The 141,588-nt window shown below is 54.4% G+C and overlaps 2 protein-coding genes and 1 long non-coding RNA gene across 3 annotated transcripts; 2 read left to right on the forward strand and 1 right to left on the reverse strand.

Annotated features, from left to right (window-relative positions):
- Positions 1 to 5,349: 5,349 nt before the first annotated feature.
- Positions 5,350 to 8,306, forward strand: LOC141735032 (uncharacterized). Its single transcript, XR_012584626.1, has 3 exons — positions 5,350 to 5,400; positions 7,614 to 7,776; positions 7,885 to 8,306. It is a non-coding gene; the product is annotated as an uncharacterized LOC141735032 (long non-coding RNA).
- A 25,491-nt stretch (positions 8,307 to 33,797) lies between these two features.
- LOC141735002 (scavenger receptor cysteine-rich type 1 protein M130-like) lies at positions 33,798 to 109,763 on the forward strand. The gene is made up of 8 exons (XM_074567418.1): positions 33,798 to 33,886; positions 104,876 to 105,210; positions 106,540 to 106,845; positions 107,079 to 107,329; positions 107,491 to 107,800; positions 108,158 to 108,521; positions 109,071 to 109,402; positions 109,657 to 109,763. Exons 1-8 carry the CDS (start codon positions 33,798 to 33,800, stop codon positions 109,761 to 109,763), a joined length of 2,094 nt encoding a protein of 697 aa, XP_074423519.1.
- A 28,369-nt stretch (positions 109,764 to 138,132) lies between these two features.
- Positions 138,133 to 139,071, reverse strand: LOC141735003 (olfactory receptor 14A16-like). The gene has a single exon (XM_074567419.1). It carries the CDS (start codon positions 139,069 to 139,071, stop codon positions 138,133 to 138,135), a length of 939 nt encoding a protein of 312 aa, XP_074423520.1.
- Positions 139,072 to 141,588: the final 2,517 nt, after the last annotated feature.

A 141,588-nucleotide genomic window follows, 5' to 3' on the forward strand; every position in this document is an offset into this window, starting at 1 on the left:
GGGAGTGGAGGGGAACAAGGAGCTGTGGTGACAGAGAAATGAGGGGGTCCCATTACTGAGATATCACAGAGTCATGGAGTTGCCCAGATTTGGAAAGACCTTTCAGATCATCAAGTCCAACCATCAACCTAAAGCTGGGAAGTCTGCCATGGAGCCATATCCCTCAGCATCACCGCTGCCTGTTTTTTAAATACCCGCAATGAGGTGGGTAATGGGAGTTAAGTACAACACCAAATTTCTCCACACTCCTCAGGAAAGAGGACAAAAAAAATCAAACATTCAGAATGAATGGGTAATGTGTCTGTAAGCAGCCTGCGCTTCACTCTCTGGATCACAAGAGTCATCTTACTTGGATAGACTTATCTACCTCTCCGCCTCCCACTTAGATGACACTCTGAAAGGCTTTTAAAGCCGGATCAAGTCTTGCACTGGCAGAACCTTTTTTCTGCCTGCTGAAGCCCTGGACGAGATCCACTCTGCATATGGCATATAGCAGGTGCTCCGGTGGGCTTCTTTTTATGACCTGGGGCTGTGTAAAATACTTGGTCATGTCTTCTATTCGTTTTGATTCAGAGAGCCCTGACACGGACAAGTAGTTAGCGGAACAGGCATTTCACCATGAAGAGCACAAATATGTGAATTCAAATTTGTGGTAAGAGCAGTTGATTGAAACCTTCATAGTGAGGACCTATGGGAACAAAAGGCAGAAGAAAGAAGAAGGGAAGATTCTTTTTAAGGCTAAGTTAGGCTATTAAGACAACACTGCTTCTTGCAAGTGGGTCAGCTCTGTTCTGCACGTAGCCACAGAATGAGGAGGAGGCAACAATATTCAGCCTAGCCCCCATGAAGGCGAGCTGGAATTTCACGTAATCTACTAAAATGAGGTAAAGTAAAAGGCCGTGCTATAAGTATCTGTCGGTTTGTTTTTTTCCTGGGGTGACAGTGCGTGTGCTTTCAAAAACGGAGTTCACAGCCCAAAAATGCCTGAAAATTCATGCGGGGAATGTGTGTTTAAAAAAAATAAGAAAACCTGCCTATATGGGCATGAGGCATTGAAATAAAGAACAATTTCTCATTTTTATACATATTGAAAAATACGAGTGTATGTATATAAAAGTTCAAAATAAAACCCTGTATCTATTATATAAACCATGTTATCATATTAAAAGATCTGTCCCATTGATAATTTTTGCCTTCGTGGTTCTTTCTCTGTCTGGCTCCCTGTTGCGTCCTCCTGTCTGGTCTGTAGCCCATTGCTGTTTTCTTTCCCCTGTGGCTCTCTTTCCCTGTTTCTCACCTCCACCTTCTCTGCCCTGTAGCCGATCGCTGTTGTATTGAGTTTAAGTAACAAGGTTTTGTTAGCTGAGTTGTGGGGGCAGGGTCTGCAGGGGTGGGCTGGGGAGAAGACACATGAAACTCTCACCACGGTAGGCATGGCCAGCGCAGAGAGGGACCTGCCGCTGGTCAAAGCCGAGCCCATCAGCAACGCTGGCCGAGAGTGGAGCAGAAAGTCCCTGCAACCCGTGGAGGCCCCCCCATTGGAGCAGAAAAAGAGTGCGAGGAGGAAGGAGCAGCAGAGACAATACGAGGTGAACTGACCACCACGCCGAGTCCCTGTCACCACGTGTCGTCCAGGGGTAGGAAGCAGAGAAGTTGTGATTGAAGATGATCCCGGAAAAAAAGAGAGGGGGGTGGGAAGGTGTTTTTTAAACTCGTTTATATTTCACATTGTTTGATTGACGATAAATTAAATGAATTTCCCCAAATTGAGTCTGTTGCTCTTGTGGCGACGAGAGATCTCTTTGTCCTTGTCTCAACCGACAAGCTTTTTGATTTTAATTTCTCCCCTTGCCTTGTTGAGGAAGGGCCACGATAGAGTGGCTGGGGGGGTACGAAGGGGCCAGCCAAGGTCAAACCACCACAGATGACTTCTGCTACGCTCCCTGTCCTTGTTGTTTTCGTGCTTGACTCTCTCTCTTGTACCCGATATCTTTTCAAACTTTATTTCTTACTTTCCATCTCATTATTTCTAATTCTTGCATATGTTTCTTGATCCCTGTTAGTTTTAAATAAAACTTGCAACCTTTCCCTCTATCTGTCTCCCCAAATAAATTTTAATTTCTTGCATATGTTTCTTGTACACTGTGGATTTCGGGAGTCCGTGTGCCGTACGTCTGGACTGCGCATGCGTTGTCGCCCCACCTGCAGTACAGCATTGTGGCCAGAAGGTGGCAGCGCTGCAGAGCACATTCGCTGCGCAGTGCACGCCACACCGCTGTATTGAGGCATTGCAACCGCTGCCGGGCGGATGGATGGGCAGGTGGGCCAATGAGAGCTCCCATAGGTCGGATCGCCTCGCCGCGCTTCCATTGGTCGTGTCGCTCGCAGGGGCTGCGGGGCGGTGGGAATTGACGGCAGCGACGGACCAATAGAGCGGCGCTGCTGCAAATAAGGTGAGTGAGCGGGGGCTGTGGGCGGGGCGCTCTGGTAGCAGAGGGGGCTGGGGAAAAATGGCGGCCGGCTCGAAATCGGAGACGCGTGGTGCGGGCGGGCGCTGGGCGCTCGGTCGGGTCGGGCCCGCGGTGCCGCCACGAGCACGTGGTGAGGAAGCTGGACCACGTGAAGGTGAGCAGGAGGCGGCGGGGAACGTGGCGGGGAACGGCGGGGGGATTGAGAGGGCCGCGAGGGGTGACTGGGGGCAGCTGGGGGAATCCCGAAGGGGACTGGGGGTACTGAGGGTGGGACTTGAGGGAGGCTGGGGGGAGCAGGGAGGCTGCGGTGGCCCCGAGGTGCGGTGGAGGCAGCTGATGCAGGGGAAGAGGAGCGTTCTGAGGGGGACGGGCGGGGCTGAGTTGTCCCTGGGGAGTGGCTGAGGGGGAGCACGGGGTTCCTGAGGGTAATGGGGAGGCCTTGAGAGGGGCTGGGGGTCCTGAGAGGTCTCCGAGGGGGACTGAGGGATGATGGGGGATGCTGAAGGGACTCTCGGGGTGGGGGGTTGGGGGGGGGCTTTGTGGGGGGAATGAGGGGGCTGAGGGGGATCTGGGGGGGGCCGAGGGGTGAGGGGGGGCCTTGAGGGGGGCTGGGGGAACGGAGGGCTGAGGGGGCCCAGACAGTGGGGAGGGGGGCCCTGAGAGTGTGATGGAGGCAAACAGGGGGTTCTGAGGGGGTGGCAGTGGAGGGGGTTGGGATGGGGACGTGGGGGCCTGAAGGGAGCCCTGGGGGGGCCGTGGTGGTGGTGGGGGCATGAGGGGAGCCCTGAGCTGGGGGATGGGGTGCTGGGGGAACCCTGAGTTTGGGGAGGGGCGGGGCTATGGCCTGAAGTGGGTCCTGCGCTGGAGAGGGGCTGTGAGGGGGAGATGGGGACGGGCTGAGGGGTGATGGGGGGGTGCAGGGGGCTGGGGGTGGGAGGGGAGGGTGGAGGCATCCCCCAGCATTTCAGGGTCCCCGTGACCCTCCTCCCACAGGATGAGGAGGCCTGCAGCGAGCTGTAGCCGAGGGTCTGCGAGGGGCTCAGCGACTCCTCCCAGCTCATTGTCTTTGTCTTCAAGGGAGCGTCCCCCATCACTGCCACGTTTTCCCCCCAGCACAGGGTGCCTTCTCCACACCAGTTGTTGCTTGGGGGCCTGTGCCGTCGCCATCCACGTCGCAGGTGTGGGGATACTGGGACCCCCTCCGGAGCTCTCTCAGACAGCCTGGGACCCCCCAGAGCCCTCTGATAACCCCTGGGCTCCCCCAAACCCGCTCAGGATCCCCCGGAGACCCCCTAGAATCTCCTAGACCCCCCTGTCCCCCCGAGAGCTCTGCAGGATGGCCGTGCGACCCTTCATGTTCTCCCAGGACCGCTGTGGGACTATCCAGGACCCTCTAGGACCTCTCGTGTTCCCCCCAGGGCACCGTGGAGCCTTCTGGGACCCCCCACATTCCCCCCACACACCCCCTCTAGGACCCCACAGGTCCCCCCCGGAGCCCCCCAGAGAACCCCAGAGCCCTCTGGGACCCCCTGGAGGCTCCTCCCCAGTACCCGCCACGTCCCCCTGGGACTGTCCTGGCACCAGGTTTGCAGCCAGTGGTGGAGTCCCGCTGAGGGGAAGGGGCCAGCCCTGGCTCTGGGCGTTTTGGGCCTTTTTTGGGGGGAATAGAATGGTGTCTCTGTCATTTGGGACACTGCGATGTCACCGGGGCAGCGATGATGCAGTGGAGGAGCAGGTGAGTGGGGGATGGGGGGTTTACGTGACAGTCTCCCAAAAGCGGTGGTTCACACCCCCAAAACGTCTGAAAATTCTTGGGATGCATTAAAAAATGTGAGAACCTGTAACTGTGGGTGTGAGGTATTGAAACAGCGAACAAGCTCTCTCATTTATATATGAGAATTATATATTGAGAAATAATATTAATTTATGTATGTAAAATAAGTTCAAAATAAAAACCTCTGTCTCTAAGGATTCTCTGATCCTGTGCTTCTGTGTTATATAAAAGATCCTACAATATAAAAATACTTAAAAAAAATGTATTTATAAGAAGATCTTCGTGTCAAAATAGATGTTTAAGCAGACAGTCTAAATATATATTCGGTATCATAAGTGTTAATGTAGAAGTCTAAGCAGATTTTCTGTCTAAGTGTAAACAGATAATATAAATTCCCTAAATATATATACCTGTGTGTGTAAATAATGGAGGGGGTGCTGCCGCCCAGCGGCTGCAGGCCGGTCCTGCAGGTGGGGAGCTGCGTGTGCACTTTGGCCCCGCCTCCCGCCCTCCCTGGCCCCGCCCCCGCCCTGCCTTGGCCCCCGGCAGCGCTGTGCGTTGGTTCCGCAGCTCGTGCGCATGCGTGGCTTCGCGGAGGCCAGTCCAGGAAGTGTCCCAAGAAAGCGGCGGCCGGAGGGCGAACCAGGACCGCCAGGACTCCGGCGAGCTCCACGCCACCTGGAGTGCGATCGGTGCTGCCCGCCCGGCCTCGAGAGCGGCCGTCGGCGCTCCAGTATCGGCTCTTGCGCGTTACCGTGCCCCAATCAGTGCCCAGCAGTTTTCTGGCTGTACATCTCCATGGCCCCGCCGTCCTCCAGGACCCGGGAAGTGCCCCCTCAGTCCTCCGATGCGCATCTCTATGGCACTTTAGTCCTCCAACAGCCCCTTCAGTCCTCCGACTTCTGCCTCTATGGCACTTTAGTCCTCCAGGGGCCCCCTCAGTCCTCCAACTCGCATCTCTATGGCACCTTAGTCCTCCAGGATCCCGGAATTGCTCTTCAGTCTTCTGGAAATCGTATGTTTCTAGCACTCTTACAAAACCATAAAACATGATTAAAAGTTAACCAAAAAATATCTGAACATTGCAAAAATAAAGTGACCCCTGCAGAACTCTCTTCTCCACAGCAACAACTGGACAGAAATCAAACAAAAACGGTAAGAGAATCACCAGAGACAAGTCCCAGATGGAAATAAAAAGGAGTGGTGCTTCGCCTGCTGGAAACTTAAAGCAAGAGAAAAGGGCCTGCTGCTCCTGCGGCCGCCTTTGTGTCTTCTGGTGGGGGCGGGGGGGCAGTTGGCCCGCACCTTTCCCAGGGGATTGTGGGAAGGGCAGTGGGCAGGGCCCGGGGTACATGAGCCACAGACTGCGCGTAGGAGCCAGTTCCGCTGCTGGGCCCTCGTGGGGTTTGTGCTCTGCTGGTCCTTCAGTTGGCTGCAGCTTTGGGGCAGGCTCAGCTGTTTGGGCAGGCGTGTTTTGGCATTTAGGGAGGCAGAGGTAAAAAGGCTGAGCTGAGACCTTCAGGACCAGTAAACTTCCAGCCATCTGTATAGCAGAAAGTTGACTGGTATGCTGCTTTTTTGTTTCCTTTTTTTCAGGTCAGTGACTTTGTGATGAGTGTTTAGGAATGCCCAGATGGTTTAATAGTATGCTTTTCTTTATTTTAGGAGTGCTGCATTTTCCTATAATTCCGGACTGTATTGAAGGGGCAGCTTGTGTTTTTTTTATCAGTTTTGCAGTATGCTGTGTGAGTTGCTGATATTGTTTCTCTTAATTGAGTTGATGATGAGAAACTATCTTGTAGGGGTTAGAGTGAGCATTTTATATGCATCTGCATATATGGCACTAGCATTTCTCGAGAAAGCAGCAGGGATGTAAGGCATAGCGTCGTTCAGGGTATGGCATGGCTCATCACCTTTCCCCATTGCCCATGGAGTGCCACGGTGTCCCTAGAGTTTTTGAAGCTTGCAGCAGGCCCCTCGTAGATTGTGTCAGGGCATTACTTATTTTGTGGTTCTGTAGCAGAGCCCAGATTCTGTGGGACGAGAGAAGATAGGAGGTGCCTGCGGAATGCAGGGCACGGCTCAGAAGAGCTGCTCCTGAGGAGTGGCTGACGCAGGGGGTTCAGCGTTGCAAATACAGGATGGCAGCTGCCAGGAAGAAGTGAGGGTCCTTCCCTGAAAGTTCCGGAGAAGAGAAGGGTTTTCTAAAGTTTTGGTGCTGGGGGTTGGCTAGGAGAGGGAGGCGGGTTCATCAGTCTTTGTCGTATAGGTTTTGCCTTTGGATTTGGGTGTTGATAGGGTCTGGTCTGTTCTGGTCTCTTGCATTTGAGGTGAGCTGGACAGTATGGAGCAGGAGCACAGGACTGGTGATTTTGCAGAAATGTGGAGCTGCCCTGCCTAGGGGTGTAGAGTCAGGGGTGGGGGAACAGCACGAAGAGTCTATGGGTAATATGTTATCTAACAAGACTGTTGAGGCAAAGGTGTTACGGTCATCTGGGATCAAGCGGCCATCGGCAGGGAGGGTCATTTCCATAGTGTTTTATGGAGATGATTGGAGCCTTCTGGGAGGGCCTGTTTGGTGTCTGTGAAGCAGCTTGAAGGTGTGGAGGATTGTATGTGTGGGGATGAAGATTGGGTCCCATTGTTTTGAAAGGCAGCCTGTAGTTGGAGCCTACATGGTATTCCTAAATGGAAACAAGAGCCCTGGAATTGTCCAGGTACTGATCAGCCTCTGGGTGACTTTTTGACTAATTTTTTCAGCTGCAGAGGGACAAGATGCGCACCAAAGAGTGACGGAGGTGGCAAGCGGGACCCCCTAAGAAAGTGGGTCAGTGCGTGGTGCTGGGAGGGAAGGTGTGACTGGTGGCTATGTGACTATATTATGGCTTGGTGGTGGGGTGGCTTTTATTTTTTAATTTTGAAGGTGCGAAGTGGTGAGTAAAGCAGGATATTGGCACCAGACACGACTCGGGCAAGGCGAGCAATGACTAGTGGGCTGATGCAGCGATTCTTTCTCAGTTGTTGTATGGTGGGTGAAGGTTCAAGTGTCCTTTGGATCTGTTTTCCAGGGTGTCTGTAAGCCTCAAAGCAGCAGCCCGAAACCATGGAGGGCAGGTGGGCGAGAGGCCGGGGTAAAGGCATAGGAGACAGGAATGGCTGTGGGCAAGCTGAGGTTTCGGGCAGTATCTCAGCCTATGCCTTTTGGTTGGCTTTTTTTTTTCCTTTGGGTGCAGGACGCGCTCTGAGAGGGGCTAAGCCGCATGCTGATGAGCGGGCTGGGAAGGTGAGGCAGTTGTGGGCCATATTGGTGTCTAATGCTGAAGTGTTAGATGGCAACTTGGTTAAGCATTTACATTCTGGTTTTGCAGGTGCCCTGTGAGCCATCTTTGGAAGCGGACGAGCATGAGAGGTGAGCCGAGGCAGCAGCGAGGAGGAGCTTGGGGCTGGTGACTTCTCACACGGGCAACAGTCATTTTGTTTCCTGGTATCTCAAGCAAGGAGGGCAACAGCGTCTGACTCTGGAAGGAGTGGGTGAGTGGCATCCCATTGTGCTTTTGAGGAAGGGGAAATTGTGGGAGAGGTTGGCGCTGACCTCTCTGAAACTTCGGGCTGGCACTGTTTGGTTTTCTTGAATTGCAGATGATGAAGAGGAAGCAGGAGCTAGAGGAATACGCCAGACGGTGGAAGTGCTGGGTTTTTTTGTCAACGTGGGATTTAAGACCTCCAGCCCTCTGAAAGCTAAGTTGAGCGGCCAGAGCTGGGGAGGGCTAGGGAGTAGGGCAGAAGTTTGGGAGTTGCAGGGAGGAATCTTATAGTTAGAGACGGGCAGAGGGCTGGAGCAGTCACCTTTGGGCAGGTAAAGGGAGCGGGATAGTCATCAGCACGACGCTAGCATGAACTGGGCAGGGTGGTTCCGGCCTGTGTCTGTTCTGTTATTTGCATGTGTGTTTTCTGTGTCTTAAACCTTCCCTGGGTCTCGATGTCCTCTCTACGTTTGAGGAGCACGGTCTGTGCTTGAGGCACCATCCCTAGAGCCTCGAATGCCTGTACTCATTGGCATTGCCCCAGTCGGGGGCTGCTTTTCTTGCATCGTAAGCTTAAAGCGTGGCTGGCTCTTGCATCTCAGAAGTTTCTGGACGGTCCTCGTTTGCAGCATTGTTCCTGGCTGCGGGAGCAGCTCTCTTCTCTACCCATCCTTTTTCAGTCGCTTGGGACTTCTTCCCCGTATCCTTAACTTCTTAGGGCTTGAAGCCAGGCTTCCTGCGCATACATCTTCTCAGTTTGAGAGTCACTCTTTGTCCCGGGCCATGATGTTGTACGCATTTCCTGGCGTTTCCCTAGAGCCTTCTTGTGTCACCGTCGTGGTCCCGCAGGTCTTCTTGCCTGACAGTCCCTTACGTCAGGATGTCATCCTTCTTGCTGAGAGTTTCTTCTCAACGGTGACGGGCATTGTTTGTAGTGTTCTGTGTAGTGTTGGTCTGTGCTTGTGTGTGTTTGGCTCAGAGCTGCTCTGCCCGGTCATGTAGAGTCAGGGGGAGGGGGAAGAGCAGGAAGAGTCTATGTCTATAGATATCTATAGTCTATCTATACGATGCTCTAACGAGGCCGTTGAGGCCAAGGTGGTACAGTCAACTCCCATCAAGTAGCCATCAGCAGGTGGTGTGGGCAGCTTTTTAATCTGATTGTTTTCAGATGAGCAGAGCTATGTGGGAGGGGCTGTTCAGCAGTAGTGAAGCAGACTGCATCTCGAAGATGTTAAGGCTGCTTTGTGTGGGGTGTAATGTTTGTGTATGTTTTTAATGTTAGGCTGTAATTGTACTCCAGATGGTATTTCTCAGTCAAAAGAAGACCTTTTTGGAGGGGGTGTGGGGGGTCACTCTGGGCCCCCCCAAAAGAGGCAGTTCACAGCCCAAAAATGCCTGAAAATTCATGCGGGGAATGTGTGTTTAAAAAAAATAAGAAAACCTGCCTATATGGGCATGAGGCATTGAAATAAAGAACAATTTCTCATTTTTATACATATTGAAAAATACGAGTGTATGTATATAAAAGTTCAAAATAAAACCCTGTATCTATTATATAAACCATGTTATCATATTAAAAGATCTGTCCCATTGATAATTTTTGCCTTCGTGGTTCTTTCTCTGTCTGGCTCCCTGTTGTGTCCTCCTGTCTGGTCTGTAGCCCATTGCTGTTTTCTTTCCCCTGTGGCTCTCTTTCCCTGTTTCTCACCTCCACCTTCTCTGCCCTGTAGCCGATCGCTGTTGTATTGAGTTTAAGTAACAAGGTTTTGTTAGCTGAGTTGTGGGGGCAGGGTCTGCAGGGGTGGGCTGGGGAGAAGACACATGAAACTCTCACCACGGTAGGCATGGCCAGCGCAGAGAGGGACCTGCCGCTGGTCAAAGCCGAGCCCATCAGCAACGCTGGCCGAGAGTGGAGCAGAAAGTCCCTGCAACCCGTGGAGGCCCCCCCATTGGAGCAGAAAAAGAGTGCGAGGAGGAAGGAGCAGCAGAGACAATACGAGGTGAACTGACCACCACGCCGAGTCCCTGTCACCACGTGTCGTCCAGGGGTAGGAAGCAGAGAAGTTGTGATTGAAGATGATCCCGGAAAAAAAGAGAGGGGGGGTGGGAAGGTGTTTTTTAAACTCGTTTATATTTCACATTGTTTGATTGACGATAAATTAAATGAATTTCCCCAAATTGAGTCTGTTGCTCTTGTGGCGACGAGAGATCTCTTTGTCCTTGTCTCAACCGACAAGCTTTTTGATTTTAATTTCTCCCCTTGCCTTGTTGAGGAAGGGCCACGATAGAGTGGCTGGGGGGGTACGAAGGGGCCAGCCAAGGTCAAACCACCACAGATGACTTCTGCTACGCTCCCTGTCCTTGTTGTTTTCGTGCTTGACTCTCTCTCTTGTACCCGATATCTTTTCAAACTTCATTTCTTACTTTCCATCTCATTATTTCTAATTCTTGCTTATGTTTCTTGATCCCTGTTAGTTTTAAATAAAACTTGCAACCTTTCCCTCTATCTGTCTCCCCAAATAAATTTTAATTTCTTGCATATATTTCTTGTACACTGTGGATTTTCATAATTGTCCTCCTCCATCTTTTTCCAAAGCTCTTTGGGAGCAGCTTGCATGCCCCACAGACCTCAGGGCTGCGGGCTTTCCTGGCGCGTGCTGCTCGAGAGATGCCCCAGACCAGGTTTGCAGCTGGTGGCGGGGCCCCCCTGAGGGGAAGGGGCCAGCCCTGGATCTGGGCGTTGTGTTCCTTTTTTGGGGGAATTGAAAAAAAGGGGATATGTGTGTGTGGCTGGAGGGATGATTGTGTCATTTTGGACACCACGGCGGAGGAGCAGGTGAGTGGGGGATGTGGGGGTTACGTGGAGTTCCCCCCAAAAGAGGTGGGCCACAGCCACAAACTGTCTGAAAGATTGGTGTTGGGGGGGGGCGGGGAGGTGGCGGTGGTGTGAAAACCTGTAACTGCGGGGGCGAGGCATTGAAATACAGAACAAGCTCTCCTTTTTATAGCTATTGCAAAATAATCATTGCTGTATCTAAAAGGAGCTCAAAGCAAAAGAAAACCCCACCTCTCTAAGCATGCTACGCCCGCCCCATCGTGCTGCACGGCCGTACAGCGCATGTGTGCGCCCGTGTGCCGTACGTCTGGACTGCGCATGCGTTTTCTCCCTGCCTGCAGTACGGCATTGTGGCCAAAAGGTGGCAGCAGTGGGTGCTGCAGTGCACATGCGCTGCGCGGTGCCCGCCGTACGGCGCATGCGCGCTCCGCTCTGCTGTACAGCTGTACTGAGCCATTGCAACCGCTGCCGGGCGGATGGACGGGCGGGTGGACCAATGAGAGCTCCCACAGGTCAGATCGCCTCGCCGCGCTTCCAATGGTCATGTCACTCGCAGAGGCTGCGGGGCGGTGGGGATTGACGGCAGCAACGGACCAATAGAGCGGCGCTGCTGCAAATAAGGTGAGTGAGCGGGGGCGGGCGGCGACTAATGGGCAGCTCCGGGGGCTGGCTGCACTCAGCATGCTCGGCATCTCGGCCTGACTCCTGATCTGACTCTGCTCGCCCCTCACAGCAGCCTTCCCTGGTCTTTTGTCATAAAGTCAGATGGGCTCCTGTGGAGCATGGATTCACGGACTCGTGCGGGGTACAGACCAAAGACCTTTCTTGCAGCAATTTTACAGGTTTTATAGCATTACACACTCTCCATGCACACGTTGTGTTCTGCTGATAGGTTGACAGTCAACTGCCACACGCTTCTCTACTTCTTCCGATTGGTTTCTCCTGTCTGTCCACGAGGAGCAACAACTTCATTCTTGCGTCCTGTTTCTTACTGATTCTTACTTGTTTTTCTGTTCTCTCAAGCCCTCTCTCAAGGACACAGTTTTATCTCATCAAGATCAAACACACCTATGCTGCTCTCTATTCCAACAGGATCCTGTGGCCAGCTCTGCCCAACTCCTTGGCCGGCTCATCAAGGCTCCTACATTGCATCCGCAGAGTTCCTAGGGCCAGCTCAGCTCCTGGCGCTATCACAGCCTTTTTCCTTCTGCCGGCTCACCTCGACTCCTTAGTCCACCTGTGCTCTACTCCGAGACCTGCATCAGCGTCACTCCTGTGACGGACTTGCCTGGCCGTTTGTGGCCAGCGCAGCTTGATGTTTGGGCTCTGTTTGGCTCCGTTCCCGCGACCGCCTCAACTCGGCTCCTTGGATGCCTCCAGAAGGCTCCTGGCCTGGCTCTGCATGGCTCCTAGGCCACACTCCACTCAGCTCCTTGGACCAACTCAACTTGACCCCATGTGCCGCCTCAGTTCAGCTTTGAAACCAGCTCAGATTGGCTCCTTGGACTAAAACACCATGACAACTGGTGGCAGCTCAGCTCGGATCCTGAGGACAGCAAAGCTTGACTTTTGGGGACGCCTCCACGCGGTTCCTGGGACCGACACAGCTCTGCTCCAGGGGCTTGCTGCGCTCAGCAGGCTCGGTATCTCGGCCCATCTGCTGAGCTGACTCCGCTCGGCCCTCGCCACAGCCTTGCCTGGTCTTATGGCACAAAGTCAGATGGGCTCCTGTGGCCAGCTCTGCCCAACTCCTTAGCCGCCTCATCTTGGCTCCTGGGACGGCTCATGGAGGCTCCTACTTTGGCTCCGCAGGGTTCCTAGGGCCAGCTCAGCTCCTTGCGCTATCTCAGCCTCGTTCCGTGTGCCGGCTTGACATGGCTCCTGGGTCCAGCTCTGCTTTGCTCCTGGGCCTGCATCAGCTTGGCTCCTGTGATGGACTCGCCTCGGCGTTTGTTGCCAGTGAGGCTCAACCTTGCCGCTGTATTTGGCTCACCTCCCGGGACAGCCTCAACTCAGCTCCTGGGACGCCTCTGGAAGGCTCCTGGCCTGGCTCCGCATGGCTCCTAGGCCACACTCAACTCAGCTCCTTGGACCAACTCAACTTGACCCCATGTGCCGCCTCGGCTTGCCTTTTGGAGCCCGCTCAGCTCGGCTCCTTGCACCAACCTACCTTGACCGCTGGTGGCAGCTCAGCTCGGATCCTGAGGACAGCAAAGCTCGATTTTTGGGGACGCCTCCACTCAGTTCTTGGGAACGACACAGCTCAGTTCCGGGGGCTGGCTGCGCTCAGCATGCTCAGCATCTCTGCCCGACTACTGAGCTGACTCGGCTCGGCCCTCGCCAGAGCCTTGCCTGGTCTTATGGCCCAAAGTCAGAGGGGCTCTTGCGGCCAGCTCTGCCCAACTCCTTCGCCGGCTCGTCAAGGCTCCTACCTTGGCTCCGCAGGCTTCCTAGGACTAGGACTGACACAGCTCAGCTCCAGGGGCTGGCTGCCCTCAGCATGCTCGGCATCTCGGCCCGACTCATGAACTGAATCCACTCGGCCCTCGCAGCAGCCTTGCCTGGTCTTTTGACACAAAGTCAGACGGACTCTTGTGGCCAGCTCTGCCCAACTCCTTGGCCAGCTCATCTTGGCTCCTGGGATGGCTCATGCAGGCTCCTACGTTGGCTCCGCAGGGTTCCTAGGGCCAGCTCAGCTCCTGGCGCTATCTCCGCATCCTTCCTTGTCCCCGCTGAGCTCGACTCTTTGGTCCAACTGTGCTCTGCTCTGCTCCTAGACCTGCATCAGCGTCACTCCTGTGACGGACTTGCCTGGGCGTTTCTGGCCAGCGCAGCTTGACGTTTGGGCTCTGTTTGGCTCCGTTCCCGCGACCGCCTCACCTCAGCTCCTGGGACGTTGCCATAAGGCTCCTGGCCTGGCTCTGCATGGCTCCTAGGCCACACTCCATTCAGCTCCTTGGACCAACTCAACTTGACCCCATGTGCCGCCTCAGTTCAGCTTTGAAACCAGCTCAGCTGGGCTCCTTGGACTAAAACACCTTGACTCCTGGTGGTAGCTCAGCTCGGATCCTGAGTCCAGCGAAGCTCGACTTTTGGGGACACCTCCACTCGGTTCTTTGGACTGACACAGCTCAGCTCCGGGGGCTTGCTGCACTCAGCATGCTCGGCATCTCGGCCCATCTCCTGAGCTGACTGCGCTCGGCCCTCGCCACAGCCTTGCCTGGTCTTATGGCACAAAGTCAGATGGGCTCCTGCGGCCAGCTCTGCCCAACTCCTTGGCTACCTTGTGGAGGCTCCTAGCTTGGCTCCGCATATTTCCTAGGGCCAGCTCGGCTCCTTGCGCTATCTCAGCCTCGTTCCATGTGCCGGCTTGACATGGCTCCTTGGTCCAGCTCTGCTTTGTTCCTGGGCCTGCATCACCTTCTCTCTTGCGACAGACTCGCCTGGCAGTTTGTGGCCAGCGCAGCTTGATCTCTGGTCTGTATTTGGCTCAGCTCCTGGGACTGTCGTCACTCGGCTTCTGGGAAACCTCTGTAAGGCTTCTGGTCTGGCTCTGCATGGCTCCTAGGCCACACTCAACTCAGCTCCTTGGACCAACTCAACTTGCCTTGATGTGCCACCTTGGCTTTCCTTTTGGAACCGGCTTGGCCTGCCTTTTGGAATCAGCTCGGCTTGGCTCCTTGGACCAACCTACCTTGAGTCCTGGTGCCAGGTCAGCTCTGATCCTGAGGCCAGCGAAGCTCCACTTTTGGGGACACCTCCACTCAGTTCCTGGGATTGACACAGCTCAGCTCCGGGGGCTGGCTGTGCTCAGCATGTGTGGCATCTCAGCCCATCTCCTGAGATGTCTCACCGGGGCGTTTTTGGCTCAGCTCCTTGGACTAATTCACTTTAGTTTCTAGTTCTAGCTCAGCTCGGCTTTTAGGCAGCTTTGTTCAGCTCTTTGGATCATCTCCCAACTTAAAGCAGTGAATACAAATCATAATACCTGAACATCAAATTGTTATATTCTAATAGCTAGTGAATGTGTAAATTAATTTGCATCCATAAACTGTCTTGGTACATTTAGTGCAACTAAAGAAACCCCCCGAAGTCACATTTCTACTTGGTCACAAATTCAGACTTACAGACACGGAACACAGTAGTGCAAGAGTAAATGATCAGATATTTTTTTTATGCTATGTATGTATCAATAATATGAAGTCTGTACTCCGTTTGTTTTCTTTACTAATCAACCACCAAAACTTGAAGGTAACTTTATCCAATCTGTTTATCCCTAGTATTACAGAGAGGTACCAGATAGAGCACTTGAGTTTATGAGAAAGAACAGTGATGGTCTAGACACTTCAAAGTGCAAGTTTACAGAAGTGCATTAAATCAGTCCTCTAATAAAGAAAACAAAAATGTCAGCAGCATAGTCTTTAGAACAGTGTTGCTTCATGGAAGCCCAAGCACCGTGTTCAGATATCTACCATACTTCGCCATGAAAGTGCCAAAATACTGTGTTACGTGTGCTACATTTACTAAACAACAGTAGAAATGTCACCTGAAAACAGTTCCTAGGATTTTGTGTGACTTAGGAGTCCAGGGACCTCCTAAAGAAGGTCTTACTTGCCAGAATTTTCTTTAAGATAATCTTGAAGATGCTACAATATTTTAGGAAATATTTATTACATTTGAAAACTTGCTGAGACTCCCTATACTCATTGATCTATATCTCCATGCTACTCTTCAGGAATCAGACACGCCATCATGGATATAGTTTACAAACAATTCATACATCATCCAAAGTGTCCCATGAGCAGAGGCAATTCAAAGGCTGCTGTGGAACTGATGTACAAACAGAAAAGTTCCTGCATCCTGCCACTGCTAGACAACCACCAGGCTCGCAATTACAGCCATGCACCTCCTGTAGATGAGCAAGTAGAAGGAAATGACCACACAATGGTTTCTTCATCCATCTACCTTGAAGAACATACTACAAGGTGAGTAACGGATTTTGAAGGCCTCTCCACCATTACAGCATACATTCATCATTCCCAAACTTTAACCGCTCTACCAGTTGTTTCTGCAATATTTCCGGCTAAAGGAATAGAAAGCTCGCCTGCCTGGTTAAATTTCAATGTTAGCACAGCAGTGCTGGTCTGTCCTTATCCCCAGGTACAGGTGTTTATTTGATCGCTGATGCTCATAACATCTATCCTCTCATTTTACAGCAGCATTACAATACGTGGGGAGGGTGTCATCCAACCAGAAATGGAGAATGCATTGACAAGGCAGCACAAAGCAGACATTTAAATTAACCCCCAAAGCACTGCCATGTTTATAAGCACAATGCTGTGGCATCTAGAATTACTAGGGAGTGCCTGAAAGCACTGCAACAACTACCTTCACAGGTACCAGGATGTTGCTGTGCTGGTGGTTCGAGACACACTTTAACTCCTCAGTCTACTTTATTTATTAAGAACCAACACTAGAAAGACATGGCAAACCCACAAGCTAATAATATCTACTAATTTTGCGGGAGAGGTGTATCTTTAAGAAGGCTGGCAAACATGACCAATCAAACAACACTGATGTAGCTGATATAGAACTGGACTGTATGAATACATAAGTGACAGCAATAGTCCTCTAGTCAGGATTGCATTTGAATAGCTGCGGTTTTAATCAGTACACCCGATTCTCTGTCCTCCATAAATCTGAGGAATACCAAATTAAAACCTGGAGCACAGATACCAGTTTAGGGTAAAAACAGACTTAGAAAGATAACTAGTAACATTCGGTAAAGTGCTAAACTGCCTAGTGAGTTTCAAGTTTGGAAAGGAATAACTATTCCTTCACCATACTCACACAAAAGGCAATACACTCCAGGATATTGTTCTTCTTCTCTTCTCTGAAACGGACATTACGTTTAGGAAACTAATAGGAATCACTTATGAAATAAACTTCTTGTTTGTATCATTTGCCGGCTGGCAGCCCTTGCTCTTTCCTCTATAGCTAGCATGCAAAATCCCCAGATTTGTGGTGCAAAAATATCTGCTATATCCATTTTGTCAGCCTGTTTTGGGACAGATACCTTAAAATCTAAACCATGACAACAAAAATTAACAGCAGCTTTAACAAGAGAGATACAATCTGAATACCTCTGTAAACTAATATCCATACAAAATGATCACACACTGAAACCCCTAACAAAGAATACAGTGCTGTGTGGATACTGACACCGCAGGTGTTCTGCTGGTAACATTAACTCCTCCAGCAGGGATTCTTATGACAGTTACTCATGAGTTCTTAGGAATCAGGGCATTGTCATCTGTGTATTCTGAAAACATCATAAATACGGAAAAAAAATCTGCCTATTTCTAAGAATGTATATTAATATCTAATTACATAGCACTTCAGAAAATCCTTTTACAGATATAAAAGCAAAATGTTACATGTAACAGTGCACTGTTATCGTCTCAACACACTATCAGTACATTTCAAGAAATCTTCTGGTTTGATAATCAACATAAGCAGCAATATCTTCTTCACTTTTGTAAAAAAGTTTGAATGCCAACAGCAAAATGGTCTCAAAAGTCACTAAAGGAGAGCCTGCTAACGCATGAGGTTCTCTCCTGATCTAGCTTAAGCTGCTTTTGCTTCCGTTAGGCTACAGAACCAAGAGATCTCTGGAGAAAAACAAACGACAGCGAAGTCTCACCTGCGCAAACCAGATCCTGAAGTCAGACCAGCTTGCCCTGCAACAAAACACTTGGCTAAAGCATGAACGCTCTGCGCCATGGCTTTCAGAGCTGTTACCTAAAAACGATTCACCCAATGCCGCCAGTGCTCGAGACCGGCAGAACACAGAAGAGACCCCACCATCTCTGTTCTATTTCTTGGAGCATCAACAGCCACACTTCTCAGCTGCTCGGGGCTTTACATTGAAACGGAAACGAAGCTGGCGGTGCTAGAATTTGGATCACAGAAATTTGGGGGTTTTTGAGCTTGCTTTCACAAGTAGGGCAGAACTGGCTCCATCTAAAGTGGTATCTCCGCTACGGGCCTATAGGATCCTGACTGCTCTGAGTCATCGACTCTGGGTCGGGAGTGGAAAAGTACCAGAATATCCCAGTGTCCGAGTTGGGCCAGAGTGGAAAAATACCTGACAAAAGTCAATTATCTCGGCCCCTGTAAGAAGCGATTCCAGCAAGACCCTTTCAGCTCTCCCAGATCACAGCAGGCTGTGGCCAGCACTCCCCCTGAGTCAGGAGCCGCTCAGGCAAACACCTCGAGGACTGGGTGGCCAGCGCAAGTCAACCCGCCTTGAGTCCCAGTTACCACCCACTGAGGAATGCCAGTGTATTGCGAGTATTTAAACTCAAAGAGGGAAATTTTAACTACAGGCGAGGCTCTCGTTCATCCACCTCTCTATATACACATCAGCTCCTATGAGAGTGGATGTTCTCATGCTTTACTGGATCCAAATATTTGTCTGTGCGCACGTAAAAGGGACACCCGTTGGCTCATTCGAGTCGCCCATTGTGAAGGGACCTTTAGTCCTAACAGTTAAAAACTGAGGTGTAGGGGGGTGTGTGACCCCTCAAGTGGGGTGTGCTTGTATGTTTGTGCTCGTATGTGTACGTATTGATTTAGGATACCTTACAGCAAGTTAGTGTGTATCTTGCATTTTCGAATCTGTAATTAAGTTGCTGTTCAATTATTTTGTTAAATCATCTTGTAAATCCTTAAATCAGCTAATGATTTAAGTGCTGTTAAAACCTAACCTCTTGATCTACCTCAAATCATTAATGAATGTTGAATTGCTACTAAATCATAACCCCATCAAATATTTCCATCTTCGACACACTCACAAGTCCTCTGTTCACAAACAGCAGGGCATCTTCCCTAGTCGGCTCCCTCTCCAGCTGTGTCAGGAATTTCTCTTCCACACGCTCCAGGATCCTCCTGGACTGTTTCCTCTCTGCTGTATTGTTCTTCCAGCAGACTTCTGGTAAATTGAAGAGAACAAGCGGTAATGATTGTGAGACCTCCCAGCTGCTCATAGCATGTTTTGTCTGCCTCTTGATCCTGGTTGGGCAGTCTATAACAGACTCCCACCGTGACATCTGCCTTGTTGGCCCTCACCCTGATTCTTACCCATAAACACTCAACCCTGTCATCACCATCATTAAGTTCTAGACATTCATAACACTCCCTAACATAGAGGGCCGCTCCACCACCTCTCCTTCCTGGTCTATCATAGAATTAATCATAGAATCACAGAACGGTTTGAGTTGGAAGGGACCTTAAGGCTCATCCAGTTCCACCCCCTGCCCTGGGCAGGGACACCTCCCACCAGCCCAGGTTGCTCCAAGCCCCGTCCAGCCTGGCCTTGAACCCCTCCAGGGATGGGGCAGCCACAGCTTCTCTGGGCAACCTGGGCCAGGGGCTCACCACCCTCATACCAAAGAATTTCTTCCTCAGATATCATCTCAATCTCCCCTCTTTCAGTTTAAAAACGTTACCCCTCGTCCTATCACTACACTCCTTGATCAAGACTCCCTCCCCATCTCTCCTGGAGCCCCCTTAGGTACTGGAAGGCTGCTATAAGGTCTCCCCGGAGCCCTCCTGAAGCGTTTATAGCCATCCAATGCAGCACTCCAGTCACGCTCCACCATGTTTCTGTGATGGCAGCTCTGTCAGTTATGCTGCTGCACAATGGCTTCCAGCTCCTGTTCGTTGCCCACGTTGCATACATTGGTGTAGATGCACTTCAGTTTTGCTATTGAACCCATCACCTTTCTGGGGGGAGAAGGCCTAATTCCTACCTGACCTTTCCCGGGCACTTTGGTGATTTCTAGCCCATCACTATCCCTTTTGTCTTTGCTATCGCATCACTCTCCATCCCCCACCTCCCCTGGGACGGCAGACCGAAGGACCTCGCTAGCATGCTGTCCTACAAACTTTCAAGCAGCGCCAGAGCCAGGAGCATCTCCCAGCCCCCCACCACATCCCCCCACGCCACGCCACGCCACTCCATCCCACCCCAGCCCGCGCCGCGGCGCACTGCGATGCAGCGTGGTGCAGTGCAGCAGCCACCTACCTGGAGCTGCCGTGTCCGTGGCATGGCAGAGTCCACACTGAGCCTCGTCACGAGCATCAGGAGTGGAGCCAGGTGAGCTGGGGAGGGATGTTGGAGCACCCCATGGCGCTCGGAAGTCACCAGCACAGTCCCGAGATGCGGATCCCCAGTGACCTCCTGCATCCCCAGTGACGCGACCCCCAACGCTGCTGGGGTGGCAGAGGCCGAGGCTGCAGTCTGCCCGGATGACGCCAGACTGTGGTGCCAGCGCCCGCTGACTGCTCCTGCAGCGCCCGCGACCCCTTTTACAGTACAGCAGGGAGAAACACCCCCCTTTGTGACATCACGCAGCAGTCAGAGCTCCCCTTTGTGACATCACGGGGCAGGCACCAGGCGCCTCATGATGTTACCAAAGTCTGTAACAAAACTATCACTCTCCAAACTAGGTTTGTAGTTTAGAAAGCCGACATTAGTCTATTTCCAGCACCGGGTGCACGGGGGATCTCTCCTCCTGTCACACTCACCCATCAGAATGCTCCAGAAACTCTGCAGACACCCTGGTCGTCTCCTCGAAGCCACGGAGGGTGAACACCTGGGCTGCTTCTCGCAGGTTGGGGCAGTACTAATAATAATCTGTGAGTCTCCGGATGCCGACGCAATTTTCCAAGCTCAGCTGGTATTCTAAGAACTCGTGGCACGGTCTGATGATGCCCATGACATTCAGCTGCTCTGCCGCAATCATTGGACTCTGAACATCGCCAGCCGTGCCCAGCACGGTGCCGGTGCGGGCGGACTCCATAACGAGCTGCAGCATTTCAGGTGGAGTGTCGGAGATTTTATTTGGGTAGTGGCGCACGAGGAGGGCCGCACGAGGGTTTGTGGGGCACGGGGGGGATTGGGGGGTTGAGGGGGGATTTGGGAGGTGGGGGAGGGGGCGGGGGCACACGAGGCGGCTCGTATGAAGATTTGCACGAGGATTCACACAAGGCCTCACTGGTGGGTTTCACAGGGCTGGGGGCGTGGGGGAGGGATTGATGCTGGATTTGGGGGTGGGGGAGGAGGGAGGGGGGTGGATTATGGCGCACGAGGGGTTTCACACGAGAAATTGCATGAGGATTCGCACAAGGCCTTGCACCAGGATTCACACAAGGGTTCGGGGGGTGGAAGAGGGATTGGGGAGGGGGGAGGGGGTTGGGTGGCAGCACATGATGGGGCTTGTACGAGGATTTGCACGATGATTCACACAAGGCCTTGCAAGATGCTTCACATGGAGGTTTGTGTGAGGGCTCGCTGGGCATGTGGGTGGTGGCGGAGGGGTCTGAGGGAAAATTTGGAGGTGGGGGGGGTCATACGAGGGGGTTTTGCACGAGGGTTTACACGAGGATCTCCACGATGACTTGTTGCAGGGGGATGGGGGGACGGGGGGATGGGGGTGGGCATGTGGGGGAGGGGGTTGAAGGGGGATTTGGGGAGTGGGGTGGGGGGGTGTGCGTGGTGACAGGGGGGTTTGGGGAGGAGTTGGGGGGGTTTCAGGGGGCATGACCTTAGAGGAGGATAGGGTGTGGTGCACTACGATTTACACATGAGGATTTGCACAAAGATTCACACGAGGATTCGCACGAGGCCTTGCAGGGGGCTGGGGGAGGGGTTTGCGGGCGATTTGGAGGGTGGGGGGAAGAGTGAGGACTGTGGATGATGGTGTGCGGGGGTTCACACAAGGCCTTCCACCATGGTTTGCACGAGGGTTGATGGGGGTTGGGCGAGGGGCTGTGGGGGGGAGGGGGCAGGGAGGCTGGTGGGGTGGGGGCTGGGCCGGGGGTTTGCAGGAGGGTTCATGGGGAGGTGGAGGGGGGGAGGGGCTGGCAGGGATTTGAGGGCTGGGGGGGGGGTGGATGATGGTACGTGAGGGTTTGCACGAGGGTTCGCACAAGGCTCCACAGGGGGCTTGAAGTGGTGGGGGAGGGGTTTCACGGGGGATTTGGGGGTGGGGAGGGGGAGAGGTCAGGTGTTGGCACATGAGGGGGCTCGCACAAGGATTTGCACGAGGGTTCACAGAAGGGTCTGTAGGGGGTTGGAGGTAGGGGAGGGGCTTTGGGGGGATTTGGGGAATGGGGGGGTGGGTGGTGGGTTCAAACAAGGGTTTGGGGGGGTTGAGAGGCTGGGGAGGGGGGAAGGGGGTGGTGAGACTTTAGGGCATTTTGCACAAGGATTCGCATGAGGCTTCAAACAAGGATTCGTAGAGGAATGAGGGGGTTTTGGGGGTGGGTAGGGGTTTGGGGGGGATTTTAGGGGTGGGGGAGGGGTGTGGAGAGCGTAAGAGCAGGTTTTGCATGGGGGTTCACATGAGGGTTTTTCAGGGGGTGTGGGGGAGAGGTTTGAGGGTGGGTTCGAGGGGAGGAAGAGAGGGGACAGGGTGAGTGATGGCACAGGAGGAGGCTCGCACAAGGATTTGCACGAGGATTCACGGGGGGTGGGAGGATGTGGTAGAGGGGTTAAGGGGGCTCTGGGGGTGGGAATGGGGGTGGACGGCAGGACATGAGGGGACTTTCCCAAGGATTCGCAGGAGAATTTGTGCAAGGCCTTGCACGACAACTCACACAAGAGTTTGCGGGGGGCTGGGGGGGCCGCAGGTTGAAGAGGTACAGGATTTTGGGGTGGGGGAGCTGGGGGTTGGGAACAAGGGGGCTCACACGAGGATTTGCACAAGGATTTGCAGGGGGCTGGGGAGGGATGGGAGGCGGGTGGGGGAGGGGTTAGGCGGGATTTAGGGGTTGGGGAGGGAGTGGAGGATGGTACGTGAGCATTTGCACGAGGGTTTGCACAGGGGCGAGGGTTTGCACAGGGGCTCGTACGGGTGGGGGAGGTTGGAGGTGTGGGAAAAGGGGGGATTTGGGGGTGGCACATGAAGGGCCTTCACGAGGACTTGCACAGGAGTTCGCACAAGGATTTACAGGAGGGTTTGTAGGAGGGGGTTGGGGTGGTGGGGGAGGGGGTTTAGTGGGGATTTGGGAGAAGGGGAGGGGGGAAGGTGTCCTGTGAGGGCTTTTTTCATAAGGGTTGGAATGAGGATTTCCAGGAGGGCTCGTGGCAGGGGGCTGGGGGGTGGTTGGGGAGGGGTTGAGGGGGGGCTGGGCGGGTGGGGAGTGCAGAGGGGGACGGGTGCTGGTGCACGGGGGTGTTGGCACAAGGGCTCGCACAAAGATTCACTCAAGGATTCGCACGAGACCTTGCACAAGGGCTTGCACAAGGGTTTGTGGGGGGCTGGGAGATTGAAGGGTGGGGGAGGGCTTTGAAGGGGGATTTGGGATTTTGGAGGTGGGGAGGGGGTGGCACATGAGGAGCTTTTGGAGGAGGATTTGCAGGAGGGTTCGCAGGTGGTTTGAAAGGGTGGGGGAGGGGTTTCAGGGGGGAATTGCAGAGGATTTAGGGGTGGGAGAGGGGGGTGGTGGGTGAGGAGACTCACATGAGGATTCACATCAGGGTTCGTGCAAACCCTCGTGCAAAGAGTCCGGGGCTGCGAGTGTTGGGGGGCTGGGGAGGGGGCTCACACGAGTGTTTGCACAAGGGTTCATGGGGGATGGGGGGTTGGGGGAGGGATTTGAGGGGAATTTGGGGGTTGCGGGATGGGATGGATGATGGTACATGTTTGCACGAGGGTTCGTAGTGGGGACAGGGGTGGCTCTGTTATCTTGATTTTACTGTCTCTGCTGAGGAAAAGCAGGGCTGTCCTGGCTCCCCAAGACTACCCCGTCATTTATGTATCCTGTGAGAGCCAGACAAGCCTTCACTCCCCTGGGCTGCACAAGAGATAGCAAAGCCAGTCTGAATTGCTCTTTAAGCACAGAGACTTCACCTCATTATCCAAATTCCACAGTTGACTCACTCCATGCACCACCGCACATCCATGACACCTCTTTCCTTCTATCACTCTTGAAGAACCATCTACGAACAAATGAAGACCCCCAGATAGGGGTTCTTCCCTTAAGTCAGATCGTATGGTACTCAATTACATCTGGTACTCAATTACATCTAAGCATTTGTGTGTAAGTGCTTCATCCTTTGCCTCTATTTTTTCACAAAAAGCTCGCTGGTTAAGGCAAGGGCTGGTAGTTAAAATCAAATCATCCTTTTCAATTAAAATTCCTTCATACTTCAGTATTCTTGAATCAGTTAGCCATTTTCCCACAGTTTGGGCTAAAATGGTTTTGACTTGGTGGGAGGTGCTAACTTCTATCATTCCCCCAAAGGTAAGCTTCCTGCTTTCTTCTACTAATAAAGCAGTAGCGGCTACTGCCTGCACACATTCGGGCCATCCTCGAGAAACTGGGTCTAGAAGCTTTGACAAATATGCTACTGGCTGTCGTTTATCCCCCCATTCTTGAGATAATATTCCCAGTGCAGCCCCTTTTTCTACAGTCACAAACAACTGAAATGGTTTCTCCAAGGATGGTAAAGCTAAAACTGGAGCAGTTATTAGGCTTTGCTTTAATTCGCATATCAAATTTTTCTCTTCCTCTGTCCATCTTAATATATTTGGTTCATCTACTAATAATTTAGAATACGGTCCTTTAGTCCTTTGTGCATACCCTTCTATCCACAGCCTGCAGTACCCGGTTACTCCTAAAAACTTTCTCAATTCCTTTTTGGTCTCAGGCAAGGGTAATTCCACTATTCCTTTAATCCTTTCAGGATTTATCTTGCGGCTTCCTTCACTAATCAAATGTCCTAAATATTTCACTTCTGATTCTACATACTGTAATTTTGGTTTTGAGACTCTTAACCCCTGCTGACCTAAAAAATTTAATAACTCATTGGCAGCTTCTTTTACTTTGTTTTCTTCTTCTCCCGAGATTAACAAATCATCCACATACTGAAGCAGGGCTATTCCCGATGGATGTTTGAATTGTTCGAGCACTTGTTCTAACACTTGCCCAAACAAATTAGGAGATTCTGTAAATCCCTGTGGTAGCACTGTCCATCTATATTGTTGCTTTCTCCCTGTATCTGGATCTTCCCATTCAAATGCAAATAGATCTCTGCTCCCTTCATCTAGAGGACAAGCCCAAAAAGCATCTTTTAAATCCACTACACTAAACCATTTATGACGATGAGGAATTTTACTCATTAGGGTATAGGGATTCAGGACCACCAGATGTCGTGCCTGCACTATTTCATTAATCTTTCTCAAGTCTTGCACTAAGCGATATGAACCATCCGTTTTTCGTACTGGCAGGATCGGAGTGTTAAAAGGGGACATACAGGGTTCTATTAACCCATCTTTGGCTAGTGCTTGTATTACTGGCTGCAGCCCTCGCCTTCCCTCAAGGGGAACTGGGTACTGCTTTTGTCGAATCACATTTGAATGCAGAATGAGTTTTACCCTGAGGGGTTCTATTTTTAACCCTCCTCGGTTCCCTTCACTCACCCATACCTCGGGACTTATCTTTTGCTCATCCTGTTCTGTTAGCAACTTCATAGATACCATTACCTGTTCTCTTAAAGTTTCTATCTTTAATTCTAAACCAGTGATAAGATCCCTACCTAGGAGGTTACTCCCAGCTTCCAGTATGTATAGCAGAGTTCCCATCACTTTTTCAGTTTCGCTTCCCACAATCATGGGTTCAAAAACAGGGACTGAGAGACCTTCACCCTTTATTCCTGACACAACTATGCATTGATTAGACAATTTTGCCCCTTGGGGTATAAAATTCAAAGAAGTTCTAGAAGCTCCAGTATCGACTAAGACGACTGCTTCCTCTTCCCGAGGTCCCACCTTTAAATTTATCAAGGGTTCCCGGTGGGACCTCGAGCTGGGGAACCCCTGACTTCCCTATGCTACATAATCAAAATCCATCAACGACAACACTCGTTCCTCCCTTCTCAAGTCAGGGCACTCCCGCCTCAAATGGCCTATTTTCCCACAATGGTAACACCCTGCCGGTGAACCCCGAGCTGCTGGTAGGAGTGGTCGGGGCAGTCCTTGTCCCCTGTTATTCACCCCTCTTCCTCGCCCCCAAGTAGCAGTCTAGGGGGTCCCACTTCGGGGATTCAGTTTCTTTGTCGATTGAAACATCATCGACAGTCTGGGCTGGGAACATATAAAATGGATTTGGGCATCCCCGAATCCTGAATCTATTCATCTTGACCCAGCAAAAAGCATATTCACCACCTTCTACTTCCTTATTATTCCTTGTTATTCACATACATGTTTAAAGTCTGACAGACCCAGTCTTCATCAGATCCAAATTTGGGCCAAAATATACTAGGAGGTGTTATGGGTTCTTTGGTCCAAACAAATTCAAATGCAAATGCAAACGCAAACATGTCCCCCCTGGGACACCTCTGGGATCCTCTAAGACAGACACAGGACCCCTAGGACACCCCTGAGACCCTTCCCAGGACGTCCACGGCCACCCCATCCACCCCTGGCCCCTCCAGGATGCGGTCCAAGCAAAACAAATCATTTTCTTTCTATCTTTATCCCTTGTACAACAAGAATCATTCCGAAACCTCAACATTCTCCCCTAAAGGACTGTCTGGTGGAATGTTCCCAGGGTCTTTAGTAGTATCCCTTTTTTCATCCCTAGGCCTAGAATCCTTATTTCCCATTCTGAACACAGACTTTTCTTACACCCCTTCCTTTCGCTTCGTCCTTCTCCAGCTGCACCCCTCGCGGGACTACAGAACCGCGGATCCGGACTCCACACTCACTTCGTACCGCAGTACGTCTCAGTCACTCACACACAAGTCTCTTAGAACGTCCCGACCACCAAGGCAATACTTTAACAGTCCGATTTTCCTTACCTTGGTCCGTGCATGGAGTTGGCTGGTCATACTCTCTGTGCCTACTGCACCTATCCCTTCTCCCCCTGTGCTTCACAGAGTGTGCCGTCCAACTGGGTCTCGAGATCTTAGTCGATTCCTCCTGGAATCCCCACTGACGATCCACGAGACCGTTGAAATCAACGGGACGCGTCTTCCCGTCCTTCGGCGACAGGGACTCCCAAGAAGATGACTTCGGCTCCCGGATGAGCCCCCAGATTGTGAGAAATAAGTTCCGGTCCAAATGAAATAGGCTCAGGCAGAATCCTCTGTGAAGCACATTTTTATTCACGTTCTTGCAAGAGCGGGTGACCTAGCAAGTAGGCACACTTCCAGTTCTTGAAACACACCTTGTTATTCCCTAATCCCGGCCGAATTTTTCCCTCCCCTGTTTCCCATTGGTTGGGTACTCCAGGGTTCACAGTCTGCCCGAGGCGCCTAAAATTCTTCCCACATGTCCTGCCTCTGTTTACTTCCCTCTATGCTACACCCAAAGGGATTATCTGACTAGTTTATTTCTTTCCTTTTTGGTAAAAGATTGCTCAATGTCATTAGCCCTGGTTAAATGTTTGACTCCCCTTCTAGACACTAATCCAGGAGGAATCAGTTTGTCCTTCTGTCTGTGTGATAAGAGATGTTCTACAAGCCTTTGCTGGAGCCTCTTTGTCTTAGTCATTCCCTTATCGTGTCACCTCTGATGGCAGCGGCTTTTCTCCTCTGCAAAAGCAATACCTGCCTTTCTTACACCAGGACTTGGCACGAGGATTTGCACAAGGCCTCACACCAGGGTTTGTTCGAGGGCTCTTCAGGGGCTGGGGGGAAATGAGGGGGCGGGGGAGGTGGGTGGTGGGGGATCAGGGGCACAGGGTGGGGTGGGCGTTGATGCGTGGTGGGTATTGCACAAAGGTTTGCATGAGGGTGCGTCGGGGGCTGAGGGGGCACTTGATGGGGGGGGGAGGGGTTTGGGGGGTTGGGAGGGGGCAGGGGGTGGGGGTGAGTAGGGGGGGGAAGTGCGTGAGGGGGGCTCGCACGAGGATTCACACAAGCCCTTGCAGGATTCACACAAGTGTTTGTAGAGGGTGGGGGAGGGGGTTGAGGGGGGACATGTGTGAGGGGGGTGGTGAGTTCACACGAGGGTTCGGGCGGGTTGAGAGGCTGGGGGAGCATTCCCAGGAGCGTTTGCACAAGGGTTTGCACACGGGTTCGCACAAGTGTTCGTGGTGGGGTGGGGGAGGGGGTGAGGGGGGATTTGGGGAGGGTGGCACAGGAGGGGCTTGCACAAGGGTTCGCACGAGGGTTTGCACAAGGTTTTGTGGGGAGCTGGAAGATTGGGGGGTAGGGGAGGGGTCTCACACGAGTGTTTGCACAAGAGTTCATAGGGGGCTGGGGGGGTTGAGGGGGTGAGGGAGGGATTTGAGGGGGATTTTGGGGGGTCGGGGAGGGGGTGGATGATGGTAGATGAGCATTTGCACGAGGATTTGTACGAGGCTTTGTAAGGAGTTTGAAGGGGTGGGGCAGGGGGTTCACGGTGGATTCGGGGGTGGGGGGAGAGGTTGGGGGTTGGCACATGATGGGGTCGCAGGAGGATTTTCACGAGGCTTTGTAGGGGGCTGGGGGAGGTTTTTGGATGGAATTTGGGGGGTGTGGGTGGTGGGTTTGCACAAGGGTTTGGGGGGCTTCAGAGGCTGGGGAGGGGGGATGGTGGCATTTAGGGTATTTTGCACATGGACTCGCACAAGAGTTTGTAGGGTTTGTAGGGCTGGGGGTGTTTCAGGGGTGGGGGAGAGGGTGGAAGGGGAGATTTGGGGTGGGAGGGGTAGGACGTGGGGTACGGGGGGGCTCGCACGAGACCCTGCACTAGGGTTTGTAGCAGGACTGGTGGCGTGGGATTGGGATTCTGCTCGAGGCCTCGCACAAGGACTCACATGGCGGTTCCTAGGGGACTGGGGGGGTTGGGGGAGGGGCTTAGAGGGGATTGGGGCGGGGTAGGGTGGCTTTGGGGGTGGGGGAGGGGTGTGGGAGCTGGGGGTGAGGCAGGAGGGGGCTTGCACAAAGATTCGCACGAGGGTTTGTAGGGGCTGGGGAGGGGGTTGAGGGGGGACTTAGGGCGTGGGGGAGGGGGGAGTGGGATGGACGGCGGCCCATGAGGGGGTTTTGCAGGAGGATTCGCACGAGGCCTCGCACCAGGGTTCACCAGGAGCTGGGGGTGTCGGGGGGTAGGGGAGGGGGCTCACACGAGTGTTTGCACAAGGGCTTATAGGGGTCGGGGGGGCTTGGGGGGTGGGAGTTGAGGGGGAATTTGGGGGGTGTGGGAGGGGGTGGGTGATGGTATGTGAGCTTTCGCACGAGGGCTCGTGGGGGGTGGAAGACTGGGGTGTGGGGAGGGGGCTGAGGTGGGGTTTAGGGGCTGGGGGAGTGGAGGTAGATGTCACACAAGGGGACTTTGCACGAGGGTTTGCATGAGTGTTCGTAGGGGTCTGGGGGTGTTGTGGGTAGTGGGGGGGGATTTGGGGTGTGTTGGGGGTAGGTGGGGGGGGTGGGGCAGGAGGGGGCTCACACAAGACCTTGCCCGAGGGCTCATAGGGGGATGATGGCGTGGGGTTGGGATTTTGCACGAGGCCTCACACGAGGGTTCACGGGAGGCATTTTGGGGGGGGGGGCAGGAGGTGGGTGGTGGCACATGAGGGGGCTGGAACGAGGCTTTGCACAAGGATTCGCACGAGGCCCTGCACGAGGGTTCGCACGACAGCTCATGGGGTGCTGTAGGGGGAAGGGGCATGGGGGAGGGGTTTGAGGGCAATTTGGAGGGTGAAGGGGGGGGTTCAAGGGGGATATAGGGGGTGGCGAAGGAGGAGGCTTGCGTGAGGGTTGGCATGAGGTTTGACAGGGAGGGCTGGGGTGGTGGGGTAGGGGCGTGAGGGGGCATTTGGGGGCGGGGGAGGCGGTGGATGTCGTGCAAGGGGGTTTTGCCCGAGGGTTTGAAGGACAAGTTCCCCAAGGGCTTGTGTTAGGGAGAGCGGGGGGTGTTGGAGGATGTGGGGGACGGGGTTGAGGGTGGGTTTGGGAAGGGGGGAGGGGGTTTGCACGAGGCCTTGCATGCTGATTCGCACAAAGGTTCACAGGGGGCTGCGGGGGTTGGGAGAGGGGAAGTAGGGAAGTGGGGGAGGGGCTGTTGGGGGGAGGGGAGAGGGAGGTGGGCGGGGGGGGGGCTGTCACAAGGGTTTGCAGGGGGGTTGGGAGGGGTTGGAAGGTGGGGGAGGGGCTGGCAGAGATTTGTAGGTGGGGGAGGGGTGGATGATGGTACCTGAGCGTTCCCACAAGTTTGCACAGGAGTTTGCAGGAGGGTTCACAAAAGGGTTCATAAGGGAGTGGGGAAGGGTGGGGGAGGGGAGAGAGATTTGGGAGGTGAGGGAGGGGGTGGTGGCGCACGAGGGGGCTCGCGGTAGTATTTGCGCGAGGCCTCGCATGAGGGCTCGCACGAGGGATCCTGCAGGGCTGGGGGTTAGAGGTCTTGGGAAAGGGGTCGAGGGGGGATTTGGGGGGGTGGTACAGGAGGGGGCTGGCAGGAGGATTCGCACCGAGGCCTTGCACAAGGATTCGTGGGGGGATTGGGGGGTGGGGGACGGGTTTGAGGGGGTATTTGGGGGTGGGGAAGGGAATGGATGTTGCGCAAGGCATTTTTGCACGAGGCCTTCAACAAGGATTTCCATGAGGGCTTGTTGTAGGGGGCTGGGGGGGAGCAGTGATTTGGGGGGTGAAGGAGGGGGTTGAGGGGGGATTTGGAGGCAGGGGGAGTGCCGGGGGGGTGTGTGTGCAGGGGTCCGGAAGGAGGATTCACACGAGGGTTTCCCCAAGGATTCACACAAGGGTCCCTGGGGGTGGTTGGGGTTTTGGGGAGGGGTGGAGGGTTGGACTCGGGGGTGGGGCAGTGCACGAGGGGGCTTGCACGAGGGCTCGCACAGAGATTCACACGAAGATTCACACGAGGCCTTGCATGAGGGTTTGTGGGAGGCTGGAAGATCGGGGGGGGCGGGGGTGGAGTGGGGGGATGTGCAGGAGGGGCCACAATCCAACTCACCGATCTCCTGGGTCCTCCCAAACCTCTGGGTCCCCCCTGAACACCTCGGTCTCCCCAGACACCCCTGTTCCCAACCCCCTGGGTCCCCCCAAAACCTGACTCCCGGAACACCTGTGTCCCTGCCAAACCCCCGGGTCCACCCAACTCCCGGTCCACCCCCAGACCACCATCTTCTGCCTGTCCCCAACCTCCTGGGTCCCCCCAAAGTCCTGGGTTCCCCCAAACTCTTGAGTTCCCCCACAGTCACCCATCTCCCTCCCACTTCCTGTGTCACTCCAACCCCTTGGCTTCCCCCATAGACATTCACTTCCAACCTCCTGGGTCTCCCCAACCTCTTGTATACCCCCAAGATCCCACCTCCTCCATCTCCTGAGATCCCCCCGAAATGTCGTCACCCTCTTGGCTGACTGGGTGGTGAAGAAGGTGGGGCTGAAGGCCAACCAGACGATGCAGGTGGTGTACATGGCGAAGCCGATGGGTTTGGCTTCACTGAAGGCCTCAGAGACCCCCCGGGCTTTGACAGCATAGACGGTGCAGGTCAACATGAGAAGAAGGGCATAGGCCAATCAGCCCAAGGTGCCACCTTTGGCTATGTCACACCTAGGGACACCATGGGCATCTTCAGGGTTGGGGGTTCAACCCATCTTCTAGTTGATGAGGGAGTGAGGAGAGCAAAGGAGGAGCCAAATGGGAGCAGCCATCAGTTAGAGGCTGCTCAAGGTGAAGGTGATGACAAGTTGGGAGATGGGGCTGATGAAACGGGGAGGGGTCACCGACCATTTGCCAGGGGCAGTGAGGGGGGAGGACAATCAAGAGAAGAGCATGGGGTGCCCAGATGCCTGGGTTCCTTTTCAGACACATGGATCCACCCCCAAACATCGAGATTCCTCCCTAGAGGAGGAGGAGGAACCAGCCCATATGCCTCCATCCCCTTGGTTTGCTTGAGCCTCACATGCTTGGGTCCCCTTCCCAGACACCTGGGTCCTCTAGAACTCCATCCTACATCCCTCCTGACCCTCCACCCAAACTCTTGACCCGCGACCCAAGATCCTCCCCACAACGTGGACTCCTGGATCCTTCTTGATCTCTTGTGTCCTCCAGAACTCTTGGTTTCCCCCATAACTCACCTTCCTTGAAGACAGATTAGATGTGGTTGGTCTTGGTAAGGAGCATGGGATAGGTGGAACCCCATCCTACGTCCCTCAACCTCAACTCATGGGTTCTTCCCTGGACTCCTGTCCCCCCCCGGTCTCCCGCGTCCTCCAAAACCTCCGTGTCCCTCCATGACTCACTCTGCTTTAAGATCCTGTAGATCATGTTGGTCTTGGTGAGGAGTGTGGTGTAGGTGAGGCTCATCCCCAAGCCCAAGAAGAGTTTTGGTAGGGCGCAGGTGCCCACCCTGGGCATCCAGGAGGAGAACACTCCCTCTGGACATCTCACCCTGTGTGGACATCCCACCCCACCCATCACGAGGACCCAGAGGAAGAACCTCCCCCAAGGAACCCAGATGACCATGGGAATCCACCAGGACACCATGGAGTCCCACCAGGAGATCCAGGGGAAGCACCTATAGGGTCACAGACATCCAGGAGAAAACTCCCCCATGCACATCCCACCCCACCCACAGAGGACCCATATGTCCAGGAAGAGCACCCAGCTGGCCATGGGGGGGCCCACCAGGAGAACATGGAGGGGCACCCGTGGGGACCCAGATGACCATGGGTGGACCCACCAGGACAGGTACCCATAGGCATGGGGAAGGTGGTTACACGCATAGGGATTTGAGGGGGTCCCTAAGGGCTGGGGAAGGGGACACTGGCACCCTATGGGGGAAGGGGCATCTAAGGGGTGGGGAGGAGGCTCTGGCATCTATAAGGGTGGGGGGACACCCTACAGGGACTTGGGGATCCTGGACGCCTGGGTCCCGCCCCCCATCCCGCTCCCCTGGGTCACTGCTCCTGGGTGCCTGGGTCCCCTGAGAGCTGTCACCAAACACAGGGCAGGGGTCACCCCCTCCCAGATGCCTGGGTCCCCTCCGCCAAGCTTGACCAAACTCCCGTGATCCTCTGCCCTGCCCCCCAATTAAAAGCAGCTGTTAATTACTTGGGGGAGTGTTATTAGGGGTGCCCTCGCAACACCTCCTGGGGGTCCTGCCGTGCGTGGGGGGACCCTAATCCCTGCCATGGGCTGACGGGAGATTGGGAGGACTACTGGAACATTGAGGGGACCCAGAGGGGGTCTAAGGGGACATGGAGGGGTTGACGGGACATTGGGGGTGGCTGAGGGGACACTGGTGAGGTCTAAGGGGACATATGGGGTTCAGAGGATACTTGGGGGAGTATGGGGGGGCTGAGGGGACATTGGGGGGGTCTAAGGGGAGCCAGTGAGGACTGATGTGACATCTGGGGGGCCAAAGGGGCATGGGGGAACTGAGGGGACATTGTAGGGCCTTGGGGGAATGAGGGGCCCCAGAGTGAGTTAAAGAGGACATGGCGGGGCTAAGGGGACATTGGCGAGGGGCTACGGGAGGCTGAGGGGACATTGGGGGGTGTCCAAGGGGACATTTTGGGTGGCTGAAGTGACATTAGCGGGGGCGAAGGGGCCTGAGGACAGCCAGAGGGTGTTTAAGGGGACACGGGGGTGTTGAGGGGACATTGGAGAGGCTGGGCAGATGTTGGGGGGGGTGCGGCTGAGGGGACACTGGGGCGCTGAGGGGGACCCGGTGGCACTGAGGGGGCTGTGGGTGCTCGGGGGTCTGAGGGTACCCGGGGGACGTGAGGAGGGCCCGGGGGGGGTGAGGGGATGCTGGGGGACCCGGGGACGCACCAGCCTGAGGACGCGGAGCCGCCGCCGCCGCACGCCGCTCCCGCCGAAACGCCGCCGCGCGCTGCCCGCCGTGGCCACGCCCCCAGCAGTTAACAGCGGCCTGAGCCACGCCCCCACCCCGCGGCCCCACCCCCGCTTTGCGCTTTCCGGCCACGCTTTCCGGCCTTGTCGCGACAGCGCTCGCCGGGGGGCGGGGGGGGACTCGGGCGTCCGCGGAGTGAGTCCCCCGCACACACTCAGGGGAAACTGAGGCACGCACAAGCCTTGAGGGTGGTGGGGGGGTGTCCTAGAGGTCCCTAGGCATCCGGGCGACCCCCATCCCCCTTCAATCAAGGCGGTGTTAGCGCATGAGCGGCTGTTAGGAATGTTACAGTAGCTGGAGACAGCATTAGGAGCATTATGGGAGCCGGGCACCAGCAGAGGGTTAGGCTGAAGCCTGATATGAAGGCTATTAGCAGCTATTGTAAGCAGCTATTCGGGGTGTTACGGTAAGCGGACCCCAATATTCGGGGCATTATGGGAGCTAGACCCCACTATGACGGTAGCTCGGAGCCTGGTATCAAGTCTGGAGCAGCTATAAGGGGCCTTATAGTACCTGCACCCCAATATTAGGGGTCTTAAGGTACCTAAAGCCTGCTGTTAAGATCATCTGGGTGCCTGAGGCAGCTATTAGGGGCATTATGGTACCAGGTCCCCAATACTGGGAGCGTTATGGTGGCTGTACCCCACTTTTAGGGTGTTGCATTAAGAGGCAAAATGGTTTTGGCAGGAAATAAACCCCCTTGCGTTCTAACACTCCTCACCGAGGCGGGAGGCCGGGTGCGGCTGGGTTTAAGTTCTGAGTGATGCCCAGTTCACCACTATCAGTCCAGTCACGTTTAATGTATAAAACTGTTACGATTTGGATACACTAATAGTGGGCTGCGCCTCCAGTCTAGTCGTGCTCATGAACCAGCACGGCCACTCTCGAGTCTCTGGTCGCGTTCAGTGAGAAACTGAAACGACCAGCTACTGAAACAGTGCGATTTATTTAAGCAACAGATAGAGAGGTTCAGCCCGTTGACTGGTCCCAGAAGCCAAAGGCAGTCTGTGATGGAGTCCTCCTTGACTTGTTCACGATGGTGTCTTCCCTCATGCCGCCCCTTTCTTGGGCTATTTTTATACTATTTTTTACCTTCAAGGTGGAGTTCGAATGACTTCAGTGTCGTGGTTTAGCCTCAGACAGCAACAAAGAACCACGTGCCGCTCGCTCGGGCATTCCCAATACGGGAAGAATTGGAAGAAAAAGGCAAGACTCTTGGGTTGAGACAAAGGCAGTTTAACAGAACAGCAAAGGGAACAAGAAACACCAACAATAACACGGATAGAGGAATGTACAAACACGATTATGGAACCACCACTCCCTGACCAGACCCAGCCCGCCCCAGCCCACTCCAAGTGGCGACTTCTTGCCCCCTCCCCCGGCAGCTCAGGGTGGGCATGGCTCACATGGCATGGAATACCAGGAAAAATTAACCCTATCCCGGCTGGAACCAGGACATTATCCACCCCTTAGTCCATACCATCTATGGTATGGCCCAGATCTTACAGGTTCCAATGAATTGCCACCACTTTCCCCTGCCATATATATATACACACATATATATTCATGCAGATATAATGCCCTTAGTTTATGGGCCATCCCTCCAAGGTGTCCGTTGAGTTCTTTTCATCTTTGATGGAGCTTTGGGCTCCATCTGTCAGAACAGTCTCTCAGGGCAGGTGAGATGCTGGGTGGTGCTGGCCTCTTGCATGCTGTATTGTCGGAGCTTGTGACTGGTGCACCCGGTGTGGCTCATGCACACAGTCCGTGGGCTGAAGACGTAGATCTTGAGGACAGTTTCTGGGCACCACCTGCTGAGGTCAGTTCTGATCCCATCACCCCTGTGCCTTACTCCTAGTACAGCTGATAGCAATTATAGTAATGAGGACATACAGTGACAGTGTTACTTAGCAATTAACAACACACAATTTGATTCATTGGCTATTCTCACCCAAAATCAGATCCCCATGAAGTACACATCGGAGCTGCCCATCCTTCCGCATCACCCACCAAGTGCACCCAGGCCCTTGGGCAAAAGCAGTCCCACGGATGGGTTTGCCTTTGCCTGAGGCAGGACTGACCCAGACTGTCTTCCCTGGCATATTCTTCATGAGCACTACGGGGACTTTATCCCCTTCTACGGTACGTGGAAGTTTTGATTGGGCAGGGCCAGCCCCATTGGTAGATCCCCTGGGGTTAACTAGCCAGGTAGCCTTTGCTAAATGTGCATCCCAGTGTTTTAAAGTCCCACCACCCATTGCTCTCAGTGTAGTTTTTAACAGCCCATTGTATCGTTCCATCTTCCCAGAGGCTGGTGCGTGACAGGGGATGTGATACACCCACTCAATGCCATGCTCTTTGGCCCAGGTGTCTATGAGGCTGTTTCAGAAATGATTCCCGTTGTCCGACTCAGTTCTCTCTGGGGTACCATGTCGCCACAGGACTTGTTTTTCAAGGCCCAGGATAGTGTTCCGGGCAGTGGCACGGGGCACAGGGTATGTTTCTAGCCATCCAGTGGTTGCTTCCACCATTGTGAGCACATGGCGCTTGCCTTGACGGGTTTGTGGCAGTGTGATGTAATCCATCTGCCAGGCCTCCCCACATTTGTATTTCAGCCATCGCCCTCCATACCAAAGAGGCTTCAAACGCTTGGCTTGCTTGATTGCAGCGCATGTCTCACATTCATGGATGACCTGTGCAACAGTGTCCATGGTCAAGTCCACCCCTCAGTCATGAGCGCATCTATATGTTGCATCTCTTCCTTGATGGCCTGAGGAGTCATGGGCCCACCGAGCTAGGAATAGTTCACCCCTATGTTGCCAGTCCAGATCCAGCTGAGCCACTTCAATCCTAGCAGCCCGATCCACCTGCTGCTTGTTCTGATGTTCCTCCGTGGCCCCATTCTTCGGTACATGGGCATCTACGTGGCGTACTTTCACAACCAGATTCTCTATCCGGGCAGCAATATCTTGCCATAGTTCAGCAGCCCAGGTGGGTTTGCCTCTGCGCTGCCAGTTGCCCTGCTTCTGCTGCTGTAGCCACCCCCACAGAGCATTTGCCACCATCCATGAGTCAGTGTAGAGATAAAGTACCGGCCATTTTTCTCGCTCGGCAATGGCCAAAGCCAGCTGAATGGCTTTCACCTCTGCAAACTGCCTCGATTCACCTTGTCCTTCACTGGCCTCTGCAACTTGTCGTGTAGGACTCCACACAGCAGCCTTCCACTTTCCATGCTTTCCCACAATCCGGCAGGACCCAGCAGTGAACAGGGCATCTTTCTTCCCATTTTCTGGCAGTTTATTATATGGTGGGGCCTCTTCCGCACGCGTCACCTCCTCCCCTGGTGACATTCCGAAATCCTTGCCTTCTGGCCAGTCCGTGATCACCTCCAGAGTTCCTGGGCGACTGGGGTTTCCCATTCGAGTTCGCTGTGTGACCAGTGCAAGCCACTTACTCCCTGTGGCACCAGTTGCATGATGTGTGGTGGGGACCCTTTCTTTGAGCATCCAGCCCAGCACCGGCAGTCGAGGTGCTGGGAGGAGCTGTGCTTCTGTACCAACCTCTTCAGAAGCAGCTCGAACCCCTTCATATGCTGCCAAGATCTCTTTTTCTGTTGGAGTGTAGCGGGCTTTGGATCCTCTGTATCCCCGACTCCAAAACCCCAGGGGTCGACCTCGGGTCTCCCCTGGTGCTTTCTGCCAGAGGCTCCAGGTAGGGCCGTTCTCCCCGGCTGCGCTGTAGAGCACGTTTTCAACGTCTTGTCCTGCCCGGACTGGCCCCAGGGCCACTGCATGGACTCTTTCCTGTCTGATTTGTTCAAAAGCTTGTCGCTGCTCAGAACCCCATTTAAAATCGTTCTTCTTCCGGGTTACTTGATAGAGAGGGATTACAATTAGACTGTGATGTGGGATATGCATTCTCCAAAACCCCACAATGCCTAAGAAAGCTTGTGTTTCCTTTTTACTAGTTGGTGGAGACATAGCTGCTATGTTGTTGATCACATCCATTAAATACCCACATAAAAATACCCTCTGCTGACGTAATCTATACCAAGGATGCACGGAGCCTCTGGGCCAGTCACAATGGGATGCTTTTGCCACTCATTCCCAGTTAGGCTCACTTCAGCCTCCAGTACAGTCAGCTCTTGGGACCCCCCTGTCACCCCAGAAATACAGATGGGTTCTGCCCCTCTGTAGCTTGATGGTATTAGGGTGCACTGTGCACCCGTGTCCACTAGAGCCTCATACTCCTGTGGGTCTGATGTGCCAGGCCATCGAATCCACACCGTCCAATAAACCCGGTTGTCCCTTTCCTCCCCCTGTTCGGAGGCAGGGCCCCCCTAATCCTGGTCATAGTATCTGTTACTCACTTCTTGCAGAAATGACTTGGAAGTTCCTTCAAGAGGATCAGAAGTAAGATCAGACCTTCTGCTCTGTCTGGGGAACTGCCCCCTGGAAACCAGGGTGGCACTTTTCCTGGAGGGATCCTCTTTTGTGGTTGTCCTTCCTTGCAACTCCTGTACCCGTGTCCGCAGGGTCGAAGTAGGTTGTCCATCCGACTTCCTCATGTCCTCCCCGTGGTCACGCAGGTAGAACCACAGGGTGCCTCGTGGTGTGTACCCTCTGTACTCTCTCTCTTGAGTGGGGAAACGCCTGCTCCTAATAGCTGAGATGCTGGCCCATACAGGTGGGGAGTAGGACATATTCTCTTCAAGTTGCTGGACCTTCCGCGACAGTTTCTCCACAGCTGAGACAAGGCGGGAAGAGAGACTTTTTCATATGGCCGGAGCCGGCCAGCCACCTCATCCACCCTTGGTCCCTCTTCGCCTTTCCATTCCATTACTGCCAGTGAGTTGGCATATGAGGATGGTGCGCTCCATACAAACTTCCGCCACATGGGCCTTGTGCATTGCACCTCATCAGGGTCTGTGGGTAAGTCTGCATCATCCAGGTGACAATGTGCTCGCCTGAATGTCGGCTGAAATCTTTTCGCATATCCCGCAGCTCACTCAAGGATAGGGACCGAGTAATTATCTCTGGTTCTGCCTCTTCCTCCTGTTCTCGTGATGGCCCTGGTTCATCGTTATCCCTTACTAAGAGAACTGATTTCTTCATGTACTTCTTCTTCTGTATGGGGGCAACTGATACTGGCGCGGTTTGGTTCCCTGCTTCATTGGCAGTGGCTGCCACTGGGGTTGGAGGAGCCGCAGTGTCTGTCGCAGGGGTTGCAGTAGCCGCAGTCTCTGTCGCAGGGGTTGCAGTAGCTGCAGTGTCTGTTGTCCTGGTCTCCATCTCTTCCCCCTGAGGGTGCTGCGTAACACTGAGCAGGGCCTGGTAGATACTGGCCAGGGCCCAGCACAGTGCGGTGAGTTGTGCCTCTCCAGAATAGCCACAGCATTTTCCCTTCAGATATTCTACCTCTCTGTCAGGGTCCGGTAATTGTTCAGGGGTGAAGTCCCAGACCATTGGAGGCGAGAAGTTCTCTAGGTACCTGCCCGTGTTCTCCCACATGCCGTGCCACCCCTGACTGTCCAGCCTCGGAGCAGGTCTCTGGGTGGTCGTCTTAAATAGTTGTTTAACCCTGAACAGGACCTGGAACACATTCAGCAGACATAACAATAGGACCAGGCTGGTTTGAGCATCCCAAGGATATTCAAAATTCTCAAAAGCTGTCATACCTGACCCGAAGGAGAAAATGGAGGCAAAAGAGCTGGGGAAAGTGTCCCCCCATTTCCCCCACAGACTGGGTGTAATTATTAATAAATTGTGAGAGACGGTGCCCAAGGTACGGACAGGACAGCAATGCCACTTAAACGCCCCCAAGTAACTGTCTAACAAGTGATGTTCTCATATCCTAAGCCGATATCACACAGGACAGTAAAATGACAATCCTGATCCCTCTCCCAGAGGTGATAAACAGCATTGCAGGGAGTACATAAGCCATAGAGGAATTTACATGACACAGCCACGAGAACAAACCAAGCAACATGGTGACCAGTGACTATTTACCTAATACAATAAATGCATACAACAAATTGGTTTTTCCAAGCTCTAGTTGGATTCTGTTGTTATCTCAACCCTTCGAGCCCCACGTTGGGTGCCAAAAAAGGACTGTTGTGGTTTGGCCTGAGACGGCAACAAGGAACTAAGTGCCGCTCGCTCGGGCCTTCCCAATACGGGAAGAATTGGAAGAAAAAAGGCAGAACTTGTGGGTTGAGACAAAGGCAGTTTAACAGAAGAGCAAAGGGAACAAGAAAACAACAACAATAACACGGACAGAGGAATGTACAAACACGACTACGGAACCGCCGCTCACCAACCGGACCCGGGACGCCCCAGCCCGCTCCCCAGCAGCGACTTCCTGGCCCCTCCTCTGGCAGCTCCGCCTGGCCATGGCTCACATGGCATGGAATACCTGTGTCCCTGATGGAGCCCGGGGAGAATTAACCCTGTCCCTGCCAGAACCAGGACAATGACTTGCTTCCTTCTCCAGGAGACCTGGCTCTGCCCCACATGCCCACTGCAGCACGTCCTCACATGGTCACACAGCGCCGCTGACATTGGGGTTTTCCTCTCCTGGGCACTTCCCACACCACTCCAGACCCACCCTGTCTCTCTCCCACCTTCCCCGCCATCTGCCCAGCCCAGCCCAAAAGAGCCCCCTGCTCTGGGCTGGCCCCACAGCAGTGCTCCCCACAGGGAACTGCAGAGCTCTGGGCACTCCCCCCACAGCCCCAGCCCCTCTGAAGGGCACCACAGCTGCTGGGGGCAGAGAGGGCTCTCAGCCTCCCCATCACCCCAGGGCTGGAGCTGGCCCCAAGGGCCAGCAGAGGCCACTCGCTCTCTGGCTCTCCTGCCTTCAGCTGCAGCTGATCCCCAGCCCAAACTGCCTTTGCCCCGCTCTGCCTCCCCGCCTGCCCTGCTCCCCAGGACAGCAGGAGACTCCTGGCCCTGGGGCTCCTCAGGCAGCTCCCGCATCTCTCCAGTCTCCTTTCCCTCTGCATGATGCATCTTCACTGCCTCCCACGGCCCTGCAGAGTCCTGGCTTGTGGGTACCTGGATTTAGTGATTTGTCCTGGGGGGACCTATCTCTGAGACTTAAACTCTTCTCTGTCTCCATTCACTTCCCATCCCAGAGAACATGGAGTGTCCCCGTCTTCTCCTGACCACTCCAGATTCCTTTCCACATGGATTGAAATCTGCCATCAGCCCCATCATACCTGTGACAGCCTGAGGAATGTTACTGGGAGGTCATGTACCGTCTCCACTGCCCCTCTACACCAAGAAGAGAGCCTTCAACTAAGTCTTGGTGTCTAAAATATGCCAGTGCTACTGTGACATTATTTCCCAAAACAAAGTGGAAAGACGCTTGGGAAGTCCAGTTCCTTAGGCTTGTTCGTAGCCAAAACGGTATCAAGCAGACCCAGCCATCAGGCACCACACTCAGGAGATCCCCTTTTATTGTAGAGATGCTCTTAGGGAGGAAAGAGGTGACACATGGTTCTTCAAGAATGAGACAGAACAGGAAAGAGCCTGAAGAGAAGTGCTATGAACCCAAGCAATTACTTCAAAGGATAATTATCAGAGAAAAAAATAATGGCTGAAGCCTGGCCTAGAGTAAACTTATAGCATGACACAGAGAACGGGAGGCACATTACTTTTACTGCCTCAGGATCCATCAGATGAGTTTCTTCAGGGCATCCTTGAGCTCCCGGTTCCTCATGCTGTAGAGGAGGGGGTTCACTGCTGGAGGCACCACCGAGTACACAACAGCCATCACCACATTGAGGGATGGGGAGGAGATGGAGAGGAGCTTCAGGTGGGCAACCATGCCAGTGCTGATAAACAGTGAGACCACGGCCAGGTGAAGGAGGCAGGTGGAAAAGGCTTTGTGCCGTCCCTGCTGTGAGGGGATCTTCAGCGCAGCTCTGAAGATCTGCACATAGGACACCACAATGAAAATAAAACACACAAAGAATAAACAGGTACTAAATACAATTAGCTCAACTTCCCTGAGGTAGGATTGTGAGCAGGAGAGCTTGAGGATCTGGGGGATTTCACAGAAGAACTGGTCTAGGCCATTGCCTTGGCAGAGAGGTATTGAAAATGTATTGGCCGTGTGCAGGAGAGCATCGAGAATGCCACTGCCCCAGGCAGCTGCTGCCATGTGGACACAAGCTCTGCTGCGCAGGAGGGACCCATAGTGCAGGGGTTTGCAGATGGCAACGTAGCGGTCGTAGGCCATGACGGTGAGAAGACAAAAGTCTGCTGACATCAAGAAGGCAAAGAAAAAGACCTGGGAAACACATCCCATGTAGGAGATGGTCCTGGTGTGCCAGAGGGAGTTGGCCATGGCTTTGGGAACAGTGGTGGAGATGGCACCCAGGTCGAGGAGGGCGAGGTTGAGGAGGAAGAAGTACATGGGGGTGTGGAGGCGGTGGTCACAGGCTACGGCAGTGATGATGAGGCCATTGCCCAGGAGGGCAGCCAGGTAGATGCCCAGGAAGAGGCAGAAGTGCAAGAGCTGCAGCTCCCGCGTGTCTGCGAATGCCAGCAGGAGGAAGTGGGTGATGGAGCTGCCATTGGACATATTTTCCCTCTGCACATGGGGGCCTGTCCAAGGAGGAAAAGACAGTGAAGAGTGAGGACAGACAGGTCCGAGTAGAACCTGTTGCACTGGTCACAGTAAAGCCCCCCAAATGACCTCCGTCCGTCCAGGAAGGCGTTTGTGCAGATCCTGGTGTGATGCCTGGTTTGTGCTGGCTGAGGGTGCAATGGGGAGCAGGGGACTCTGCTGTGGGCTCCAGAGGAGTCAGTCGTGCTGTGCAGCAAGTGGGAGAGAGGAACCAGGAGTGATTGCAGGGTAACTCTACCCCCGATATAAAAGAGCTTTTGAGCACTGTCACTCCCAGGTCCCCTGGCTGCAGAACAGAGCTGGGGGGGGTGTTTTGTTTATTTTGCTCCGGTTACCCCTGGCCCACTTGAGGAGTCATGTTTGAAGGTAGAAATCCCTGGCATTTCTGCTACCCTACGAGTGCTATTGTGAGAGTCCTGGGAGGCAATAGGACAGACCCTTAGTGCCGAAGGAGGAGAGCTGGTCTCTCCATCCGTCCTGCTCTCAGCTGCTTTTTGCCAGCCCCGCTTTGGTCTGGAGGATGATCCCACGGAGAGCAGAGGAGTCCAGTTCCAAAGTGCAGATCTCCAAACTCCCCTCCCCAGGGAAGAGCTGTCAGCTTTTGGATGCCCAGAAGATGGGGTGCCCTTTCTGGGAGTTACCTTTATCCCCACCCCATGGACTGCATTGCCTAGAGACCCAGAGGTTAGAAGAGGCCTTGGGCACCAGGGACACATCTGCATGGCAGGACCTGCAGGGTCAGTTGCTGAGCTGCTGATGAAGCCCCCACCCCAGAGAGACTGAAATCAAAGAAGCAGCAGCAGCAGCAGCAGCAGGGACGGGTGGAGAAGCAAGGAGCAATGCCCCGATGCTTCTGCCAAGGGAAACAAGGCCAGGGAGGGACAGAGGGTGCTCAGGAGAGTCCCTTCTGCTGCAGCTACAGCCACAGATGAGGCAGCTGCTGCCCTGGATCCCACGTCCTTGAGGGCAGAAGCTCACTGGGCAGGGTTAGAGTTGGCACTGGCAGGAGGCAGAGTTCCTCTGAAGCACCGGGACCCTGTTCTGAAGGACAGCCCTGGGCACCCCTGGCTGCACACCCGCCTTCATGCCCCTGCAACCATCCCCGGGAGAAGGCAGCCACCGTGTCCTGTCCCTCTGACGGTGCTGCAGGGAAGCCCTGCTCTGCAGCACACCCTTCTCCTCCTCTACACCAGAGAAAGATCCCACAGGCTGTGGGCTACGACAGCTTTAGGAGAACCCTTCAGGATCGGCAGTGGCATTGCCCTGCAGCCTCACACTTACCGTGCAGAGGGCTGGGAAGCTTCCTCCCACAGTGAGCTCTCAGCTCTCCTCCCAGTCACGACTGCCTTCACGCTCTCTCTGCATTGATGGTCCCATCCTCGCTGCCTGCAGGCAGTGCCCTCAGCCCTGCTGCCCATTGCACAGGAGCTGCTCCTGGGCAGAGCTGTCTCTCTGCAGCACTGGTTGCCATGAGCTTCCTCCATCCCAGGAGGTGGGCTCAGCAGAGGAGCAGCCCAAGGCATTTTAATGACCCCTCGGGTGGGTTTGGGGCAGAGTCCCTGAACCGCAGACACTGAGAGGAAGTTGAAGAAACCGCTCAAGATGACAAACTCAGATGTAAACTCCGAGGTTTCTTGAAGTGTTAATGGGTCCCACTGAGGACCATTACCAACAAAGCCTCCCCAGGGGCTCGTTAGAGCAGAAAACTGGAGGCAATAATGACAGGTAGGTAAAGGGAAATTAAAGGTGGCTCTGATGCTGAGCAAACCTGAAGGTGTTACTCCTTCGGTGTCCCATACCTGCACCTCTTTCTTTGAAGGCACCCAATTGTCTTTTTGATTTCGCCCCAATATCTCACTACCCTTACTGATATCTCTCCATCCTCCCTGGCTGTTCTGGGAAAGACAAAGCCATGGGCTGGTCCAGCCTCCCCCTGAGTGTCCTCTTGTACCACAGCACTGCCCTTGGAGTGACAGTTTCTTCTGGTCATTTCTGGTCTCAACCTCCCAATCCAAACTTTGTGGCATCCTTCCTTTCTCCTGCTTTTTTTTCCACCATGAAGAAAAGCTCCGGCATCTCTGAAACCACCCTTCAAGCAGTTACAGGTTATGACTGTGACGCTCTGAGCCCCCACTTCACCAGGCTGAAGGAGACCAGGACCCTCAGCCTCCCCTCACGGGGCGTGTGCTTGAGGCCATGAATCCCATATTGGCAGAGCTTCTCTGGACACTCTCCATTCCTCCCCACTTGTCTAGAACAGGAAGCCCCAGTGAGGGGCACACGAGCCCCGAGGTGGCCACTCCAGGTTTCAGTGGAGTGAGATGACAGCTCCCCTGGTGTGGGTGACCCACACTCCTCCTAATGCAACGTCCTCCCTACAATACGGACCACCTGTCCCCTACAATACCACCTCCAATATAGAAACACCTGCCTTTGAGGTTTCAAAGATCATTTGGTACCAATAATGCACTACTTTTTGCAAAAAGAGATACATCTCAATTGTATTGGTTAGCCTTTATGTCTGTTTAGAATCACAGAATCTTAGAATGTGTTGGGTTGGAAGGGACCTCTAAAGGCCATCTAGTCCCACCCCCCTGCAGTCAGCAGGGACATCTTCAACTAGATCAGGTTGCTCAGAGCCTCATCAAGCCTGGCCTTGAACACCTCCAGGGATGGGGCCTCCACCCCCTCTCTGGGCAACCTGGGCCAGTGTCTCACCACCCTCATGGTAAAGAACTTCTTCCCAATGTCTAATCTCAACCCACCCTGCTCTAGTTTAAACCATTGCCCCTTGTCCTATGGCTACATGCCTTTGCAAACAGCCCCTCCTCCGCTTTCTTGTAGGCCCCCTTCAGGGACTGGAAGGCCGCTCTCAGGTCTCCTCATAGCCTTCTCTTCTCCAGGCTGAACAAGCCTAACTGTATCAGACTGTCTTCGTAGGAGAGGGGCTCCAGCCCTCAGATCATCTTTGTGGCCTCCTCTGGACCTGCTCCAACAGGTCCATGTCCTTCTTGTGCTGAGGGCTCCAGAGCTGGACACACTACTCCAGGTGGGGTCTCATGAGAGCAGAGGAGAGGGGCAGAATCACCTCTCTGGATCTGCTGGCCACAGTTCTGTTGTTACAGCCCAGGATGCGATTGGCCTTCTGGGCTGCAGGCTCACGTTGTTGGCTCATGTCCAGCTTTTCATCTACCAGTACCCCCCAGGCTTTTTTCCGCAAGGCTACTCTCTATCACATCATCCCCCAGCCTGTATTGATAACCAGGATTGTCCCGACCCAAGTGTAGGACATTGCACTTGGTCTTCTTGAACTTCATAAGGTTTGCTCAGGCGCACCTCTCCAGCTGGTCCAGGTCCCTCTGGATGGCATCCTGTCCCTCTGGGCTGTCAACTGCACCACTCAGCTTGGTGTCATCGGCAAACGTGCTGAGGCTTCACTTGATCCCACTGTCTATGTCATTCACGAAGATATTAAACAGCACTGCCCCCAAGACAGATCCCTGAGGGACACCACTTTTCACCCCTCTGCATGTGGGCATCGAGCCATTGACCACTACTCTCTGGATGCGACCCTCCAGCCAGTTGCTTATCCACCGAACAGTCCTCCCATCAAATCCGTATGGCTCCAACTCAGAGAGAAGGATGTTGTGGGGGACCACGTCAAAGGCCTTGCAGAAGTTCAGACAGAGTATATCCATTGCTCTTCCCTTGTCCACTGATGCAGTCACTCCATTGGAGAAAGCCACCAGGTTGGTCAGGCAGGACTTGCCCCTGGTGAAGCCATGCTGGCTCTCTCGAATCACCTCCCTATCCTCCATGTGCCTTAGCATAGCTTCGAGGAGGATCTGTGCTGTGATCTACCCAGGCACGGAGGTGAGGCTGACAGGGTGGTAGTTCCGGGGTCCTCCTTTCTACCCTTTTAAAAATGGCTGTAATGTTTCCCTTCTGCCAGTCACCGGGGACTTTACCTGACTGCCATGACTTTTCCAATATCATGGAGAGTGTCTTGGCAACTTCATCAGCCAATTCCCTCAGGACTCTGGGGTGCATCAGGCCCCATGGACTTGTGTATGTTCACGTTGCTCAGGTGGTCACAAACTTTGTCTTCACTTACAGTGGGAGGGACTTTGTCCCCCAGGTCCCCGTCTTGAAGTCCTTCAGCTTGGGAGGTGTGAGGAGAGAGGCTGCCAGTGAAGACTAAGGCAAAAAGTTGTTCAGAACCTCAGCCTTCTCCTTGTCTGTTGTTACCAGTTTGCCATTCTCAGTCATCAGGGAGGGCACGCTTTCTTTAACCTTCCTTTTCTGGTTTGACCAGCAGGTCCCAACTCAGCCATGCTGGTCTCTTCCCTTTCTTGCTTGATTTCTTACACCTGGGGATCGAGAGCCCTTGTGCTCTATGGAAAGTGTCCTTGAAGATCTGCCAGCTCTCTTCTGCCCCCTTGTCCCTGAGAACCATTTCCCAGGGGGTCCTATTGACTAACTCCACGACGATCCGGAGGTTTGCTTTCCTAAAGTTCAAGGTCCTCACTACGTCCTTGTCTGACACGTATCCCTTAGCACTGTGAACTCCACCAGTGCGTGGTCACTGCACACCAGGCTGCCTCCAATCTTGACATCCCCAATGAGCTCACTCGCATTGGTGACTGTCAGGTCCAGTATGGCATCCCCTCGGGCAGGGCTGTCTATTTCCTGTCTTAGGAAGTTATCGTTGAGGCACTCCAGGAACCTCCTGGATTGTCTACGGCTCACCGTGTTACTTTTCCAGCGGGTGTCAGGGTGGTTGAAATCCCCCAGCAGGATGAGGGCCTTCGAGCGCGATGCCTCCTGTAGCTGCAGGAAGAAGGCTTCATCAGCAGGTTCCCCTTGATCAGGCGGCCTGTAGTAGACACCAACCACCAGGTTCCCCTTGTCGCCTCGGCCTCTAATGCCTACCCATAAGCTTTTGACTTCCTCTTGGCTGCTCTTTAGGGACATCTCTTCACACTCTATCCCTTGCTTAACAGAGAGGGCAACACCTCTGCCCCTCCTTCCTCAACAGCTTGTAGCCATTGATAGCCACACTCCAGCCATAGGATTCGTCCCACCAGGTTTCAGTAATGGCCACTAGGTCATAGCTTTCCAGCAGCATGGTAGTTTCCAGCTCCTCCTGTTTGTTACCCATGTTGCGTGCCTTTGTGTAGAGGCACTTCAGCTGGGCTGTTGCCTGTGTTACCTTCTTAGAGGAGATCACCTTGAGGTGTTTCACGCGTGTTTCCCTGTTGACTCCAACAACCTCAGAAGCCCCTGGCTCGTCTCTGTAAGACTTTGACTATGATGCAGTGTCCCCAGCATGCCTCTGGGCAACAGGTCAAAGGCCCTTACTAGCGCCCCGTCCCCCTAACCCTGACGTGTTATCCCACAGCTGGTCACAGACAAGCCTGATATTATCATCCCCCTCCCCCTTCACATCTAGTTTAAAGCCCTGTCGATCAGCCCCACAATCTCTTGAGCAAAGACCTTCTTCCCCCTTTGAGAAAGGTGTCTCCCAGGTGATGCCAGCAAGCCCGATGCTGTGTAGGCCATCCCATTGTCAACAAAAATGAAATTGTGGCGGTGACACCAGCCATGGAGCCATGGATTAATAGACTGGATCCGTCTGTTTCTTCCAATGTCACTGCCTGCAACTGGAATGAGTGAGGAAAAAATAACCCGTGTCCCAGATTCCCTCACCAACCTTCCCAAGGCCCTGAAGTCCCCCTTGATTGCTCTTGGTCTGTGAGTCGCAGCTTCCTCTCCACCTAAAAGGAAGATCAATAATGGGTAGTAGGCTGAGGACTGTATCAAGCGAGGAAGTTTCCTGGTGATGTCCTTCACCCAGGCTCCAGAAAGACAGCAGACTTCTCTATGAGGAGGGTCTACCCGGCATATTGGACCCTCTCATATTACCCGGCATATTCCCTCTCAGGTCTCCAACACGGAGACCTCCAACAAAGGAGTCACCAACGACCATAACCCTTCTTTTCTTCCTTGGGGTTGTGGTTGTGATACGGGCGGTACACCATTCTGACTGTGGAGACATCTCTGGTGTGGATTGCCCATCATCCACATCCTCATTTGACTGGCCTTCCTCAACCAGAACCTCAGATCTGTTCTTCAGAGGTACCGGGGTGGGGGACATGGTGGGCAAGGAGGGAGTTCGCCTGCTGCCCCGACCATGAATTTCCCTCCATTCACTCTTTTCATTTAGGCTTCTGCCTTCTGCCTGACAGGGCAGGATACAGGGGTCCCTGGATCCCGGTGACTTTCTGATAGGTGCTCCTGCTTCTGTTTCAAGGAGGGCAGAGCCTGGCTCCACCAGTCCTTTTCTTGTTCAGCCTCCCTAATGCTCCTTAACCTTTCGACTTCCTCTCACAGCTCTGACACCAGGCTGAGCAGATGGTTCACCTGTTCACAACGCACACAGCAGCTGTTACAGCTGCCCCGCGTTACCAGTGAAAGGCTCTGGCACCCCCTGCAGCCTGTGACCTGGACGGCTGTATGTTCCTGTGGGAGCTCTCTCTGGGTTCCCACATCCATCCTGGCTAAGGTTGAGAGCACGACCTTCTGCCGGGTGGAGAGCAGAGCTAAACTCCATCCGAGAGGGTGATGACCGCCTTGTTGTGGTGCTCCCCGGTGACGCCCTGGGTGATGCCCATGTGCTGCGTGCTTACTCAGTGCGCAGTGACCAGGTCGCTGTGCTCCCAAAAGGCTTCTTTTATGAGGGGGGAAGTGGTCCCAGCGAGTACGCCTCCTTTAGATCTGCCGCCCGTGCTGCTGGCTCTGCCCACAGCTCCTCAGCAGACCACCCACGAGCGGCCAGTTTCCGGCACAGGCTGGCCGCTTTTCCTCACTTCAAAAAGCCCCCAAAGGAGCCCCTCGCTGGCCCTTTTTGCCATGATTCCCTTCCCCAGTGCGGACTTCCCTGCACAGAGATGGTCACCTCAGCGACTTTCTGTGTGTGCAATTCAATTTAGAATACTATTGTAAGTCTTGTGGTTGCGAGTGTCTGATTTAATTCAGGAAAGTGTCGTACCTGTCCCGTGAACCTTTCCTTTTTTGAATCTTTAAATATGTCACTGTGGTGGTTATAGCAAATTTTGATAAATCACTTTGAGAACTGGCAAATGATGAAGTATTGTTAGAATCATATGACTTAACCCCGTGTTACTAAATCTGAAATTGGTGCCACCTCAAAGTGGGGCAGGATCCCAAATCAACATTCACAACGAGACTGGACATGAGGAGAAAGAAATGTCCCATGAAGGACAGTGCTGTGACTCCTGAGGTCACCCAGAGGGAGCCTGGATCAGCGCAACGCTGGGTGTTCCAAGGACCAGGCAGGGAGGAAGAAGAGCTGTCAGGAAAGGCGAGGAGATGCCCCAGTGGGAGCAAGGGGAGGAAAGAGGTTGGGTGTCCACAGCCCACAGGTCTTTGTCCCCTTGGCTGTGGCTGTTGTCTTTGCTACCAAGGCCTGAAAGGAGACACCTTAATCTCATGGAACCGGGGCCTCACTGCTTCCTCGCAACCCCCAGGGAGGCCGGGAGGTGTGGTGCCGTTGTCCTTCACTCGGCATTGCCTACCCCACACCTCACTGCCCCAGGAGGAGCCCTGAGCCAGTGTGAGGGACAGGATCCCCCTTCCCAGGGCTGGCTGCTTGGCGGGATAAAATACATCAAGGCTTTACTCAGCATCAGCTCCACCTGCACAGTGCCTTTGCCTCCCTGTAATCACAGCCTCCAGTTACCTGCTCGAACAAATCCATGGGGAGGCTTGGTCTGTCATGGCCCTCAGTGGGGACAATTAATGCTCCAAGACACTTTGGCGTTTGCTTCGGACTTGAATTCCTGCACAGGTTGTTCAAGCTCCTCTCAGTATCTGGCATTCCTGGGCTCAGCAGCAAATACCCCATGGGGCTCGTTAAAGTGCAGAAAGCCCTAAGGAGCCACAGCTCTTCCATGATTTCCTTCAGGGCTTCTAGCCTGGTACAGCTCAGTGGAGAGGTCTCAGGAGTCTACTTAAAGCAGAAGGTTTCAAGAAGCACTTAATAAAAAGGTAATTTTTCATTTGGAAAGGGCTTTTCATTAGTCTTTTTATTTTTCCAGAGGAAATGCTTGCAGCTTTCTCCAACTGATACTGAACCAGAGGTGTCTCCTAAGGAGGACCAGAGAGGTAGCAACTGCCATCTCCTCCAGGTCCCCCACTGTATGGACAACTTGCCCCCCCACCTCCTCCTCCCCACCGTTTCTCTTGGGGCTGCCTGGGACTTGCATTCTTTTCCTACATCAGACTTGTGCGCTGAGTCTGCAGCTGAATGTTCACAGCTCCTTTGCACCAATTCCTGCCCGATTCCCCCGCAGACTTGGCTGTAAATAGACAAGGGATTCTTATTCAATTTGAACAGCCAGAAGGAAAAAATGATACCAATTAATTAAAGAAACCCAATGCATTCCTCCACTATATGCCAAGGCCAAGCCTCCAATAAGCTCCACCTTCCTCAAACCATCAACATAAAAGAAATATGTTGGAGAGATTGATAGGAAGTTCTAAATATACGCACAGTTAGTGAGTTGGCTAAAGAGACAGTGTGGCAGATTAAGTAAACTTTGCCTTATTCTTGGCCAAATTTCCATCCCAGAGCCTTGTCACCAACTCATGTCTCTAGTGATGTCCCTGCCCATGTTACATTATGTGCTTGTTAAACAAAACTCTTCTCCAGCAAACTCGGGCAAAACTCTTCCTTGGAGACAGTCTCTCCTCAAAGTCCCCTTGCAACCATACGGTGAATTGAGATGCAAGAATAAACTCATTACAGTTCCTTCACGTTAACGAGCTCCCAGGGGAAAGTCACGCAGTGTGGAGGGCCCTGGCAGGAATAAAGAGCCTTGGAGGTTCAGCAGGGTCTGCTGAGGGCTGTGGCTGACGAAGCGGCTTCAGGAAATTGAAGCGTGCCTCCCTGGGGGCTGGTTGGAGCAGAAAACCAGAGGCAGTGATTTCAGGGTGACAAAGAAAGGAGGCAGAGACATCCTGTGTGCTGTAGCCCCCTGGATGTGCCCTGCCAAGCCAAGGGGCCCAGTGCTAATCCCCAGCTCGTTGCAATGGGGATGCTTTTGGTCATCACCACATGAGCTTTCCCTCTGCTCACCACCAGGGCCCATACACGCCGAGTGCCTTCCACACTCTTGCCCCTCAGACTCGGCACGACGCAGCTCCTCTTAAGCCTTTGCCTGGACCCTAACCCTAATCCCTCACCTGCAGCTCTCCTCTGTAGCCCTTCCCTGAACACCAACGCCAAAGCTGAAACCCTCACCACATGCCTCATGCCTAAAGCTGTTAGAGCGGGTCAAGAGATGGATCACCAACAATCATTGGAGGGCCAGAAGACCTCTCCTAGGAAGAAAAACTGAGAGAGTTGATGTTGTTGAGCCTGGAAACAAAAAAGGTCCAAGGAGACCTTCTTATATCCTTTCAGTGTACGGTGGAGGCTTATAAGAGAGAGAGAGAGATTTTACCAGGGCCAGTAATGACAGGACAAGGGGCAACAGCTTTAAACTGAAAGAGGGTCGATTTAGATTGGACATAGGGAAGAAATTTTTCACAATGAGGGTGGTGAGACACTGGAAAAGGTTGCCCAGAGAAGCTGTGGATTCCCCATCGTTGGCGGTGTTCAGGGTCAGGTAGGGCGGGGCTTTCAGCATCCTGATTGAGTCGCAGATGTCCCTAAAAAATGGGGATTGGACTACATGACCTTTAAACGTCCCTTCAAATCCATGGCATGCTGGGACACTATGAGAGCAGATGTGGCCACACCACTGCTGAGTCAAGGGGGACAATAACTGCCCTTTTCTGGGTGTCCACGGCCCTTCTAACACCACCCCATATGCAGCTGGCCTTAATGGTGCTGAGCCTTTACCAGAGGCTCACATGGCATCCCTCAAAATGCCCAGGCCCCTCTCCTCAGACTCACTCCTCACCTCGTCCTCTCCCACTTTGCCCCTTCTCCTTGAAAAACTTGAGGAGGTTTCTGTTGGCCACATCCCCAGGTGTCTCAAGGTCCCTGTGCACTGAAGCTCCAGAACATCAGCATTTAAATTGCATGTGCAGATGGCTCATGCTGAGTCGTGGTTCCTCTAACAAGACAACTTGAGTAGCTGTACGACAGCAGAGGTAAGAAAAGGGGTTACTAGTGTCATGGATGACATGAGGAGGGTGGAAAGTGCCACTGTCACCATCTCAGAAACACCAAGGGAAGGGCCAACAAGGAAACGGTGAAAAAGAGTTGGCTCTTTGTATGGGAGGGGATGAGGATGATCCAGGAGAAGAACTTGACAGTGGAAAAAGAGTGGAAAAGGGCATGAAATCAGAAGAGAAACATCAAATTGCCTTGGTTGGGAGGGACCTTTCAGATCACCTACTCCAACCATCAACCTAACTCTGACAAAAGCCATCACTAAACCATAGCTCTAAGCACTATGTCTGCCCGTCTTTTAAATACCTCCACGGATGGTGCCTCAACCACCTCCCTGCGCAGCCTGTTCCAATGCTTAATAACCCCTTCAGTTTAAAAACTTTTCCTAATATCCTGTATAAACCTCCCGTCACACAACTAGAGGCCGTTTCCTCTTGTCCTATAGCCTCTTACTTGGAGAAACAGACCGAGCCCCATCTCTCTGCAACCTCCTTTCAGGGAGTTAGAGAGTTAGAAGGTCTCCCCTCAGCCTCCTTTTCTCCAGGCTAAACAACCCCAACTTCCTCAGCCACTCCTCATAAGATTTATCCTCCAGATCCCTCACCAGCTCCGTTGCCCTTCTCTGGACCTGCTCCAGCACCTACGTGTCTTTTTTTGTGGTGAGGGGCCCAAAACTGGACACAGTACTCCAGGTGGGGCCTCAGCAGTGCCAAGTACAGGAGGACGATCACTTCCCTACTCCTGCTCACCACACTGTTCCTGATACAGGACAAAATTGGGTTGGCCTTCTTGGCCACCTGGGCACACTGCTGGCTCATATTCAGCCGGCAGTTGACCAACACCCCCAGGTTCTTTCCTGCGGGGCAGCTCTCCAGCCACTCCTCCCCAGGCTTGCAACGCTGCATGGGGTTGGTGTGACCCAAGTGCAGGACCCGGCACTTGGACCTGTTGAACCTCATACCACTGGCCTTGGCCCATCGATCCAGCCTCTCCAGATCCCTCTGCAATGTGTTCCTACCCTCAAGCAGATCGACACTCCCACCTAAATTGGTGTCATCTGCAAACTTACTGAGGGTGCACTCAATCCCCTCGTCCAGATCATTGAAAAAGATCTTAAAGTGAACTGGCCCCAATACCAAGCCCTGGGGAACAAGCATCAGGGTGACCATCTGCACACAAACATTAACAGCTGACCAAAGGGAGCTTGAGTCCAGGGGCAGCTGGAGAAACGCTGGGATTTGGCCAACAGAAATTCTTGAAGTCTTTCAAGGAGAAGTGTCCAGTCCTGCATCCCGGGGAAGAATAACCCCAACGCAGCAGGACAGGCTGGGACCTGATGTGCTGAGCAGTGACCCTGCGGAGACGGGGCTGGGCACCCTGAGGGACGCCTCATGAGCCAGTGGTGCACGCTCACTATGAACAAGGCCGGCTGTCTACGGGGCTGCAGGAGGAGGAGCGTGTGCCCCCCAGGCAACTTGAGACACCTTCCCCTTTGACTCAGCACTGCTGTGGCCCAACGCACACAGCTGTGTCCCAGCGTGCGGCTCCCCATTTTGGAGAAGTGGAGAGGACCTGGAGAGTGTCCAGAGGAGATCTGCCAAGATGGGCTTTAGGGCCCAGTGCACGTGCACTGGTGGAGAGGCTGAGGGACCTGGGCTTCTCTGGCCCAGTGGCAGGGAGGCTCTGGGCACTATTGGAATAGCCTGAACCTGGTTGAAGGGTTGTTTCAGAGACAATGGATCTTTTCTTTGGCGGGAAACAGCAGGAGAAAGAAATAATGCAACAAAGGGCAGCTTGGGAGGTTGAGACTGGACACCAGGAGAAAGAAATGCCACTGCAAGGGCAGTGCTGTGCTGCAACAGATCACCCAGAGGGAGTCGGGATCAGCCCAAGGCGTTGTGTTTCAGGAACAGCCAAGGACGATGGAGAGAGATGAATAAAGGCAGTGAGCCGCTGAGGGGAGAGCAAGACGGGGAAGCAGGGGGTTGTCTGCAGCCTGCAGGGGAAGAGGAGCAGATGTGGGACACCATAGCACAGACAGGGGTGCAGACGATCAAGGGAGTTGGCAAGGCTGAAAGCCCCCAACAGTGCTTATGTCTTTCTCCTCTTGGCTGTGGCTGTTGTCTGTGCCACCAAGGCTACCAGAAGACACCTTATCCTTACAGCACTAGGGCCTTAGCGCCTCCTCTTCCCCACCCGGGAGCCATCATTCTGTCTTTCTGCCCTTGGCATTGCACGTCCTCCCATCACAATGCCCCAGGAAGAGCCCTGAGCTGTGCTTGTGGGGCAGGATCTCCCTTCCCAGGGGCTGGAGGCCAGGGCTTGGCCCTTTGCCTTCCTCTCACACATTCAGCATTAGCCAGCGTCAGAGACACCTCTCCATTGCCTTTGCCTACCTGCCCTCACTGCCTCCAGTTTTCCCTCGAACAAGCCCCCAGGAGCCTTTGGCAGTAGTGGCCCTCAGTGGGACCCATTAACGCTCCAAGAAACTTGCAAAATTACATCTGACGTTGACTTCTGGAGAGGTTTCATCAGCTTCCCCTGTGTCTGAGCTTCATGGGCTCAGCACCAAAACCACCAGAGAGGGCATTAAAATGCCTTGGGCTGGTCCTGCTCAGTATAGAAATGGGGGTTGGCCGGGCGGCAGGAATCCGTGTTCGCTGCTCGGGATGGGCATCGGGTGGTAAGCAATTGTACTGCATCACTCCTGGTTTCCTATTTTCTTTTACAATGATTGTTAGTTTCTTTCCCGTTACTGGTCTATCAAACTGGCTGTATCTCAACCCATGAGATTTTTATTCCTTTTTCTCCCTCTTCTCCCTATCCCTCTGCAGCTGCCTGGGGCAGTGGCTTTCTCTATGCTGTGCTGCACACAGCTAATACATTTTCAATACCTCTCTGCCAAGGCAATGGCCTAAACCAATTCCTTTGTGAAATCGCCCAGATCCTCAAGCTCTCCTGCTCAGACTCAGACTACCTCAAGGAAGTTGGGCTTATTCTACTCAGTGCCTGTTTAGTCTTTGCATGTTTTGTTTTCATTGTGCTGTCCTATGTGCAGATCTTCAGGGCTGTGCTGAGGATGCCCTCGCAGCAGGGACAGCACAAAGCCTTTTCCACCTGCCTCCCTCACCTGGCCGTGGTCTCCTTATTTGTCAGCACTGGCATATTTGCCCACCTGAAGCCCCCCTCCATCTCCTCTCCATTTCTAGACCTAGTGGTGTCACTGCTGTACTCGGTGGTGCCTCCAGCAGTGAACCCCCTCATCTACAGCCTGAGGAACCAGGAGCTCAAGGGTGCCCTGAGGAAACAGACCCAATAGATCCTGCACCATCAACAGTAATTTTCTTCCCCTTTCTTTCATAGTGTTCAAATCACCTTTGAGAGAAATTTCGGCTTTTTTTTTTTCCTGATAATCATACTTAGAGGTAATTGCTTGGGATCATAGCACTTCTCTTCAGGCTCTTTCCTGTTGTGTCTCATCCTTGAAGAACCATGTGTCACCTCTTTTCTCCCTATGAGCATCTCTGCAAGAAAAGGGGATCTCCTGAGTGTGGTGCCTGATGGCTGGGTCTGCTTGATACAGTTTTGGCTACGAACAAGCCAAAGGAACTGGACTTTCCAAGCGTCTTTCCACTTTGTTTTGGGAAATAATGTCACAGTAGCACTGGCGTATTTTAGACACCAAGACTTAGTTGAAGGCTCTCTTCTTGGTGTAGAGGGGCAGTGGAGACGGTACATGACCTCCCAGTAACATTCCTCAGGCTGTCACAGGCATGATGGGGCTGATGGCAGATTTCAATCCATGTGGAAAGGAATCTGGAGTGGTCAGGAGAGGACAGGGACACTCCATGTTCTCTGGGATGGGAAGTGAATGGAGACAGAGAAGAGTTTAAGTCTCAGAGATAGGTCCCCCCAGGACAAATCACTAAATCCAGGTACCCACAAGCCAGGACTCTGCAGGGCCGTGGGAGGCAGTGAAGATGCATCAGGCAGAGGGAAAGGAGACTGGAGAGATGCGGGAGCTGCCTGAGGAGCCCCAGGGCCAGGAGTCTCCTGCTGTCCTGGGGAGCAGGGCAGGCGGGGAGGCAGAGCGGGGCAAAGGCAGTTTGGGCTGGGGATCAGCTGCAGCTGAAGGCAGGAGAGCCAGAGAGCGAGTGGCCTCTGCTGGCCCTTGGGGCCAGCTCCAGCCCTGGGGTGATGGGGAGGCTGAGAGCCCTCTCTGCCCCCAGCAGCTGTGGTGCCCTTCAGAGGGGCTGGGGCTGTGGGGGGAGTGCCCAGAGCTCTGCAGTTCCCTGTGGGGAGCACTGCTGTGGGGCCAGCCCAGAGCAGGGGGCTCTTTTGGGCTGGGCTGGGCAGATGGCGGGGAAGGTGGGAGAGAGACAGGGTGGGTCTGGAGTGGTGTGGGAAGTGCCCAGGAGAGGAAAACCCCAATGTCAGCGGCGCTGTGTGACCATGTGAGGACGTGCTGCAGTGGGCATGTGGGGCAGAGCCAGGTCTCCTGGAGAAGGAAGCAAGTCATTGTCCTGGTTCTGGCAGGGACAGGGTTAATTCTCCCCGGGCTCCATCAGGGACACAGGTATTCCATGCCATGTGAGCCATGGCCAGGCAGAGCTGCCAGAGGAGGGGCCAGGAAGTCGCTGCTGGGGAGCAGGCTGGGGCGTCCCGGGTCCGGTTGGTGAGCGGCGGTCCGGTTGGTGAGCGGTCGTGTTTGTACATTCCTCTGTCCATGTGTGATTGTTGTTGTTTTCTTGTTCCCTTTGCTCTTCTGTTAAACTGCCTTTGTCTCAACCCACAAGTTCTGCCTTTTTTCTTCCAATTCTTCCCGTATTGGGAAGGCCCGAGCGAGCGGCACTTAGTTCCTTGTTGCCGTCTCAGGCCAAACCACGACAGTCCTTTTTTGGCACCCAACGTGGGGCTCGAAGGGTTGAGATAACAACAGAATCCAACTAGAGCTTGGAAAAACCAATTTGTTGTATGCATTTATTGTATTAGGTAAATAGTCACTGGTCATCATGTTGCTTGGTTTGTTCTCGTGGCTGTGTCATGTAAATTCCTCTGTGGCTTATGTACTCCCTGCAATGCTGTTTATCACCTCTGGGAGAGGGATCAGGATTGTCATTTTACTGTCCTGTGTGATATCGGCTTAGGATATGAGAACATCACTTGTTAGACAGTTACTTGGGGGCGTTTAAGTGGCATTGCTGTCCTGTCCGTACCTTGGGCACCGTCTCTCACAATTTATTAATAATTACACCCAGTCTGTGGGGGAAATGGGGGGACACTTTCCCCAGCTCTTTTGCCTCCATTTTCTCCTTCGGGTCAGGTATGACAGCTTTTGAGAATTTTGAATATCCTTGGGATGCTCAAACCAGCCTGGTCCTATTGTTATGTCTGCTGAATGTGTTCCAGGTCCTGTTCAGGGTTAAACAACTATTTAAGACGACCACCCAGAGACCTGCTCCGAGGCTGGACAGTCAGGGGTGGCACGGCATGTGGGAGAACACAGGCAGGTACCTAGAGAACTTCTTGCCTCCAATGGTCTGGGACTTCACCCCTGAACAATTACTGGACCCTGACAGAGTGGTAGAATATCTGAAGGGAAAATGCTGTGGCTATTCTGGAGAGGCACAACTCACCGCACTGTGCTGGGCCCTGGCCAGTATCTACCAGGCCCTGCTCAGTGTTACGCAGCACCCTCAGGGGGAAGAGATGGAGACCGGGACGACAGACACTGCAGCTACTCCAACCCCTGCGACAGCCACTGCCACTGAACCAGGGAACCAACCCGCGCCAGTATCAGTTGCCCCCATACAGAAGAAGAAGTACATGAAGAAATCAGTTCTCTTAGTAAGGGATGACGATGAACCAGCGCCATCACGAGAACAGGAGGAAGAGGCAGAACCAGAGATAATTACTCGATCCCCATCCTTGAGTGAGCTGCGGGATATGCGAAAAGATTTCAGCCGACATTCAGGCGAGCACATTGTCACCTGGATGATGCAGACTTACCCACAGACCCTGATGAGGTACAATGCACAAGGCCCATGTGGCGGAAGTTTGTATGGAGCGCACCATCGTCATATGCCAACTCACTGGCAGTAATGGAATGGAAAGGCGAAGAGGGACCAAGGGTGGATGAGGTGGCTGGCCGGCTCCGGCCATATGAAAAAGTCTCTCTTCCCGCCTTGTCTCAGCTGTGGAGAAACTGTCGCGGAAGGTCCAGCAACTTGAAGAGAATATGTCCTACTCCCCACCTGTATGGGCCAGCATCTCAGCTATTAGGAGCAGGCGTTTCCCCACTCAAGAGAGAGAGTACAGAGGGTACACACCACGAGGCACCCTGTGGTTCTACCTGCGTGACCACGGGGAGGACATGAGGAAGTCGGATAGACAACCTACTTGGACCCTGCGGACACGGGTACAGGAGTTGCAAGGAAGGACAACCACAAAAGAGGATCCCTCCAGGAAAAGTGCCGCCCTGGTTTCCAGGGGGCAGTTCCCCAGACAGAGCAGAAGGTCTGATCTTACTTCTGATCCTCTTGAAGGAACTTCCAAGTCATTTCTGCAAGAAGTGAGTAATGGATACTATCACCAGGATTAGAGGGGCCCTGCCTCCGAACAGGGGGAGGAAAGGGACAACCGGGTTTATTGGACGGTGTGGATTCGATGGCCTGGCACATCAGACCCACAGGAGTATGAGGCTCTAGTGGACACGGGTGCACAGTGCACCCTAATACCATCAAGCTACAGAGGGGCAGAACCCATCTGTATTTCTGGGGTGACAGGTGGGTACCAAGAGCTGACTGTACTGGAGGCTGAAGTGAGCCTAACTGGGAATGAGTGGCAAAAGCATCCCATTGTGACTGGCCCAGAGGCTCCGTGCATCCTTGGTATAGATTACGTCAGCAGAGGGTATTTTTATGTGGGTATTTAATGGATGTGATCAACAACATAGCAGCTATGTCTCCACCAACTAGTAAAAAGGAAACACAAGCTTTCTTAGGCATTGTGGGGTTTTGGAGAATGCATATCCCACATCACAGTCTAATTGTAATCCCTCTCTATCAAGTAACCCGGAAGAAGAACGATTTTAAATGGGGTCCTGAGCAGCGACAAGCTTTTGAACAAATCAGACAGGAAAGAGTCCATGCAGTGGCCCTGGGGCCAGCCCGGGCAGGACAAGACGTTGAAAACGTGCTCTACAGCGCAGCCGGGGAGAACGGCCCTACCTGGAGCCTCTGGCAGAAAGCACCAGGGGAGACCCGAGGTCGACCCCTAGGGTTTTGGAGTCGGGGATACAGAGGATCCAAAGCCCGCTACACTCCAACAGAAAAAGAGATCTTGGCAGCATATGAAGGGGTTCGAGCTGCTTCTGAAGAGGTTGGTACAGAAGCACAGCTCCTCCCAGCACCTCGACTGCCGGTGCTGGGCTGGATGCTCAAAGAAAGGGTCCCCACCACGCATCATGCAACTGGTGCCACAGGGAGTAAGTGGATTGCACTGGTCACACAGCAAACTCGAATGGGAAACCCCAGTCGCCCAGGAATTCTGGAGGTGATCACGGACTGGCCAGAAGGCAAGGATTTCGGAATGTCACCAGGGGAGGAGGTGACGCGTGCGGAAGAGGCCCCACCATATAATAAACTGCCAGAAAATGGGAAGAAAGATGCCCTGTTCACTGCTGGGTCCTGCCGGATTGTGGGAAAGCATGGAAAGTGGAAGGCTGCTGTGTGGAGTCCTACACGACAAGTTGCAGAGGCCAGTGAAGGACAAGGTGAATCGAGGCAGTTTGCAGAGGTGAAAGCCATTCAGCTGGCTTTGGCCATTGCCGAGCGAGAAAAATGGCTGGTACTTTATCTCTACACTGACTCATGGATGGTGGCAAATGCTCTGTGGGGGTGGCTACAGCAGCAGAAGCAGGGCAACTGGCAGCGCAGAGGCAAACCCACCTGGGCTGCTGAACTATGGCAAGATATTGCTGCCCGGATAGAGAATCTGGTTGTGAAAGTACGCCACGTAGATGCCCATGTACCGAAGAATGGGGCCACGGAGGAACATCAGAACAAGCAGCAGGTGGATCGGGCTGCTAGGATTGAAGTGGCTCAGCTGGATCTGGACTGGCAACATAGGGGTGAACTATTCATAGCTCGGTGGGCCCATGACTCCTCAGGCTATCAAGGAAGAGATGCGACATATAGATGCGCTCATGACTGAGGGGTGGACTTGACCATGGACACTGTTGCACAGGTCATCCATGAATGTGAGACATGCACTGCAATCAAGCAAGCCAAACGTTTGAAGCCTCTTTGGTATGGAGGGCGATGGCTGAAATACAAATGCGGGGAGGCCTGGCAGATTGATTATATCACACTGCCACAAACCCGTCAAGGCAAGCGCCGTGTGCTCACAATGGTGGAAGCAACCACTGGATGGCTGGAAACATACCCTGTGCCCCGTGCCACTGCCCGGAACACTATCCTGGGCCTTGAAAAACAAGTCCTGTGGCGACATGGTACCCCAGAGAGAACTGAGTCGGACAACGGGACTCATTTCCGAAACAGCCTCATAGACACCTGGGCCAAAGAGCATGGCATTGAGTGGGTGTATCACATCCCCTGTCACGCACCAGCCTCTGGGAAGATGGAACGATACAATGGGCTGTTAAAAACTACACTGAGAGCAATGGGTGGTGGGACTTTAAAACACTGGGATGCACATTTAGCAAAGGCTACCTGGCTAGTTAACCCCAGGGGATCTACCAATGGGGCTGGCCCTGCCCAATCAAAACTTCCACGTACCGTAGAAGGGGATAAAGTCCCCGTAGTGCTCATGAAGAATATGCCAGGGAAGACAGTCTGGGTCAGTCCTGCCTCAGGCAAAGGCAAACCCATCCGTGGGACTGCTTTTGCCCAAGGGCCTGGGTGCACTTGGTGGGTGATGCGGAAGGATGGGCAGCTCCGATGTGTACCTCATGGGGATCTGATTTTGGGTGAGAATAGCCAGTGAATCAAATTGTGTGTTGTTAATTGCTAAGTAACACTGTCACTGTATGTCCTCATTACTATAGTTGCTGTCAGCTGTACTAGGAGTAAGGCACAGGGGTGATGGGATCAGAACTGACCGCAGCAGGTGGTGCCCAGAAACTGTCCTCAAGATCTACATCTTCAGCCCACGGACTGTGTGCATGAGCCACACCGGGTGCACCAGTCACAAGCTCCGACAATACAGCATGCAAGAGGCCAGCACCACCCAGCATCTCACCTGCCCTGAGAGACTGTTCTAACAGATGGAGCCCAGAGCCATGGATGAAATGAACTCAACGGACACTTTGGAGGGATGGCCCATAGACTAAGGGCATTATATCTGCATGAATATATAGGTATATATATACATGACAGGGGAAAGTGGTGGCAATTCACTGGGACCTGTAAGATCTGGGCATGGCATAGATGGTCTGGAATAAGGGGTGGATAATGTCCTGGTTCCGGCGGGGACGGGGTTAATTCTCCCCAGGACGCAGATATTCCATGCTATGTGAGCCATGCCCACCCTGAGCTGCTGGGGGAGGGGGCAGGACACCTCTGCTTGGAGCGGGCTGGGGCGTCCCGGGTCCGGTCAGGGAGTGGCGGGGAGCGTCGGTTCCATAATCGTGTTTGTACATTCCTCTGTCCGTGTGATTGTTGTTGTTTTGTTGTTCCCTTTGCTGTTCTGTTAAACTGCCTTTGTCTCAACCCAAGAGTCTTGCCTTTTTTCTTCCACTTCTTCCCGTATTGGGAAGGCCCGAGTGAGCGGCACGTGGTTCTTAGTTGCCATCTGAGGCTAAAGCACAACAGTGGGCTGTTGGAGTTGCTCATGAACTGCTTGGAAAAAGGGACAAATTAGGAAGAGCGGAGCATTCCTGGTGTGCAGAATGGCTAGGTCCCAAAGAGCAGCTGTCAGCACGGCATGGTGATGAAGAAACATTCTCGTGTTGGGAGGAGAGGGAGAAGTGGCTACGTGGCCCTGCTCGCCCCATCACCCCCATGGGGCTGGTCCCACCACATCGAGTCCCAGCATCAGGTTGTTCTTGTCTGCTTCCACCTTCGCCATGAGGGCGTCCACTCGGCGGTGGGACGGGTGACAATGGACAATGCAGCGTCCCCGTTGGTAGGTGGCTGCGGGGGGCGGGGCGTCGCCTAGCAACAGGGGACGCTGCCTTGTCCCTTGTCACCCGTCCCGTGTTGGTGTGACCACTCTGCTGCGAGGAGCCAGCAGAGGAGGAGGAGGAAGAAGAGGAGGAAGAGGAAGGCTTCAAGTGCCCATCCCTTCCAGCCATCCCGGGCCCCCCCTCAGGCAGAAAGGTTCCCATCCCCCTCAGGTGCCTCCATGGCTTTGGGCAGGGCAGCAGCCATGGCCCAGCTCAGCCTGTACCAGCTGCTGGACGAGGCCATCGGGACGCCCGAGCTCGGGGCAGTCAACTTCATGGCGTTGCGCAGCCTGCTGCTCGCCATGCTCGGGCACCTGGGCCTGCGGGACCTGCCTGCCCAGAAGCAGGGGGACAGCCTGACCCTGCTCTGGGAGGGGGACCAGCCTGCAGAGGCACCCCCTGTGCTGGAGAAGGAGGGCGACAGGGCCCAGGACAGGGGGCAGCAGCCCCAGGAACCGGGGCAGTGGCTGCCTGGGAAGGACTTGCTCCAGGAGAGCACGAGCAGCCCCCCGCTGGCCTCCGTGGCCACCGACGTGGGCTGGATGAGGGACAAGATCAAAGCCAACGAGAGCGGCATCTCCAAGGTAGAGGCTCTTGCCCATCCCCTGGCTGCTCCCCTGCACGACACCCCATCCTCCGGGGTCCAGCCGCCGTTGTGCTGCCCTTAGACCAAGGGCTGGTATAAGCCTGAGCTGAGGGTGGCACGTGGGGCTTCAGTGAAGGAAAGGGGTGAAGTCTTGGGGAGGAAAAGCTGGGGCCGAAATGCTGCTCCGCTTGCTCTGGGTCTTCCCCACGTTGCCGTCAGCCGGTCCTGGTGGGGCCGATACCCAGCGAGTCCCTGGTGCCCTTGGCTCCCTTGGATGGAGGCTCGGCACCCTGGAGGTCCGGCCCCACCACCCTCTCCAGCCCTCTCTTCCCCGCTCCTGACCTTCAGCCGGTACCGCATCCACTCCTGGGGCAGCTGAGAGGCTCATGGGCCTCATCTCCCACCGCTTGCCCACGGGCTAAAGCCGGCACTGGTGGGGACCGGAGAGGGGCCTCACCCTGCATGGTGCTGAGCCACGGGTGACCATGCATCGCCAGAGCATCCCCTGTGGGGAGAGCTAAGCTCGGGCTGAAGGAAAGAGCCACCGTCAGCACTGCCGGGCCAGGTCCTGCCAGGGCTGGGACACCGCGGGAGATGGCGGCAGGGAGGGTTCCCCGCGCAGCTGGAGATGATGGTGGCCACTTGGTTAGCAGTGGCTGCTGCTGCTCTGGCCAGGCTGTGCTCGAGGGGGCTGCAGCGGCTCTTTGCCCTTTGGATGGGCTGCAGGGATCTCACTGGGAGCCTGGCAGGGGCAGCAGGGCTGGGGGCGTCCCTGCTGAGCCGGGCCGTGCAATGGGCCCCCCCGGGGCAGGGGTGGGGGTCTCTGGGGAGCTGCTGCCCCATCTCAGCTCTTGAAGATGTGATGGATGGGACGTGCTGCCCGCGCTGCCCTGCCAGCCTGGCACTGCCCCCCGGCTCTGGGCAGGCCACAGCGGCGGCAATGGTCCTGCTCCCCAGGGACCCTCTCCTGGGGCTCACCCCCACCACCCCTTTCTGCCAGGCCACAGCTCTCTCCGAGGAGCTCCTCCAGGAGATGGGCGCAATGAAGGAGGCGCAGTCCCACCTGGAAGAGGAGCTCCGGGCCATGCAGGAGGCACTCGGCTTGGTGAGCTGCCGCCAGTGCCCCGAGAGGGAGCTGGACCCTCGCCCCCTCCCTGCCCCTCTCCCCATCACCACCCCAGCCCCTGCCCCGCGGCCATCAGCCCTCCCTGTCCCCCAGCAGGAAGGGCACCAGGAGGGCAGAGTGGGAAGGATGTCCCAAGGAGGGCAGCAGGGCAGCTCAGCCACCCCCACCCAGAGCTCCCCACCCTCTGCCCGCCAGCACGGCCCCAGGGAGGGTAGAAACGGGCACCGCTGCCTGCAGCTCAGGCTGGGGCGAGAAGGAACTGTGGCCATCACCCAAAGGGATGCTCAGGCGCTTTGGAACCAAAGAGCCATCAAAAAAGACACCTGGGGGCTGGGAAGGAGGGCGAGAAAGCTCTGCCCCGCGCAACACAGCCACAGCCCCCGGGCACAGCCCTTCCCAGCGCCCCTCTCTCTTGTGCCCAAGGCAATGTGGGGATGCTCCTTTGAAATGTGCTCCCACAGCCAGACTGGTGTCCCTGTCCTCTCCCTGCTCCAGGGGAAACTCCAGGACGCCGCCAGCCAGCTGCCAGGCCCCCGTCACAAGAAGTGTCGTGGTGAAGTATGGCCGCGGGGGGTCCTGGATCCTGCACTGAGACAGGAGGTAGCTGTGTCCCCAGCTCCCCTGGGGGGACCATCCCTCCTGTGCTGGGGCATGGTCCATGGGTGGTGGGTGCTGGGCAGTGATGCTGGGGGGTCCTGTCCCCGAGGGGGCCGTCCCTGCCAGCTACGTGGCCGGGCTGAGCCCTTGATCCCTTCCTTCCCCAGAAAAGCCTGAAGGAAATGCGGAGCCTCAGCCCAGTCCCGCAGGAGGTGCGCAGCATGGTGGGCTGGGAGGTGCTGGGGGGTGGCTCGCCTGGTGGGCAGCGAAGCAGAAGGGGGAGGAGGAGGGGGCAGATGCCAGCATTTGGCACTGTGAGATGGTTTCCAAGTCCCGCCGGGGGCTGCTGCTCCTGAAACACCAGCGCAGCCCCTTGGGCTGGGAAGCGGGGCTGGGCAGCAGGCCTGGAGCACCGAATGCCCTTGCTGGAGAGCAAAAGGCCTCGCTGCCGTGGCCCGGGGAGTCAGGGAGGGTTTGCCGCTCCCCAGGCTCGACTGCTCAGACGCTGCCGGCCCAGAGGCCAGCAAAGCACTAAGGGGGCTGGGGAGGTTGCGGGAGGCTGTGGCCGTGGGCCCCGGGGCTCTGTGCGGGGGGGGCAGCCTTTGCCTTGGGGCTCTCGTGGTGTCCTTGAGTTTGGCCCCGGGAGGCGGTGCCTTGGAGACAGGCAGTGGGGACATGGCGGGGGGGCCTGGGCTCTGTCCTTGCCGCTGCATGGCTGCCTGTAACCCTGCTCCCCTTGGCCTCCTCTTCCCAGGAGGGCAGTGGCAGCCTTTCTTCCCCCACCGAGTCCCCACAGGCGGACGTGGACACCCAGCACGGGGCAAGCTCCGTGCCAGGGACGGAGGAACCAGGGGCACAGCCTGTGCCCAGCGCAAGCAAGGGGGCTCCCGGGACACAGCCTGGCTCCGAGGAGACGCAAGCAGGGACACACAGAGCACCAGTGAGCCCTGAGAAGGCGGCAGGCGCTCCTTCAGATGGGAAGAGCATTTCTGATGCCAGCGCCACAGCCCCCAGGATGCAGCCAGGGGCCCCTGGCACTCCCAGCACCACACAGGGGACGGAGCCAGGATCCCCCGGCACCCAAATCACCACCCCGGGCATGCAGCCAGCGTTCCCTGGCATCAAGACCACCAGCCCAGGAGAGAAGCCAGGGTCCCCTGGCGCCCAGAGCACCACCCCAGGGGTGCAGCCAGGACCCTCCAGCACCCAAATCACCACCCCAGGGATGGAGGCAGCATTCCCTGGCATCAAGACCACCAGCCCAGGAGAGAAGCCAGGGTCCCCTGGCACCTGGACCGCCACCCCAGGGGTGCAGCTAGGATCCCCCGGCACGTCCCATTTGCAAGAGCCGGCAATGCCCTGGGGGTCCTCAGCCTCCAGCAGTGCCTCTGGCATTGGCATGGAGACGGTGGAGGCTCTCCGCCAGTCTGGGCAGCTTGGCCACCCGAAGGAGCAGGTGGCCCACCTGGAAGCCACCAAGTCAGACCACGCCGAGCGTGAGCAGAGGCACCTGCTCTTCCCGGAGGGAGGTAGGAACCCTGAGGGGGCTGGTAGGGGGTGTTTAGCGTGGGAACACCCTGGGCTGGGGGCTCATCGTGCTCAGAGCCTGGCCCCAAGGGCGAGACCCCCTCACTGACAGCATGTCCCCTTGGACCATGTCCCTCTAGATGACAACAGCATCGCCCTCCGGGGTCAGGTGTCCTCCCTGCAGAGCCTTGCCAGCGAGCTGCAGGAGGTGAAGGAGAAGGTGAGCCGGTGGCAGTGCCCGAGGGGGCTGCAGGGATGCCAGGGGGGATTTGGAGAGGGAGGGGGCAGCCAAAGGGCCCCCCCCCCGCCCCGCAAAGGGACAGCACGGGGTGCCATGCCCTGACTCTGCCACCACCGCCGTTCCCAGATCAGGCAGCTGGAGGGTGCCCTTGGAAAGTCGTGGGTGGCTGGAGCGGACTGGAGAGCAGATGGCAGCGACCAGATCGCCCTGCAACTGGGGTAAGAGGACGGGAGAGGGTTTGCTACCCCATGGGGCTGCAAGGGAGCCCAGTGGCTGGGAGCATCCCAGTCTGGGGGGCGAGGGACACCCCCCTGAGTGGCCCCGATGAGGCTCAGCCTGCCTGTGCACCCATCTTGCTGGCCAGGTCCATGCTGCAGGAGACAAAGCAAGAGGTGTTGGAGCTGAAGGACCTGGGAGTGCAGGAGTTAAAGCAAGAGGTGCTGGAGCTGAAGGAGCTGGGACTGCAGGAGATAAAGCAAGAGGTGTTGGAGCTGAAGGACCTGGGACTGCAGGAGATAAAGCAAGAGGTGCTGGAGCTGAAGGAGCTGGGACTGAAGGAGTTAAAGCAAGAGGTGCTGGAGCTGAAGGACCTGGGACTGAAGGAGTTAAAGCAAGAGGTGCTGGAGCTGAAGGAGCTGGGACTGCAGGAGATAAAGCAAGAGGTGCTGGAGCTGAAGGACCTGGGACTGCAGGAGATAAAGCAAGAGGTGCTGGAGCTGAAGGAGCTGGAGTTACAGAAGATAAAGCGTGAGCTGAAGGAGCTGGGAGAACACCAGGACATGACCGAGGCCACGCTGAGGCAGCTGGTGACAGAGGTGGCCGAGCTGATGCAGGCTCAGGTGAGGTCTAGGGGGAGTGCTCCCACTGCCCGCCGGCTGGGTGGGGGGGTCCTGGCAGGGTTCCCGGCCACGGCCCCTGGCCGGCTGCAGCCATCGAGCCTCCACAGCACCTTGGCTTCTTGGCTGCATCCATTCCATCTGAGAGCCGATCCCTTCTCCCCTTCCTGCAGCAGGACAAGCTGAAGGCGATGGAGAGCGCAGGGCAGGAGCAGGCAGAGGCGCAGGCAGCATGCCCTGCCTGCTGTGGGGACACCGGAGTGCAGGTGGGGCAGCTCCTGCAGCGCTACGAGAAGCTCCAGGAGGTGGTGGACTCCCTGATGTCCCGGTGGGCGGTGGGCAAGGTGCCGAGGCAGCTGCCGAGGCAGAACCAGGTAGGGAGATGGCGGCATGGGGGGCTTGGGAGGGGGCTGCCGGGACTCCCCTGGCTGGTCGTGCTGTGCTGTAACATGGGGGAGCCCCTCGCTGCTCCCCACATTGCCTTGTACAAGTCAGCAGCACGGAAGGAAATGAAAGCTTCGGTGCAAATGTCCTGCTGGCACCGAGAGCCTTTGGCCAGCGGCCAAGTAACCTGGCTCTGTCGCCACGGGGCAGCCAGTCCCCCCTTGCACAGCACCGCCCTGTCATCTTCCTCCCTGCAGCAGGATGAGGAGGTGCTGAAGCGCGTCCAGGCCACCCTTGTGCAGGTGCAAGGCAGCTACGAAAAGCTCAGCTCCGTCGTGGGGAACCTCCTGTGTGACAGTCAGCGGCAGCAGCAAGATACCAAGGTGGGTGGCTGAAAGGCCCACGGGGTCAGAGCATCCTCCAGGCAGAGCCTGGGCACCACAAGGAGTTTGTCCCTTTCCCGGAGGTTTTTAAGGGGGGTGGGAGGTGGATGGGGGGCGCTGAACTGGCTGGGAGGCAGCTCTGACGCTGCCGTGGCATCATGGGGTGCTTTCTGTGTTGGCAGGCTCTGTTCCAGTCCCTGGAGAAGCTGGTGAAGGGCAAAGCGGACAAGAGTGACTTGATGCTGGGACTCGATGTGGTATGGCCTGGAGGGTCCCCAGCAGCAGCCAAGGGGGTCCCAGGCAGGGTGACAATCACCCCTTGTCCCTTGGGTGCTTGGTGGCAGAACCTGCCGGGGGGAGGGAAGATTTCCAGACTGGCTGCGCGTCCCTCGCCAGGTCCCTCTGTCTCCCCACGGGTCCCTTTGGCGGCTGGCACCAACCCCATGGGGGTGATGGGGCAAGCAGGGCCACGTAGCCACTTCTCCCTCTCCTCCCAACACGAGCTGGCCCTGCCTAGGCTACCTTCGTCCTTTCCCCACCGCTCTCCTGCCCTTCCCTCTTGCTAGAAAGCAGACAAAACCAGCCTGGCTGGCAAAGTCAACCGCAGCGAGTTCGACACAAGGATGGAGCGGCTGACTGAGATGCTCGAGGAGGTGCTGAGCCGGCAGACGGGCCAGGAGAAGGTCCAGCAAGAGCTTAGTGAAGAGGTGGCCTCCAAGGTGAGGGGTGTCTCGTCTCTGCCACGCAAAACCTGCTCCTTCAGGGCTTGGCATCCCTCCGAGGATCCCTCTGCCAGCTGTCCCAGCCGGGGACCACCATGTCCCATCCCGGGGCAGCTGGCTGAGGGGGGGCACCTGTCCACAGCTGGACCGCCAGGAGCTGGGGGCTCTGCAGAAGCAGCTGGAGGGGCACTGGGAGAGCAACCTCAAGCAGCTCCAGGAGGGCTCACAGGCAGGGGCTGATGATGCAGCTGGCATTAAGAAGTGAGTGCAATGGGGACGGCGGCGGCTTCAGGGACACCTCGCTGCTGCCTGCGAGCTGCCTGCCTGTGTCCCCCCCAGGAGCTCACCCAGCCCTTTTCTCCCCACTCCAGCCCGCTGCTGACCCATTTCCACTGCCTGTCCTGCGACCGGCCCCTCGACATGTCGGTGCCTGGCCCGTGAGTAGCACCTGGCGCTGTGGGCGGGACGGGGGGGCGATGGGTGCTGGCAGTGCCCCGCCGTGCCAGGCACAGGGGTTCGGGGCTCTGCCTGGGGGGTCTGACCCTGCCCAGCCCCCTCGCGGCCCTGCCTGGCAGCAGGGGGACACAGAGCCCTCCCCAGGGAGCAGGGGGTGCCGTGGGCTACAAGCCCATGGGTTTCAGGGCACTGCCGCGTCACCCATCTACGGCTCCTGCCCTCCCCAGGCACATCGTGACCATCCCATCCCTGCCGCCGCTGTCCCCCCGCCTCGCCGAGCACCCCCGTACCATTCTCAAGCCAGAGCAGGAACAGCAGCACGAGCACAGGTAGGGGACACGGGGACCCATCCCCGTCCCACTGGGGTGCAGGGTGGCCTGGCCCCGGCGAGGGAGAGCTCTTCCCCAGGTGGGGGCGGTGGGGTCCGGGCGGACCTGGGCAGGGCAGGGGAGCAGAGCTGTGCTGCAGAGGGTCAGCTGTGCTTACCCCGCCTCTGAGGGGTTTTACAGCCCCCCCTCGCTGCCCGTCTGGCCCAAGTCTCTGTCTCAAGGGCGCTGAAGCCACGTGCGATGAGTTGTGTCTGGTCTCAGCCTGACCTCGGGCTTAGGGAGGTCAGGGTCCTTCTCCCAAACAAGTTGCTGAAATCAAGCGCTGCAGCCGGGACAGCCCAGCTCCTGCCTCCTGCTGTCCTTGGCGTGGGGTGCAGGGACCTGCCACTGCCACGGCCAGCTCCCGGGGGCTGTGGGGAAAGAGCAGATCCAGCAGGACGGCCGGGGGGTCTCCTGCAGCAGGCGGAGGGGAGCCGGGAGGGACAGACCCCAGCGGGGAGCAGCCCCTGGCCCCCTCCCTGCCGTAGCAGGCTGAAGCACGGGCTGCCACGGTGCCGGGCACTGAGCATCCGCGTACCCCGTCCCACAGGCAGCCGCCAGCCGAGGTCAAGTACCCCACCGTGCCGCGGAGCTGCGGGGGCCGCCACACTGTCACCACCCCGCTGCAGCGCCGCCAGGGCCTCCAGCTCCCCCGGCGCCTCCAGCCGCTCCTGCTCCCCAACAAGGTAGGGATGACAAAGGTAGGGATACGGCGGGGGCCACTGAGGCCGAGCCTCTGCGGGGGCGGGGGGGGGGGGCATCTGTGCCTCACTTTCCCCAGGGAGAGCTGGCCGTGGGAGGGTTGCCAAGGGATGCCGAGTTCGGCCCCGTGGCTCAGCCAGCCCGCTCTCTCATTCCCAGTGCAACGTGGTGGACCTGTTGGCAAAGGACGGCTGCATGTCCAGGGAGCAGCTGGACAGTCCCGTGCTCACGGACAAAGAGGGTACGGCCGGGGCTGGCTTGGGGAGAGGATCCCATGGGTGTGAAGGGGCAGCGGGGAGGGCAGGGCACCCACGAGGTGCTGGGTTTTCCCCACCCGTGTCCCCCCCACTGCCCCCACCCCAGCTCACGCTGCTCTCTCCTGCCACCCCTGCTGCCTGACAGGGCCAGCACAGCACCAGCCCGGGCTGCACAAGGCAGCGGAGAGCAAGAGCGACTCGTCCGACTGCCACCTCCCTCACGCACCAAGGCCTCCGCGGGACAGACCCAGGAGCCGGGCAGCTGGGCAGGGACAGCTGCTCTCCAGAAAGTGATTTCTTATTTAACTAATAAAAAGCCCTTGATGTTATTTTGTGTTGGGTTTTTTTCCCTTTGTTTTGGCCATGAACGGCGGTCACAGGGACAGAGGGGGCATCCCCTTGACAAATCACAGCCCCCAGTTCCGCTCTCCCCCCTCAGAGCCCAATGGGAAATACAGCAGGCAGTGGGCTTGTGGGCTCCTGTCGCCTCTGCGCGGGAGTTCTGCTCTGGGCTTCCCTGGGATGGTGACGCAGCTTTCTGCCATTGGGAGCCACGATGCAGATTTCAAGCGCTGTCATGGAACGGCGCTGGCTGCAGTGCTGCGCCTGCCAAGTGAGCGCCTCCGACGCACAGGAACACCAGGAGCGACACAACACACTCCCTTTTACACGGCACGGTGATTTATGATCAAAGCGCAACAAATTGCTGCTCCTGAGCACTGCAGCACAGTTTGTACGTGCAAACCAAGAGGTGCCCAGGCAGCTCATCGTGCTGGCCCTGTTCTTGCTCCAGATGCACCAGGAAGGGACGCCTCAGCCCCAACAAGAGGCAGCAGCCACCAGCTGTGCATTCACTGTTGGCAACGTTGAGAGAGCCACCCCCACTCTTGTAGAAGCTGACACACGCACCGCTGGCATCTTACAGACGCGCAGTTAGTCCAGAGTGCTTCCAGGGTGTTCGGGGACAGCAGTTCAGTGTTCAGCTACAGCAGAGCAGAGCGGGAAGAAAAGCAGAGCCAAGTATCAGCTGCTCACTCCCAGGAAGGCCTGGGCCGCTACACACTCCTGGGTAAATTCCTGTGCGAGACACTGAAGCTCGTACAGAAGCTCTGCAGTCACAGCCAAAATTGTTACTTTTCTGACTTAAAGATCCATTTCTTTCTAGACTATATAGCCAGAAAGCAGGGTAAAGAGGAGGTGAGGTATTGATTCCGAAGATGTGCAAAAGCATTTCTTTGTCAGCGATGGAATAAAAGGACACGGTCTTCTTTTGTAGCTCCAGCAAAACTCCAACCTTCAACGGTTTATCCTTGCAGAATAACGTTTCTTGATCTCTGTGCCACGCTGACAGCTGCTCTTTGGGACCTAGCCATTCTGCACACCAGGAATGCTCCGCTCTTCCTAATTGGTCCCTTTTTCCAAGAAGTTCATCAGCAACTCCAACAGCCCACCCATCGCTGGCCTGGGGAATTACTTCCCAGTAGTGGCACCCCGCAGAGAAGCTCTGGGAACACGTCACTTGGCTGATGCAGAATCTCTTGGGCGATGGCTTTAATAACAGTGGATGTGCATCCCTACTCAAAACAGAAACAAAACCAACAGCCACAGATAAACTTTCACCAAAGTTCAATCCTGCAAATCAGCAGAAATCCTCAACCAAGCACCAATGACGGCATCCTGAGCACACGGAAACATTTAACAGGCACAGCTGAGGAAACAGCCACGACAGACTCACGCACTCCAGCGTGAAGGGGAAGGTACTTGCTACCTTACAGGACGGATCTTATTCCTAACCACAGTCGTACTAAAAAATGTGCCGATAATAAATGGGACGCTTCCCTCAATAGAACTGACATAGTCACCCGTTCACTGGGACGTGTTCTTGCACATTTGATCAGCAAAAACACTTGTTCTATGTTTTCAGCTACCGCTGTAGTACTCTGTGTTGACTGTAAAAATAGTTCTGTAAAAATGTGCCGTGGTTTTGGCCAGACTGGCCGATCAGAACGACAGATGGCCCTCCCCCCACTCTCTCCTCAGAGAGGAGAGGAAGAGATAAGGAGATTTACGAGTTTAGAAGAAGAACTAAACTACTTTAATGAAAATAATAATAAATAAGAAAATAGTAAATAGTAATAGAATAATAAAAATTAAAGAAAAAAAGTGTACAATATATACAAAACCGTATCCAGCTCCCAGGATGATGATGGCGTCAGCAGCAGACACAGGGAAAGTTCCAGACTGGACTCAGCGACGGACAGGAGCTGAATTCCGGAACTAGAGTCCGGAGTGCTCGGATCGGGATCAAAGGCAGATGAACAGACAGGGTCCTCCTCAGACGTCGGCCATTGAAGAAAAAACGAGCCAGAGCCCCCTTGGCCCCTTTGATCCCTCAGCTTTTATACTGAGCGTGATGCAGATGGGATGGAATACCCTGTTGGGCAGTCTGGGGTCACCTGTCCCCTCTGCTCCTCCCTGCGGGTGGGACCCTGTGTATCGCAATGCTTTCAGTTAGCTGCATCACACAATAGAATGCAACAAATGTGGAAGTCGTTGACAGTATTTACCATTTAACCCAGGGTAAACAAAATTATGCATAAAGTAAATATATTCCTTTTCTGACCTCTTCAAGTCTGTCCAAAGCATCCTCCAGTTTTCTTCTTCTTTCCAAGGCCAGAAGCCAGACTTGCTGCCATTTGCTGACTAGAAGGTTTGCCCGTGGATTCTGGGTTTCCATTTGCGCCTGGGCTGCTGACAGATACGTGCCTGGTGCTGGGGAACGCTTTCCTGTTAAAACATGACAAAATGGGTTAAGTCTCACTCAGTTCAAACAAAACAAACATTCACACGAAGGGTACTTGACCTTCCTCAAACTACTCCTTCCTGTCCCAGATAACGAGCCCATACCCTGATCGGATTGCATCTGGTGGGATTTTTTGTTTGCATTCTTTTACCATCGCTGGGGAAGGACCACGTGGTTCTTGAAGTAGTTTTTGTGTAGTGGCTGCACTAGTGAAGCCACACAGGTTAAATCGAATCTTTGCGGACCTCCCAGAGAGCTGAAAGGTAAACAACCCGATTTTGGAAGCAGGTTCCACGGACGGGTAAGTATAAAGTACAACGGGTAAGCATATCTAAAAACGCAAAAAGCAATTTCCTCACTTGATGATTCACTTTCCATTCGACTTCACTGAACACACTTCCTAATTGGATCCACATAAATGGATAAATGCGCGTCTCGTTTGATTTAGTTCTTCTAAGCTAAGCACTGGAAGGTATTCGTTATTTTATTTTCCTAACAGGGCAAAAAAGAGGGATATTCACAGAAGCAGATGCATCTTTTCCCGTCCTTCCTGATGAGGCTCACTAGGAACAAGGTCTATTCTTGCCAAAGTTATTCCAGAGATGGATGTTTTTCCAGGCTACCACAGGATGCACTCCTGTGTGAACTTCCTAACCTACAAACTCTGTTTTACAAAAAGGAGGCAGATTCACTCATGTGTTTGCTGAACTCCTTCAGCACTGAAGGCAGATGAAGCCACAAACGACGTCTGGACACTTCTTCAGAGTAAACCACTTCCGTTAGATAAGAATATAAAAGGTTCATGGAGCGGACGCTGGATTTGTGACTTTATTTTTTTTTGAGGGCCTGTTTCTAACAGTAGTTGCACAGGGCACGTAGGTATCTTCTCTGCTCAAGTTCCAACCGACCACACAAAAGGCTTCAGCAGCTGCAGAGCTGCATTACCACAAACAAGGAAAATGCCTTAATTATCCGTGTCCCGTCAATTTCAATCAATTCTCTCTACATCCAAAAGGGACTCTGAATACTTTTCACATCATCTGCAGGCCAAAAATTAAATGGCAGATTGAAAGGAAAGGAGAGGATTTAGGAAGTTAGTTTGAAATCTTCAGGCCTAGGAACAACACATCATCATGGACAGCACACCAAGTCACACAAGGAGGCAGAGAAGATCTCTTGCTCCTGGGAGGCACTCTTCAAAATAAAAGGCACAACAGAAGCATGCTTCCGTGGGCTCCACAGGCACAATAATCAGTAAAAATACTAAAAAACATATTTAAAAAAACCCCTAAATTGTATGTAACAAGAGAAGAAGATGGGGGCATGGACACCTTCCTAAAGTTGGCTGAGATTTTCAGAGAAGCTTTCCATTCTTCTTGTTAGTTGGATCCAATTGGGATAAAATTCTGCAGAATTCAAAACAGCAAATGGCCATTTTCTGAGAAGGAAGAAACAAGAACGAAAGATGCGTAATGGCCGCATACATTTTGTGAGACCTGGCTTAAACAGAACTAATCAAGGAGGTTACTGCTTCAGGGACAGCAGCACGTTCAATAACTTTTAAGTTCCCTGGGTCAAATTAAGGTGAATAAAAGTGGAGACTAGGGTGAGTTGCTCTGTTTAGCTAAAACCTATGTCACTTGCATGGCACACGCAAAGGAAGGAAAGAATATGGAGAAGTAAGAGGAAAAATATTAGTTATTCCAAGCCTGCGTTTCAGCTATGCTCTGCATCTTGAAAATCTCTAGAGAATTATTTATGGAGTGCTAAGTTTTACTACAAGACTCATCACTCACATAAACATCAAAGGAACATTTCAGTTAATGCTCATCATAATTACATACATGATGTTTGGCAAGTTCAATTTCAATAGCCCTGGGGTCTCCACCCAGAGGTTTCTGTTCATTCAGCAAGTCTTCTGTATGCGTCAGCCACGTCAGCAACTCATCCAGGGCGCGCTGGAACTGCCCCAAGGCGAACAAGGCACCTTCCAGCTTGCGCTAGAGTAAAAATAAAATTAACAAGGAAATGCTTTCACAATGCTATTGAATTGGCTTATGTTAGCATTAGTCACCACAATCCAGAGCAGCGTCCGTGCATCTGATATCATAAACCCAGGGAGAAACAGTCATCCAAGACAAGCAACAGCTTCGTACTCAGAGCCGAGGTTGCCATTCCCCTGTAAAGCCTCACACGCCAGGCTTAAATCCCTAACCTTCCGAGACCCCATGTAGCCAGAGCAGAGTTAAGCTGGAAGGTTCTCTCGTCGGAGATACGACAGTAGTTTTTTATCACTTACAACAGAATTTCAATAGAAATGCAATTTGCTGCATGATCTTTAAAACCTTTTCTTTGTTGTGAAATGATTCCATTTAGGAAAAAAAATACACTTCAAAGCACTGCATCTTTAAATCTCTCTTTCACTTTGATAACTTAAGGAAAGAGCACTGAAACAGTTAAGGATTAAGTTGTGTCTTTTTTTTTTTTTAAACTGCTCAGTTCAGCAGCTAATATTACTTTTGCACATATAAACATGTTTTCAAACGCTACTTAAGATATCATCAACTAATCAAAATGAAATAATAATGATTCAAGATGGCACTGCTGACAGAGGAAGTGACAAAAAATACTGCTAAGGGTTTAAAAACCACAAAAGCAACTCAATAAATTCTAAAATTCAAATTATATTATATATAGAATCATAGAATCGCTGAGGTTGGAAGGGACCTTTAAGATCATCAAATCCAACCATTAACGTACCCTGACAAAAACCACTTCTAAACCATGTCCCTAAGCACCACATCTACCCTTTTTTTAAACACCTCCAGGGATGGTGAATCCACCACCTCCCTGGGCAGCCTGTTCCAATGTTTAATAACCCTTTCAGTGAAAAAATGTTTCCTAATATCCAATCTAAACCTCCCCTGACATAACTTGAACCCGTTTCCTCTTGTCCTATCACTTGTCACCAGGGAGAAGAGGTCAGCCCCCATCTCTCTACAGCCTCCTTTCAGGGAGTTGTAGAGGGTGATAAGGTCTCCCCTCAGCCTCCTCTTCTCCAGGCTAAACAACCCCAGCTCCCTCAGCCGTTCCTCATAAGGTTTGTCCTCCAGACCCCTCACCAGCTTTGTAGCCCTTCTCTGGACACGCTCCAACACCTCACTGTCCTTCTTGTAGTGAGGGGCCCAAAACTGAAGGCAGTACTCGAGGTGGGGCCTCACCAGTGCCGAGTACAGAGGGACCATCACTTCCCTATCCAGCTCACCACGCTATTCCTGATACAGGCCAGGATGCTGTTGCCCTTCTTGGCCATCTGGGCACACTGCTGGCTCATATTCAGCCGGCTGTCCACCAACACCCCCAGGTCCTTTTCAGCCAGGCAACTTTCGAGCCACTCCGCCCCAATCCTGTAGCGCTGCATGGGGTTGTTGTGACCCAAGTGCAGGACCTGGCACTTGGCCTTGTTGAACCTCATACCATTGGCCTCAGCCCATTGGTCCAGCCTGTCCAGATCTCTCTGCAGAGCCAACCTACCCTCAAGCAGATCAACACGCCCGCCTAGTTTAGTGTCACCTGCGAACTTACTGAGGGTGCATTCGATCCCTTCATCCAGATCATTGATAAAGATATTAAAGAGAACCGGCCCCAGCACCGAGCCCTGGGGGACACCACTTGTGACCGGACACCAACTGGATTTAACTCCATTTACCACCACTCTCTGGGCATGGCCGTCCACCCAGTTCTTTACCCAGTGAAGAGTACACCTCTCCAGGCCATGAGCAGCCAGTTTCTCCAGGAGGATGCTGTGCGAAACAGTGTCAAAAGCTTTGCAAAAATCCAAGTAGATAACATCCACAGCCTTTCCCTCATCCACTAAGTGGGTCACCTTATCATAGAAGGAGATCAGGTTTGACAGCCATGACCTGCCCTTCACAAACCCATGCTGACTGGGCCTGATCACCCTGTTCTCCTGCATGTGCCGTGCAATGGCACCGAGGATGATCTGTTCCATGACCTTCCCAGGCACCGCGGTCAGGCTGACTGGCCTGTAGTTCCCCGGATCCTCCTTCCGGCCCTTCTTGTGGATGGGTGTCACATTTGCCAACCTCCAGTCAGCTGGGACCTCCCCGGTTATCCAGGACTGCTCATAAATGATGCAAAGTGGCCTGGCGAGCACTTCCGCCAGCTCCTTCAGTACCCTTGGGTGGATCCCATCCGGCCCCATAGATTTGTGCACCTCCAGGTGCTGAAGCAGGTCCCTCACCATTTCCCTTTGGATTATAGCTCTGTAATTTCCAAACCAAAAGGAATAAATGTGTAAATTGATGCAAACATGATACACACTAAGAAGCTTTTCTCAAAAATCTAAGTCATGAAGAAAGCCCCCACCTTCAAGTTTATTTACCTGTCTAGTGATGACTTTTTCTTCTAGGCTCTCCCACATTAGTTTGAGCTCTGAGACAAGGTCTTGAGCTGTGTGCTTGTCACTCTCCTCTGTTACCTTCTGCAGCAACAGCTCTGCCTGACGGCTCAGGCCTTCCATTTCTATCTGCTGCTGATAAGCTTCTGTCTTAAATTGCTATGGTAAATAGAAAAAGAATACACATAAACTTATCACAAGTAATGACCTTCTGGAATACAGCACAGTACAGCAGTATTTGCAATACCAATGCATCCCTCTCAGCTTTCGTACGTTTGGGGGATTGTCATCCAGGGTAAAAATGCTTGTAAGACACCGATCACCCCGACGGTCGCAGCAAACTGAGAAGCTGCAGCAGTGTCTTAATGTTCTAGCAGGTATTGCTAACTGTGACCACAGAATGGCAAAGATGGCTAATAGGAAAGTATTCTCCAACGATCTCTCTGGTCTGTACAAAAGGCAGAATGCATCTGGAGTCACTTCTAGCTCTGGGGGTTGTGATAATACCATCCGTGAAACTTCAGATAGAATTGTTTTTCAGAAGACCTGAAAGCAAATCTTCTTCAGTAGAACACCCTCTCTGGTACACGCAACTGGGACAGCACTCTGAACAACTCGCCTAGGTGTGTTCTTCTGAAGTACGTAAGATTATGGTTCATTTGAAGTTACATCATAAAATAGATAGACTAAACAACCTGCCCACAGCCAAAAAAAGTACAAGCGAGCCATGAAATCAAGGACATTACCTGATCGTTATACATCCCTGGTTTTTATATATCGCATAACAGCCTACCGACGTCAGGAGCATGCTCAAGTCACAGATCCACAAAGACTGGCTTCTGAAGGTCTAAGTTAGCCTGAAATTTTGATTTTCAGCTTACTAATGTACTGGGAATGTTGTGATCTGTGTGAGCATTTAGGTAAAGCCTGCAATTGCAGAAGTGAAGCTGTGGAGGCATTCTTTCAGAGCCTCAAGGAAGCTGTTCACGGTAGAAACTAGAACACGTAAAAGTCACAGCAAAAGAACCCTGCACATAATAACCTTACAGCCTGTGAAAGACAAGGAATGCCACTACAAGTATTTCTCCGCTGTCGGAACACACTCACAAAATAAAATGTACTTTCACCAAAATTTGGAATAGATTTTAAAATTAAACACATTTTAAAATGAAAAGTGTGCAATGAAATGTTATCTGAAATTTTCATACAGATTCTTTTCTACTAGAAGTTGAAAATTGCTTTTGACTCTTGAAAAATACAGAAAAATACTAAACACCACGGGAAAATGCAGACCGATGAAAATAGAAATGAAATCAATTGCTCGTTCATACCTTAAGTTCCTCAGTTTGCTGCTTCACCGTCTCCAGACCTGTTCCAACTGGGGACATAGATGCCAACCCGCTGCCAGCAATGTCCACCCAGTCAAACATTGCCTGAAAATCAGAGTAGGAAATTGAAGCATGAGCAGAGAAATAGTGTCAGATTTCAAAGTTGCATTAAGTAAAATACCAGAATTTTTTACTCCAGAGAATAATATTGCTGTGCGCTTTGAAAACAAAACAAAGCAAAACAAAACCAAACAGCTTTCTTCAGCGGAACCTAGGGGTTTTTTGCAATACAAGGGATCCAGTATTAACTAAAGTATTCCACGTAATGGTTACGAGAATGTACATGCTGCAAGACTGAACCCCTATTAGCAGCAATATCCTGCCAGTACTATTCATGCGGACTAGTACTCTACTTCTGGAGTAAAATCAGCAATTTTTATGAATACCCCGAAAGGTTAAATACAAGACAAACTCTGTTCTGCACTCCTTCGGAGCAAAGATGGAAGGTGGTAGCTGAATGATAACACACTTTAAATGATGACGACAAAAGAACTTCTGTTGAAGGATAACGGTATCTGTACCAGGAAGATGGAACACGACCCATTCAGTACAGATCAGACAGTGATGGCCAATACCTGAGCTTGACTGAATCTCCTCAGGATAAGGCAGTTGGAACTTCAAAAAACAAATGAAGTCTCCCCAGTTCTGAGGCTTTGTGGGTACTTCCCTTACTCCTGATATAATGCAGAACGACCTCAAGAACACTCCAGTTAAAGATTAAGAACACCTATAGCACTCTGGGCAATTAATTACACAGAGGAAAAAATACCTCTGCCAGGCCCTTTTTCCTCCTGCCTGTTATCTGTGATTCATTACGGAGAAGGGCTTAGGACGGCTTCTCAGAGCTGCCCACTGCTACACAACTCCTTGGGAAAAGGAGAACTAACCCCCCCAACACGCTCAACAGGGTGAGGCAGCTGTAGCTAACAATCTGCCCACAATACTTTTAATATTGTCTATTGAAATGAGCGTAAGGCGGCAGTTAAATACAGTTCTTTTACAAAGTACCAAGCTTGTAGGATGTACAATGTGCAGCCCCAGGAAATACAAAGCTCTCAAAGCAACGGCAATGTTCCTAATGTAACCCTACAAGTCAACCTCTGTGCAGTATGAAAAGAAGAGACCTTGGAGAAAAAAACATGGAAAACAAGATGTTGCATTATTATTAAGATGTGTTCTGCTGCTTGGTCTTCACCGAACACACAAGCAACTGCCCTCAGTGTCATGTGAAACTCTGTTTTTAAAGATCTAATGAACCAAGAAAGACAGTAATTCCACTGGGCAAAAAGACAGCTTTGCAAAATCTGACCATGAAAACCCTTCTACTGTTTCCATCTTCCAGCCATTCACTGACAAAAGACATGAGGCCTGCCACTCAGCCAAAACTTGCAAAGAATAGGCAAAAAAATGAAATAAAATACAGCGCATATAGAGAAAAGATATCTTAAAAAACTGCTGGAAAGTTTACCTACCGATTTTAAAAGTGAATCATCTTCCAAAGTATTGTGATTGGATAAATTACGGTAAGAATTAGTATGATGCTCCAGTATGTCTATATTCTTAGTATAATTACACTAAGAATTCCTGTAATGGTCCAGTAACGTTATGTTACTATTTTGGGCTTAAAATAGTCAAACTGAAATATTTGACTTATAAAAAAGGTGGAATAAAATTGAAGTTCCTTCACTGTCCTCCACTCAAAGAAAACAGCTGCAGGTGAGTATACGGACCTGTATTCTGTTCCTTTTGGATCATGTAAACATGTCACACCTTCAACTCGCCTACTATGTTACGTACTGACTGCCACCAGGAAATGGGAGCAGGATTACTATAAACTTGTGTCTTACCAATAAAGGGCACATCAATTTCGAATCTATACATAGAGGAGTATGTGAACAACTACATGCAGAAAACAACCCAAACAGACTTAGTCTTTAATGGAAGAAAAGCCTCCAACCCAACCAACCCCGAGAAAAAATATCTGCCTACTGAAGAAAACAGTCGCTAGAATCAGTGACACGTCACCTTCCCAATCACGTAACATTTTTTACTACAACCACATTAAGTCCTATTGACTCAAGATTGGGTTAGGTGTATCACACCATCTTACCTGCAGTCCTTCTTGGTATGGAACAGCTGCCTGCAGAGCTCCAACAAGCTTATCTGCCCGTTCTTTCCTTGTTTTGCTTAAGGCATCCCAGGCAGAATTCAGCTGCAAATAGGTGAAATTTACTCCAATGGACAAAAGAATGTTACTGCTGCTGTATAATGCACGTTCACTCATCATTCACTCATCAATAACACCAATAAACTAAGCATGAATAGTTCACATTAATTCCGTGTTAAAACTCTTGTTCTCCTTATCACTGCATAGTTACTTTCCTTCAGAATGCACTCGATGTTCTGGATGACAAAAGCTGTAAAATTCAATACTGATACTGAATAGTTTTCTTAACCTACGGATTACAGTCAATATGGGAAATAGTATCATTAAATCATTTGGAACTGCATCCTTATCAAAAAGGTAGCTTAAAAGAAACATACCCTGCTGAACACTGGAGAAACTGTCAGTACTCTGTAGCCATCCAAGCAGGATTGTCTCAGCCAAGATGTTGCACTTGGCATAAACCAGATACGTTTCAAATTTATTCCAGCATTCCTATTGCAAAAAGTAGCCATCTATTGCAGTAATCAGTGACTATTTCCACAAAAACCCTTTCTGTCTTTTACAGAACTTTTAACCCATAAATCAATACAATAAAATTGTCTATACATTCTAAACTAATACGAGCCAAGATCCATTTACTTGAAAAGCAACCCTTATGTTATCATAAAAGCTTCAGGGGTATCTTGCATTTGCCGCAAAATGTCTAGTTGCAAAATTTGTTGGGGGCAGGGAGGATATACAATTTCAGCTGAACAAGCACCTGGCGTAGCAGATTCAAGCACCTGCATTTCCCATACCTCATCTATGCTCTTGTGGACAATAGGTTTGTCAGGCTCTCCACAAGCAGCTCCAAGGTCAGAGCCAAGGCTCAGAACTGTTGCTAGTTCCTCTTGTAGTCCATCAATTTCTTCTTCAGCAGCCTACAAAGAGAAAAAAAATCAATGCCGCCCACACTAACTTTAATAATCTATGTACAGCTTGTTTTCAAGATAGGACATGGCAGGATTCGGCCTGTGGTTTCTTTAAAGTCCCTTGGACTTACAATCTGACGCTTAAAACACAAGCATCCCTTTGCAGGGTCAGAGTGAAATCAACTGACACCAGTCTAAATTAGAACAATGGCTTATGATGGCACTTTGCATGAGATGAAAAAAAATAAACAGGAAGTTTTCAATTAGATTTCTTTAATCAGAGTGTTTTCTTTTTCAGAGGTTGTCAGTCAACCCTCAAAATCTTTAACTATCAGCATGAATAATTACAGGCTTAGAGCATAATACATAGAGCACGATACATGCGTACACCTTTCATTTAGATGTTACCTATTACTCAGGGAATCTCAAGTACGTATCACTTTCAGAAGTCTCAGTGACGTGCTTATTATATACGTGTTTATAAGCAGATATGCAAATATAAGGACAGGCACATGTTGCACGCTCATTGCAATTCAGAACTGGTACATGTCATTTACCACAGACTCTTGAGATATCACTATAGTAAATTCCTACACAATTATCCCTCTTGGTCTCTAAAAAAATAGCCTCCTGTGGTATTTCATAGTAATTCTGTCTTTTCTCCGCATACCGTAAATAAAATACTTTAAGTCAACAAAATACTTTCTACTGACCTCAGCATCTTCTTGCTGTTGCTTGACTACAGATGGGTCCACTCCAGGTCCCTCCAGTTCTCCAATGAGCTCCTGAGTATCTTTAATAGCAGCTGCAAGAGCCACGTGACTACACCACAACTTTGCGGCTAGTTTCATTACATCCGACAATTTGGCCTCCCTCTCCTCAGTCAAGGTCTGGATGTCTTCCCAAATGAGGACCATTTGGTCTAGTTTATCTTGAACAGCTAAACAACAGAGGAACTAGATTACTACCTTGGCAAACGATTCTTGGCCAAAAATCTCTCTACAGTTCTACAGCAGAAACATATGGGTATCTTTTAAAATTTAGACTGTAAAATTGTTTCTTTACAGGACGACTCATAACCTTAAGTGGAAACAACCACCATAACCTTAAAAAATAAAACAAAGGTCATATCCACGATGAATTATTTTAAACAAATACTTTGCTTTTATACATCTTCTCCAGCTTCTCCAGGAGAACACAATCCCCAGATCAGTGGTCATCAGAAATGAACATTTTTATATGCTGCAGCTTGCTGCATTTCCACTACGTGAAACTTTCCTCCATCTATTACCTTTAGCAGGTATATCCTTATCGGCTCCTTCTGAGCGAGCAATCATTTCCTTCCCTCTCTGTTTAAGCGTCTCATACACCGGCTGAAGCTTTTCCAGATCCACTGACACGTTCTTATCTTCACTGATTTGCTCTTTAATCTTCTCAACCTCTGCTGAGATTGAAGGTGGCTGCCTCAGACGTTCAGCTGTGCCTTTCAGACTCTCAAGAGTCAAATCTGTCTTGTCATGAAACTGGTAGGGTGGTAAAGGACAGAAAGAAGTGGCAGAGAAATTAGGAAAAAAAAAACCAACTGAAAAATGGCATTTGAAATTGTCTTGGAAAAATGTACTTTAAAATTAACATATTTAACATCTCTAGCCAACAGACGTATGTGCCGCTTGCAATACTGCCCTTCGTGGTTCTTCCCCTCTCTCAATATCTACATTACAAAAATGACCTTGCAAAATGGTACTTCCTCTCAGATTGAAGAATTTTACTATGAAGTCCGGTTTCAGTCCTGAGACGTTCCATCTGAAGATACTATACATAGAGCAGAATCTACTTGCCTTTAGTCCTGTGTCATTCATACAGTAGGTTGTACCTTATTTTGGAGAGCCATGACTCGTTGGCTCTTTCATGAGCCATTTCATCATTTTAGCAAGCTGTTTACCTGAGTAGTAAATACATACTTTTTCATATCAGGACCAATACACTGGCATATAACCACTGGTTAAGATTCGATATGTATGGTCATTCAAAAAGACGTCTGCTAGTGCCCAGGTGATGCTTGTTACTGCAGTAAAGGAACGTTACTTTCTGCCACTAAAAGCACACAACAGCGTGTGTTATGTTGACCCACAGTTGACCGAGCCCAGGGAGGTGTCCAGAAACTCAATTACAGCTCTGTAACATGGTTCACCCTTTGGTATAGGTCCAAAGATAGCCTTTACTATATGCTTTTGGATCCCTAGAGAATCCTAAAAACACCTCACCACCGTGCCCCTTTCAATTTACAGAAATTAGTAAACCTTGGGTGCATTTAACAATCCCTCCGGGATCTACAAAAAGCACTCTTGACTACACTTGGGAAAGGTGCCAGAAAGAGCACAGCAAAACAAGATTGCCTGATGGGAACAAATAGCTACATCCTTTCTATGCAAAGGAATACAGGCAATGCGAATGGAATGACTTTTTCCCACCACACAACCCACTTCAAATCAGACACTGTGACCAACGTTACGGACTCAGTGTTTTTGTTAGAAGTGCGAATATCATAGGAGCCAGCAAAATGTGTTATGGAAGATAAGTAGCCTTCCCACCTTCCGGACTTCTGGAAAACTGATTGCAGCAACAAAACCTTACAAAAGTGGTAAAGACGGAAATTAAATTGGCACTATTCAGGTCTAATTTTAGGAGAGATATATATTAGATTTTAAAATTGTTGGCACATTCAGTGGGCTTCCTTGTACTCGTATTTCAATGAATGAGACGAGGTGTTTTAGAACTTAAAAGGAAGAAAATGCAAGTCATTACAACCTCTCATTCTGGCTCCATAGGTTATGGGGTGCCTTTGATACGTAGTGCTGCCACATATTCCACTTGGATAGAAAAACCTTCCCCTGGGCTCAGCTCCAGCAACTGAGGCCCAGTTTTGTCCATCTTACCTATATGAGGCTTGTGCTCAGCCATCAGCCCACGCAGTTGCTATAACAAACAAAACGACTTATCAGTTTCTTAGGCTTGCACCACCACATTACAGCTGTCCACACTTCCAACACATCCAGCTGGCGAGAAATGCCAAACACCCTTCATCCTAATGTCAAGCGCAAATACTATCAAACAAAGGTAGTGATTGCTCTGCCAGTGATGGCTCCCATTCCAACAGAGAGCTACCCAGGCTTTAAACACCACAATTAGAGACCCACTGGAAAGGTCCATGCAATACCCTCGTAGGACAGATGATTGATTACAGGCAAAATATAAGATGCTAACTATGCATATGATCTTGGCAACAGACACTCCCCATATCTAGTACCTATAACGACAGAAATGGCAACAGTATTCCAGGCATGTGCATAACGCCACTGCATATAGACTTTTCATGGTGGTATTTGTCACTTGCCTCAAACCCTTCCATTGAAGAACATCACAGAAAGAGGTACTGGCATTGCAAGAATATGAATTCAAATGATCCTTGCTTTAAGAAGAGGGAAGTAGCACAAGGAAGAGTCAGAGAAAGCAGTGAAAAGGAGAAAAGGACAAGGAAGACCGATTAGGAGAGACTATCAACCTAGTTTAGCAGCCTCCTCTCTGGCCACAAGACCCCTCTGTCTTCACAACAGCGCTATTTCTTAATTGACACAGAGTTTAGCAAGTAATTAATAAGTAAATTAAATCTGATCTCAGCTGTCTACTCCCTCTCATCATCCACCCCCTAAGTAAGTCAAAACTGTGCATAAAACTTGTGGTAGTGAAAGGTCACAAGGTGCCTTCCAACTTGCCGAAGGATCTGGGTTTTGTTTACTTGCACCCGTAGATCTGACAAAAGGGAAAGGTTTCTTGTGGGAGTAGCCCCATCCTTCCCTCCACTTTTATTTATTTCCTCAGCTCATTCCTCCCTTTTCAGGAAAATCCCACTCTCTTGTCAGGCACTGTCCCTCCTGGTGCTGTGAACTCCACGCCTTTCTACCCTATAGCCCCTGTGCAGGAACATGAGAGGCACATGCTCTGTTCCGCTCAGCTCAGACTTTGTTTAAGTTAATGAAGGCACAGAAAAGGGCCTGTGTCAGTCTCAGTGTAAATACATCCTCTTGTCTTCAACTAAGGTTCTTCCCTTAAAAAGACATCCTGATACTGGCTCGCTTACTTGCTCCTCCCCAGAAGAGGAGAGGTTGAGAAGATTGAAAAGACGGTGACCATGACTCTCAGCAGCCCTCTGAGGGCAAAACAGCAATGAAAACACAAATCCCCCTGACTCTAGCTCTTACCCAGAATGTAACTCCTTGTACACCTTGTAGCAAGAAAAATAATGTTGATTAGCGGAGAAGAGGCAAAGGTGAAACTAAGAGCAGCCTGAAATTTTTTAGAAAATGATTTTGTGTGGTTTATTTCTGTGCACAAAGAGATGATTTGACACAAGGCCCACAAGAGTGCACATTTCTGGGTCCAAACCTTACGCTAGTGCTCTGCCCACGGCTTAGTTCAAACCAAACTGACTGCGTGCGACTCACACAGAACCGACTCTATGAATTCCATGACTGGGAATAAAGACAGGCATCAGTAAATACATCAGAACAGAAAGGTAAGTGAATACAGAAAACGGTTTTCCATTCACATTCAGAACCTTTTTTTTTTTTTGAATAGAACAATAAATGATTTGATCTTGTCCACGATCTACCATTGGGTAAACAATTCCAGTAAACAAGTATTCCAGATCAGATTACGTGTTAAAATTGCCTGACATTAATCTTCCACTTAACAAACAAATCCCAGCTAATGGCATAGCTCAGAGAAAATGCAAAAATAGAAGCTCATCTGAAGGGCCTCTCACGCAAGCAGAATGATTGGGGGGACAATCCTGTAAGTAAAGCAAGCATGATTTGGCTCACAGGGACTAGTCAAGCTACTTTGTAAAGCTCGTGTTATATAGCTAGTCTGAATAGAGCCTGTTTGTTCATTGTGGACATAATAGGAAGACAAATGAGTGAACCCACTGTTTACCAGTACATAATAGTGGCATATCTTCATTAACTGGTCACAGAGTAAAACTCCGAAGCCAGGGTTCGTCCTATCTAACTGGAGTTGCTTAATTGAGGCAGCTAAAAACACCCCAAACCTAGTTACTCTGTGCTCAGCAGGGAGAGAGAGGTCTGTCCAGTAGCCACATGGGTTTGACCTCACTGCACAGTGCGAGCTGCACACTCAGCCTGGGGCCTCTGTGCAGAAGAGAGAGAGAGAAACCAAGAGGCCCAGGGAGCAGGAAAGAAGGGCGACGGGGAAAGTAGAGGGAGAGGAAGGATGACAGAGAGAGAGAGGGACTTGGAGAGAAGAGAAAGGGCGGAGAGGGAGCAGAGCACAGCAGGAGAGAGGAAGGGAGGTACAGGGAGGCGAAAAACAGGACCCAGAGGGAAAGGGGAAGGGCAGGGAGGAACAGGGAGGCAGAAGAGGGCTGACAGGAGCCCAAGGGCCCAGGACTCACCGCAGCTCCCGGCTCTGCAGATCTGTCCTGTCGGCCTGTGCCAGCCTCCCCTCAGCCGACACAAGATGGCCGCCGGGAGCCCTGTGCTGGGTCCACAACTCCCAGCGTGCCCCGGGGCACCCCCTCCTGCCCTCTGACCCCGCGGGAACCATGGCCGCCTCCCCGGGGCTGCCCTCGCCCAGGGCCAGGCCCTGGAGCACGGCTGGGGCCGGGAGGAGGAGGTCAGGGAGGGAGAGAAGGTTGGGAGATGCCGCGATTGAGAGACGGGACGCTGCTTGATGCAAGCAAGATGTCGGTTTATTAGACGCGTCGGAAAGCTTTTTATACAGCTACTTAACAGTTACATAAATTACACAAATTCTATCATTTCTAATTGGCTTAGCTCTAAATGTTTCATTACAATAATCCCTCCTACTTGCGGTTTCGCTACATGCTAGAAGCTACAGTTTTGGAATGTGCTAAAAGCTACAGTGATAACTTGTTGCCTACTCCCTACTTCTTCAAGGTTATTTATCCCAGACCTGCAAGGCCAGTTGTTCCCTGGCTCCTCAGAGTTATTTGTCTCAGGTCTGCAAGGTCGGCATGCCCTCGAATTTCTTGCATACTTGTACTTTTCTGCTAGCCGCCCCCGTCATCTCCCCCTTTTTTGTTTCTTTAAAGGCAGAACTGAGGCGCGGGTTTAAAGGTCATCATACTCAGTGAGCTGGACAGAACTAACACTAGCGTAAATCTTCAGAATATCGCCATTTTGAATAAACCATGTATGTCGAACAACTTTAGTCACCAGAGACCTAACACAGGAAAGAGCGCAGCTTAGAATCAAAAGGCCTACCAATATAATAACTAATATGAGTACAGCAGATTGTACCAGGCTCCTAAGCCAGCCCTTTAGCCCAAACCAATCACCCAAAGTACCCAATCCGAAGAAGTCCGTATCAGATTGCACCTTTTGTGAATGCGCGAGGAGTTGTGTAATTTGCTTATGTATCGAAGAAGAGTGGTCCTCTAAGTCCATGCAGCACATTCCGTCAAAGTCCTCACAGCCATGTCCGTGGGCTAGTAGCAAGAAGTCAATAGCGGCTCTGTTTTGCAGGACTGCATGTTGTACCGTGACAAGTCTTCAGCCATCTCAGATAGTATGCGGCTGGTAGCATTTGCTTGCTTAATAACCCAACAGGCAATTGCATCTAAGTTTCTGTGGGCTCTCGCTGCTGCCACCCCAGGGGTAAATAGCGAGGCGAAAAAAGCCTCCCAGCGATTCCATAGCTTAACATTATCGTCACAGGTATTTTCTAATGCTTGTGTTGTGTCACGAGTAAAACGTAACCGCTGTTTTGGGCTTGGATGATAGTGAGGAGTGCCAAGACTAAGCTGTCCAATAGTACACGGGCCTCCTCTAGGGTTAGAAGGGATCCCAGACCAAGCTCTATTTCCACAAATAAAAAAGAACCCCAAGGGGAGCCGCCTAGGGAGCATGGTACCGGGGGCTGAGTGAGTGGCGTCTCGAGCAATGCTCAAACACCATTGTTGTTGCCAGAGGGTAGCATTACCAATAGGTGAGATGACGGTCGGTGGAGAATCCTTTACTAAGCGCCCCTCTTTTCGGGCCCCCGACCATGACCTAAGGCCAATAAACAAACAGTGAGAAGCATTAAGAGAATCTACTAAGTCAATTTCCTGCGGCTCGGGCCCTATTGGTAATTTATCATCCCAATTACCGTATTTTTTAAAAAGGTCCTTAAGATTTTTCCATGAAAAAGAAGCCTTCCAGAAATATTGTACTGCTTCCGTAAGGTTGTCATAGAGTTATTAAACAGTAAAAAGGTGGAGTTATTCAGTGGTACCCCTACTAAGCAGGTGATGAAGGGCGAGCTGGGCGTAGCAAGACTGGCACAAAAGCTAGTTGTATTGAGCGACCTGGCCAGAGTAACCCAGACGTTTTGACGGGGGTCAAAAAGGTGAGGATGGTACCCTGGCAAACGATTGGCATGTGTCCAGGCCGCACATATACAAAAAAGTGTTAACAGGATCATAATGTTTGACGGACTCTTCCCCCCACCCCCTTTTTTTTTTTTTTTGCAATGCTAAATTCTTACACTGCTAACTTCATATATTAGGCAACTGTCACACCATCTATTGGCCAATGTTAACCATCGCTACCATCTCTTACCACAGCGATAGCAGTCACATAAAACCTAAGGGTCACAATTACCACAGGCGACGCAATGAATATGTTCTACTGGAGTCTCTGCTCTATTGTCCATAAGAGCACTGCATCAGTCCTCCGAATGTTCTTCGGTATGCTGTTCAGGGGAATGATCTAGCTGTGGATTGGTGTTGTGGCCGTCCGACTGTGGTAGGGGTTCACGGAACGGTCGCACGCTCTTCGCTGGGATCCACCTGGGGCCTCGTTCTGTGGAAACACAAGCATAGCCTCTGCCCCATGTGACAAGGGGGTACGGCCCCAAGACCTTACCTGTCTCAGGGTCGCGGATCAGGACTGGAGCTGGAATGACTAAGCTTAGCTTGTGCAATACGGTCAGGTAAAACTTGTACCGGCAGAGTGAGCATATCGGCCCGTCGATTGCCTTCTGCAATAAACCCAGGTAAAGAGGTGTGCGATCTAACATGTAAAACAAAATAGGGATGTGTTCGAGAGGTTAAAAGGAAAACAAGTTCCTGCAACAAAGCAAACAAATCAGCATGCGAAGTATGACGCAGCACCGAGGCCTCTGCCCGTTTGACGACGCCTGCAACATAAGCAGAATCAGTAATAAGATTCAGTGGTGTAGACCACTTACGAAAAGCTCGAACAACAGCGGCAAGCTCTACGATTTGAGGGGACCCGGAGACTGTCTCAACGTCCGACTCCCATTGTTGAGAGCGGTCATCCCACCAGACAATCACCGACTTGTGTGTTTTTCCAGACCCATCGGTGAACACAGTAAGGCCTTGGAGGGGCTGGTGACATCTCTTTGGTATGGATATTAAGTTAAAATGAGCATGTAGAAGCTTGTGGGACGGAGGATGTGAGGTTGGTTGACCCGTATAATCTGTTAAGGCAAACACGAAAGCATCAGACTGTTGGAATAACCATTGTAGGTACATATTAGTTACAGGTAAACAGATAGAAGCAAAGTCCATCCCTGACAGGGCAAGCAAGCGCTGCGGTGCTTTAATTATCAAGGAAGCAAACATTTCATGTTGCGTCCAAATTGTTTTAGTGGGCTGGTTGGGTAAAAAGACCCACTCGATTAATAAGGGATCAGGATTGTTAGGGTCCCATTGAAAAATCAAAGCATATGGCTGACGTGCAGGGTTCAAAATAATTAAATTGAAGGGCAATTCAGGCGCACAGCGGTGTGCTTGCCATGAGGCAATGGCTTCCGCTACTTTTTGTAATGAGGCAGCGGCTTCAGGACCAAGTCGACGAGGGGAGCGTAAATCGGAATCTCCCTTGAGGAGTTCAAACAAAGGGCTTAAGTCTGAATTGGAGATTCCTAGCAAGGGTCGGACCCAAGTAATGGTCCCTAATAATTTTTGAACATCGTGCAAATTTTTAGTGTCCGCCTGTATATGCACAGGCTGGGGAACTATCGTCTGGGTCCTGATGCGCCAACCCAAGTAGGTCCAAGGGGGCATTTTCTGGACTTTTTTGGGCGCAATACAGAGGCCTGCCGAATTGACAGCGGCCGTGACAAGGGCTACGGCCTTTTCCATGAGCTCAAGGTGAGGCGCAGCCGTCAAGATATCATCCATATAATGATAGAACAGAACTTGAGGCAACGCAACCCTGACAGGGCTAAGTACCTTAGCGACATACCATTGACAAATTGTCGGGCTATTTTTCATTCCCTGTGGCAGTACAACCCACTGATATCGTTGCACAGGAGCTTGCATATTACACTTGGGACTGAAAAAGCAAAGTTGGCAGCGTCATCAGGGTGTAGTGGAATGTTAAAAAAGCAATCCTTAAGGTCAATAACGGTGAGATGCCAATTGCGGGGGATCGTAGTTGGAGAAGGGAGACCTGGCTGCAGAGCTCCCATATCTACCATAGCATCATTGATTTTTCTGAGATCATGGAGCAGGCGCCACTTGCCAGATTGCTTCTTAATAACAAAGACAGGTGAATTCCAAGGACTAGTAGTAGGTACTATATGTCCTTTTGCTAATTGTTCCGTAACCAGTTCTTGGAGAGCGCGAAGCTTTTCGCGTGGTAGGGGCCATTGATCTACCCAAATGGGCGTCTGAGTTTTCCAAGTCAGTTTCAGGGTGTCGCGCACCTCAATGGCCCCTCCTAAAAATGCGACTGAATGGAAGTTCCCCATTGTGACAGCACATCACGTCCCCATAAGACCATAGGAACGGGCAGCACAAAAGGCTTGACGGAAGCCACTCGTCCTTCTGGGCCTTTGATTTGGATCAATTCCGAGGATTGGTGGCTTCTACCAACTCCTCCGATTCCGGCTAGTGCCTGAGGCACAGCTGCCAAAGGCCATTGTGGAGGCCACTTCGCCTGTGAAATTACGGTAACATCGGCCCCTGTGTCAATAATCCCATTCAGGATTACTTGCTGAGTGCCGTGAATAAGCGTACATTGACAAAGTGGTCGCTTCTGGGAAATGGACTGTACCCAGAGAATCTGTGGATCCCCAGTAGATCCAAAACCTCCTTGTCTTTGCTGCGGAGGTGGGTGAGGCGAAAGAGAGCTTGCGTTCTGCGGGATCAGTAGTAATTGTGCAATGCGGCTTCCTTTGGGTACTGTGCAAGGGGGAAATGGGGTCCAGGCCATGATTTTAATTTCCCCAACGGTATCCGCATCAATTACTCCAGGCAATACAAAAAGTCCGGCTAAGGTAACCGATGATCTCCCCAATAGTAGCCCTTGTGTTTTCGGGGCTAAAGGACCTGAAACATTAGTTGCTAATAAATGAACAGAGGAATCAAGCAACGTTACTGCATGTGAGGTTGCCAGGTCCAATCCGGCGCTACCGGCTGTTGCTGGGCGAAGACTTGTGGCGGGGTCACACCCATCTGCATGGCTCAATTCACCGGCGATGATACTTGTGTCTGTGCGCGTCGCTGCCCCACGCTCCGCAAGCGGTTTCCCTGTATCGGCTGCCCTTGAAAATTATACTTAGAACGACATTGATTAGCATAACGACGCCCTTTCCTGCATCGGGGACAGATCCCAGGGGCTTGAGCTTTAGCCCCCCCATTAGAAGCGAGACAATTTCGTTTGATATGGCCTGGTTTACCACAACCGTAACAATTTCCTCCCCCAGACATGCCTCTCATAGCTGCGAAAGCAGCTGCCATCGCTTCAAATTTATGGTCCACAGTACCTGTCGTGGTTTAGCCTCAGATGGCAACAAAGAACCACGTGCCGCTCGCACGTGCCTTCCTAATACAGGAAGGATCGTAAGAAAAGGCAAGACTCTTGGGTTGGGACAAAGGCAGTTTAACAGAACAGCAAAGGGAACAGGCAAACAACAACAACAACAACAACAACAACAACACGGACAGGGGAATATACAAACGCGATTACGGAACCGCCGCTCCCCACCCCTCGCCAACCGGCCGCACCCGGGACGCCCCAGCCCGCTTTTAAGCAGCAACTTCCTGCCCCCTCCCCTGGCAGCTCAGGGTGGGCGTGGCTCACATGGCATGGAATACCAGGAAAAATTAACCCTATCCCCACCGGAACCAGGACATTATCCACCCCTTATTCCAGACCATCTATGCCATGCCCAGCAGGTTCCAATGAATTACCACCACTTTCCCCTGTTATATATATATATATACACACATATAATGCCCTTAGTCTATGGGCCATCCCTCCAAAGTGTCCGTTGAGTTCTTTTAATCCACGGCTTTGGGCTCCATTTGTTAGAACAGTCTCTCAGGGCAGGTGAGATGCTGGGTGGTGCTGGTCTGTTGCATGCTGTATTTTTCGGAGCTTGTGACTGGTGCACCTGGTGTGGCTCATGCACACAGTCCGTGGGCTGAAGATGTAGATCTTGAGGAAACTGCTGGGCGCCAGCTGCTGAGGTCAGTTCTGATCCCATCACCCCTGTGCCTTACTCCTAGTACAGCTGATAGCAATTATAGCAATGAGGACATACAGTGACAGTGTTACTTATCAATTAACAGCACACAATCTGATTCATTGGCTATTCTCACCCAAAATCAGATCCCCATGAGGTACACATCGGACTTCCCCATCCTGCCGCATCACCCACCAAGTGCACCCAGGTCCTTGGGCAAAAGCAATCCCACGGATGGGTTTGCCTTTGCCTGAGGCAGGACTGACCCAGACTGTCTTCCCTGGCACATTCTTCATGAGCACTACGGGGACTTTATCCCCTTCTACGGTACGTGGAAGTTTTGATTGGGCAGGGCCAGCCCCATTGGTAGATCCCCTGGGGTTAACTAGCCAGGTAGCTTTTGCTAAATGTGCATCCCAGTGTTTTAAAGTCCCACCACCCATTGCTCTCAGTGTAGTTTTTAACAGTCCATTGTATCGTTCTATCTTCCCAGAGGCTGGTGCGTGACAGGGGATATGATACACCCACTCGATACCATGCTCTTTGGCCCAGGTGTCTATGAGGCTGTTTCGGAAATGAGTCCCGTTGTCCGACTCAGTTCTCTCTGGGGTACCATGTCGCCACAGGACTTGCTTTTCAAGGCCCAGGATAGTGTTCCGGGCAGTGGCATGGGGCACAGGGTATGTTTCCAGCCATCCAGTGGTTGCTTCCACCATTGTGTGCACATGGCGCTTGCCTTGACGGGTTTGTGGCAGTGTGATGTAATCCATCTGCCAGGCCTCCCCACATTTGTATTTCAGCCATCGCCCTCCATACCAAAGAGGCTTCAAACGCTTGGCTTGTTTGATTGCAGCGCATGTCTCACATTCATGGATGACCTGTGCAATAGTGTCCATGGTCAAGTCCACCCCTCAGTCATGAGCCCATCTATATGTCACATCTCTCCCTTGATGGCCTGAGGAGTCATGGGCCCACCGAGCTATGAATAGTTCACCCTTACGTTGCCAGTCCAGATCCAGCTGAGCCACTTCAATCCTAGCGGCCCGATCCACCTGCTGCTTGTTCTGATGTTCCTCCGTGGCCCCATTCTTCGGTACATGGGCATCTACATGGCGTACTTTCACAACCAGATTCTCTATCCGGGCAGCAATATCTTGCCATAGTTCAGCAGCCCAGGTGGGTTTGCCTCTGCGCTGCCAGTTGCCCTGCTTCCACTGCTGTAACCACCCCCACAGAGCATTTGCCACCATCCATGAGTCAGTGTAGAGATAAAGTACCGGCCATTTTTCTCGCTCGGCAATGTCCAAAGCCAGCTGAATAGCCTTCACCTCTGCAAACTGCCTCGACTCACCCTGTCCCTCACTGGCTTCTGCAACCCATCGTGTAGGACTCCACACAGCAGCCTTCCACTTTCCATGCTTTCCCACAATCCGGCAGGACCCAGCAGTGAACAGGGCATCTTTCTTCCCATTTTCTGGCAGTTTATTATATGGTGGGGCCTCTTCTGCACGCGTCACCTCCTCCTCTGGTGACATTCCGAAATCCTTGCCTTCTGGCCAGTCCATGATCACTTCCAGAATTCCTGGGCGACTGGGGTTTCCCATTCGAGTTCGCTGCGTGATCAGTGCAATCCACTTACTCCCTGTGGCACCAGTTGCATGATGTGTGGTGGGGACCCTTTCTTTGAACATCCAACCCAGCACCGGCAGTCGAGGTGCTAAGAGGAGCTGTGCTTCTGTACCAACCTCTTCAGAAGCAGCTCGAACCCCTTCATATGCTGCCAATATCTCTTTTTCTGTTGGAGTGTAGCGGGCTTCGGATCCTCTGTATCCCCGACTCCAAAACCCTAGGGGTCGACCTCGAGTCTCCCCTGGTGCTTTCTGCCAGAGGCTCCAGGTAGGGCCGTTCTCCCCGGCTGCGCTGTAGAGCACGTTTTCAACGTCTTGTCCTGCCCGGACTGGCCCCAGGGCCACTGCATGGACTATTTCCTGTTTGATTTGTTCAAAAGCTTGTCATTGCTCAGGACCCCATTTAAAATCATTCTTCTTCCGGGTTACTTGATACAGAGGGCTTGCAATTTGACTGTAATCTGGGATATGCATTCTCCAAAAACCCACAATACCTAAGAAAGCCTGTGTTTCCTTTTTACTAGTTGGTGGAGACATAGCTGCTATTTTGTTGATCACATCCATTGGAATCTGACGGCGTCCATCTTGCCATTTTATTCCTAAAAACTGGATCTCCTGCGCAGGTCCCTTGACCTTACTTCACTTTATAGCAAAACCAGTGTTCAGAAGGATTTGGACTATTTTACTCCCTTCCTCAAAAACTTCTTCTGCTGTGTTTCCCCATACAATGATGTCATCAATGTACTGCAGATGTTCTGGAGCTTCACCCTGTTCCAGTGCAGTCTGGATCAGTCCATGGCAAATGGTGGGGCTGTGTTTCCACCCCTGGGGCAGTCGATTCCAGGTGTATTGGACGCCCCTCCAAGTGAAAGCAAACTGTGGCCTGCACTCTGCTGCCAAAGGGATTGAGAAGAATGCATTCGCTATATCAATCGTGGCATACCACTTGGCTGCCTTGGACTCCAGTTCGTACTGGAGTTCTAGCATGTCCGGCACGGCAGCACTCAGCGGTGGCGTGACTTCATTCAGACCACGATAGTCTACAGTTAGCCTCCACTCTCCATTAGATTTTCGCACCGGCCATATGGGACTGTTAAAGGGTGAGCGAGTCTTGCTGATCACTCCTTGAACCTCTAGTTGACGAATCAGCTCATGGATGGGAATCAGAGAGTCTCGGTTAGTGCGATACTGCCGCCGATGCACCGTTGTGGTAGCAATCGGCACCTGTTGTTCTTTGACCCTCAACAACCCCACAACAGAAGAATCCTCCGAGAGACCAGGCAAGGCAGACAACTGTTTAACTTCCTCTGTCTCCAAAGCAGCTATGCCAAAGGCCCAGCGGTACCCTTTTGGGTCCTTAAAATACCCTCTCCTGAGGTAATCTATACCAAGGATGCATGGAGCCTCTGGGCCAGTCACAATGGGATGCTTTTGCCACTCATTCCCAGTTAGGCTCACTTCAGCCTCCAGTACAGTCAGCTCTTGGGACCCCCCTGTCACCCCAGAAATACAGATGGGTTCTGCCCCTCTGTAGCTTGATGGTATTAGGGTGCACTGCGCACCCGTGTCCACTAGAGCCTTATACTCCTGTGGGTCTGATGTGCCAGGCCATCGAATCCACACCGTCCAATAAACCCGGTTGTCCCTTTCCTCCCCCTGGTCGGAGGCAGGGCCCCCCTAATACTTGTCATAGTATCCATTACTCACTTCTTGCATAAATGACTTGGAAGTTCCTTCAAGAGGATCAGAAGCAAGATCAGGCCTTCTGCTTTGTCTGGGGAACGGCCCACTGGAAACTGGGGCGGCACTTTTCCTGGAGGGATCCCCTTTTGTGGTTGTCCTTCCTTGCAACTCCTGTACCCGTGTCCGCAGGATCGAAGTAGGTTGTCCATCCCACTTCCTCATGTCCTCTCCGTGGTCCCGCAGGTAGAACCACAGGGTGCCTCGTGGTGTGTACCCTCTGTACTCTCTCTCTTGAGTGGGGAAATGCCTGCTTCTAATAGCTGAGATGCTGGCCCGTGCAGGTGGAGAGTAGGACATATTCTCTTCAAGTTGCTGGACCTTCCGCGACAGTTTCTCCACAGCTGAGACAAGGCGGGAAGAGAGACTTTCTTCATATCGCTGGAGCCGGCCAGCTACCTCATCCACCGTTGGTCCCTCTTCACCTTTCCATTCCATTACTGCCAGGGAGTTGGCATATGACGATGGTGCGCTCCGTACAAACTTCCGCCACATGGGCCTTGTGCATCGCACCTCATCAGGGTCTGTGGGTAAGTCGGCATTGTCCAAGTCATAATAAATCATCTCCCGCACGGCTAATTCTCTCAGGTACTGGATACCTCTTTCCATGGTAGTCCACTTGCTTGGCTGACATACAACATCCTCACTGAAGGGGTACCTCTCCCTCACGCCTAACAGGAGTCGTTTCCAGAGGCTGAGGGCTTGGGTCTTTTTCCCAATCGCCTTGTCAATGCCGCCTTCCCTAGACAGGGATCCCAGCTGCCTGGCCTCCCTACCCTCTAATTCCAGGCTACTGGCCCCATTATCCCAGCACCGGAGCAGCCAGGTGACAATGTGCTCGCCTGAAAGTCGGCTGAAATCTTTTCGCATATCCCGCAGCTCACTCAAGGATAGGGATCGAGTAATTATCTCTGGTTCTGCCTCTTCCTCCTGCTCTCGTGATGGCCCTGGTTCATCATCATCTCTTACTAAGCGAACTGATTTCTTTGTGTACTTCTTCTTCTGTATGGGGGCAACTGATACCGGCACGGGTTGGTTCCCTGGTTCAGTGGCAGTGGCTACCACGGGGGTTGCAGTAGCCGCAGTGTCTGCCGCAGGGGTTGCAGTAGCCGCAGGGGCCGCCGCAGGGGCTGCAGCAGCCGCAGGGGCCGCCAGTCTGGTTTCCATCTCTTCCCCTTGAGGGTGCTGCATAATTCTGAGCAGTGCCTGGTAGATACTGGCCAGGGCCCAGCACAGCGCGGTGAGTTGTGCCTCTCTAGAATAGCCACAGCATTTTTCCTTCAAATATTCTACCACTTTATCAGGGTCCTGTAATTGTTCAGGGGTGAAGTCCCAGACCATTGGAGGTGAGTAGTTCTCTAGGTACCTGCCCATGCTCTCCCACATGCCATGCCACCCCTGACTATCCAGCCTCGGAGCAGGTCTCTGGGTGGTAGTCTTAAATAGTCGCTTAACCCTAAACAAGACCTGGAACGTATTCAGGAGACATAGCACTAGGAACACACTAGTTTGAGTATCCCAAGGATATTCAAGATTCTCAAAAGCTGTCATACCTGACCCGAAGGAGAAAAGGGAGGCAAAAGGGCTGGGGAAACTATTAACAAATTGTGAGAGACGGTGTCCAATGTACGGACAGGACAACAAAACCACATAAACACCCCAAAATAGCTGTCTGAACAGTGATGTTATCATATCATAAACAGATATCGCACAGGACAGTAAAATGATAATCCTCATCCCTCTTCCAGACATGGTAAACAGCATCGCAGGGAGTACATAAGCCATATAGGAATTTATGTAACACAGCCATGAGAACAAACCAAGCAACATGATGACCAGTGACTACTTACCTAATAAAATAAATGCATACAAGAAAAAAAAAAACCAAAACCGTTTTTTCCACGTTCTAGTTGGATTCTGTCGTTATCTCAACCCTTCAAGCCCCACGTTGGGCGCCAAAAAGGACTGTCGTGGTTTAGCCTCAGATGGCAACAAAGAACCACGTGCCGCTCGCACGTGCCTTCCTAATACAGGAAGGATCGTAAGAAAAGGCAAGACTCTTGGGTTGGGACAAAGGCAGTTTAACAGAACAGCAAAGGGAACAGGCAAACAACAACAACAACAACAACAACAACAACAACAACAACAACAACAACAACAACAACACCACCACCACCACCACCACCACCACCACCACCACCACCACCACCACCACCACCACCACCACCACGGACAGGGGAATATACAAACGCGATTACGGAACCGCCGCTCCCCACCCCTCACCGACCGGCCGCACCCAGGACGCCCCAGCCTGCTTTTAAGCAGCAACTGCCTACCCCCTCCCCCGGCAGCTCAGGGTGGGCGTGGCTCACATGGCATGGAATACCAGGAAAAATTAACCCTATCCCCACCGGAACCAGGACAGTACTGATACGATTACAAGCCTCTACCATTTCAACCAAAGTCGGAGCTGGTTTAGGGAGAGATTTAAGTAATTTTTTACAGTCGGCGTTAGCATTTTCAACTGCTAATTTTAGTAGCAAAATTTCTCGAGCTTCGGTATTATCTATTTGGCGTTCTAAAGCTTGCTTAAGTCTATCAATGAATTGCATGTACGGCTCCCGAGGTTCCTGCGTAATAGAGGTGAATGCCTTTTGAGGTTTACGGGAATCGGGTATTTTAAGTAAAGCCTTTTTTGCTTCTTCGCGGATCGCTTCCAGGGCCTCTCGTGGGCAATCTCGAGCCTGTGCCGCTGGATCAGAGTGCTGACCCGTACCCATAAGGTGCTCCATGGTCAGTGTGGCAAGAGCAGCATTATTATGACCCACGTAGCTGGTGAGGAGAGTTTGAAGGCCCCCCCTCCAATGCGACTCCCAGAGGGAATACTGGGAAGGGGTTAATAACAATTGCGCTAGCGATTTTAAATCATGGGGAGTCATAACGTACGTATCAAAGACAGAAGACAGCAGGCTCGCAAAATATGGGGAAGAGAGCCCGTGTTCTGTGACGGTACGGCGCAGCTCTTTAATCACCGGGAAGGACAAAGCCTCCCACTGCACTCCCCGGCCTTGATAAATAACAGGGGCGACTATCGTTCGCGCTATTTCCAAGTCACCTTCTTTTAAAGCTTGACGTCTAATATTCGCCCACGTATCATGAGGGTCAGGGGGGTACAAGTCAGGCTCTTTATCGGGATCAACGGGCCCCGGGTCAAGCGGATCTTCCTCAGGAGGGTAGCCTGCGGCACAGACCTTTAAGGGTCCGGGCGACTTAGCGCATCGCGGAGGTAGCGGAGGGGGAAGCAAAGGCTGAGCTGATGAAGGTTCCCCCTTAGTATCTGGAGAGTCTTTATGGCCCCGTTCCTGTGCCTTAATAGCCTCAAAGATATTTCTCCACCACGGAAGCAAACGCTGAGCCTCGGCATTCCCTGACATCGCTGAGTCCCACAACTTTACCCCCACATCGTCCCAGAGTTCCCGGGTAAAAATACTGGAGGCCATAACAGTGGGGATCTTCATTTGTACCCACTTAAGCATAATCTTTAAGTCCTGCCCGGAAATATCTTTTTTATGTTTCCGGAGGAGCGTTTTCATAACTTCATATACGTCTCTCTCTGCGGGGGACATCTGATTCCCCATGTTTCCCACAGCTCACCTCTTAAATCCAGAGGGATTCCTGGCCAGTTCCTGCTTCCTTTCAGCAGCTCCTTCAAAGTTCCGAGGGACTCGCAGCAAGCCGCTCAGCTAGGCGGTTCACCACCCCATCACGTCGGGGTCACCAATTTGCCGCGATTGAGAGACGGGACGCTGCTTGATGCAAGCAAGATGTCGGTTTATTAGACGCGTCGGAAAGCTTTTTATACAGCTACTTAACAGTTACATAAATTACACAAATTCTATCATTTCTAATTGGCTTAGCTCTAAACGTTTCATTACAATAATCCCTCCTACTTGCGGTTTCGCTACATGCTAGAAGCTACAGTTTTGGAATGTGCTAAAAGCTACAGTGATAACTTGTTGCCTACTCCCTACTTCTTCAAGGTTATTTATCCCAGACCTGCAAGGCCAGTTGTTCCCTGGCTCCTCAGAGTTATTTGTCTCAGGTCTGCAAGGTCGGCATGCCCTCGAATTTCTTGCATACTTGTACTTTTCTGCTAGCCGCCCCCGACAGGGAGAGGGCGGCGGGGTGGGGGGAGAGGGGCGGGAAGGGCCAGAGGGCCGGGGAGAGCAGGGGGGAGCTGGTCAGGGAGCTGCGGGAGGAGAAGTGCTGGTGAGGAGCGGGAAGAGATGGAGGGCAAGAGATGCTGGTTAAGCTGGCAGAGCAGCGCGGAGAGCCGCCTGACAGCAAAGGTGCCCGGTGGCCGCAGAGGAGCCCAGGGGAGCTGATTCTTTTGGAGGCCACCAGGGCAGCCTTCCTCCGCCCCTGGTTTTGGTGAGCGATGGAGCAGTGCAGAGCCGTCCCTCAGGCATGCAGGCCTCAGGAGGGCTTCCCAGTGCCCCAGTGAGAGATCCTGCTCCCAGGAAGCGCCTCCCATGGAGCAAAGGCCATATCCAGCCACCCGGCGCTGGGTACGGCTGCCCCAAGGGGTGTCTCAAGGAGGACGGGGCCGTCCGTCTGATGGCTCTGACACACAAATGGTGAGCTGAAGCCCCGTGGCCGTGGCTGGCTGGGTCAAAGTCTCCGAGTTTAGTGACATTTGGTGAACTCCTGCACTAAGTATCGCATGACTTGAAACATCCCTGAAAAAATGGGGGAGGTTTGTCTGCGTGTTCTGCACGCTTCTGGATGCTAGACTGTGGCTAGGAGGGAATGTGCTTAGTTATCTCTCAAAGGGAGACAAAAGAAGTGCCTAAGTAAGGGTCAGCGTAACTCTTCAGAGCTTTGGCTGTTTAAATGTTGACCTGAACTTCTACAGAAACGGTAAAACGCTTGCACTTTTCTTCTCTTCTAGTTCCTGCGTGGGTACAGGGAAGAAGGCAGCAGACGTACACATTAGCTAAACCCCCTTCTTATTGCCAGCCGTGAAGGCGCCTCTCGGCTGGGAGCCCGAGAAGGACCCCGTGTTACAATTCTTGCTCCCTTATGTGCCACCCTAAGGCGATTCACGTATGCATTGTTACAGTCTAGGAAACTGAGGAGAAATAACTGGACTCCAGACGATCCAATGTGAATCAACAGAAGCCGTTTATTAAGCACAGATCATCATCTTTTATACCCTGCGTTGTAGCCGTACACGCAACTCGCTTATTTCTGATTAGCTAGTTACACTGTCCACGCGTGGTGCATGCAGTTCATTCACACATCAGATTGGTTACAAGAATTCGCATAGTAAATTGTTTAGTCATTAGCACAACATGTTTCCTGCCTTCTCAGTTCCCGTTTTTCCCATGTACTAATTCCATCTTCTACCACCTGTTTTGCCCTTAATCTAATCTCTCACAGTAGGGAGGCTGGCTCACATGACCGTTTTCTCTCAGATACATTCCTACAATCTCGTCCCTCCCCAGTGCGGTTCCGCGTCTTCTCCCTGGACCCCGACCTGCGCCCGAACCCCAAACCCATCCTGGTCACCATCACGGTGCGGGGCCCTGTGGGGCTGGGGCAGGTCTATGGGGTGACCCTAGGGGTGAATGTCACTCTTGTGATTTCACCGCTGCTTGTGTAGCTTTTGGGCAAGGAGCAGGCATATGGCTTGTGTGGCCGCTTCTGATGCCGTTAAAATAATATTTGGTCCCCACCCCAATATGGCTTTTTGGAATAACCGTCATCAGCAGAAGCCTGTACGCAACACGCACACACGTGTGTGACAGCGGGACTCCTGAGCACGCAGCAGCAGCAGCAGGAGGGTGTGAGGTCATGGTCACTGTAACCCCTGAGCACACGGTGGTGGCAGCAGGAGGGACGTGAGGTCACTGTCGGTACCACTCATGAGCACACGGCAGCAGAAGTAGGAGAGTGTGAGGTCACTGTCAGTATAACCCACGAACACACAGCTTTGGCAGTAGGAAGGATGTGAGGTCACGTCACCGATGTCACCCCGTGCCCATGGGGCTCGGTGCAGAGCGGCCATGTGCATGACAGGGGCATGACGGGGGCTGGGAGCTGCCTGTCCCCGTGTCTGCGAGGCCGAAGGAGCAGCCCCTGCGGCCCTGGCTGGAGCAGTCGGGGTGCGGGTGGCTCGGGGGCACCCCAGGGATGTGCCTGGGCACGGTGCCAGGAGGAAACCACAGACTTCCTGCCCGGGCGCTGCGGGGGCAGCGGGGGGAGCGCGTCGAGGCCACGTGGGCTGTGGTTTGTGCACCTGCAGGCTCCAGCTCCCGCTCCGCCTGTGGGGAATAACGGCCCCTGGGTGACACACTGAGAGTCAGGGACACGTCTGAGCCTCTGGGCTTCCCGTCTGCTGCCAGGGCAGGGACATGATCCAGCTGCGGCTCCTGCGAGGGACTCACTGTGGGGCCCTGCAGGGAGGGACGGACAAGCCAACGCTCCTGGGATGGAGCCCTTGCCCTGGATGAAGACCTCTCCCAGCTGCTGCTCCCAGCACAGTGAGGTCCGTAGCAGGGGCAGGGGCTGTTTCCTCCCCATCCTGACACAGACCCTGGTGCAGTCCCCGCTCCATGGTCACCGCAGCTTGGGGGCAGCTGGACCCTTGCCTCATGGCTTCTTGGATGAGCCCAGTGCAGGAGATGCTCAGTGCTTCCAGGCCCACAGCAGGGTGCAAGTGGTGACTAACCAAGTTCCCCTGCACACCCAGCTTGTCCCATGATGATCTGCCACCACAGCGACCATGACACCGGCAGCGGGACATATATGTCCCTCATATATGGTCATGAACGGCGCTGGAGAAGTTCATTGGCGGGCTGGGCTGTGTCGGAGGGGAGATAGCTCCTGATAACGTCTAAAAAGGTGCTGCTGCTTCGATTGGCTCCTTCCGCAGCTGGGTCGGCATCTGCAGAGATATATCACCCTCCCATCATCGTTGTCCCCATGAGTCCCCAGGGGCTGTGACAGGGAGTGGGGAAGAGCAGGGCTGTGCCAGCAGGGCAGGAGGCTCAGGATGGGAATGGAGGGACTCCTGTCCCCTCGGGTGCTGTGGCTGCTCCTCTGGGTGCAGCTCTGCAGAGGTAAGTGCCGGGTCCCTTTTCCCACAGCCCAGGGCCATCGGGTACCAGTGGGGTCATCAAGAGCCCTTTGGGAAGAGGGTTTCTTTCCAAGTGCCACTGAGATGAGGGTCAGAAGGAGCTCAAGTCCATGGACCCTGTGCCTTTGCCTGTGTCCGTCTGGGTGGGAGAGGGTGTCTCCATGATGCTGTTAAGGGGTGCTGGGCTGGGGAGGAGCAGGTGCCCTGCGCACGGCCTGGCGATACAGGTTTTGGGTGGGCATGGGCAGGGGCCCTTTGAGGTGGGAGGAGGTGCTGAGGGCTGTGGACAGAAAATGGCCGGGCGGGTCTGGAGTTAGCACCCCCAGCCTGCACAGCCCATGGGGAGTGGGGGGACGCCCACACATCCCCAGGGAGAGCCTGGAGGGGAGAGGGCTCCCATCCTGGTGCCTGTGACAGGCAGGGAGGACCCCAGAGCTGCACTCTGGGACTCGGCGCTCTCCTGACCAGTCCCATCTTGGTGGTTGAAGGGGCTGCGGAGGTGAGACTGGAGGATGGCAGCGGACGCTGTGCTGGGAGAGTGGAGGTAAAACACCAGGGCCAGTGGGGGACTGTGTGTGATGACTCCTGGGACACGAATGATGCTGCAGTGGTTTGTAAGCAGCTGCGCTGTGGGTCCTCTGTCAAAGCTCCTGCTGAAGCACACTTTGGGCCAGGATCTGGCCCCATTTGGATGGATGATGTTGAGTGTCACGGCACAGAGTCGGCCCTGTCTGACTGTAGACACAATGGATGGGGTCAAAGCAACTGTGGTCATGGTGAGGATGCTGGGGTGACATGCTCAGGTAAGGAGCCAATCTCTTCCCCACCTTTGGGACTGGGACAGGAGAAGGGACCTGGCTGTGCCCTCAGGGAGCAATGAACGGCTGCCAGGGCAGGGTCCTGTGTTGCTGGTCACACTGCCAAGCTGGGACTGTCATTGCTGGTGTCCCTGGTCCCTGAGGAAAGACCAGTGGGGTTCCACCCACCGCCGGGCCCCAAGATGGTTCATCCCACCGTCGGTTGGTGCCTGGGGCTGGGAGATGAATCCCCCTCAATGCCCCGCATTTTTTGTTGATTCTCATCTTTCTTCTCCAATTCAGCCAGCACCTGTCTGGCATTGCTGAGGGCCAGGTTCCCCTGTGCCAGAGGCACCGAGAGCTGCTCACGCGGCCACCCACAGCCCCAGAGAAGGGTGCAGAGTGGCCAGTGGCTTTTGGGTTGTGCCTTCTGGCAGACACAAGTCCCTCAACCAAAGCAAAGGGGCCGTTCAAAGGGAAAAAGCCCTGTCCTTGGGCAGAGGAGCAGGGTGTGCCTGGTATATCTGTGCCATCAGCACCCATTGGGAGCTGCTGGGAGGGTCGTGGGGCTCTTTGCCTGTGGCCACCTTGCAGGGCAGGTGGGACATGGGTATGTAACTGCCAGAGGGCTGTGGGAACTCACAGGGTTCTTTGGTTACTCCAGGATTTGTCCAGCTGGTTGGAGGGGACAACCCCTGCTCAGGACGAGTGGAGATCCATGACGGGAGCCAGTGGAAAACTGTCTGTGACTCCGACTTTGGTCCCAAAGCTGCCGACGTGGTCTGCAGAGAGTTGCAGTGTGGCACAGCCCTGTCTGGTCCCGGGGCAGCTCACTTTGGAGAAGGGGCTGGTCCCACGTGGGACAGAGAGCTGCAGTGTGTGGGGAATGAATCCCTTCTCAGCTCCTGCCCCACGGGGTCCCCCAGGGACCGGCCCTGCCCCCACGCGAATGCTGCCGGTGTCACCTGCACACGTAAGGACTCAGGGCAGGGTGTTACCACCGGGGGTGTGCCGATGATGGGGGAGCAGGGACGGGACTGTGCTGTGCTGGGTGTGAGGACAGAAGGGGTGATCACAGAACCATAGGATGGTTTGGGTTGGAAGGGACCTTTCAACGTCATCTAGTCCAACTTGCCTGCAACCAGCAAGGACCTCTTCAACTAGATCAGGTTGCTCAGAGCCCCATTAGACCTGACCTTGAATGTTTGTCTGCAGCCCTAAAAGGGTGCAGAAGGAGGAGAAAGGCAGGGTGTCCGTTTGCCCTCTACTCCACCACCCAAGGCAGCAAAAGCACAAGTCTGCCCTGTCTCATCCTTCTCTGTCCCGAGTTCACAGGGTTCAGGCTGGTGAACGGCAGCACGGCGTGTGAGGGGAGGGTGGAGGTCCATGTGCAGGGGACCTGGGGCACCCTCTGTGCCTCCCGCTGGGACCTCCTGGACGCCCACGTTCTCTGCCGTCACCTCAACTGCGGGTTTGCTGAGTCCATTCCTAAAGGAGGGCATTTTGGGAGAGGAACCGGCCCTGTCTGGAGAGACTCCTTCCACTGTGACGGGACTGAAGCCCACCTGGGAGAGTGCCCAGTGACTGCCCTGGGGGCCTCGCCGTGCTCCCATGAGAACAGCGCTGCTGTCATATGCTCAGGTGAGTGCAGGAAAACACTCGGTTACTCTGTTTTCCTCTTAAATGCTCCCAAAGCAGGGGACCCTGTGGCAGTGCAAGGCTCTGGCTCAGAAGGTCCCCACAGAGGGCTGGCAGCAGGCAGGTGAGCTCCAAGGCCCTCCTGCAAGGGTGCCAGAGCCTGGAGACATGCTGCAGGCTGCCGGGCTCCCCGATGCCGCCAAGGGCTGGGGCATGGCTGCTCTCCCCAGGCCCAGCTCGCTTCGCATCCCTGCGGCTGGTGGGTGGAGGAAGCCCGTGCGACGGGCGAGTGGAGATCTTCCAGCACGGGACGTGGGGCAGAGTCCTGGATGAGCAGTGGGACGTGCAGGAGGCCAGCGTGGTGTGCCGGCAGCTGCAGTGCGGAGAGGCAGAGGCAGCCTACAACCCCCCGAAGGCTCAGAGAGGGACGGGTCCCGTGGGGCTGCGCGGGGTGCGGTGTGCAGGGCACGAGGCCAACCTGACCCTCTGCAACACCTCCCTGCCTGAGAGAGCGCTGGAAGCAGGGATTGCCGAGGACGTGGGGGTCGTTTGCCGGGGTGAGTGGCGCTGCACGGCCCCCCCAGGCTCTGGGCTGGGTGGGCAGCCGGCCCTTGACGGCAGCCGGGGTTTCCTCCTGCTACAGGGAGCCGTCAGGTGCGGCTGGTGAACGGGCCTGGGCGCTGCGCTGGGAGAGTGGAGATCTACTACCAGGGCAGCTGGGGGAGCGTCTGCGATGACGGCTGGGACCTGTCTGATGCTGCCGTCGTTTGCCGCCAGCTGGGCTGCGGAGGGGCGCTGGAGGCGGTTGGCTCCGCTCGCTTCGGGGAAGGCTCCGCTCAGATCTGGCTGGAGAGCGTGAACTGCTCCGGGGCCGAAGCTGCTCTCTGGGACTGCCCGGCAGGGTCCTGGGGGCAGCACGGCTGCGGGCACAAAGAGGACGCAGGAGTCGTCTGCTCAGGTGTGTGCCGGGAGCTGTGGTGGGAGCCCAGCGCCCAGGCAGGCCGGGACGAGGGGAGAGCCGGACACGGCCGAGGCTGTTCCTGGCCAGCTCTGAGCCCCTGACAAAGGCCATCGTGGGGACACCCATGCACAGGTGCCCTCAGTCCCACCGGGGGTCCCTGGGGCGCTCCGCTGTCCCTGACGGGCAGCAGGGAGGGCAGGGGTGTCTGTCCATCAGGGACATTTCTCTGTCCGTGGGTGCAAGGGGGACTTGCTGGACGTGCCTTTGCCTGTCTGAGGGCCTGGCGGGTGCAGGGGTGTCCCTGCTCCCCCAGCCCCAGACCAGCCTGTTCCCCCTCGCTGCCTTTCCTCCCAGAGTTCATGGCCCTGAGGCTGGAGAACGGCACCAACTGCTCCGGGCGCCTGCAGGTTTTCTACAATGGGACGTGGGGGAGCGTTTGCTCCAACTCCGTGACTCCTGAAACTGTGTCGCTGGCATGCAAGGAGCTGGGCTGCGGGGACAGAGGGTCCCTGGAAACACAACGGCCCCACGGCAGGCTGTCTGGCACGGCCTGGCTGGATCGTGTGGAGTGTGGGGAGAGAAACAGCTCCTTCTGGCAGTGTCCCTCCGCTCCCTGGCACCCGCAGTCATGCGACGACCTGCGAGATGAGACCCACATCACCTGCAAGGGTAATCCTGAGCTAGCCGGGCACCAGCATCCCCTGCGATCCTGCTCCTGGCTGGGCATGGTCAAATTCCTGGGCCTGCAGGGGCCTTTCGTTTCCAAGCCAGATGCTTCTGCTGCTGGTACCAAAAATGGGACTTCCTCTCCTGGAGCCCCACACATTCACCAGCGGTTGCCAGCCGGGCTCCCAGCTTCGCCTGGTTGAGGCAGAGGTTTCTCGAGGCAAGGTCCCAGAAGGGAACAGCCAGGGCTCTGAGGAGTGTCCCTTCCATGGACACCCTCCTGCTGCTCTGTGACCCAGGGTCCCTTTGGGGCCGAGCAGTCAGGGTCCCCCACATTGCCGAGTGTGTGTCCCCTGAAGGACCGGGGTTCAACTGCTGCCATGGGTGGGTGGCACGAGCTGAGCTGAGCCCCACTCTCTGCTGCACGCCCCCCCTGCAGCAGCCCCTTCACCACAGTGTTTCCCTCTGCAGGGAGTCAGCCAGAAACGCCCCCGGTCCCAATGGCTGCGTGCTCCAGCACCCCGAGCTGCACAGGCAGCTGCTCCTCTGCATGCCCCTCTCGCCTGGCAGGGCTCTGCCTGCTGTCCCGCGGCCCTGGGAGCTCTCTGCCTTCTCCAGACAGGGAGAAGATTCGTGCCGTGGGAGGGGAGAAGGGGTGCTCTGGCCGAGTGGAGGTGTGGCACCGCGGCTCCTGGGGGACGGTGTGTGACGACTCTTGGGACATGTGGGATGCCGAGGTGGCATGCAGGCAGCTGGGCTGTGGCCCTGCGGTGTCTGCCCTGGCCGAGGCTGCATTTGGGGAGGGGAGCGGCCCCATCTGGCTGGAGCAGGTGGAGTGCCGGGGGACAGAGCCATCTCTGCAGGACTGCTGGGCCCGGCCTGGGGACAGCGGTGCCTGCCGCCATAAGGAGGACGCGGCCGTGATCTGCTCAGGTGAGCGGCAGGGCTGGGACACCTCACAGGGAGCCCTTTTCCCCATTGGCTGCCATCACGGCTCCAGAGCTCCTGAGCGCAAGGCCATCCCTGCAGAGCAGGAGAGCCTTTTGCCGAGTGGGCAGCAGCTTCGGTGGGGCTGGATGTCCTCCAGCTTCTGCCCGCAGGGCCCTGCAGCCCCCAGGGGCACCTCCCGGGCTGCCGGCTCTGTCCCTGCTCTGGGCCCTGCGCTCCTTCCTGGCCGTGCTCACCAGTCATGCAGGAGGGGCGATTTGGGTGGGATGTGGCAGGGATGTCTACACATGCACACGTGCGCACACCGTGCACCCAGGACAGCAGCACCAACCCCTCCAGCAGGTAACCCGTCCTCCCCACCAGCGCCGGGTCTTCTTGGGGCCAGGCTGTGACCCACAGCCGGAGGGAAGGGGCTCCTTGCTGGGCTGTGAAACTCCCAGGAGGAGGCACCGGGGTAGCGGTGGGGCGGGAGGCTGGGGAGGGCTGTCATTCACCCACTCAGGTGGGAGCTTCCCCATCCCTCATCCCCTGAAACCCGGTACGTAATGGGGGTCAGGACTGGGGTGTGCCGGCCCCTCACCTCTCCCAAGCCTGGTGCTGCCCTTTCTGTGTTCCTGCCATGCAGATCCCACGCGGGGCCGTCTGACCGTCAGCAGGAGAGTCTCATTGCCCATCATCATGTGCATCATCCTGAAAGCCGTTCTCTGCCTGTTCCTGGCCCTCCTGGCCGGGCAAGTGCGAAGCGCCAGGGCTGGGCGCAGAGGTGGGTCCCTTCCCAGGGGAAGATGCTGCTGGCAAGGCCAGGGGTGCCGTGGGGTGTCAGTGAGCGGGAGAGGCAGAGCTGGGGGGACAAGAGTGCGTGCTCTCTGCGGGATCCCATCCCCTCTCTGACCATCCCTGGGCCAGCCCTGCCTCTGTCCACGGGCTCTGAGAGAGCTCAGGAGCCCTTCCCCGAGGCCATGTACGAGGAGATCGGTTCCAGCCCAGCATGGCAGAAGCAGGCAAGGTTCAGCGGCTCAGGTTGGTGTGCGTCCCTCATTGAGGACACATCTACAGTGCTCTTTCCCCTGGCTGCCACCCAGGGTTGACCCCTGCAGCCCCCTAACCCATGGTTCGTGCGGTTGTGGGGCTGTTGGATCTGTGTGGGGAGCACCCATGTCCTGGGCCCAGGAGAGAAGCTTTCTCCCCATCTGCTCTGCGCGTCCCATTTGGGGACAGCCCCTCTCTGCCTGCCCCTGCACCCTGGGGGACACCTGAGGGGTGAGGGAAGGGGCTGTCCCAGGGCAGCTCTGGCAGGCCCTTGGAGATGGGCTTTGTCCCAGGGCAGCAGGGTGAGTCCTGAGCCCTTGCCCCCGTGCAGCCGTGGCTCTGTGGGTCCCACGTCCCCAGCAGCACTGAGCACAAGCTGGGTCAGCAGAGCGCACTCCCCTCACACCTGCTGGGCCTCTCTCCAGGCTCCTATTCAGAGGGGTCCCTGAGCAAGCTGCAGCCCTACCCCGGGGACAGCAAGGAGGAGGATGGTCTGGGGTCAGCACCAGGTAATGGGGGCAGGAAGGGGTGGACCTCTCCTCCCTGCAGACATGTGATGGACAGCAGTGTCACTGAGCGTCACCCTCGGAGCTGGGAGGACGGGCGGGATCTCCTGTGGGGCTGCAAACACCGACGTCGGAGCCCCACGTCCCTGCGCATCCTCCCATCCTCTGCTCTGCAGAACGCATCTTCTCACTGTCACCAGCTCTCCTCTCCTTTCAGACATCCCTGTCCTGCCTGGAGGTGACCCAGCTGATGGCTATGATGGTGCCAGGGAGGTTTCTGACCCTGGGGAGGATCCTTCCCCTGGGCAGGAAGACTGGGAAATGCCCAGGGTGGCAGAGGAAGGATCCGGACCCACGGATACCCCTGGAGGTGAGAGGGAAAGAAAGAGCTGCTGGTTCCTGGGGTGGCATCCCTGGCATTGGATAATTCGCTGTCACAACGAGAGCCCAATGTGCTGGGGTGGGGGAACCTGCCCCAGGAGTTTTTCCTTGGGGGGACTGTGGGTGGGAGAGGGAGCTGAACGTCTCAGGACTGGTGAGGAGAAGGGAGGAAGGTGACGTACAGCCCAGGAGAGGCACCCCATGGGGTGAACATGCAATGGCCTGCCTTGCTTCTTGCAGGGCCAAACCTGCTCTCCCAGAGAGGTGCTGGTGCCCCCGGAGCTAAGGGGGATGGCTGATCCCTGTCCCCAGAGAGCACGGGCTATGACGATGCTGAAGAGGTGTCTGTGGCACATCCCCCTGAGGACACAGAGGCTGTGACACCGGAGCTCAGTGCACAACAGTCCCTGAGCCCCGGGCCAGGAGAGCCCGTCCCTGCAGTGCAGCTGGGGGCAGCCAGGAGGGAGGAGAGGTCTGTGCAGCTGGGAGAGCCGTGAGCACCAGGGAACCCTCTCCCTTTTCCCACGGGCAGCAGAAACTGCCAGGGGTTTCCTCGATTTTGATTCCCCTGTTTTTACACAGGGGCCCCCATATCGGTTCTTATTAAAAGCCTTTGAGCCAGAGCTGTACTTGCCTGCCCAGGTGCTTTAGTGTCTCCCCGAGGGTGGCTGGAGGAAACCAGAGCCCAAAGACAAGGCGGTGGGGAGGGGGCACGTCTTGGGTGGGTGTGTGGTGCAGGGCAGTGAGCTGAGCTCAGGTCCAGCACAGCTGCCCGCCTCTCTCCTGAGAGGGGGCTCCAAAGAGGCAGCGCACACAGCCCTCCTCACCCCACAGCCAGACCCTGGCTGGGCAGGGCAGGCCCACAGTGCCTGCAGAGGGCCAGAGGCTCCAGCTCCAGCCTTTCCATCATTTATCAACTATCTTGGTCAACAGGGGAGGTACCAGATGACTGGAGGGTGGCTAATGTGACGCCCATCTACAAGAAGGGTCAGAAGGAGTGTTGTGCGAAAAGGGGCCAAGCGGTTTTGGCAGAAGATAAACCCCCTTGCGTTCTAATACTCCTCACCGAGGTGGGAGGCCAGGTGCGGCTAGGTTTAAGTTCTGAGTGATGCCCAATTCAGCACTATCAGCCCAATCGCTTTTAATATGTATTAAACTATTACGATTTGGATACACTAATAGTGGACTGCACCTTCAGTCTAGTCGTGCTCCTGAACTAGCACGGCCTCTCTCAAGTTTTGGTCGCGTTCAGTGAGAAAGCGAAACGACCAGCTACTTAAATAGTGCAGTTTATTTAAACAACAGATATACAGGTTCTTTAGGATTGCCAGTGATAAATACACTGTCTACAAAGCACGTGCAAATAAAGATATTGTTAAGTATACAAAGGTGCGACAAAATTATAAACGATACAGCCTGGCTATAAATGTAGGGTAGAGATTCTCTAGAGAAATTTCTAAGTCCCGAGAAAGCACTCGGTGTAATCGCAGTCTTACCCAAAGGCGTCCCTATGGGGGGGAAGAGAGGCTCAGCCCGTCGACTGATCCCGGAAATCAGCGGTGGAATTCTTCGCGATGGTGTCTTCCCTGACATCCCCTCTCTTTTGGGCTATTTTTATACTATTTTTTTATCTTCAAAGTGGAGTTTGAGTGACTTTAGTCATACGTACTTTTATTATGATTAATGTATTCAAGGAGGAGTGTTCACACCTCGGGGGTGGATAGCCTCCGGGATGGAGGTGTGTTTTGGTACATTGTGCTGAGCAAAGTTCGCACAAAGGACAGCATTTCATCAACATTTGATGAAATGTTGGCTTGGGTAGTGCGTAGGCCGCTTATCTGTTCTGTAGTAGCATCTCGTCCCCATATCTGCTATTCGTCACAAGGAAAGGCCACAGAACAAGCGCGTTCCGTTCCGTCCCTTGTGTAGTTTCACAAACAACATGAGACAGGGAATCACAGATGTGGCATTCTTCGTGTGCTGGCTGCGGCTGTATTCTACCTCAGAAGCCTCTTGATTTTATGACTTTCCTTAATGTGTGAACAATGCTGTATTTTTGTATTCTTGGCCAATTTAGTAATTATTCCAGAAGGAGGATGTGGGGAACTACAGGCCTGTCAGCCTGACCTCGGTACCAGGAAAGATCATGGAGAGGATCACCCTGAGTGAGCTCTCATGGCAAGCGCAGGGCAGCCAAGGGATCAGGGCCAGCCAGCAGGGGTTTAAGAAGGGGAGGTCCCGCTTAACCAACCTGATCTCTCTCTATGACCATGTCACCCGCCTTCTGGATGCGGGGAAGGCTGTGGACGTTGTCTATCTGGACTTTGGCAAGGCCTTTGACACCGTCCCCCACAGCCTTCTCCTGGAGAAGCTGGCGAATCCTGGCATAGACAAGTGTACTCTTCGCTGGGTAAAAACCTGGCTGGATGGCCGTGCCCAGAGAGTTGTGATTAATGGGGTGAAATCCTCTTGGCGGCCGGTCGCCAGTGGTGTCCCTCGGGGCTCAGTTTTGGGGCCAGTTTTGTTTAATATCTTTATCAATGATGTGGATGAGGGGATTGAGCGCACCCTCAGTAAGTTTGCAGATGACACCAAACTGGGTGGGAGTGTTGATCTGCTGGAGGGTAGGAAGGCTCTCCAGAGGGCCCTGGACAGGCTGGATCGATGGGCCAAGGCCAACTGTGTGAGGTTTAATAAGGCCAAGTGCCGGGTCCTGCATTTCGGTCACAACAACCCCAAGCAACGCTACAGGCTTGGGGCAGAGTGGCTGGAAAGCTGCCCGTCAGAAAAGGACCTGGGGGTGCTGGTGGACGGCCAGCTTCACATGAGCCAGCAGTGTGCCCAGGTGGCCAAGAAGGCCAACAGCATTCTGGCTTGTATCAGGAACAGCGTGGCCAGCAGGAGCAGGGAAGTGATGGTGCCTCTGTACTTGGCACTGGTGAGGCCTCACCTCGAGTGCTGTGTTCAGTTCTGGGCCCCTCTGTACAAGAGGGACATTGAGGTGCTGGAGCGTGTCCAGAGGAGAGCGACCAGGCTGGTGAGGGGTCTGGAGACCAGGGCATATGAGGAGAGGCTGAGGGAGCTGGGCATGTTTAGCTTGGAGAAGAGGAGGCTGAGGGGAGACCTCATTGCCCTCTACAACTCCCTGAAGTTGTAGAGTCTGAAGTTGGGAGTCCCTGAAGTTTGGGAGTCCTGGTGGACAACAGGGTGACCATGAGTCAGCAATGTGCCCTTGTGGCCAAGAAGGCCAATGGCATCCTGGGGTGCATCAAGAAGAGCGTGGCCAGCAGGTCGAGGGAGGTCATCCTCCCCCTCTACTCTGCCTTGGTGAGGCCGCACCTGGAGTACTGTGTCCAGTTCTGGGCTCCCCGGTTCAAGAGGGACAGGGAACTGCTGGAAAGGGTGCAGCAGAGGGCTACAAAGATGATTGGGGGACTGGAACACCTCTCTTATGAGGAAAGGCTGAGGGATTTGGGTCTCTTCAGTCTGGAAAAAAGACGGCTGAGGGGTGACCTTATCAATGCTTATAAATACTTAAAGGGTGGGTGTCAGGAGGATGGGGCCAGGCTCTTTTCAGTGGTGCCCGGGGACAGGACAAGAGGCAATGGGCACAAACTTGAACATAGGAAGTTCCACCTAAACATGAGGAGGAACTTCTTTACCCTGAGGGTGACAGAGCACTGGAACAGGCTGCCCAGAGAGGTAGTGGAGTCTCCAACTCTGGAGACATTCAAAACCCGCCTGGACATGTTCCTGTGTAACCTGCTCTAGGTGACCCTGCTCTGGCAGGGGGGTTGGACTAGATGATCTCCAGAGGTCCCTTCCAACCCTATGATTCTATGATTCTATGATTCTATGAAAGGAGGGTGTAGAGAAGTCGGTGTTGGCCTCTTCTCCCAGGTGAATAATGACAGGACCAAAGGAAATGGTCTGAAGCTGCGGCAGGGGAGGTTTAGGTTAGATATTAGGAAGAATGACTTTACTGACAGAGTGGTCAGGCACTGGAACAGCCTGCCCAGGGAGGGGGTTGAGTCACCATCCCTAGAGGTGTTTAAGGAACGTCTAGACTTGGCATTTCAGAGCATTCTCTGAATGGCACAGATTGCAGGTTGTTGGGGTTTTTGGGGATTTTTTTTTTGTGTGTGTGTGTGTATGGTTGGACTCGATGATCTCAAAGGTCCTTTCCAACCATGAAGATTCTATGATTCTATGATTCTATGATTCCCTGAGGCTGGGCATTCAGGGAAGAACCCCCTTGGAGATGCTGGGGATGGAAGCCAGGATCTCCCACATGCAAAGTGGGTGCTCTGCCACTGAGCTACACCCTCTGGAGCCTTCCCAGCAGGAGACACTCTCCTCCCATGAGGGGTCTGTGACAAGCACAGCCCCTTTGTCCCCTGGGTGCCCAGGGACCCTCTGCAGGAAACAGCACTTGAGCCCTCCTGAGATGGGGGAAGTCCGCACTGCCTCTCCCCTGGGGCCTGATCCCAGCACAGGGCTGCACTGCAGAGCACTGCCCCTCCAGCGTCTCTGAAGGGCGATGGGGCAGAAGGAGGCTCTGGCTGCAGGTGCTGCTCCCACGCTCTGGCCCCCTCCAGGGCCAACGGAGAGGAGAAAACTCCTGAGCCTCCTCTGCCCCCCAGGGCAAGGGCAACCCCCCTGTGTGCCACATCTGGGCGCAGCGGAACAGGAGGAGAAGTACAACAAGGTGAGGGACATGCCCTCCCTGGGGTGAGGTGCCCCCAGGCTCTGATGGCACCCCAGGGTGTGCGATGGGGCAACATGGGGGCAGAAAGCTTACACGCCCTCATCCATGTAGCGGGCCTCCTCCTGCACCCCTCTGCCCCACAGCATCCCTGGAGGTGGGGTGAAGGGCAGGTGTCCATCTCCATGGGGCTGATGCCCAGAGAGGAGCATATTGGCGTGTTACCAGTCATTGGAGCAGGAGGGCAAAGGGGGCCAAGAAATTCTGCTCAGGACAGCGTGTGACTAAACAATACCGATGGCCATGCACTCCGGTGGGTGATCCTCAGCGTGGCTTTGTCAGCTGTCCTGGGCACATCAGAGGTCTCACTGCAACACCCCCCCAGGGGAAGGATGCTGCCATTCAGGCCGCAGCTCCAGGGAGTGCCTCTCCCTGAGACTATGGGTCCAGTGGCCTCTGCTCTGGGAACTGAAGACAAGGTGCAGGAGGCGCCTGAGGAGGGGAACAGACTCTGCACCATTGAGCATGACAAAGAGGAGAGGAACTGGGTCGTTCCGAGACCCCGCAGAGGACACATCCCGATCCTGTGGAGCAGGGAAGGAGGCACAGCTGGAGACCACCCCAAAGCAGCCCTGAGTGGAGAGTCCTGCCCAGGGGGAGGCTGGGGACTTGTGGGGCTGGAGGAAGGCTCCTTCTAAGGCGCAGATGTGCAGGTCCAGGGCAGGGACAGTGCTCTGGCAAGAGGTGAAGGAGCAAGCAGGGCTGGGGCAGGCTGGAAGGCGGCAGACGGGCTCTGCAAAAAGCAGAGGGAGAAAAATCACTGCTGAAGCCCAGGGCTGAACCAGGCACCTTTAGATCTTCAGTCTAACGCTCTCCCAGCTGAGCTCCTTCATCCCTGCCCCAGCAGCCCTTGTCCCTGGGCCACCCCTGCCGGGCCCCAGGCTGACACAGACGAGGAGTTCTCCTCAGGGAGGTTCCCAGGGAAAAGCTGTGCCCAGCCCCAGACAGAGGGGACCGGGTCCCTCCCTGCCTCCAAGCCCAGGTGGGCTCCAGCTTTGGTGGAGGCCACGTTACGCTGGGCGTGCCAAGATGTGTGTGGGCCTCGTACAAAGGGGACAGTAGTGAAGGTAAGTGGGCAGGCCAGGCATGTGCAGCTGCAAAGGCTGAGGGCCAAAGAAGCATAGGACCGATGGAAGACCTTATCGCCTGGAAAGCCTCCTCCCACACATTTTTTCCCTTGCTGAGCTTTGCTGCTTCGTTCCCAGCTCCTCTCCCTCCTTCCCCCTGAGCAGTGCAGGGCGATGGGGAATGGGGGTCCTGGTCAGTCCATAACAATTCCTCTCTGCTGCTCCTTCCTTCTACCACTTTTCCCATGGGGTCCCTCTTACAGGCTACAGTCTTTCGAGATAAACCTGCTACAGCATGGGCTCTCCTCAAGCTGAAATTCTTTCAGGAAATATCCAACCTCTCCAGTGTTGGGTCCTCCACCAAGTGCAGGGATTACCTCCTCTGCTGTGCTCCTCTCCTTAGGCTGCAGGGAAATACCTGCTCTACTGTGGTATTCTCCACAGGCTGCAGGAGACCATCTGCTCTGGCACTTGTAGCACCTCCTCTCCCTCCTTCTTCACTCACCCTGGTGTTTTCAGGGCTGTTTCTCACACTGCTTTTTCCCTCACTCCTCTCCCACTCGAGCACTTGTGTCCTCTCTTAAATACACTCTCACAGAAGTTCCACCACCCTCGTTGATGGGCTCAGTTTTGGCCAGCGGTGGGTTTCTTTTGGAGACGTCTGGAACCAGCTCTGTCTGGCACAGAAGCAGCCCCTGGTCTCTTCTCACAGAGGCCCATCCCTTCAGCCCCACCACTACCAAACCCTGGAGATGGACACCAATTCCACAAGCCCTGGCTCTGCACCACAAACACTCTGGTGAGAGTCCTCACCCCACATGGGCACACGGTACAAGCTGCACTCCGAGGATTTTTCCTCCTGGGCACTTTCCAGCCCAGCCCAGCTCCCTGCAAGCTCTGCCACCTCCCCTGCCCGCTCTCCATCCCAGCCCAGTCTGCGCTGGCCCAACAGCAGAGCCTGCCCCAGGGTGCTGCAGAGCTCTGGGCACTCGCTCCACAGCCACAGCCCCTCTGAAGGGCACCGCAGCTGCTGGGGGGCAGAGGAGGGTCAGCCCCAGAGATGGGGGGCATGTGGGCACAAGGCAAAGGCAGTCAGTGGGCCCCTGTGTCCTCCTCCCCAGGATATTCTGAGGGGTCTGCAGCCCCTCACTGCCATCCCCTCTCCCCAGCCCAGTACAAGAGCCCTGGCCCTGGGGACCCTCAGGCAGCTCCTGCCGCCCCAGTGACAGAGTGGCACTGGGACAGCCTGCCCCAGGCTGCTGCAGCCAGAAAGGTCTTCTCATCTCCCGTTTATTCAGCCCTGCTGCTGATGGGTCTCAGACAAAGAAGTTGGAGCTGGTTCATGTATTTTATTTAAACACACAGAGAGACTGAGTCTTTATTTACAGAAATGTTTTGTGTCACAGCCGAGAGGTGAAAAGTTAAGGAGGAGAGGAGGAATAGTGAATGCTTGTCACACCAGATGCTGTGAATCCTTTGCAGAGGAAGGTACACAGTCTATGGCTGATGAAAAAATGTCCAATCAGTTTCCTCAGGGCATCCTTGAGCTCCTGGTTCCTCATGCTGTAGATGAGGGGGTTCACTGCTGGAGGCATCACCGAGTACAGAAACGACAGCACCAGATCTAAGGATGGGGAGGAGATGGAGGAGGGCTTCAGGTAGGCAACTACGGCAGTGCTGGTAAACAGGGAGACAATGACCAGGTGATGGACGCACGTGGAAAAGGCTTTGTGCCGTCCCTGCTGTGAGGGGATTCTCAGCACAGCCCTGAAGATCTGCACATAGAACACCACAATGAAAACAAAACACTTAAAGAATAAACAGGCACCAAACACAATAAGCCCAACTTCCCTGAGGTATCATTTGTTCCCGAGGTACTGCCAAAGGAGGAAAGCACACTCACAAGTCAGGACAGCTCTGAGCAAATCTCTTCCCATTGCCTGCCCTTCCAAACCCAAGCCCCGAAAACACACTTTGCCTGTGTCCTTTTTTGCGGGAGCTTTCTGCATTGCCCTTGTTGGAGCTCTCATTGTTGCTGGCCAAGTGTGCCGTGAGGAGCAGAGCTCTGCTTGTGGGCTCCCAAGGAGTCATCCCTGCTCCACAGCAGCGGGGATTTGGGAAAGGGGTTACAGCTTCTGCCATTCACTAGTTACCTCATCTGTCATCCACTTGTAACGCAGAGGAGCTGCTTAGCATATTCCTGCAGGAAAACCTCAAGGAAGCTCCTGGTTGTCTTAAAGCTGCAGTGACATGAGCAGAGCTGGCCCAGAGCAGGCGGCGAGGAGCGGAGCTCCGGCCATGCACGGCTGGCGGCGGTCCGGGCCAGGTGCTCCCTGGCCGCTGCGTGGGCGGTGACAGCGGTGGGGGGAGGCGCCGGTGGCCTTCCTGGGAATGAGCAGCTGATACTTGGCTCTGCTTTTCTTCCCGCTCTGCTCTGCTGTAGCTGAACACTGAACTGCTGTCCCCGAACAACCTGGAAGCACTCTGGACTAACTGCGCGTCTGTAAGATGCCAGCGGTGCGTGTGTCAGCTTCTAGAAGAGTGGGGGTGGCTCTCTCAACGTTGCCAACAGTGAATGCACAGCTGGTGGCTGCTGCCTCTTGTTGGGGCTGAGGCGTCCCTTCCTGGTGCATCTGGAGCAAGAACAGGGCCAGCACGATGAGCTGCCTGGGCACCTCTTGGTTTGCACATACAAACTGTGCTGCAGTGCTCAGGAGCAGCAATTTGTTGCACTTTGATCATAAATCACCGTGCCATGTAAAAGGGAGTGTGTTGTGTCGCTCCTGGTGTTCCTGTGCGTCGGAGGCGCTCACTTGGCAGGCGCAGCACTGCAGCCAGCGCCGTTCCATGACAGCGCTTGAAATCTGCATCGTGGCTCCCAATGGCAGAAAGCTGCGTCACCATCCCAGGGAAGCCCAGAGCAGAACTCCCGCGCAGAGGCGACAGGAGCCCACAAGCCCACTGCCTGCTGTATTTCCCACTGGGCTCTGAGGGGGGAGAGCGGAACTGGGGGCTGTGATTTGTCAAGGGGATGCCCCCTCTGTCCCTGTGACCGCCGTTCATGGCGAAAACAAAGGGAAAAAAACCCAACACAAAATAACATCAAGGGCTTTTTATTAGTTAAATAAGAAATCACTTTCTGGAGAGCAGCTGTCCCTGCCCAGCTGCCCGGCTCCTGGGTCTGTCCCGCGGGGGCCTTGGTGCGTGAGGGAGGTGGCAGTCGGACGAGTCGCTCTTGCTCTCCGCTGCCTTGTGCAGCCCGGGCTGGTGCTGTGCTGGCCCTGTCAGGCAGCAGGGGTGGCAGGAGAGAGCAGCGTGAGCTGGGGTGGGGGCAGTGGGGGGGACACGGGTGGGGAAAACCCAGCACCTCGTGGGTGCCCTGCCCTCCCCGCTGCCCCTTCACACCCATGGGATCCTCTCCCCAAGCCAGCCCCGGCCGTACCCTCTTTGTCCGTGAGCACGGGACTGTCCAGCTGCTCCCTGGACATGCAGCGGTCCTTTGCCAACAGGTCCACCACGTTGCACTGGGAATGAGAGAGCGGGCTGGCTGAGCCACGGGGCCGAACTTGGCATCCCTTGGCAACCCTCCCACGGCCAGCTCTCCCTGGGGAAACTGAGGCACAGATGCCCCCCCCGCCCCCGCAGAGGCTCGGCCTCAGTGGCCCCCGCCGTATCCCTACCTTTGTCATCCCTACCTTGTTGGGGAGCAGGAGCGGCTGGAGGCGCTGGGGGAGCTGGAGGCCCTGGCGGCGCTGCAGCGGGGTGGTGACAGTGTGGCGGCCCCCGCAGCTCCGCGGCACGGTGGGGTACTTGACCTCGGCTGGCGGCTGCCTGTGGGACGGGGTACGCGGATGCTCAGTGCCCGGCACCGTGGCAGCCCGTGCTTCAGCCTGCTACGGCAGGGAGGGGGCCAGGGGCTGCTCCCCGCTGGGGTCTGTCCCTCCCGGCTCCCCTCCGCCTGCTGCAGGAGACCCCCCGGCCGTCCTGCTGGATCTGCTCTTTCCCCACAGCCCCCGGGAGCTGGCCGTGGCAGTGGCAGGTCCCTGCACCCCACGCCAAGGACAGCAGGAGGCAGGAGCTGGGCTGTCCCGGCTGCAGCGCTTGATTTCAGCAACTTGTTTGGGAGACGGACCCTGACCTCCCTAAGCCCGAGGTCAGGCTGAGACCAGACACAACTCATCGCACGTGGCTTCAGCGCCCTTGAGACAGAGACTTGGGCCAGACGGGCAGCGAGGGGGGGCTGTAAAACCCCTCAGAGGCGGGGTAAGCACAGCTGACCCTCTGCAGTACAGCTCTGCTCCCCTGCCCTGCCCAGGTCCGCCCGGACCCCACCGCCCCCACCTGGGGAAGAGCTCTCCCTCGCCGGGGCCAGGCCACCCTGCACCCCAGTGGGACGGGGATGGGTCCCCGTGTCCCCTACCTGTGCTCGTGCTGCTGTTCCTGCTCTGGCTTGAGAATGGTACGGGGGTGCTCGGCGAGGCGGGGGGACAGCGGCGGCAGGGATGGGATGGTCACGATGTGCCTGGGGAGGGCAGGAGCCGTAGATGGGTGACGCGGCAGTGCCCTGAAACCCATGGGCTTGTAGCCCACGGCACCCCCTGCTCCCTGGGGAGGGCTCTGCGTCCCCCTGCTGCCAGGCAGGGCCGCGAGGGGGCTGGGCAGGGTCAGACCGCCCAGGCAGAGCCCCGAACCCCTGTGCCTGGCACGGCGGGGCACTGCCAGCACCCATCGCCCCCCCGTCCCGCCCACAGCGCCAGGTGCTACTCACGGGCCAGGCACCGACATGTCGAGGGGCCGGTCGCAGGACAGGCAGTGGAAATGGGTCAGCAGCGGGCTGGAGTGGGGAGAAAAGGGCTGGGTGAGCTCCTGGGGGGGACACAGGCAGGCAGCTCGCAGGCAGCAGCGAGGTGTCCCTGAAGCCGCCGCCGTCCCCATTGCACTCACTTCTTAATGCCAGCTGCATCATCAGCCCCTGCCTGTGAGCCCTCCTGGAGCTGCTTGAGGTTGCTCTCCCAGTGCCCCTCCAGCTGCTTCTGCAGAGCCCCCAGCTCCTGGCGGTCCAGCTGTGGACAGGTGCCCCCCCTCAGCCAGCTGCCCCGGGATGGGACATGGTGGTCCCCGGCTGGGACAGCTGGCAGAGGGATCCTCGGAGGGATGCCAAGCCCTGAAGGAGCAGGTTTTGCGTGGCAGAGACGAGACACCCCTCACCTTGGAGGCCACCTCTTCACTAAGCTCTTGCTGGACCTTCTCCTGGCCCGTCTGCCGGCTCAGCACCTCCTCGAGCATCTCAGTCAGCCGCTCCATCCTTGTGTCGAACTCGCTGCGGTTGACTTTGCCAGCCAGGCTGGTTTTGTCTGCTTTCTAGCAAGAGGGAAGGGCAGGAGAGCGGTGGGGAAAGGACGAAGGTAGCCTAGGCAGGGCCAGCTCGTGTTGGGAGGAGAGGGAGAAGTGGCTACGTGGCCCTGCTTGCCCCATCACCCCCATGGGGTTGGTGCCAGCCGCCAAAGGGACCCGTGGGGAGACAGAGGGACCTGGCGAGGGACGCGCAGCCAGTCTGGAAATCTTCCCTCCCCCCGGCAGGTTCTGCCACCAAGCACCCAAGGGACAAGGGGTGATTGTCACCCTGCCTGGGACCCCCTTGGCTGCTGCTGGGGACCCTCCATGCCATACCACATCGAGTCCCAGCATCAGGTCATTCTTGTCCGCTTTGCCCTTCACCAGCTTCTCCAGGGACTGGAACAGAGCCTGCCAACACAGAAAGCACCCCATGATGCCACGGCAGCGTCAGAGCTGCCTCCCAGCCAGTTCAGCGCCCCCCATCCACCTCCCACCCCCCTTAAAAACCTGCGGGAAAGGGACAAACTCCTTGTGGTGCCCAGGCTCTGCCTGGAGGATGCTCTGACCCCGTGGGCCTTTCAGCCACCCACCTTGGTATCTTGCTGCTGCCGCTGACTGTCACGCAGGAGGTTCCCCACGATGGAGCTGAGCTTTTCGTAGCTGCCTTGCACCTGCACAAGGGTGGCCTGGACGCGCTTCAGCACCTCCTCATCCTGCTGCAGGGAGGAAGATGACAGGGCGGTGCTGTGCAAGGGGGGACTGGCTGCCCCGTGGCGACAGAGCCAGGTTACTTGGCCGCTGGCCAAAGGCTCTCGGTGCCAGCAGGACATTTGCACCGAAGCTTTCATTTCCTTCCGTGCTGCTGACTTGTACAAGGCAATGTGGGGAGCAGCGAGGGGCTCCCCCATGTTACAGCACAGCACGACCAGCCAGGGGAGTGCCGGCAGCCCCCTCCCAAGCCCCCCATGCCGCCATCTCCCTACCTGGCTCTGCCTCGGCAGCTGCCTCGGCACCTTGCCCGCCGCCCGCCGGGACATCAGGGAGTCCACCACCTCCTGGAGCTTCTCGTAGCGCTGCAGGAGCTGCCCCACCTGCGCTCCGGTGTCCCCACAGCAGGCAGGGCATGCTGCCTGCGCCTCTGCCTGCTCCTGCCCTGCGCTCTCCATCGCCTTCAGCTTGTCCTGCTGCAGGAAGGGGAGAAGGGATCGGCTCTCAGATGGAATGGATGCAGCCAAGAAGCCAAGGTGCTGTGGAGGCTCGATGGCTGCAGCCGGCCAGGGGCCGTGGCCGGGAACCCTGCCAGGACCCCCCCACCCAGCCGGCGGGCAGTGGGAGCACTCCCCCTAGACCTCACCTGAGCCTGCATCAGCTCGGCCACCTCTGTCACCAGCTGCTTCAGCGTGGCCTCGGTCATGTCCTGGTGTTCTCCCAGCTCCTTCAGCTCACGCTTTATCTTCTGTAACTCCAGCTCCTTCAGCTCCAGCACCTCTTGCTTTAACTCCTGCAGTCCCAGGTCCTTCAGCTCCAGCACCTCTTGCTTTATCTCCTGCAGTCCCAGCTCCTTCAGCTCCAACACCTCTTGCTTTAACTCCTTCAGTCCCAGCTCCTTCAGCTCCAGCACCTCTTGCTTTATCTCCTGCAGGCCCAGCTCCTTCAGCTCCAACACCTCTTGCTTTAACTCCTGCACTCCCAGGTCCTTCAGCTCCAGCACCTCTTGCTTTAACTCCTGCAGTCCCAGCTCCTTCAGCTCCAACACCTCTTGCTTTGTCTCCTGCAGTCCCAGCTCCTTCAGCTCCAACACCTCTTGCTTTATCTCCTGCAGTCCCAGCTCCTTCAGCTCCAACACCTCTTGCTTTGTCTCCTGCAGCATGGACCTGGCCAGCAAGATGGGTGCACAGGCAGGCTGAGCCTCATCGGGGCCACTCAGGGGGGTGTCCCTCGCCCCCCAGACTGGGATGCTCCCAGCCACTGGGCTCCCTTGCAGCCCCGTGGGGTAGCAAACCCTCTCCCTTCCTCTTACCCCAGTTGCAGGGCGATCTGGTCGCTGCCATCTGCTCTCCAGTCCGCTCCAGCCACCCACGACTTTCCAAGGGCACCCTCCAGCTGCCTGATCTGGGAACGGCGGTGGTGGCAGAGTCAGGGCATGGCACCCCGTGCTGTCCCTTTGCGGGGCGGGGGGGGGGCCCTTTGGCTGCCCCCTCCCTTTCCAAATCCCCCCTGGCATCCCTGCAGCCCCCTCGGGCACTGCCACCGGCTCACCTTCTCCTTCACCTCCTGTAGCTCGCTGGCGAGGCTCTGCAGGGAGGACACCTGACCCCGGAGGGCGATGCTGTTGTCATCTAGAGGGACATGGTCCAAGGGGACATGCTGTCAGTGAGGGGGTCTCGCCCTTGGGGCCAGGCTCTGAGCACGATGAGCCCCCAGCCCAGGGTGTTCCCACGCTAAACACCCCCCACCAGCCCCCTCAGGGTTCCTACCTCCCTCCGGGAAGAGCAGGTGCCTCTGCTCACGCTCGGCGTGGTCTGACTTGGTGGCTTCCAGGTGGGCCACCTGCTCCTTCGTGTGGCCAAGCTGCCCAGACTGGCGGAGAGCCTCCACCGTCTCCATGCCATGGCCAGAGGCACTGCTGGAGGCTGAGGACCCCCAGGGCATTGCTGGCTCTTGCAAATGGGACATTCCGGGGGATCCTAGCTGCACCCCTGGGGTGGCGGTCCAGGTGCCAGGGGACCCTGGCTTCTCTCCTGGGCTGGTGGTCTTGATGCCAGGGAATGCTGCCTCCATCCCTGGGGTGGTGCTCTGGGCGCCAGGGGACCCTGGCTTCTCTCCTGGGCTGGTGGTCTTGATGCCAGGGAACGCTGGCTGCATGCCCGGGGTGGTGATTTGGGTGCCGGGGGATCCTGGCTCCGTCCCCTGTGTGGTGCTCGGAGTGCCAGGGGCCCCTGGCTGCATCCTGGGGGCTGTGGCGCTGGCGTCAGAAATGCTCTTCCCATCTGAAGGAGCGCCTGCCGCCTTCTCAGGGCTCACTGGTGCTCTGTGTGTCCCTGCTTGCGTCTCCTCGGAGCCAGGCTGTGTCCCGGGAGCCCCCTTGCTTGCGCTGGGCACAGGCTGTGCCCCTGGTTCCTCCATCCCCGGCACGGAGCTTGCCCCGTGCTGGGTGTCCACGTCCGCCTGGGGGGACTCGGTGGGGGAAGAAAGGCTGCCACTGCCCTCCTGGGAAGAGGAGGCCAAGGGGAGCAGGGTTACAGGCAGCGTCTGAGCAGTCGAGCCTGGGGAGCGGCAAACCCTCCCTGACTCCCCGGGCAACGGCAGCGAGGCCTTTTGCTCTCCAGCAAGGGCATTCGGTGCTCCAGGCCTGCTGCCCAGCCCCGCTTCCCAGCCCAAGGGGCTGCGCTGGTGTTTCAGGAGCAGCAGCCCCCGGCGGGACTTGGAAACCATCTCACAGTGCCAAATGCTGGCATCTGCCCCCTCCTCCTCCCCCTTCTGCTTCGCTGCCCACCAGGCGAGCCACCCCCCAGCACCTCCCAGCCCACCATGCTGCGCACCTCCTGCGGGACTGGGCTGAGGCTCCGCATTTCCTTCAGGCTTTTCTGGGGAAGGAAGGGATCAAGGGCTCAGCCCGGCCACGTAGCTGGCAGGGACGGCCCCCTCGGGGACAGGACCCCCCAGCATCACTGCCCAGCACCCACCACCCATGGACCATGCCCCAGCACAGGAGGGATGGTCCCCCCAGGGGAGCTGGGGACACAGCTACCTCCTGTCTCAGTGCAGGATCCAGGACCCCCCGCGGCCATACTTCACCACGACACTTCTTGTGACGGGGGCCTGGCAGCTGGCTGGCGGCGTCCTGGAGTTTCCCCTGGAGCAGGGAGAGGACAGGGACACCAGTCTGGCTGTGGGAGCACATTTCAAAGGAGCATCCCCACATTGCCTTGGGCACAAGAGAGAGGGGCGCTGGGAAGGGCTGTGCCCGGGGGCTGTGGCTGTGTTGCGCGGGGCAGAGCTTTCTCGCCCTCCTTCCCAGCCCCCAGGTGTCTTTTTTGATGGCTCTTTGGTTCCAAAGCGCCTGAGCATCCCTTTGGGTGATGGCCACAGTTCCTTCTCGCCCCAGCCTGAGCTGCAGGCAGCGGTGCCCGTTTCTACCCTCCCTGGGGCCGTGCTGGCGGGCAGAGGGTGGGGAGCTCTGGGTGGGGGTGGCTGAGCTGCCCTGCTGCCCTCCTTGGGACATCCTTCCCACTCTGCCCTCCTGGTGCCCTTCCTGCTGGGGGACAGGGAGGGCTGATGGCCGCGGGGCAGGGGCTGGGGTGGTGATGGGGAGAGGGGCAGGGAGGGGGCGAGGGTCCAGCTCCCTCTCGGGGCACTGGCGGCAGCTCACCAAGCCGAGGGCCTCCTGCATGGCCCGGAGCTCCTCTTCCAGGTGGGACTGCGCCTCCTTCATTGCGCCCATCTCCTGGAGGAGCTCCTCGGAGAGAGCTGTGGCCTGGCAGAAAGGGGTGGTGGGGGTGAGCCCCAGGAGAGGGTCCCTGGGGAGCAGGACCATTGCCGCCGCTGTGGCCTGCCCAGAGCCGGGGGGCAGTGCCAGGCTGGCAGGGCAGCGCGGGCAGCACGTCCCATCCATCACATCTTCAAGAGCTGAGATGGGGCAGCAGCTCCCCAGAGACCCCCACCCCTGCCCCGGGGGGGCCCATTGCACGGCCCGGCTCAGCAGGGACGCCCCCAGCCCTGCTGCCCCTGCCAGGCTCCCAGTGAGATCCCTGCAGCCCATCCAAAGGGCAAAGAGCCGCTGCAGCCCCCTCGAGCACAGCCTGGCCAGGGCAGCAGCAGCCACTGCTAACCAAGTGGCCACCATCATCTCCAGCTGCGCGGGGAACCCTCCCTGCCGCCATCTCCCGCGGTGTCCCAGCCCTGGCAGGACCTGGCCCGGCAGTGCTGACGGTGGCTCTTTCCTTCAGCCCGAGCTTAGCTCTCCCCACAGGGGATGCTCTGGCGATGCATGGTCACCCGTGGCTCAGCACCATGCAGGGTGAGGCCCCTCTCCGGTCCCCACCAGTGCCGGCTTTAGCCCGTGGGCAAGCGGTGGGAGATGAGGCCCATGAGCCTCTCAGCTGCCCCAGGAGTGGATGCGGTACCGGCTGAAGGTCAGGAGCGGGGAAGAGAGGGCTGGAGAGGGTGGTGGGGCCGGACCTCCAGGGTGCCGAGCCTCCATCCAAGGGAGCCAAGGGCACCAGGGACTCGCTGGGTATCGGCCCCACCAGGACCGGCTGACGGCAACGTGGGGAAGACCCAGAGCAAGCGGAGCAGCATTTCGGCCCCAGCTTTTCCTCCCCAAGACTTCACCCCTTTCCTTCACTGAAGCCCCACGTGCCACCCTCAGCTCAGGCTTATACCAGCCCTTGGTCTAAGGGCAGCACAACGGCGGCAGGACCCCGGAGGATGGGGTGTCGTGCAGGGGAGCAGCCAGGGGATGGGCAAGAGCCTCTACCTTGGAGATGCCGCTCTCGTTGGCTTTGATCTTGTCCCTCATCCAGCCCACGTCGGTGGCCACGGAGGCCAGCGGGGGGCTGCTCGTGCTCTCCTGGAGCAAGTCCTTCCCAGGCAGCCACTGCCCCGGTTCCTGGGGCTGCTGCCCCCTGTCCTGGGCCCTGTCGCCCTCCTTCTCCAGCACAGGGGGTGCCTCTGCAGGCTGGTCCCCCTCCCAGAGCAGGGTCAGGCTGTCCCCCTGCTTCTGGGCAGGCAGGTCCCGCAGGCCCAGGTGCCCGAGCATGGCGAGCAGCAGGCTGCGCAACGCCATGAAGTTGACTGCCCCGAGCTCGGGCGTCCCGATGGCCTCGTCCAGCAGCTGGTACAGGCTGAGCTGGGCCATGGCTGCTGCCCTGCCCAAAGCCATGGAGGCACCTGAGGGGGATGGGAACCTTTCTGCCTGAGGGGGGGCCCGGGATGGCTGGAAGGGATGGGCACTTGAAGCCTTCCTCTTCCTCCTCTTCTTCCTCCTCCTCCTCTGCTGGCTCCTCGCAGCAGAGTGGTCACACCAACACGGGACGGGTGACAAGGGACAAGGCAGCGTCCCCTGTTGCTAGGCGACGCCCCGCCCCCCGCAGCCACCTACCAACGGGGACGCTGCATTGTCCATTGTCACCCGTCCCACCGCCGAGTCGACGTCCTCATGGCGAAGGTGGAAGCAGACAAGAACAACCTGATGCTGGGACTCGATGTGGTGGGACCAGCCCCATGGGGGTGATGGGGCGAGCAGGGCCACGTAGCCACTTCTCCCTCTCCTCCCAACACGAGAATGTTTCTTCATCACCATGCCGTGCTGACAGCTGCTCTTTGGGACCTAGCCATTCTGCACACCAGGAATGCTCCGCTCTTCCTAATTTGTCCCTTTTTCCAAGCAGTTCATGAGCAACTCCAACAGCCCACTGTCGTGCTTTAGCCTCAGATGGCAACTAAGAACCACGTGCCGCTCACTCGGGCCTTCCCAATACGGGAAGAAGTGGAAGAAAAAAGGCAAGACTCTTGGGTTGAGACAAAGGCAGTTTAACAGAACAGCAAAGGGAACAACAAAACAACAACAATCACACGGACAGAGGAATGTACAAACACGATTATGGAACCGACGCTCCCCGCCACTCCCTGACCGGACCCGGGACGCCCCAGCCCGCTCCAAGCAGAGATGTCCTGCCCCCTCCCCCAGCAGCTCAGGGTGGGCATGGCTCACATAGCATGGAATACCTGTGTCCTGGGGAGAATTAACCCCGTCCCCGCCGGAACCAGGACATTATCCACCCCTTATTCCAGACCATCTATGCCATGCCCACATCTTACAGGTTCCAGTGAATTGCCACCACTTTCCCCTGTCATGTATATATATACCTATATATTCATGCAGATATAATGCCCTTAGTCTATGGGCCATCCCTCCAAAGTGTCCGTTGAGTTCATTTCATCCATGGCTCTGGGCTCCATCTGTTAGAACAGTCTCTCAGGGCAGGTGAGATGCTGGGTGGTGCTGGCCTCTTGCATGCTGTATTGTCGGAGCTTGTGACTGGTGCACCCGGTGTGGCTCATGCACACAGTCCGTGGGCTGAAGATGTAGATCTTGAGGACAGTTTCTGGGCACCACCTGCTGAGGTCAGTTCTGATCCCATCACCCCTGTGCCTTACTCCTAGTACAGCTGATAGCAATTATAGTAATGAGGACATACAGTGACAGTGTTACTTAGCAATTAACAACACACAATTTGATTCATTGGCAATTCTCACCCAAAATCAGATCCCCATGAGGTACACATCGGAGCTGCCCATCCTTCCGCATCACCCACCAAGTGCACCCAGGCCCTTGGGCAAAAGCAGTCCCACGGATGGGTTTGCCTTTGCCTGAGGCAGGACTGACCCAGACTGTCTTCCCTGGCATATTCTTCATGAGCACTACGGGGACTTTATCCCCTTCTACGGTACGTGGAAGTTTTGATTGGGCAGGGCCAGCCCCATTGGTAGATCCCCTGGGGTTAACTAGCCAGGTAGCTTTTGCTAAATGTGCATCCCAGTGTTTTAAAGTCCCACCACCCATTGCTCTCAGTGTAGTTTTTAACAGCCCATTGTATCGTTCCATCTTCCCAGAGGCTGGTGCGTGACAGGGGATGTGATACACCCACTCAATGCCATGCTCTTTGGCCCAGGTGTCTATGAGGCTGTTTCGGAAATGATTCCCGTTGTCCGACTCAGTTCTCTCTGGGGTACCATGTCGCCACAGGACTTGTTTTTCAAGGCCCAGGATAGTGTTCCGGGCAGTGGCACGGGGCACAGGGTATGTTTCCAGCCATCCAGTGGTTGCTTCCACCATTGTGAGCACATGGCGCTTGCCTTGACGGGTTTGTGGCAGTGTGATGTAATCCATCTGCCAGGCCTCCCCGCATTTGTATTTCAGCCATCATCCTCCACACCAAAGAGGCTTCAAACGCTTGGCTTGCTTGATTGCAGCGCATGTCTCACATTCATGGATGACCTGTGCAACAGTGTCCATGGTCAAGTCCACCCCTCAGTCATGAGCGCATCGATATGTCGCATCTCTTCCTTGATGGCCTGAGGAGTCATGGGCCCACCGAGCTATGAATAGTTCACCCCTATGTTGCCAGTCCAGATCCAGCTGAGCCACTTCAATCCTAGCAGCCCGATCCACCTGCTGCTTGTTCTGATGTTCCTCCGTGGCCCCATTCTTCGGTACATGGGCATCTACGTGGCGTACTTTCACAACCAGATTCTCTATCCGGGCAGCAATATCTTGCCATAGTTCAGCAGCCCAGGTGGGTTTGCCTCTGCGCTGCCAGTTGCCCTGCTTCTGCTGCTGTAGCCACCCCCACAGAGCATTTGCCACCATCCATGAGTCAGTGTAGAGATAAAGTACCGGCCATTTTTCTCGCTCGGCAATGGCCAAAGCCAGCTGAATGGCTTTCACCTCTGCAAACTGCCTCGATTCACCTTGTCCTTCACTGGCCTCTGCAACTTGTCGTGTAGGACTCCACACAGCAGCCTTCCACTTTCCATGCTTTCCCACAATCCGGCAGGACCCAGCAGTGAACAGGGCATCTTTCTTCCCATTTTCTGGCAGTTTATTATATGGTGGGGCCTCTTCCGCACGCGTCACCTCCTCCCCTGGTGACATTCCGAAATCCTTGCCTTCTGGCCAGTCCGTGATCACTTCCAGAATTCCTGGGCGACTGGGGTTTCCCATTCGAGTTCGCTGTGTGACCAGTGCAATCCACTTACTCCCTGTGGCACCAGTTGCATGATGTGTGGTGGGGACCCTTTCTTTGAGCATCCAGCCCAGCACCGGCAGTCGAGGTGCTGGGAGGAGCTGTGCTTCTGTACCAACCTCTTCAGAAGCAGCTCGAACCCCTTCATATGCTGCCAAGATCTCTTTTTCTGTTGGAGTGTAGCGGGCTTTGGATCCTCTGTATCCCCGACTCCAAAACCCCAGGGGTCGACCTCGGGTCTCCCCTGGTGCTTTCTGCCAGAGGCTCCAGGTAGGGCCGTTCTCCCCGGCTGCGCTGTAGAGCACGTTTTCAACGTCTTGTCCTGCACGGACTGGCCCCAGGGCCACTGCATGGACTCTTTCCTGTCTGATTTGTTCAAAAGCTTGTCGCTGCTCAGAACCCCATTTAAAATCGTTCTTCTTCCGGGTTACTTGATAGAGAGGGATTACAATTAGACTGTGATGTGGGATATGCATTCTCCAAAACCCCACAATGCCTAAGAAAGCTTGTGTTTGGAATGCATTGAGCTCTCACTAGGGGCGGATGAAGAGAGGGTCGAGAGCTTATGGGTGAGGATTAAGGGACAGGCAAACATGAGGGACACTGTTGTGGGTGTTTATTACAGGCCACCTGATCAGGATGGGGAGACTGATGAGGCTTTCTACAGACAACTGAGGTAGCCTCGCAAGCGCAGGCCCTGGTTCTCATGGGGGACTTCAATCACCCCGATATCTGCTGGGAAGACCACACAGCCAGGCACGCACAGTCCAGGAGGCTCCTCCAGTGCATTGATGACAACTTTTTGACACAAGTGGTACAGGAGCCAACAAGGAGAGGAGCACTCCTGGACCTGGTACTGACAAACACAGAGGGATTGGTGGAGGACATTAAGGTTGGGGGCACCCTAGGTTGTAGTGATCATGAAATGGTTGAGTTCAGGATCATGGGTACTATGCACAAAACAACAAGAAGTAAAATTACAGCCTCGGATTTCAGGAGGGCTAACTTTGACCTCTTCAAGAAACTGCTTGGAGAGATCCCGTGGGCTAGGGCTCTGGAAGGCAAAGGGGCTCAAGAAAGCTGGTTGATATTCAAAGACCACTTCCTCCAAGCTCAGGATCGGTGCATCCCTAAGAGAAAGAAATCGGCCAAGGGACGCAGGAGACCTGCATGGTTGAGCAGGGAGCTTCAGAAAAAGCTCAAGTGGAAGAAGGAAGTTTATAAAAAGTGGAAGAAGGGACTGATCCCTTGGGAGGATTACAAGAATGCCACCAGAGCGTGCAGGGATGAAACAAGGAAAGCCAAGGCCGCCTTGGAATTAGACCTGGCTAGGGACATCAAGCACAACAAAAAGAGCTTCTACAAGTATATTGGAAGCAAAAGGAAGACCAGAGAAGTTGTAGGCCCACTGCTGAATGAGGCAGGAGTCATGGTGACGGAGGATGCGGAGAAGGCGGAGTTACTGAATGCCTTCTTTGCTTCGGTCTTTTCTGCTCGGCCCAGCCCTCAGGAGTCCCAGGCATTGAATAAAGTAACAGGGAAAGAAGACGACTTCCCTTGGGTTGAGGAGGATCGAGTGAGGGATCAATTAGATCATCTAGATATTCACAAGTCCATGGGCCCTGATGGGATGCACCCGAGAGTGCTGAGGGAGCTGGCAGAAGTCATTGCTGGGCCGCTCTCCATCATCTTTGAAAAGTCCTGGAGAACAGGCGAGGTGCCTGGGGACTGGAGGAAAGCCAATGTCACTCCAGTCTTCAAGAAAGGCAAGAAGGAGGAGCCGGGGAACTACAGGCCGGTCAGCCTCACCTCCATCCCTGGAAAGATGATGGAACAGCTCGTTCTGGGTGTCATCTCAAGGCACGTGGAGGAAAGGAAAGCTATCAGAAGTACTCAGCATGGATTCACCAAGGGGAAATCATGTCTGACTAATCTGATAGCCTTCTATGACGGCGTGACTGGATGGATAGATGAGGGGAGGGCGGTAGATGTGGTCTACCTTGACTTAAGCAAGGCGTTTGACACGGTCTCCCACAGCATCCTCATAGGGAAGCTTAGGAAGTGTGGGTTAGATGAATGGACAGTGGGGTGGATAGATAACTGGTTGAAAGATAGAGCTCAGAGGGTTGTGATTAGGGGCACAGAGTCTAGTTGGAGACCAGTGACGAGTGGTGTTCCCCAGGGGTTAGTGCTGGGTCCAGTCCTGTTCAATATATTCATCAATGACCTGGATGAGGGGATAGAGTGCACCCTCAGCAAGTTTGCTGATGACACCAAGCTGGGTGGGGTGGCTGACACACCGGAAGGCTGTGCCACCATACAGAGAGACCTGGACAGGTTGGAGATCTGGGCAGAGAGAAACCTTATGAAGTTCAACAAGGGCAAGTGTAGGGTGCTGCACCTGGGGAGGACTAACCCCATGCACCAGGACAGGTTGGGTGCTAACCTGCTAAAGAGCAGCTCTGTGGAAAGAGACCTGGGAGTCCTGGTGGACAACAGGGTGACCATGAGTCAGCAATGTGCCCTTGTGGCCAAGAAGGCCAATGGCATCCTGGGGTGCATCAAGAAGAGCGTGGCCAGCAGGTCGAGGGAGGTCATCCTCCCCCTCTACTCTGCCTTGGTGAGGCTGCATCTGGAGTACTGTGTCCAGTTCTGGGCTCCCCGGTTCAAGAGGGACAGGGAACTGCTGGAAAGGGTGCAGCAGAGGGCTACAAAGATGATTAGGGGACTGGAACACCTCTCTTATGAGGAAAGGCTGAGGGATTTGGGTCTCTTCAGTCTGGAGAAAAGACGTCTGAGGGGGGACCTTATCAACACTTATAAATACTCAAAGGGTGGGTGTCAGGAGGATGGGGCCAGGCTCTTCTCAGTGGTGCCCGGGGACAGGACAAGAGGCAATGGGCACAAACTTGAACATAGGAAGTTCCACCTAAACATGAGGAGGAACTTCTTTACTCTGAGGGTGGCAGAGCACTGGAACAGGCTGCCCAGAGAGGTGGTGGAGTCTCCGTCTCTGGAGACATTCAAAACCCACCTGGACATGTTCCTGTGTAACCTGCTCTAGGTGACCCTGCTCTGGCAGGGGGGTTGGACTAGATGATCTCCAGAGGGCCCTTCCGACCCTATGATTCTATGATTCTATGATTCTATGTTTCCTTTTTACTAGTTGGTGGAGACATAGCTGCTATGTTGTTGATCACATCCATTAAATACCCACATAAAAATACCCTCTGCTGACGTAATCTATACCAAGGATGCACGGAGCCTCTGGGCCAGTCACAATGGGATGCTTTTGCCACTCATTCCCAGTTAGGCTCACTTCAGCCTCCAGTACAGTCAGCTCTTGGGACCCCCCTGTCACCCCAGAAATACAGATGGGTTCTGCCCCTCTGTAGCTTGATGGTATTAGGGTGCACTGTGCACCCGTGTCCACTAGAGCCTCCTACTCCTGTGGGTCTGATGTGCCAGGCCATCGAATCCACACCGTCCAATAAACCCGGTTGTCCCTTTTCTCCCCCTGTTCGGAGGCAGGGCCCCTCTAATCCTGGTCATAGTGTCCGTTACTCACTTCTTGCAGAAATGACTTGGAAGTTCCTTCAAGAGGATCAGAAGTAAGATCAGACCTTCTGCTCTGTCTGGGGAACTGCCCCCTGGAAACCAGGGCGGCACTTTTCCTGGAGGGATCCTCTTTTGTGGTTGTCCTTCCTTGCAACTCCTGTACCCGTGTCCGCAGGGTCGAAGTAGGTTGTCCATCCGACTTCCTCATGTCCTCCCCGTGGTCACGCAGGTAGAACCACAGGGTGCCTCGTGGTGTGTACCCTCTGTACTCTCTCTCTTGAGTGGGGAAACGCCTGCTCCTAATAGCTGAGATGCTGGCCCATACAGGTGGGGAGTAGGACATATTCTCTTCAAGTTGCTGGACCTTCCGCGACAGTTTCTCCACAGCTGAGACAAGGCGGGAAGAGAGACTTTCTTCATATGGCCGGAGCCGGCCAGCCACCTCATCCACCCTTGGTCCCTCTTCGCCTTTCCATTCCATTACTGCCAGTGAGTTGGCATATGATGATGGTGCGCTCCGTACAACCTTCCGCCACATGGGCCTTGTGCATTGCACCTCATCAGGGTCTGTGGGTAAGTCTGCATCATCCAGGTGACAATGTGCTCGCCTGAAAGTCGGCTGAAATCTTTTCGCATATCCCGCAGCTCACTCAAGGATAGGGATCGAGTAATTATCTCTGGTTCTGCCTCTTCCTCCTGTTCTCGTGATGGCGCTGGTTCATCGTTATCCCTTACTAAGAGAACTGATTTCTTCGTGTACTTCTTCTTCTGTATGGGGGCAACTGATACTGGCGCGGGTTGGTTCCCTGGTTCAGTGGCAGTGGCTGCCGCAGGGGTTGGAGGAGCCGCAGTGTCTGTCGCAGGGGTTGCAGTAGTCGCAGTCTCTGTCGCAGGGGTTGCAGTAGCTGCAGTGTCTGTCGCAGGGGTTGCAGTAGCCGCAGTGTCTGTCGTCCTGGTCTCCATCTCTTCCCCCTGAGGGTGCTGCGTAACACTGAGCAGGGCCTGGTAGATACTGGCCAGGGCCCAGCACAGTGCGGTGAGTTGTGCCTCTCCAGAATAGCCACAGCATTTTCCCTTCAGATGTTCTACCACTCTGTCAGGGTCCGGTAATTGTTCAGGGGTGAAGTCCCAGACCATTGGAGGCGAGAAGTTCTCTAGGTACCTGCCCGTGTTCTCCCACATGCCGTGCCACCCCTGACTGTCCAGCCTCGGAGCAGGTCTCTGGGTGGTCGTCTTAAATAGTCGTTTAACCCTGAACAGGACCTGGAACACATTCAGCAGACATAACAATAGGGCCAGGCTGGTTTGAGCATCCCAAGGATATTCAAAATTCTCAAAAGCTGTCATACCTGACCCGAAGGAGAAAAGGGAGGCAAAAGAGCTGGGGAAAGTGTCCCCCCATTTCCCCCACAGACTGGGTGTAATTATTAATAAATTGTGAGAGACGGTGCCCAAGGTACGGACAGGACAGCAATGCCACTTAAACGCCCCCAAGTAACTGTCTAACAAGTGATGTTCTCATATCCTAAGCCGATATCACACAGGACAGTAAAATGACAATCCTGATCCCTCTCCCAGAGGTGATAAACAGCATTGCAGGGAGTACATAAGCCATAGAGGAATTTACATGACGCAGCCACGAGAACAAACCAAGCAACATGGTGACCAGTGACTATTTACCTAATACAATAAATGCATACAACAAATTCATTTTTCCAAGCTCTAGTTGGATTCTGTTGTTATCTCAACCCTTCGAGCCCCACGTTGGGTGCCAAAAAAGGACTGTTGTGGTTTGGCCTGAGACGGCAACAAGGAACTAAGTGCCGCTCGCTCGGGCCTTCCCAATACGGGAAGAATTGGAAGAAAAAAGGCAGAACTTGTGGGTTGAGACAAAGGCAGTTTAACAGAAGAGCAAAGGGAACAAGAAAACAACAACAATCACACGGACAGAGGAATGTACAAACACGACTACGGAACCGCCGCTCACCAACCGGACCCGGGACGCCCCAGCCCGCTCCCCAGCAGCGACTTCCTGGCCCCTCCTCTGGCAGCTCCGCCTGGCCATGGCTCACATGGCATGGAATACCTGTGTCCCTGATGGAGCCCGGGGAGAATTAACCCTGTCCCTGCCAGAACCAGGACAATGACTTGCTTCCTTCTCCAGGAGACCTGGCTCTGCCCCACATGCCCACTGGAGCACGTCCTCACATGGTCACACAGCGCCGCTAACATTGGGGTTTTCCTCTCCTGGGCACTTCCCACACCACTCCAGACCCACCCTGTCTCTCTCCCACCTTCCCCGCCATCTGCCAAGCCCAGCCCAAAAGAGCCCCCTGCTCTGGGCTGGCCCCACAGCAGTGCTCCCCACAGGGAACTGCAGAGCTCTGGGCACTCCCCCCACAGCCCCAGCCCCTCTGAAGGGCACCACAGCTGCTGGGGGCAGAGAGGGCTCTCAGCCTCCCCATCACCCCAGGGCTGGAGCTGGCCCCAAGGGCCAGCAGAGGCCACTCGCTCTCTGGCTCTCCTGCCTTCAGCTGCAGCTGATCCCCAGCCCAAACTGCCTTTGCCCCGCTCTGCCTCCCCGCCTGCCCTGCTCCCCAGGACAGCAGGAGACTCCTGGCCCTGGGGCTCCTCAGGCAGCTCCCGCATCTCTCCAGTCTCCTTTCCCTCTGCCTGATGCATCTTCACTGCCTCCCACGGCCCTGCAGAGTCCTGGCTTGTGGGTACCTGGATTTAGTGATTTGTCCTGGGGGGACCTATCTCTGAGACTTAAACTCTTCTCTGTCTCCATTCACTTCCCATCCCAGAGAACATGGAGTGTCCCCGTCCTCTCCTGACCACTCCAGATTCCTTTCCACATGGATTGAAATCTGCCATCAGCCCCATCATACCTGTGACAGCCTGAGGAATGTTACTGGGAGGTCATGTACCGTCTCCACTGCCCCTCTACACCAAGAAGACAGCCTTCAACTAAGTCTTGGTGTCTAAAATATGCCAGTGCTACTGTGACATTGTTTCCCAAAACAAGGTGGAAAGACGCTTGGAAAGTCCAGTTCCTTAGGCTTCTTCGCAGCCAAAACCGTATCAAGCCGACCCAGCCATCAGGCACCACACTCAGGAGATCCCCTTTTATTGTAGAGATGCTCTTAGGCAGGAAAGAGGTGACACATGGTTCTTCAAGGATGAGACACAACAGGAAAGAGCCTGAAGAGAAGTGCTATGATCCCAAGCAATTACCTCTAAGTATGATTATCAGGAAAAAAAAAAAGCCGAAATTTCTCTCAAAGGTGATTTGAACACTATGAAAGAAAGGGGAAGAAAATTACTGTTGATGGTGCAGGATCCATTGGGTCTGTTTCCTCAGAGCACCCTTGAGCTCCTGGTTCCTCAGGCTGTAGATGAGGGGGTTCACTGCTGGAGGCACCACCGAGTACAGCAGTGACACCACTAGGTCTAGAAATGGAGAGGAGATGGAGGGAGGCTTCAGGTGGGCAAATATGCCAGTGCTGACAAATAAGGAGACCACGGCCAGGTGAGGGAGGCAGGTGGAAAAGGCTTTGTGCTGTCCCTGCTGCGAGGGCATCCTCAGCACAGCCCTGAAGATCTGCACATAGGACAGCACAATGAAAACAAAACATGCAAAGACTAAACAGGCACTGAGTAGAATAATCCAAACTTCCTTGAGGTAGTCTGAGTCTGAGCAGGAGAGCTTGAGGATCTGGGCGATTTCACAAAAGAATTGGTTTAGGCCATTGCCTTGGCAGAGAGGTATTGAAAATGTATTAGCTGTGTGCAGCACAGCATAGAGAAAGCCACTGCCCCAGGCAGCTGCTGCCATGTGGACACAAGCTCTGCTGCCCAGGAGGGACCCATAGCGCAGGGGTTTGCAGATGGCCACGTAGCGGTCATAGGCCATGACTGTCAGAAGATAAAACTCTGCTGAGATGAAGGTGACAAACACGAAGACTTGTGTAACACATCCCAAGTAGGAGATGGCCCTGGTGTCCCAGAGGGAGTTGGCCGTGGCTTTGGGCAGAGTGGTGGAGATGCAGCCCAGGTCGAGGAGGGCGAGGTTGAGGAGGAAGAAGTACATGGGGGTGTGGAGGCGGTGGTCACAGGCTACGGCAGTGATGATGAGGCCATTGCCCAGGAGGGCAGCCAGGTAGATGCCCAGGAAGAGGCAGAAGTGCAAGAGCTGCAGCTCCCGCGTGTCTGCGAATGCCAGGAGGAGGAAGTGGGTGATGGAGCTGCCGTTGGACATCGGATCCCTTTGTTCCCGAGGTACTGCCAAAGGAGGAAAGCACACTCACAAGTCAGGACAGCTCTGAGCAAATCTCTTCCCATTGCCTGCCCTTCCAAACCCAAACACGGATTCCTGCCGCCCAGCCAACCCCCATTTCTATACTGAGCATGACGTCTGTGGTATGGAATATTCCTATGCCCAGCTTGTCCTGCCTCTGCTCCCTCTCGTTTTCTACAGGAAACTGAAAAAGTCCTTGACTTAACATACACACTACTTAGCAACAACTCAACCAAAATGTCTCATCATCATTAGTCTCATACTAAATCCAAAACACAGCAGCTTCTAGGAGGAAAATGAACTCTCTCCCAGCTGAAACCAGGACAACTCCCAGGTAGCGCTTGCCTTGAGGTGCTTCTGGAAAAGTCCCTGTGAAATGTCTACTCCGTCTGATGGTGCAGCAGAGAATCTCTGATCTTGGGCGTGTCCTCCTGCGCTACACAGGAGAGAGATCCCATAGGTTTTGGGCTATGAGAGCTTTAGGAGATCCCTGCAGGAACTGCAGCGGCATTGCCCTGTACCCAGAGACTTACCGTGTCGAGGGCTGTGAAGATTTCTCTCTCTGTGAGCTCTGTGTCCTCCCACTCCCAGCTGCCTTTAACCTCTCTCTGCCTGCTCGTCTCCTCTCCCGCTTTGCAGAGGAGCTCTTTGCCATGAGTTTCCTCCATCCCAGGAGCCTGGACCAGTTTAGTGGCAGAGGACCAGCTCAAGGCATTTTAACGCCCTCTCTGGTGGTTTTGGTGCTGAGTCCATGAAGCTCAGACACAGGGGAGGCTGATGAAACCTCTCCAGAAGTCAACGACAGCTGCAAACTCCAAAGTTTCTTGGAGCGTTAATGGGTCCCACTGAGGGCCATTACTGCCAAAGGCTCCTGGGGGCTCGTTCGAGGGAAAACTGGAGGCGGTGACGGCAGGTAGGCAAAGGCAATGGAGAGGTGTCTCTGACGCTGGCTAATGCTGAATGTGTGAGAGGAAGGCAAAGGGCCAAGCCCTGGCCTCCAGCCCCTGGGAAGGGAGATCCTGCCCCACAAGCACAGCTCAGGGCTCTTCCTGGGGCATTGTGATGGGAGGACGTGCAATGCCAAGGGCAGAAAGACAGAATGACGGCTCCCGGGTGGGGAAGAGGAGGCGCTAAGGCCCTAGTGCTTTAGGGATAAGGTGTCTTCTGGTAGCCTTGGTGGCACAGACAACAGCCACAGCCAAGAGGAGAAAGACATAAGCACTGTTGGGGGCTTTCAGCCTTGCCAACTCCCTTGATCGTCTGCACCCCTGGCTGTGCTATGGTGTCCCACATCTGCTCCTCTTCCCCTGCAGGCTGCAGACAACCCCCTGCTTCCCCGTCTTCCTCTCCCCTCAGCATCTCACTGCCTTTACTCATCTCTCTCCATCGTCCTTGGCTGTTCCTGAAACACAACGCCTTGGGCTGATCCCGACTCCCTCTGGGTGATCTGTTGCAGCACAGCACTGCCCTTGCAGTGGCATTTCTTTCTCCTGGTGTCCAGTCTCCACCTCCCAAGCTGCCCTTTGTTGCATTTTTTCTTTCTCCTGCTGTTTCCCACCAAAGAAAAGATCCATTGTCTCTGAAAAAACCCTCAACCAGGTTCAGGCTATTCCAATAGTGCCCAGAGCCTCCCTGCCACTGGGCCAGAGAAGCCCAGGTCCCTCAGCCTCTCCACCAAGCGCACGTGCACTGGGCCCTAAAGCCCATGTTGGCAGACCTCCTCTGGACACTCTCCAGGTCCTCTCCACTTCTCCAAAATGGGGAGCCGCACGCTGGGACACAGCTGTGTGCGTTGGGCCACAGCAGTGCTGAGTCAAAGGGGAAGGTGACTCTAGTTGCCAGGGGGACACACACTCCTCCTCCTGCAGCCCCGTAGACAGCCGGCCTTGTTCATAGCGAGCGTGCACCACTGGCTCATGAGCTGTCCCTCAGGGTGCCCAGCCCTGTCTCCGCAGGGTCACTGCTCAGCACATCAGGTCCCAGCCTGCTGCATTGGGGTTATTCTTCCCCGGGATGCAGGACTGGACACTTCTCCTTGAAAGACTTCAAGACATTTCTGTTGGCCAAATCCCAGCATTTCCCCAGCTGCCCTTGGACTCAAGCTCCATTTGGTCAGCTGTTTGTGTGCAGAAGGTCACCCTGATGCTTGTTCCCCAGGGCTTGGTATTGGGGCCAGTTCACTTTAAGATCTTTATCAATGATCTGGACGAGGGGATTGAGTGCACCCTCAGTAAGTTTGCAGACGACACCAAGTTGGGTGGGAGTGTCGATCTGCTTGAGGGTAGGAACACATTGCAGAGGGATCTGGAGAGGCTGGATTGATAGTCGAAGGCCAACGGCATGAGGTTCAAGAAGGCCAAGTGCCGGGTCCTGCACTTGGGTCACACCAACCCCATGCAGCGTTGCAAGCCTGGGGAGGAGTGGCTGGAGAGCTGCCCTGCAGGAAAGAACTTGGGGGTGTTGGTCGACTGCTGGCTG

This window comes from Larus michahellis, chromosome 27 (assembly GCF_964199755.1).
Source record: "Larus michahellis chromosome 27, bLarMic1.1, whole genome shotgun sequence".
Taxonomy (NCBI): domain Eukaryota; kingdom Metazoa; phylum Chordata; class Aves; order Charadriiformes; family Laridae; genus Larus; species Larus michahellis.

Excerpts from the sequence above, each read along its gene's own strand:
- LOC141735002 (XM_074567418.1), top strand. The coding sequence starts at position 33,798 with ATGGGAGCCGGGCACCAGCAGAGGGTTAGGCTGAAGCCTGATATGAAG. Across the intron at positions 107,330-107,490 it reads ACGAGGCCAACCTGACCCTC|CGTCAGGTGCGGCTGGTGAA; the intron begins TGCAACACCTCC and ends GCTACAGGGAGC. Across the intron at positions 107,801-108,157 it reads CGCAGGAGTCGTCTGCTCAG|AGTTCATGGCCCTGAGGCTG; the intron begins GTGTGTGCCGGG and ends CTTTCCTCCCAG.
- LOC141735003 (XM_074567419.1), bottom strand. The coding sequence starts at position 139,071 with ATGTCCAACGGCAGCTCCATCACCCACTTCCTCCTCCTGGCATTCGCA.